Source organism: Bombina bombina, chromosome 2 (genome assembly GCF_027579735.1).
Source record: "Bombina bombina isolate aBomBom1 chromosome 2, aBomBom1.pri, whole genome shotgun sequence".
NCBI lineage: Eukaryota > Metazoa > Chordata > Amphibia > Anura > Bombinatoridae > Bombina > Bombina bombina.
This window is the reverse complement of record NC_069500.1, coordinates 749,970,809-750,114,987: the sequence shown is the minus strand read 5'-3', so window position 1 is coordinate 750,114,987 and position 144,179 is coordinate 749,970,809. Positions and strand designations below refer to the sequence as shown.

The window sequence follows — 144,179 nt, the reverse complement described above, 5'->3', positions numbered from 1 at the left end:
CCTAACTATTATACTGAAATTACATTAACCCCTTAATGACCAAGGACGTACGCCACACGTCCTCAAAAAAAATACAGTTAATGACCGAGGACGTGTGGCGTACGTCCTTGGTCTGGAAAGCAGCTGGAAGCGATCCTGCTCGCTTCCAGCTGCTTTCCGGTTATTGCAGTGATGCCTCGATATCGAGGCATCCTGCAATAACCCCCCTTGGCCATCCGATGCAGAGAGAGCCACTCTGTGGCCCTCTCTGCTCCGGACATCGGTGGCCGGTATCGTTGGTGGGTGGGAGCAAGTCTGGGAGGCGGGTGGGCGGCCATCGATGTGCCGAGAAGAGTGGAGGGGGGGGCGGAATCGGGGGGGACGGGAGCGCGCACGGGAGCGCGCGCGTGCACAGGGGGTGGCGGGCGGGCGCGTGCACGGGGCGGGAGCGAACCGCTACACTACAGAAAAATAAAGCTGTCAAAAGTAAAAAATTCAAACTTTTGATAGCTGTAAATTAAAAGCTAAGGGATCTGGAAGGGGTGGGGGGTTGATCTTGGGGGGGGGAAGCTACACTACAGAAAAGGGCATTTTTGTTTTAAAAAAGGCACATTTTTTTACTAAACTGGGTACTGGCAGACAGCTGCCAGTACCCAAGATGGCGCCCATTAAGGCAGAGGGGGAGGGTTAGAGAGCTGTTTGGTGGGGGATCAGTGAGGCTGGGGGCTAAGGGGGGATCCTACACAGCAGCATATGTAAATATGCTAAAAAAAAACACAAAAAAAGCCCAAATATAGCTTTTATTTTAGTACTGGCAGAGTTTCTGCCAGTACTTAAGATGACGGAGACAATTGTGGGGTGGGGGAGGGAAGAGAGCTGTTTGGGAGGGATCAGGGGGTCTCATGTTACAGGTGGGAGGCTGAGCTCTACACTAAAGCTAAAATTAACCCTGCAAGCTCCCTACAAGCTACATAATTAACCCCTTCACTGCTAGCCATAATACATGTGTGAAATGCAGCGGCATTTGGCGGCCTTCTAATTACCAAAAAGCAACGCCAAAGCCATATATGTCTGCTATTTCTGAACAAAGGGGATCCCAGAGAAGCATTTACAACCATTTGTGCCATAATTGCACAAGCTGTTTGTAAATGATTTCAGTGAGAAACCTAAAATTGTGAAAAATTTAACGTTTTTTTTAATTTGATCGCATTTGGCGGTGAAATGGTGGCATGAAATATACCAAAATTGGCCTAGATCAATACTTGGGGTTGTCTACTACACTACACTAAAGCTAAAATTATCCCTAAAAGCTCCCTACATGCTTCATAATTAACCCCTTCACTGCTGGGCATAATACACGTGTAGTGCGCAGTGGCATTTAGCAGCCTTCTAATTACTAAAAAGCAACGCCAAAGCCATATATGTCTGCTATTTCTGAACAAAGGGGATCCCAGAGAAGAATTTACAACCATTTAAGCCATAATTGCACAAGCTGTTTGTAAATAATTTCAGTGAGAAACCAAAAGTTTGGGAAAAAAATATTAAAAAAATGAACGATTTTTTGTATTTAATCGCATTTGGCGGTGAAATGGTGGCATGAAATATACCAAAATGGGCCTAGATGAATACTTTGGGATGTCTACTAAAAAAAAATATATACATGTCAATGGATATTCAGAGATTCCTGAAAGATATTAGTGTTCTAATGTAACTAGCGCTAATTTTGAAAAATAATGGTTTGGAAATAGCAAAGTGCTACTTGTATTTATGGCCCTATAACTTACAAAAAAAGCAAAGAACATGTAAACATTGGGTATTTCTAAACTCAGGACAAAATTTAGAAACTATTTAGTATGGGTGTTTTTTGGTGGTTGTAGATGTGTAACAGATTTTTGGTGTCATAGTTAGAAAAAGTGTGTTTTTTTTCAATTTTTTCCACATATTTTATATTTTTTTTTATAGTAAATGATAAGATATGATAAAAATAATGGTATCTTTAGAAAGTCCATTTAATGGCGAGAAAAACGGTATATAATATGTGTGGGTACAGTAAATGAGTAAGAAGAAAATTACAGCTAAACACAAACACTGCAAAAATGTAAAAATAGCCTTGGTCCCAAACGGACAGAAAATGGAAAAGTGCTGTGGTCATTAAGGGGTTAAACTATATTAAACTATTAATTAACCTACCCTAACTATTATATTATTATTATTTTTTATTTGTAAAGCGCTAACAGATTCCGCAGCACTGTCCATGGGTACAAGGATAACAGTACAATGGAGAAACAATACGATAAAAGACAACATTTTACAGACAAATACAGGGGGAATTGAGGGCCCTATTCCTGTGGGAACGTACAATCTAGATGGGTAGAAGGATGGGAAACAGGAGGTGGGGACTGCAGAGGTGAGAATGATATTAGTGAGGAGATAAAGGGCAACTGTTAGTTAAGCGAAGTTAGTTTGTTAATAAGTCAGGTGATAAGCTTCCCTGAACAGAAAGGTCTTTAGGGAATGTTTAAAGGAGGAGAGGTTAGGGGAAAGTCTGACAATCGGAATTCAAGGGACGCCATCTTGGATGACGTCATTTAAAGGAACCTTCAGTGTACGGTTGGGACCGTATGAAGAGGATGCTCTGCGCCGGATGTCTTGAAGATGGAGCTTCTGGATGAAAACTTCTGCCCACCTGGAGGACCACTTCTTTCCGCTTGGATGAAGACTTCTCCCGGCTTCGTTGAGGACTTCTGCCGCTTGGATGAAGACTTCTCCCAGCTTCGTTGAGGATGGATGTCCGGTCTTCAAAAACTGTAAGTGGATCTTCGGGGTTAGTGTTAGGTTTTTTTAAGGGTGTATTGGGTGGATTTTATTTTTAGATTTATTGTTTGGGCTGAAAAAGAGCTACATGCCCTTTTAAGGGCAATGCCCATCCAAATGCCCTTTTCAGGGCAATGGGGAGCTTAGGTTTTTTAGATACGATTTTATTTCGGGGGTTTGGTTGTGTGGGTGGTGGGTTTTACTGTTGGGGGGTTGTTTGTATTTTTTTTTATAGGTAAAAGAGCTGATTTCTTTGGGGCAATACCCTGCAAAAGGCCCTTTTAAGGGCTATTGGCAGTTTAGTTTAGGATAGTGGGTTTTTTATTTTGGGGGGGGCTTTTTATTTTGATAGGGCTATTAGATTAGGTGTAATTAGTTTAGATATTTGATCATTTCTTTTTTATTTTGTGTAATTTAGTGTTTGTTTGTTTTTGTAATTTAGTTAATTGTATTTAATTAATGTAATTTATTTAATTGTAGTGTAAGTTTAGGTGTTAGTGTAAAACAGGTTCGGTTTTATTTTACAGGTAAATTTGTATTTATTTTAGCTAGGTAGTTATTAAATAGTTAATAACTATTTACTAACTATTCTACCTAGTTAAAATAAATACAAACTTGCCTGTGAAATAAAAATAAAACCTAAGATAGATACAATGTAACTATTAGTTATATTGTAGCAAGCTTACACCTAGATTACGAGTTTTGCGTTAGAGGTTGTGCGGTGCTAACGAGCAGTTTTGTCTCACTACTCACTTACCTACAGCGCTGGTATTACGAGTTTTCAGAAATCCGTCGTTAAAAGCCAAGAAGTGAGCGTTGCGCAAAATTTTGCTTATTACCGCACTCCAATACCAGCACTGCTTACACCAGCGGGAAGCTGGCGTAACATGCTCGTGCACGATTTCCCCATAGGAATCAACGGGGAGAGCCGGCTAAAAAAAATTCTAACACCTGCAAAAAAGCAGCATAAAGCTCCTTAATGCAGCCCCATTGATTCCTATGGAGAAATAAAAGTTATGTCTACACCTAACACCCTAACATGAACCCCGAGTCTAAACACCCCTAATCTTACACTTATTAACCCCTAATATGCCGCCCCCAAAATCACTGACACCTGCATTATATTATTAACCCCTAATCTGCCGCTCCGGACACCACCGACACCTACATTATATGTATTAACCCCTAATCTGCTGCCCCCAACATCGCCGACACCTACATTATATTTATTAACCCCTAATCTCCCGCCCCCAACGTCACTGCCACTATATTAAAGTTATTAACCCCTAAACCCAAGTCTTACCCTAAACCTAACACCCACTAACTTAAATATAATTACAATAAATCTAAATAAAAATTACTATCATTAACTAAATAATTCCTATTTAAAACTAAATACTTACCTATAAAATAAACCCTAAGCTACCTACAATATAACTAATAGTTACATTGTACTACCTAGCTAAAATAAATACAAATTTACCTGTAAAATAAAACCTAACCTAAGTTACAATAACACCTAACACTACACTACTTTTCAGGGCAATGGGGTGCTTCGTTTTTTTAGATAGTATTTTATTTGGGGTATTGGTTGTGTGGGTGGTGGGTTTTACTGTTGTGGGGGATGTTTGTATTTTTTTTTACAGGTAAAACAGCTGATTACTTTGGGGCAATGCCCTGCAAAAGGCCCTTTTAACCCCTTAATGACCACAGCACTTTTCCATTTTCTGTCCGTTTGGGACCAAGGCTATTTTTACATTTTTGAGATGTTTGTGTTTAGCTGTAATTTTCCTCTTACTCATTTACTGTACCCACACATATTATATACCGTTTTTCTCGCCATTAAATGGACTTTCTAAAGATACCATTATTTTCATCATATCTTATAATTTACTATAAAAAAATTATAAAATATGAGGAAAAAATGGAAAAAAACACACTTTTTCTAACTTTGACCCCCAAAATCTGTTACACATCTACAACCACCAAAAAACACCCATGCTAAATAGTTTCTAAATTTTGTCCTGATTTTAGAAATACCCAATGTTTACATGTTTTTTGCTTTTTTTGTAAACTATAGGGCCATAAATACAAGTAGCACTTTGCTATTTCCAAACCATTTCTTTTCAAAATTAGCGATAGTTACATTAGAACACTGATATCTTTCAGGAATCTCTGAATATCCATTGACATGTATATATTTTTTTTTAGTAGACAACCCCAAGTATTGATCTAGGCCCATTTTGGTATATTTCATGCCACCCTTTCACCGCCAAATGCAATCAAATACAAAAAATCGCTCACTTTTCACAAATTTTTTCACAAACTTTTGGTTTCTCACTGAAATTATTTACAAACAGCTTGTGCAATTATGGCATAAATGGTTGTAAATTCTTCTCTGGGATCCCCTTTGTTCAGAAATAGCAGACATATATGACTTTGGCGTTGCTTTTTGGTAATTAGAAGGCAGCTAAATGCCACTGCGCACCACACGTGTATTATGCCCAGCAGTGAAGGGGTTAATTAGGGAGCATGTAGGGAGCTTTTTGGGGTAGTTTTAGCTTTAGTGTAGTGTAGTAGACAATCCCAAGTATTGATCTAGGCCAATTTTGGTATATTTCATGCCACCATTTCACCGCCAAATGCGATCAAATTAAAAAAAACGTTAAATTTTTCTCAATTTTAGGTTTCTCACTGAAATTATTTACAAACAGCTTGTGCAATTATGGCACAAATGGTTGTAAATGCTTCTCTGGGATCCCCTTTGTTCAGAAATAGCAGACATATATGGCTTTGGCATTGCTTTTTGGTAATTAGAAGGCCTCTAAATGCTGCTGCGCATCACACGTGTATTATGGCTAGCAGTGAAGGGGTTAATTATGTAGCTTGTAGGGAGCTTGCAGGGTTAATTTTATCTTTAGTGTAGAGCTCAGCCTCCCACCTGAAACATCAGACCCCCTGATCCCTCCCAAACAGCTCTCTTCCCTCCCCCACCCCACAATTGTCCCTGCCATCTTAAGTACTGGCAGAAACTCTGCCAGTACTAAAATAAAAGGTATTTGGCCCTTTTTTAAAAAAAAAAAAAAGAAGAAGCATATTTACATATGCTGATGTGTAGGATCCCCCCTTAGACCCCAACCTCACTGATCCCCCACCAAACAGCTCTCTAACCCTTCCCCTCTGCCTTAATGGGCGCCATCTTGGGTACTGGCAGCTGTCTGCCAGTACCCAGTTTTGTAAAAAATGTGGCTTTTCTTAAAAAAAATTCCCTTTTCTGTAGTGTAGCTTTCCCCCCCCCACCAAGACCAACCCCCAACCCCTTCCAGATCCCTTAGATTACATTTATAATACTGATTTTTTTTTATTTTTTTTTACTTTGAACTTTTTTTTTCTGTAGTGTAGCGGTTCCCACCCGCTCCCGCCCGTGCACGCGCCCGCCCGCCCACCCCCCCCCCGTGCACGCGCGCGCTGCCGTGCGCGCCCACCTAAGGTCCCACCCCCGATCCCGCCCCCCTCCACTCCACACAGAGCATCGATGGCCGTCCACTCGCCTCCCACGTAAGCTCCCACCCGCCAACGATACCGGCCACCGATGTCCGGTGCAGAGAGGGCCACAGAGTGGCTCTCTCTGCATCGGATGGCCAAGGGGGGTTATTGCAGGATGCCTCCATATCGAGGCATCACTGCAATAACCGGAAAGCAGCTGGAAGCGAGCAGGATCGCTTCCAGCTGCTTTCCAGACCAAGGATGTACGCCACACGTCCTCGGTCATTAACTGTATTTTTTTTGAGGACGTGTGGCGTACGTCCTTGGTCGTTAAGGGGTTAAAGGCTATTGGTAGTTTAGTTTAGGCTTGGGTTTTTTTTATTTTGGGGGGCTTTTTTTATTTTAATAGGGTTATTAGATTAGGTGTAATTAGTTTAAATTTCTGTAATTTGTTTATTATTTTCTGTAATTTAGTGTTTGTTTGTTTTTGTACTTTAGCTAATTTAATTTAATTTAGGTAATTGTATTTAATTTAGTTAATTTATTTAATTATAGTGTAGTGTTAGGTGTTAGTGTAACTTAGGTTAGGTTTTATTTTACAGGTAAATTTGTATTTATTTTAGCTAGGTAGTTATTAAATAGTTAATAACTATTTAATAACTATTCTACCTATTAAAAATAAATACAAACTTGCATGTAAAATAAAAATAAACCCTAAGATAGCTACAATGTAACTATTAGTTATATTGTAGCTAGCTTAGGGTTTATTTTATAGGTAAGTATTTAGTTTTAAATAGGAATAATTTAGTTAATGATAGGAATATTTATTTAGAATTATTTAAATTATATTTAAGTTAGTGGGTGTTAGGATTAGGGTTAGACTTAGGTTTAGGGGTTAATAACTTTAATATAGTGGCGGCGACGTTGGGGGCAGCAGATTAGGGGTTAATAAATGTAGGTAGGTGGCGGCGATGTTAGGGACGGCAGATTAGGGGTTAATAATATTTAACTAATGTTTGTGAGGCGGGAGTGCGGAGGTTTAGGGGTTAATATGTTTATTATAGTGGCGGCGATATTGGGGGCGGCAGATTAGGGGTTAATAAGTGTAGGTAGGTGTCGGCAATGTTGGGGACAGCAGATTAGGGGTTCATAAATATAATGTAGGTGGCGGCGGTGTCCGGAGCGGCAGATTAGGGGTTAAAATTTTTATTTTAGTATTTGCGATGCGGGAGGGCCTCGGTTCAGGGGTTAATAGGTAGTTAATGGGTGTTAGTGTACTTTTTAGCACTTTAGTTATGAGTTTTATGTTACGGCGTTGTACCATAAAACTCTTAACTACTGACTTTTAAATGCGTTAGGACTCTTGACAGGAGAGGGTGTACTGCTCACTTTTTGGCCTCCCAGGACAGACTTGTAATACCGGCGCTATGGAAGTCCCATAGAAAAAAGATTTTACGAAGTTTACGTAAGTCGTTTTGCGGTAAGGCCAAAAAAGTGTGCGGTGACCCTAAACCTTCAAGACTCGTATTACCAGCGGGCGAAAAAAGCAGCATTAGGACCTCTTAACGCTGCTTTTTTACCCTAATGCACAACTCATAATCTATCCGTTAGGGTTTATTTTATAGGTAAGTATTAAGTTTTAAATAGGAATTAGGTAATGATAGTAATTTTCATTTAGATTTATTTTAATTATATTAAAGTTAGTAGGTGTTAGGGTTAGGTTTAGGGGTTAATAACTTTAGTATAGTGGCGGTGGCAGATTAGGGGTTAATAAGTGTAATGTAGGTGGCGGCGATGTTGGGGGCGGCAGATTAGGGGTTAATAAGTATAATGTAGGTTCGGCGATGTCGGGGGTGGCAGATTAGGGGTGTTTAGACTCGGGGTTTATGTTAGGGTGTTAGGTGTAAACATAAGTTTTCTTTCCCCATAGGAATCAATGGGGCTGCGTTACGGAGCTTAACGCTCCTTTATTGCAGGTGTTAGGCTTTTTTTTTAGCCGGCTCTCCCCATTGATGTCTATGGGGAAATCGTGCACAAACACGTAAAACCAGCTCAAAGCAGCGCTGGTATTTGAGTGCGGTATGGAGCTCAATTTTGCTCAACGCTGCAATATTGCCTGCTAACGCCGGGTTTTTGCAAACCTGTAATATCAGCGCAATAGGGAGGTGAGCGGTGGCAATAACTTGCAAAACTCGTAATCTAGCCGTTGAGTAGGGTTAGGTTTTTAAATATGTAATATAGTTAATGTAATTGTTAGTTTAATGTAATTTTAGTATAATAGTTAGGGTAGGTTAATTAATAGTTTAATATAGTTTAATGTAATTTTAGTATAATAGTTAGGGTAGGTTAATTAATAGTTTAATCTAATTTTAGTATAATAGTTAGGGTAGGTTAATTAATAGTTTAATATAGTTTATTTTAATTCTAAAGGTAAGTTGTAATTTATTATAAGGGATAGGGATGAATTAATATTTATTGTAAAGTTAGCGGGTTGTTAGATTTAGGGGTTAATAGCTTAATTTAGTTTATGTCGATGTTGGGAGCTTGCGGTTTAGGGGTTATTAGGTTTAGTAAGTGGTAGTGATGTGGGAGGCCAGGGGTTAATAATTTTTCTTTTTTTTTTATTAAACATTTTTATTATAAACATAAGTTATCACAACTCTTTCAAATATTACAAATATTGAGTAAACACAAAAGTTACAGGAGTTACATCTCGCATTATGTTAAAGTGACAAGAATATTGCATAACATAACCAGGTTTTCACCTCCATTCCTTACCATTCTAAGGGTCAAACTATTCCTAAGTGAGAGGTGAAGTGTGGAGTGTGCAGGTGCGTTCACAGGTAGGGAGAGTCGTTGTCAGTTGGTAGGTTTAAGATTGTGGCGTTTTCCGCCTTTTGTTCTGCTTTTTAAAGTGAAATTACGCTAGTAGTCGGTTATAGTGAAGGTACTGCCTGCAAAAGTAGCTGAGCGAGAGCGCGGGGGCCGACAAGGGCCACCGCCCTCAGGGAGTCAGACCTAAGTTCAGCCATCTTTGCACTGTCATGGGCTAAATCACCCCCTCAGGGGGTGGAGGAGGTATTCTTTAGGGAGTTGTAATGTGGATTAGGTGGGGAGGGGAAAGGGAGGGGAAGGGCCCATGGAATGAAGGGGAAGTGGGGGTGGAGGGGAGCGCAGAGATTGTCCTGGTCCCGTATCAGGGGCCAGTGACACTGAGGGGCAGAGAATCCTAACATTTAGTTCTGAGGCTCTGTAAGTAAGCTTCCCAGGGTTCCCAGATAAGACAGAAAGTTTCCGACTGGCGCCGGACTCTGTAGACAAAGTCTTCCATGGACTTGACATAATTTAGGTACTCTACTACACTCTGCCATTTCGGAGGGTGCACTCTTTTCCAGTTCCTGGCAATTGTCATTTTAACTGAGGTAAGTATGCATATAAGGAGGGTTCTCTTGTGCGAGGGCACTTTCTCCAAACCCAAGTGCAGGAGAGCCATTCCAGGATCCACTATCTCTGGAAGACCCATCAAGCAACAGACCCTGCTGGCCTTACTCCAGAGTGACTTTAGATTGGGGCAAGTCCACCACGTGTGTAGTGGGGCGCCAATGCCACCACAGTTTCTCCAACAAGAGGGAGAGTGATTAGGATAGAGGGTCTGCAGTCTGGTCGGGACCAGGTGCCACCTGGTAAGCATCTTAAAGTAAAGCTCATACATTGTGGTGCAATGTAGAGCAGCCTTGGTCTTGGCGATGGCCAATGTCCATTTCTTAGGGGAGTATGTCGTTTTTAGATCCGCCTCCCAGGAGAGCATATGCCTCGTCTTTGGAATTGTAGGGGGAACCAGTAGGCATCTATAGTGTACCGTGAGGGGTTTATGGGTCTGGAGGCCTGTTTTCCATCTAGATTCCCAAGTCGTAGGGGGCCGCGGGGTATCTCCCAGGAACCCCCACGCCTTTAGCAGAGATCTTAATCTGAGGAGTTTGAATTCCAAATGCCGCGGGACCTCAAAGTTCGCCACCATCTCGCCTTGCGTTAGAAGACGGTCTCCTACATAAAAGTCACCTACTGTCAAAATCTCCACCTGACGCCACCAGTTCAGTCTCATGTTAGGGAGGGTCTGAAGTATGGGGAGTATGGGCTGGATAGGAGAAGGATGGGGGGCGATCTGGGCGTGGTGTCGCAATTTATACCACAGTATTTGGCATCCTCTCACTATTGGGTTAGAGATAGTGTGTGCGGTGGCAAGATGCGGGGGGAACCACAACAAATCGGATAGATCAATATAAGCAGGTAGTGACGCCTGTTCCAGTTCCCTCCATCTCGTGGGAGGGAGGTCTCGTCCCCAGGCTGAAACATGAGAGATCATTGCCGCTTCATAGTACATCTTCACGCTTGGCAAGCCTAGCCCTCCCTGATCCAGGAGGGACTGTAAGATTGTAGCAGCGACTCTAGGTCTCTTGTTATTCCAGACATACCCATTGAAAAGGGTCTGGAAGTTTTTCAGCAGCTTTTCTGGAACTGGGAGGGGAATACATCGCATAATGTACGTTAGCTTGGGTAACAGCATCATCTTCAGGGCTGCAATTCTACCCATCCAAGAGAATTCATCGTATTTCTTGGCTCTCAGGTGTTTGTCAACTTCCTTCAGCAAGGTCTGATAGTTCTCCTGGAGGACCATCTCCTTGTCGTGAGACAAGAAGACCCCAAGGTGCCGGATACCTCTAGTAGACCATTTGAAGGAGTATTGCTGTCGCAAAGTTCTCTGTTGTAGGTGGTCAAGATGGATCATGTACGCCTCCATCTTGGTTACATTTATTTTGTAATTAGAGAGTTTACCGAATCTTTCAATGAGAGCCATCAACGGCGGGAGCGATAGGGTCGGTTCAACAATGAAAAGTGTAAGGTCATCAGCGAATAGCGCCACCTTTTGCACTGAGTCATGTAACAACAGGCCCTGGATTTGGGTGTCTTGCCTAATGGCCTCTGCTAATGGTTCCATAACCATCGCAAAGAGGAGCGGCGACAGGGGACATCCCTGCCTCGCTCCATTCCGTATGTGTATCCTAGGGAAGCAAAAACCCAGCCCTTTAACCACTGCTGTGGGGAGGGTATATAGGGCCTCCACTGCTTTACAAAATGAGTGCGGGATCCCAAATGTTCTCAAAGTTTCAAACATATACTCCCATCTCACCCTGTCGAACGCCTTTTCGGCATCTAATGACAGGGTGAGAAGGGGCAAGCCCATATCATGCGATTCTGCGAAGATGTTCAACAGTCTACGGGTATTGTCAGTACCCTGTCTGCCTTGGACAAACCCAACTTGGTCTAGGTGGATTATAGAAGGGAGGTGCTTCCCTAGTCTTGTCGCAAGAACTTTAGAATATATCTTGATGTCCACATTGATAAGGGAGATAGGTCTATAGCTTCCACATTCCTTGGGGTCTTTCCCTTCTTTAGGGATGGTCATAATGTTGGCCTCCAAGAATTCCTTTAACATCTTGCCTACTTTAGCCACATCGTTAAACAGTCGGAGTAGGAGAGGAGAAAGGAGAGAGGCGAAAGTTCTGTAAAAGAGAGAGGAGAAGCCATCCGGACCAGGGGCCTTGTGAGGCTTAAGGGACAAAATGGCCGCCTTCACTTCCTCCAAGGAAAATGGTCTGTCAAGGTCTTCAGCAGACTCCTCGCTCAACTTTGGTAAACGCAACTTAGTTAAGAACTGCCCCAACTCCGTACCACTCGGCGATGGGTCGTTAGACCCGCTGTCTAGATCATAAAGGGCAGCGTAATAGTCTGAGAAAGCTCTACCGATCTCCTTGGGGGAGTGGACTATGCCACGGGCAGAGTTAATGGCCGGAATCCTACTGGCAACCGCCCTGTTTCGAAGTTTGCGGGCCAAGAGCCTATCGGCTTTGTTCCCTTTGCTATAGTATATTTGTTTTAGTTTAAATAGGTTGGTTTGTACTCTTAGAAGCTCTCGTTTGTTGATCTCAGACCTTATTATACCCACCTGGGTGGCAAGAGCGGGGTCCGGGGCATTTTTGTTGGCCATCTCTAGGGGTCTCAGTTCAGCGTATAATTTCGATAAGGGAATCTTATGAGCCACTTTCCATTAGGCCTTTTTCTTTATGAAATGACCTCTCAGGTATGCTTTGAGGGCGGCCCATACCATTTCAAGGCTCGTGTCCCCAGTGTCGTTATGCGCCAAGAAATCTAGGATGATTTAATTTAGGCGTGGAATCTCTATTTCCGCGAGACACTGGTCCGGGAGTTTCCAAGACGGCCTACAGTAAGGGGATTGTAGGGTTGAGAGATGGGCACTTACCATATCATGGTCTGACCACGGACAGGGCTTGATCTTTGACATAGCAAATTTATCTAGTGTCCATGAATCACAGAGCAGATAATCCAACCGCGAGTATGAATTGTGAGGTACCGAATGGTGTGTGTAGTCTAGTTCGGTCGGGGCTAAGCACCTCCAAACATCAAACAGTCCAAATTGATATATTAGCCTACGGAAGGCCAGTGACAGTGAGATTAGATTGCGGTCAGTTGGGTGACTTATGTTCTTTTTCTTGTCAAGCACTGGGTCCCAGACCAGATTCAGATCACCCCCCACCAAGACATGTCCTCTTTTGATGAGATCTAACTTGTTTAAAAAGTTTCGAAGAAAGGGGACCTGTCCCTTATTCGGGGCATAAATGGATGCCAACGTATAGAGGGCCCCATTTAGGGCACAAACTAGGATAAGGAATCTACCTTCAGGGTCTCGTTCAATATGGTCTATCCTACAACTGACATCTCGGTGAATCACTATGGCTACTCCTCTCTTCTTTTTCGTATAAGAGGCTGTTTCACAGATCGGGTACAGGGGGGAACTCCTGGGCTGCTTAGAGCCCCTTTCCCAGTGGGTCTCCTGCAGAAACATTAAGTGTATTTTGTGGGTGAATAAGTAGTTATACAGAAGACTCCTTTTAGTAGGCGAGTTAAGCCCCTGGACGTTCAGGGTGGCAGCCGAAACGGGAGCCATGTTGTGAGCGGATGCCTTCTAGGTAACAGATGAGGATCTCAGTTACGGGCAAGGACATAGACTTTAGGAAGAGTGGTGCGGGTAAGCGGGGGTAAGGGGATATGGGTGGGGAAAGGAGGGAGGCGGTTTTTGGGAGCACTTCAGTCCACAAACAGAATGTCTTGAGTTTCAGACGTTACTAGCGTATGTCGATGTGTATATATACACTATCACAATGAGTGATCTCACAACTAACAGTAGGAGAGCACAACTATATATGTGTGGGGGGGGGGGAGGCCAGCAGAAATAGCCGAGCCCCAGTCAGCTAGTTTAAATCATGCAAAATAAAAAAAAAGAGAGAGAAAGAAAAATAAATAAAATCTCTTCCCTTTTTTCTCTTGTTTTTAGTCCTTATTTTAATTTTTTCGTTTTAAGTGAGAGTCTTATATTATATTACTGTAATGCACTCGTACTGTTATCTCTGGCTTAAGGCTAAGACAAAAATTGGGGTAAGGAAAGTCTAATCTCGACTCTCTAAAATGAAGGTCAAGGGAGAAAGAGAGAGACTTGTGTGTTGGTCTGTAATTAAGTTTCCCTGTCAATGGTATCCCTCTGAGGGTAGTTGTATGCATATAAGGTATTCTTGCAGGGCGAGGTATCCCAAGCCCTATATTCCTGCAGTTGTAAACATAGACATTAGAATGGACAGCCCAAAACAGCAAAAAAGAAAAACAACCATAAACAAAAACAACATCCTAAGTAACAAACAATATATGATGACTACCATCAATTTGCAAGGGCTAAGCTAGGGAGGGATGTCGTCCTTGGACCTCAGGGCTATTTTCTCATGGAAATCTGATGACTGTCAGGTTGACAACTAATCTAATTCCTGATTGGTCAGGTATAAGCAGGGGTGGCTGTTAATATAAGTGGAACATAATGGGATAAGATTTTTCAGCCGTTCATAAGGTCATCTTAACCAAGGGGGCATATACCTGAAGGCTATAGTGAAAAGCTATAAATAGTGTACTTAACATTGGGGTTATTGGTCGCAAGTGGGAGTTGAAGTGTGCGCAACTCCGGATGGTAGTCATCTAAACATTGGGTGAAAGCATAGTAAACCACAGGCTATAGCATCTCTTGCCAATTATTGGTTCCTGTACATCTTATAAACCCTGAGTTATATACATAAACATTAGTGAGAATAGCAAAAAAGTAAACAGTAACAACATGAATAAGAATAACAACACACAATGATGACCATCAGCCCAAAAGGACAAACTGGGGGATTGTATAATTCTGGGACCTCAAGGCTGCTTTTTCATGGGAGTTTAATGCCTGATAGATTTTCAAGTGATCCAACTCCTGCCTATCCCAATAGGGAGAAAGGTGGCTGCTTTAGTGATTAAAACTTAGAGGGATAGGGGTTTTCAATTTTATGTAGCACTTTTTAATTCTAAGGGGTATGTAACCTAGGGCAAAAGTGTAGAGCTATTCACGGTGCACAGTACTTCTTAGTTATTTCTCTTAAATGGAGATTAAGGCAAGCGCAGCTCTGGATAGTGCCCCTCTAAGTATTGGGGCAAAGAGGGGTAGGGGTTTACTATTTTTCGCAGCACTCATTAGTCCAAAAGGAGTATGCAGTCTAGAGTAGGAGTGTAGAGTTATTGTTAATGCGCTTTTCTACCCTGGGATTTCTATTTAGTGCAACCAGGGCATGCGCCTCTCTAGGCAGTGGTCATCTAGGTAATGTGTTAGAACATAGCAAGTCACAAGCTGTAACATCTCTTAACTGTCGTTGATAAGCTTGATAAATACAGTTACAAATAATCATAGGCACAAAGAGGTAGGGGGAGAAAAGAAGGGGAGGAGGGAAGAGGGGAGAAAAGTAGTGTAGAAAAGTGCAGAAAGGAAAGAAAAAAGAAACAGGGAGGGAGTGGAGGGGAGACAAGGAGGAGAGACAGCCAAAAAACACAAATGTAGAAAACATCCATTATGTCGTAGCAGCCTCACCAATCTTCGTGTACCCTCGGTACACACGAGTCAGTCTCTGTAGTAGTAAAGAGTCTCTCAATTATAAGTCCCCAGTTTGGAGAGATAACAATCTGCATATCAGAGCAGTGACCAGAATGAAAAGTCTCATGTGGGAGCGTCTCTAGTTCTGGATATTGAGGTATTCCTCTGGTCACTGCTGGGTCTCTGCGGAAGGGAGCCCCACTCAGGGGCGGATGCTCTCAAACCTCTACCTGGTACAATTGCTTGGGGAGGCACAGGTGGGTCTTGTGGTAGTAGACCCCATCTTTGGAGTAACTCTCTTGCCTGCTGAGGTGAGGAGGCCGCATATTGCTGTCCATCTTTATTGATGTAGAGCTTAACAGGGAAACCCCACCTGTATTTAATGGCTGCGGAATTCCAGCGTATTTGCAGTTGACGGCTTGATAAATATCCCTCCTAATGTGTCTGCACGGCAAGTAAATTGATACTCAAATCCATAATTTATACTATTACATATATTGAGAGACAAAATCACATACAAAGTATATGTGCACAAAACTACATAAGAAACTTTAAATGGATGAGAAACATACTGGAATGTTGATCGAATTGATGGTAGATATTATACCAAAATATATTTTAGTGACAGCAATTCACACATATATATATATATATATATATATATATATATATATATATATATATTCAATTGTTTTAGAAAAAGAATATACTCGTCATTTGGGAGCATTGCTTTGTTTCTACGGTTACAAGTACTACTCATAAAGACACAGAGGTAGGCAACATTGAATTTGATGTTAATTATGCACCAAAGATACTTGTCACATTATCACCAGCCTCTAAGAAATTATATATCGTTACTGTGTCAGTTAAATAAATAGACTTATCTTAGTGAATAAATCACTAATGCACTTTTCTCTAACTTATGTCCATAGTCAACACCCTATACTGACCATTTATATATGTGTATGATTTGTGTGTAATTTTGGGCCCACCTTGTTTTAATACGGGCTCCTATTTGCAACAAAAATTAAATGTGTTTATGTATAGTGTGAGAAAACGTGAGACCCACTGGAATCCAAATACTGAGATATTATTCCCAATAGTTTATCATGTCATATCTGGAATTTAATCCAAAAGGAAGTCTGGTATTTAATTTGAAAATCCAGTAAATCTCACGTTTTGCCAGCATCTGTTCAAAGTTGGGCACTACTACATTTTCTATAGCAAGCCACATAAAAGACTCTAAACTACCTCTATGTTTCTTTACAAAATGTTGTACCAATGGAGTAGATGACTTATCTATATTTATAGAAGATATATGTTCCCTAATCCTTGATCTCATGTCCCTAGACGTGACACCAATGTACTGTAGTCTACATGAAGTGCAATTAATTACGTAGATCACGTAGGTAGTAGTGCAATTGAGACAAGATGTTATCTCAAAGGATTCACCACTAAAGGTAGGTTTGGTCTGAGGGTGCAGGTGCTTGTTCAATAGGTTACAGTGTGTTATCAGATACAGTAATCTATGGTAGCTGGGTTGTATCATCAGCTTCTAGGCCTTTCTGGCCTGTTGTTGCTCACTTATCCTGGACTGACTAACCCACAGTTGACACATTTCAGGGTCTCAGTCTCTTGTATTATATTGTAGATAGTGCGTATAAATGGGTTTTATTATGATGTTGTTTTCACCCTTCCCTTATAATCCCTTCAGATCACTTATTCAGTTTTAGGAAGCAGGCTGCAGCTTTTAGTGCACAAGAAAGTTGCGATGATGGCCTCTCTATATGTCCCTATTTCTTCAGATGTTGTGTGGGTATAAATGGGACTGTTTGTGAAGATAGAACTGACACAAAGCGGCGAGGCCTCAGCCAGAAATAGCAGGCAGAAGGGTATTACTGTGCACTTGCCAGTGACGGTTTGTCTGGAGATTGTGCTGTGGACTGCTAGGCCCTAGATGCCACGCGGGGTATGAGTTAACGGCTGTGCTTGTGTTCAGGTAATGAGATGCGAGAGGGAATGGCAGTGATGTATGTAGTATTGGGTGTCTTACCAGCGTGCTAAGCAGCAAGAATATCAAAGGCTCTCCTCTGCAACCGCTTTATATCCTCTCTGTGACCTGGCATGTGCTTCTGTCAGGGGAGCGGTATCCAAGATGGCGGGCTTTCGCGCCCTAGGTACGTTGATAAAAATGGGCCCAGTGCTGTTATGTCTCCTTACTGAGTGTGTCCCCTTGGTATCGGGGCTTCGGAATGTAAATCCCCTGTGTATTGTGGGCACAAGCGCCCTGTAGTCCTCTCTTGTTGCTCCTGTATCCGTTAACTCCCGCTGCCGCACCCCTTACGATGGCGCCCTGTTGTAGGATACACTCGTGGGCTAAAAACCCCTGGGCAGTGCACCGCAATACTCCGGAGCGGATCCCCGACCCTCCGGAGTACAATAGGCTGGTGGTTTGGAGTTCCGGTGCTGGGGTTTAGGTCCCGGACTGATGCGGCCACAGTGTTCCTGGGCTGGTGGTCCTTAGTGCTGTACAGGGTCAGCCGAGTGTGCAGAATTCACTGCTTTAGTAGCCCCAAGTCAATCAGGGGTCTTCTCCCAGGGATATCAAGGTCCAAATTTGGGATAAAGTTGATATAATTTCAATTTTTAAGATAAATCTGTGAAGAGCTCTGTTAGTGCACGTCCTCTCTGCTTGGCGGCTAACTCCGCCCCCAGGGGTTAATAATTTTATTACAGTTGTGGCGTGGTCCGGGAGCGGCGGGTTAGGGGTTAATACATTTATTACAGTTGCGGCTGGGTCCGGGAGCGGCGGGATAGGGGTTAATACATTTATTTAGTTGCAGTGGGCTCCGGGAGTGGCGGGATAGGGGTTAATATATTTTATGTAGGTGGTGGCGATGTTGGGGGCGGCAGATTAGGGGTGTTTAGACTCAGGGTTTATGTTAGTCTAAACGCAGAGGTGTAAACGTTACTGGTTTTCTTCCATATACATCACTGGGATATCTGGCAGCATCGAACATAAGCTTTCATTGCTTTCAGACTCCTCTTGATTCTTATGGAATCCGCGGCCTCCAGATTGAAAACCAGGTATGCTGGGCCATAATAGTGTCGATCGTACCTGTTAGAAATTTGATAACTTGCAAAAGTTGTCAGATAATGCCGAATTTGTATTCGGAACATCTGTAATGACGTAAGCATCGATCTGCGTCAGATTGAGACCGGCGGATCGTATGTTATGTCACCAATTTCAACTTTTGCCGGTCTGTAGGCTTTGATAACTAGGTCGAATCAGGCACGCCACAATTACGCTGCGGAATTCCAGCGTATTTGCAGTTGACGGCTTGATAAATATCCCTCCTAATGTGTCTGCACGGCAAGTAAATTGATACTCAAATCCATAATTTATACTATTACATATATTGAGAGACAAAATCACATACAAAGTATATGTGCACAAAACTACATAAGAAACTTTAAATGGATGAGAAACATACTGGAATGTTGATCAAATTGATGGTAGATATTATACCAAAATATATTTTAGTGACAGTAATTCACATATATATATATATATATTCAATTGTTTTAGAAAAAGAATATACTCGTCATTTGGGAGCATTGCTTTGTTTCTACGGTTACAAGTACTACTCATAAAGACACAGAGGTAGGCAACATTGAATTTGATGTTAATTATGCACCAAAGATACTTGTCACATTATCACCAGCCTCTAAGAAATTATATATCGTTACTGTGTCAGTTAAATAAATAGACTTATCTTAGGCCTAGATTTAGAGTTCGGCGGTAAAAGGGCTGTTAACGCTCCGCGGGTTTTTTTCTGGCCGCACCATAAATTTAACTCTGGTATCGAGAGTTCAAACAAATGCTGCGTTAGGCTCCAAAAAAGGAGCGTAGAGCATTTTTACCGCAAATGCAACTCTCGATACCAGAGCTGCTTACGGACGCGGCCGGCATCAAAAACGTGCTCGTGCACGATTCTCCCATAGGAAACAATGGGGCTGTTTGAGCTGAAAAAAAACCTAACACCTGCAAAAAAGCAGCGTTCAGCTCCTAACGCAGCCCCATTGTTTCCTATGGGGAAACACTTCCTACTTCTGCACCTAACACTCTAACATGTACCCCGAGTCTAAACACCCCTAACCTTACACTTATTAACCCCTAATCTGCCGCCCCCGCTATCGCTGACCCCTGCATTACACTTTTAACCCCTAATCTGCCGCTCCGTAAAACGCCGCCACCTACGTTATCCCTATGTACCCCTAATCTGCTGCCCTAACATCGCCGACCCCTATGTTATATTTATTAACCCCTAATCTGCCCCCCACAACGTCGCCGACACCTACCTACACTTATTAACCCCTAATCTGCCGAGCGGACCTGAGCGCTACTATAATAAAGTTATTAACCCCTAATCCGCCTCACTAACCCTATCATAAATAGTATTAACCCCTAATCTGCCCTCCCTAACATCGCCGACACCTACCTTCAATTATTAACCCCTAAACTTCCGATCGGAGCTCACCGCTATTCTAATAAATGGATTAACCCCTAAAGCTAAGTCTAACCCTAACACTAACACCCCCCTAAGTTAAATATAATTTTTATCTAACGAAATAAATTAACTCTTATTAAATAACTTATTCCTATTTAAAGCTAAATACTTACCTGTAAAATAAATCCTAATATAGCTACAATATAAATTATAATTATATTATAGCTATTTTAGGATTAATATTTATTTTACAGGCAACTTTGTAATTATTTTAACCAGGTACAATAGCTATTAAATAGTTAAGAACTATTTAATAGTTACCTAGTTAAAATAATAACAAATTTACCTGTAAAATAAATCCTAACCTAAGTTATAATTAAACCTAACACTACCCTATCAATAAAATAATTAAATAAACTACCTACAATTACCTACAATTAACCTAACACTACACTATCAATAAATTAATTAAACACAATTCCTACAAATAAATACAATTAAATAAACTAGCTAAAGTACAAAAAATAAAAAAGAACTAAGTTACAGAAAATAAAAAAATATTTACAAACATAATAAAAATATTACAACAATTTTAAACTAATTACACCTACTCTAAGCCCCCTAATAAAATAACAAAGCCCACCAAAATAAAAAATTCCCTACCCTATTCTAAATTAAAAAAGTTACAAGCTCTTTTACCTTACCAGCCCTGAACAGGGCCCTTTGCGGGGCATGCCCCAAAGAATTTAGCTCTTTTGCCTGTAAAAAAAAACATACAATACCCCCCCCCCAACATTACAACCCACCACCCACATACCCCTAATCTAACCCAAACCCCCCTTAAATAAACCTAACACTAATCCCCTGAAGATCTTCCTACCTTGTCTTCACCATCCAGGTATCACCGATCCGTCCTGGCTCCAAGATCTTCATCCAACCCAAGCGGGGGTTGGCGATCCATAATCCGGTGTTCCAAAGTCTTCCTCCTATCCGGCAAGAAGAGGACATCCGGACCGGCAAACATCTTCTCCAAGCGGCATCTTCGATCTTCTTCCATCCGGTGCGGAGCGGGTCCATCTTGAAGCAGGCGACGCGGATCCATCCTCTTCTTCCGATGTCTCCCGACTAATGACGGTTCCTTTAAGGGACGTCATCCAAGATGGCGTCCCTCGAATTCCGATTGGCTGATAGGATTCTATCAGCCAATCGGAATTAAGGTAGGAATTTTCTGATTGGCTGATGGAATCAGCCAATCAGAATCAAGTTCAATCCGATTGGCTGATCCAATCAGCCAATCAGATTGAGCTCGCATTCTATTGGCTGATCGGAACAGCCAATAGAATGCGAGCTCAATCTGATTGGCTGATTGGATCAGCCAATCGGATTGAACTTGATTCTGATTGGCTGATTCCATCAGCCAATCAGAAAATTCCTACCTTAATTCCGATTGGCTGATAGAATCCTATCAGCCAATCGGAATTCGAGGGACGCCATCTTGGATGACGTCCCTTAAAGGAACCGTCATTAGTCGGGAGACATCGGAAGAAGAGGATGGATCCGCGTCGCCTGCTTCAAGATGGACCCGCTCCGCACCGGATGGAAGAAGATCGAAGATGCCGCTTGGAGAAGATGTTTGCCGGTCCGGATGTCCTCTTCTTGCCGGATAGGAGGAAGACTTTGGAGCACCGGATTATGGATCGCCAACCCCCGCTTGGGTTGGATGAAGATCTTGGAGCCAGGACGGATCGGTGATACCTGGATGGTGAAGACAAGGTAGGAAGATCTTCAGGGGATTAGTGTTAGGTTTATTTAAGGGGGGTTTGGGTTAGATTAGGGGTATGTGGGTGGTGGGTTGTAATGTTGGGGGGGGGGTATTGTATGGTTTTTTTTACAGGCAAAAGAGCTGAAATTCTTTGGGGCATGCCCCGCAAAGGGCCCTGTTCAGGGCTGGTAAGGTAAAAGAGCTTGTAACTTTTTTAATTTAGAATAGGGTAGGGAATTTTTTATTTTGGGGGGCTTTGTTATTTTATTAGGGGGCTTAGAGTAGGTGTAATTAGTTTAAAATTGTTGTAATATTTTTATTATGTTTGTAAATATTTTTTTATTTTCTGTAACTTAGTTCTTTTTTATTTTTTGTACTTTAGCTAGTTTATTTAATTGTATTTATTTGTAGCAATTGTGTTTAATTAATTTATTGATAGTGTAGTGTTAGGTTAATTGTAGGTAATTGTAGGTAGTTTATTTAATTATTTTATTGATAGGGTAGTGTTAGGTTTAATTATAACTTAGGTTAGGACTTATTTTACAGGTAAATTTGTTATTATTTTAACTAGGTAACTATTAAATAGTTCTTAACTATTTAATAGCTATTGTACCTGGTTAAAATAATTACAAAGTTGCCTGTAAAATAAATATTAATCCTAAAATAGCTATAATATAATTATAATTTATATTGTAGCTATATTAGGATTTATTTTACAGGTAAGTATTTAGCTTTAAATAGGAATAAGTTATTTAATAAGAGTTAATTTATTTCGTTAGATAAAAATTATATTTAACTTAGGGGGGTGTTAGTGTTAGGGTTAGACTTAGCTTTAGGGGTTAATCCATTTATTAGAATAGCGGTGAGCTCCGATCGGAAGTTTAGGGGTTAATAATTGAAGGTAGGTGTCGGCGATGTTAGGGAGGGCAGATTAGGGGTTAATACTATTTATGATAGGGTTAGTGAGGCGGATTAGGGGTTAATAACTTTATTATAGTAGCGCTCAGGTCCGCTCGGCAGATTAGGGGTTAATAAGTGTAGGCAGGTGTCGGCGACGTTGAGGGGGGCAGATTAGGGGTTAATAAATATAATATAGGGGTCGGCGATGTTAGGGGCAGCAGATTAGGGGTACATAGGGATAACGTAGGTGGCAGCGATTTGCGGTCGGAAGATTAGGGGTTAATTATTGTAAGTAGCTGGCGGCGACGTTGTGGGGGGCAGGTTAGGGGTGAATAAATATAATACAGGGGTCGGCGGGGTTAGGGGCAGCAGATTAGGGGTACATAAATATAACGTAGGTGGCGGTCGGCAGATTAGGGGTTAAAAATTTTAATCGAGTGGCGGCGGTGTGGGGGGACCTCGGTTTAGGGGTACATAGGTAGTTTATGGGTGTTAGTGTACTTTAGGGTACAGTAGTTAAGAGCTTTATAAACCGGCGTTAGCCAGAAAGCTCTTAACTCCTGCTATTTTCAGGCGGCTGAAATCTTGTCGTTAGAGCTCTAACGCTCACTGCAGAAACGACTCTAAATACCGGCGTTAGAAAGATCCCATTGAAAAGATAGGCTACGCAAATGGCGTAGGGGGATCTGCGGTATGGAAAAGTCGCGGCTGAAAAGTGAGCGTTAGACCCTTTAATCACTGACTCCAAATACCAGCGGGCGCCCAAAACCAGCGTTAGGAGCCTCTAACGCTGGTTTTGACGGCTACCGCCGAACTCTAAATCTAGGCCTGTGTGAATAAATCACTAATGCACTTTTCTCTAACTTATGTCCATAGTCAACACCCTATACTGACCATTTATATATGTGTATGATTTGTGTGTAATTTTGGGCCCACCTTGTTTTAATACAGGCTCCTATTTGCAACAAAAATTAAATGTGTTTATGTATAGTGTGAGCAAACGTGAGACCCACTGGAATCCAAATACTGAGATATTATTCCCAATAGTTTATCATGTCATATCTGGAATTTAATCCAAAAGGAAGTCTGGTATTTAATTTGAAAATCCAGTAAATCTCACGTTTTGCCAGCATCTGTTCAAAGTTGCCCCCTCTTTTGGGCACTACTACATTTTCTATAGCAAGCCACCTAAAAGACTCTAAACTACCTCTATGTTTCTTGACAAAATGTTGTACCAATGGAGTAGATGACTTATCTATATTTATAGAAGATATATGTTCCCTAATCCTTGATCTCATGTCCCTAGACGTGACACCAATGTACTGTAGTCTACATGAAGTGCAATTAATTACGTAGATCACGTAGGTAGTAGTGCAATTGAGACAAGATGTTATCTCAAAGGATTCACCACTAAAGGTTGATTCAAAACTTTTAGTCACCTGAACATAATCGCAGGGTTTGCATCTCCTATGACCACACCTGTACATCCCTGCATGTCTCAGCCAAAGAACTGGCTATTTCTGATTTGTTTTTTAGTTGTGTGGGACAACAAAATTGGTCAGTGTAGCCAAAATAGACCCCAATGTACAACACTTTTTATAAGAACAGTGAATACCCTTTTTGACTACACTGACCAATTTTGTTGTCTGCTGCCAAAAATAGAGAAATGTTTTTTCACTATGTTACAGACTTTATGATACTGATCACTATATTCAGTGACAAAGTGGACCCCCTCAAACTTTTCTCGTACTACCAGTCTATCTTGTAGGAGTTGTTCTCTAAGAGTGGACTCAACTGCTGTTCTGTCCCTTTAATGTCATGTAAAGGATATTTCCTTTCTATAAGTCTTTTTGTCAAATTATTGCTTTCCTGAATAAAGTCTTTTCTATTAGTGCAGTTACGATGCAATCTAGTAAACTGTCCTTTGGCCACGGCCACAGTATGGCTATGATTAGGGAAATCTGCCAAAACGCGTAAGCCTGTGTGCTACACTCTACACGATTTTGATCTTCTTCCTGTAAAGCTGTTTTAAGCTGCTTTAAACCGAATAAATAAAATCGAGTTTTAAGGAGTGAACAGCTTCTTCTTTATTCACTTATCTATATCCAGCAGGTTCTACTCCTACTCTACATGTGACTGCTGTAACCTGGAACCAGCTCCTCCCACTGCCAGATGACGTCATTCTGAGCACATGCACGCCAGGGAGCAACGGACAGCACAATCCGCAGTCGGACGCCGGAGAGCCGAGAAGGCAAGTGGTGGAGCACGCCTGGATTGTGTCCGTGGAAAAAACGGAAACCCACTATGCCTTCGCAGCAAGACCGGATGGGAGACGGTAAAGTGCTTACTCCCAGAGCGGAAGGTACACTGTTGTATTTGGGAGGTTTTGCTAGGTTCAGGGGACTTTATATTATTGTTGGGCATTGTCCAGGATACGGGGACTTTGAGAGCAATTTACCACTAATTTTCTTTTGAACTTTGCTAAACCTATTGATATAAGCTGGAGATATCTATAAAGTTACGGTATACTCAGTCACGTAGAGTAACATGGAAGTTCTCCAGCATAAAAATGTTTACTCTCCAAAGCCAGCTATGGCGAGAAGTAATACTATGCTTGAATGTGAAATAATATTTTCAGAGGACAAAGGGGTTTTATCTCTCAGCTCCTTATTTGATTCTATGGAGTCACTGCTTCTAAAGGAATGTAAACTACAATGGGACATATGGACATTTGACAAATACATTGAAGCTGAGATGATTCCTAGAGGTTTGTGGGTGTATAAATTCCCTACGTTTGATGTTAACAGTGATGAGAAGGAATTTATTGAAGGATGGAACAATGTTTGTCAGAATGTTCCTCCAGGCTGATGTTAATGTTAAGAGACAACAAGTTCAAAACTCTGAATAGTGTGAAATCTGATATTAGTGACTTGCAAATTGAGATGGATAAACGTTGTAATGAAGTAGAATTTGTGAAGTTTGATGGTATTCAAAAGGGTATGGTAGCCAAAGGCAAGACTCTAATAATGAAAAATAAGCATACTAAATTCATCAGAGATAAGTCTGACTACCAAACCAATTCAGTATATATTTGGAATCGTAAAATTAGGAATGAATTTAGACATAAACAATTTACTGGTACTAACAGAAGGGGCAATCATAGACGCAGAAGGAATAAGTCAAAGGCAGTATCTTTCTCAGAGAGTGAAACAGACTACTCATCTGATGAAACTAACAAATCCTCTGCAGCTACGAATGTCCCACCTAAGCAAGGGATACTGAAAAATACTGATGTCTCAGCTCCCGCAGATAGAGTGGTTAGACCCAAGGAGGGTGCGATACATAAAATAAGTAACACAACACATTATTCTATGCCACAAACTACTAAAAATGAAGGCAATGTACTATCACAAGCTGGGGCTACATAATCAGACTTAGAACGGGTTTTTCCATTGGTTCAGGACTAAGTGGGAGTAACACAATCTACCAACAACAATCAAGGGAGATATCAACTCAGGAGGGGGGGGGGGCACAGAGCAAATACAAATGAGGAGTAATGTTATCAATTTATTATCTGTTCAACTTACATCTGAACAGTATCAGGTACTTAGCTTTGGGTTAGGCTTTGCACCCTCCACAAGTTTAAATGTCTTTCAAACATTAGTTGATGTAAATCGCCTCATTAGAAATCTTACATTGAGGAAGTACTTTAATGACAAAGAGTGTATAGATCATGTAATAGACACACGTCCCACTACCACTACTCCTGACTTTTTCGAGGAATCTAGTGATCTGGTTTCCTTACAGATGTTAGCATTAGAATCCAATACTAAGGTACTGTTAACAAAGGAGTAACCCTGAAAAACAAATTTAGGTTTTATCCTATCCAAGGCAGGGGCAATATTCTTGAAACTTTTCAACAAAGAATAGAGAGTGATTTAATGTCTCTTGGGAATAACAAATGTGTGGTGCATCCTAATCTCACTAGACCATTGAGATTAGCCCTCAAATTACTGGAGGATAATGATAAGTTAGTCATAAGATCGGCTGACAAGGGAGGGTCAGTAGTGGTTATGGACAAAAGTAAATATGTGTCAGAAGCATTACGACAATTACACAATACACATGATTATCTGATCTTGAATGGAGACCTGACTAATACTTACAAACGTGAATTAAAACAGATCTTGAATGATGGATTGGAACATGGCTTTATTGACAAACATACTGTTGAGTATTTGGATGTAAAATTTCCCAAAACACCATGATTCCACCACCTTCCAAAGGTACATAAAACCCTTGAGAATGTGCAGGGTTGACCAATTGTGAGTGGGATAGACTCTCTTTTAGAGCATCTCTCACAATGGCTCGACTCTATCCTCCAACCTTTGGTAGTGACACTAGCATCCTACACTAGAGACACTAAACATTTACTGAATATCACAGAGCAATTTGAGTGAAAGCAGGATATACTTGGCTCACTATTAATGCCGTTTCTCTTTATTCCTCCATACCGCACGCGAAAGGTGTTGAAGCAATCTCTTTCTCAGCAATTTTACTGACTTTACACCACCATTTCAAGAGTACATCATTACGGTGACTTGGTTCCTTCTCACCCACAACTTTTTCAAATTTGAGGGGGATTTCTACCTCCAAAGATGTGGCACAGCGATGGGAGCAAAATTTGCCCCATCATACGCAAATATATATCTAGGATGGTGGGAGCTGTGCCACTTCTTTGGAGTTGGAAATCCTCTTAAAAAGCATATCAAACTATATAAAAGATTTATAGATGATCTGTTGTTGGTGTGGGAGGGGACACAGCCTCAGATGCAGGAATTTATAGATGGGCTTAATGTGAATAATGTTGGTTTCCGCTTCACCCATGAAAGCAATCCACTTCAGATTAACTTCCTAGATGTAACATTGATGATGGTAAGTGGTCAAAAAGTTAGCTCCAGGGAACCAATCACTGCCAACACTTTGTTAAACGCCAATAGTTGCCATCCCAAGCACATAAGACATGCCATGGCCAAAAGACAATTTACTAGATTGCATCGTAATTGCACTAATAGAGAAGACTTTATCCAGGAAAGCAATGATGTGACAAAAAGACTTATAGAAAGGAAATATCCTTTACATGACATTAATATGGCCAGAACAGTAGTTGAGTCCACTCCTAGAAAACTACTCCTACAAGATAGACTGGTAGTACAAGAAAAGTTTGAGGGGGTCCACTTTGTCACTGAATATAGTGATCAGCATCATAGTATCAAGTTTGGAACATAGTGAAAAAACATTTCTCTATATTGGCAGCAGACGACAAATTGGTCGGTGTAGTCAAAAATGGTATTCGCTGTTCTTATAAAAAGTGTCGTACTTTGGGGTCTATTTTGGCTCCCACACAACTAAAAAACAAATCAGAAATAGCCAGTTCGTGGCTGAGACATGCAGGGTTGTACAGGTGTGGTCATAGGAGATGCAAACCCTGCGATTATGTTCAGTTGACTAAAAGTTTTGAAGCAAACTTTAGTGGTAAATCTTTTGATATAACATCTTGTCTCAATTGCACTACTACCTATGTGATATACGTCATTAATTGCACTTCATGTAGACTACAGAACGTTGGTCTCACCTCTAGGGACATGAGATCAAGAATTAGGGAACATATATCTACTATAAATATAGGAAAGACATCTACTCCATTGGTACAACATTTTGTCAAGAAACATAGAGGTAGTTTAGAGTCTTTTAGGTGGCTTGCTATAGAAAAGGTAGTAGTGCCCAAAAGAGGGGGCAACTTAGACCAGATGCTGGCTAAACGTGAGATTTACTGGATTTCCATCTAAAGGGAAGGAGAGTCCATGGCTTCATTCATTACTATTGGGAATTAAGAACCTGGCCACCAGGAGGAGGCAAAGACACCCCAGCCAAAGGCTTAAATACCTCCCCCACTTCCCTCATCCCCCAATCATTCTTTGCCTTTCGTCACAGGAGGATGGCAGAGGAGTGCCAGAGTTTTGGAGTAGTCTCTTATGGAGGGTAGTACTCTTTGCAGTGGGACTTGAGTTTTAAGTAGTCCTGTCAGCCTCTCAGTGAGAGCCTGGGCGAAATTTAGAGTCCAGAGATGCAGGGAGAGTCTTTCTGCGAAACCATCCCGACTCATATTAACAGCTCCATAAGCAATCAGCGTTGACGAGTTTCGCTGCCTGCTTTCTTCACTCTAGTCCATGTCAGGAGCGAGGCTACTAACCTGTCACACCTGAAGGACCGTGTTTCTGTTCTACGTCGTAGATTCTGGTAAGATTGTTTCATTTTTTATTGATGATGATAACATAGAAGACAGGGTCACAGTGTGGCGCCTTTTTATCTTTACAGAATCAAGGGTTAATATTCTTGGAAGGGGGATTATTGAACAGGGGGGGTGTTGTTTATTGTGTCATTGCTGCGTTATGTGCGAGATGAGGCTCTGGCAATGGGTGGAACTTTCAGGTTACTTGCGGAAACTTTGAGCGGCCATTTTTTAGTGCGTTTTTCCCTAGTGCAGGGGCGGTCCTGCCAGGCATTCCATGTGACTGGATGTGGCTATCTATCCTTCCCATTGATCTGTGGCGCAGGAGACGTAGCGGTTTCTGTAGTCCGGGTCCTAGGAGGTGGTAAGAGCCCCGGCCATTGGTGGTATAAAGGTGCCTTTTTAATAAATAAAGTTAGTCTAACCAAGCGCGCAAACGATGGAGGACTCTGACGCGCTGGAAGGCTCTCCTTCCTTAATAAAGTCTCATTCCTGTGTTTATTGTGAGGATGTTCTGGTAAATCAACCTGCTCAACTATGTTCCACATGCCTTGATAAAGTTACAACATCTAAAATGTAAACGAATGTCTAGTACTACTAAGCTGTCCACCTCTGCGCCCCGGGGTCCAACCGTTACTCCTTCGAGAGAGATTAGTTGGTCATCAGACTTTGCGGACCAACTGGAATCGGTGGTTTCGAATGTGATCCATGCCTTACCACCTTCTGCTAAGCACAAGCGTAGGGTTTATCATAGCGGCCTGGCCCAGGGTTTGTCTTCGCCGATGGAAGATCCAGAGGCTCTTTACGATGACGAGGCCCACTCCGGCTCTTCGGAGGAGGCCCCTTCTGGGTCGGAGTCGGTGTCATCTAAACCTCCTGCGATTCCTAAGCTTGACAAGGTATACGAGGACAGGGTAGTACCTCAGTCTTTCCCAGTTCTCGTTAAGATGGCTAATATTATTAAGAATGAATGGGAGCGATTAGTTTCTTCCTTTTCCCCTTCTTCTTCCTTTAAAAAACTGTTCCCCATTCTGGACTCTCAGCTTGAGCTGTGGAGGACCATCCCTAAGGTGGATTGTGCTATCTCTACGCTCGCAAAGCGGACGACTATTACCCTTGAGGATAGTTCATCATTTAAGGAGCCCATGGATAAAAAGCTGGAAAACATGTTGAGATAGATGTTTCAGCACACAGGGTTTGTTTTTCAGTCAGCAGCGGCCATTGCGGCGGTCGCTGGAGAAGCGACATATTGGTGTGAATCCCTGTGTGAAATGGTCAAGGGGGAGACATCCATCGATGAGATACAGGAGAAGATTAAGGCGCTAAAGATCACCAATTCTTTCATCTGTGATTCCAATATGCAAATTATTTGCCTGAATGCTAAGGTGTCAGGTTTTTCTGTTTTAGCTCGCAGGGCTCTGTGACTAAAATCTTGGTCTACGGACATGACCTCTAAGGCGAGGCTGTTGTCCTTGCCTTTTCAAGGAAAGATCCTGTTCGGTTCAGAATTGGATTTGATTATATCCACGGTTACGGGAGGCAAGGGAGATTTCCGACCGCAGGATAAGAAGGCTAAGCCTAAAGGATCTACTTTTCGTCCCTTTCGATCGGACAAGGCCCAGCGCCAGCAAAAGTGGACCAGTTCAAGGGATCTTGGAAGCTGGCTCAATCTTGGAACAAGTCTAAGCAGAGCAAGAAGCCTGCAGAGACGAAATCGGCATGAAGGGGCGGCCCCCGACCAGTCTCCAGATCACGTAGGGAGCAGATTATCTCTATTCTCAGACGCATGGTTGCAGGACGTTCAGGACCCTTGGATTCTAGAAGTGGTCTCCCAGGGTTAGAGGATAGGGTTCAGATCCCATCCGCCCGAGGGCAGATTCCTCCTGTCAAACTTGTCTTCAAGACCAGAGAAGAGAGAGGCTTTTCTAGAGTATGTGAGAGATCTCGCCTCTCTCGGGGTTATCGTACCAGTACCCCTAGCAGAAAGGGGTCTAGGGCACTATTCCAACCAAATTAAAACTTAACATTTAATAGTGGATTAAATAAAAAGAAAGAAAAACTACTGCTGTATTAGTATATAAAACTTAGATTAAGAACGTTCTTAATCTAAGTTGTATATACTACTACAGCAGTAGTTTTTCTTTCTTTTTATTTAATCCACTATTAAATGTTAAGTTTTAATTTCATTGACCTACACTGTGTAGCCCTCAATGCCGCCTTTTTGGTGAGTGCTCCACTTCTGTCCGTTTTTTCTTCACATTTTTTTCTACATTTATAGGACAGCGAGCACCCCCCCCCATGCATTCATCATAGTGTCTCATCAATTCGTCTGAATTTTCATTTGTTCAGCAAGTGCTGGAGTATATATCTTTATTGGTTATTTGATATATTCATGTAATAGATTAGGGGTATATCATTGAAATACTTTATTTGCTATCCCCTCTCTCTTGTTTAACTACTATTCCAACCAGCCTTACCTGGATGACATCCTGGTTCAGGCGCCGTCGCTCAGCCTCGCAGAGGATCATTCGAGGGCTCACGGTTGAAAGATCAACTCAGGAAAGAGTTCCCTGGTTCCAAGCAACAGAGTGGAGTTCCTGGGCATGATAATCAACTCTATGTCCATGAAGATATTTCTCACAGATCAGCGGGGCAGGAAGTTTGCGTCCGCCTGTCTTGCCCTTCAGTCCTCCTCAAGCCCATCGGTGACTCAATGTATGGAGGTGATAGGTCTCATGGTGTCGAGCATAGATGTCATCCCATTCACCAGGTTCCACCTCGGATCTCTTCAATTGTGCATGTTGAGACAGTGGAACGGCAATCATTCAGATCTATCACAGCTGATATCCCTGGATGCTCTGACTCGAAATTCCCTCTCTTGGTGGATCCGTCCGGAGCAGCTGTCCATGGGGACATCCTTCTTGAGACCGTCCTGGGAGATTGTGACCACGGACGCCAGTCTGTCAGGATGGGGAGCTGTTTGGGGTGCCAGGATGGCACAAGGAAAGTGGTCCAGGGAGGAGTCTCTCCTTCCGATCAAGATCCTAGAACTACGAGCAATCTACAATGCTCTGAAGGCTTGGCCTTCTCTGGGGTCAGTCAGTTTCATCAGATTCCATACTGACAACAATACCTCGGTGGCTAAGATCAAGCATCAGGGATTCAGGAGTGGGCGGAGTCCCACGACTGCTCGCTCTTAGCGATTCACATTCAGGGTGTGGGCAACTGGGAAGTGGACTTTCTCAGCAGACAGTCCTTCCATCCGGGGGAATGGTCTCTTCACCCCAAAGCGTTTGCAGAGATTTGTCACAGATGGGGAACGCTGGAGATAGATCTCATGGCGTCCAGACTCAATTGCAAACTCCCTCGATACGGGTCAAGGTCCAGGGATCCCCAGGCAGTGCTGATATATGCCTTAGTGGTTCCTTGGGGATTCAGCCTAGCTTACATTTTTCCTCCGTTACCACTTCTACCTCGCATAGTGACACGTATCAAACAGGAGCGGGCCTTGGCCATTCTGATTTCTCCTTTGTGGCCGTGGAGGACATGGTTTGCAGATCTGGTGGGGATTTCATACTCTCCACCGTGGAGGTTACCCTGTCGCAGGGATCTGCTGTCACAGGGCCCCTTTCAGCATCAAAATCTGGATTGTCTGAGGCTGACTGCATGGAGATTGAACGCCTAGTCTTAGCCAAGAGAGGCTTTTCAGAAAGTGTGATTGATACTCTAATTCAGGCAAGGAAGCCAGTCACTCACTCGTCACATCTACTATAAGGTGTGGAGGACTTACTTGTCCTGGTGTGAGAAGCATGGATATCCTTGGCATAAGGTGAAGGTATCCAGGATTCTGTCCTTTCTCCAAGATGGTTTGGAGAAGGGTCTTGCTGCTAGTTCCTTAAAGGGACAGATTTTGGCATTATCAGTTTTGTTGCATAGGAGACTCGCTGAGCTCCCTGACATGTCTTTAGTTCAGGCTCTGTCTAGAATCAGGCCTGTCTTTAGACAGTCGGCTCCACCTTGGCCTTAGTCCTTAAGGTCTTACAAAGGGTTCCGTTTGAACCTATGCAATCCATAGACGTTAAGATTCTGTCCTGGAAGGTTCTCTTCCTGTTGGCTATTGCATTGGCACACAGAGTATCTGAACTAGCTGCCTTGCAATGTGATCCTCCTTATCTGGTGTTTCATGTGGATAAGGCTGTACTTCGCACTGGGTTGGGGTTTTTCCCCAAGGTGGTGTCTGACCGTAACATCAATCAGGAAATAGTTGTTCCTTCTTTGTATCCTAACCCTTCCTCTTCAAAAGAGAGGTTACTTCATAACCTGGATGTGGTTCATGCCTTGAAGTTCTATCTTCAGGCTACAAATGATTTCAGACAGTCTACATCTCTTTTTGTGGTGTATTTGGGAAGCGCAAGGGGCAAAGGGCCTCTGCTACGTCTTTGTCTTTTTGGCCAAGGAGCTTGATTTGCTTGGCTTATGAGACAGCCGGACATAAGCCTCCTCAGAGGATCACAGCTCATTCAACTAGAGCTTTGGCTTCGTCTTGGGCCTTAAAGAATGAGGCCTCTATGGAGCAAATTTGTAAGGCGGCTACATGGTCCTCCTTACACACTTTTACAAAGTTTTACAAATTTGACGTTTTGCTTCTGCGGAAGCTGTTTTTGGGAGAAAGGTTTTGCAGGCTGTGGTGCCCTCTGATTAGGGTCCGCCTTTTTACCCTCCCGGTTTCATTCAGTGTCCTCTAGAGCTTATGTATATGTTCCCAATAGTAATGAATGAAGCCGTGGACTCTCCTCCCCTTTAGATGGAAAACATAAATTATGCTTACCTGATAATTTCATTTCCATGGAGGGGAGGAGAGTCCACGGCTCCCGCCTGTATCTCTGTTGGGCAGCCCTAAATTTATTCATATTCTGGCATCTTTTTTTACCCTAATATTTCTCCTACTGTTCCTGGTTCCCTCGGCAGAATGACTGGGGGATGAGGGAAGTGGGGGAGGTATTTAAGCCTTTGGCTGGGGTGTCTTTTCCTCCTGGTGGTCAGGTTCTTAATTCCCAATAGTAATGAATGAAGCCGTGGACTCTCCTCCCCTCTATGCAAATGAAATTATCAGGTAAACAAAATTTATGTTTTTCAAATTAAATACCAGACTTCCTTTTGGATTAAATTCCAGATATGACATGATAAACTATTGGGAATAATATCTCAGTATTTGGATTCCAGTGGGTCTCACGTTTGCTCACACTATACATAAACACAGTGTTTGTTTATTTTCATTTCATTTTTGTTGTAAATAGAAGCCTGTATTAAAACAAGGTGGGCCCAAAATTACACACAAATTATACACATAAATAAATAGTCAGTATAGGGTGTTGACTATGGACATAAATTAGAGAAAAGTTCATTAGTGATTTATTCACTAAGATAAGTCTATATATTTAACTGACACCGTAACGATATATAATTCCTTAGAGGCTGGTGATAATGTGACAAGTATCTTTGGTGCATATTTTTGTGCATAATTAACATCAAATTCAACGTTGGCCACCTCTGTGTCTTTATGAGTAGTACTTGTAACCATAGAAACAAAGCAATGCTCCCAATTGACGTGTATATTATTTTTCTAAAACAATTGTATATATATATATATATATATATATATATGTGTGTGTGAATTACTGTCACTAAAATATATTTTGGTATAATATCTACCATCAATTTGATCAACATTCCAGTATGTTTCTCATCCATTTAAAGTTTACTTATATAGTTTTGTACACATATACTTCGTATGTGATTTTGTCTATCAATTTATGTAATAGTATCAATTATGAATTTGAGTATCAATTTTCTTGCCGTGCAGACACATTGTGCGTTCTTACAATGTAGCAATTAAATGTATCAGCCAATGGGATTTTCTTATTGTCTTTTTAAAGAGATTTCTAACTTTGCACAGTATGGCTATGATTACGGCAATCTGCGAAATGCGTAAGCCTGTGTGCTACGCTCTACACGATTTTGGTCTTCTTCCTGTAAAGCTATTTTAAACCAAATAAATAAAATCGAGTTTTAAGGAGTGAACAGCTTCTTCATTATCCACTTATCTATATCCAGCGGGTTCTACTCCTACTCTACGTTTGACTGTTGTAACCTGGAACCAGCTCCTCCCACTGCCAGATGACGTCATTCTAAACGCCTGCACGCCAGGGAGCAAAGCACAATCCACAGTCAGACGCCGGAGAGCCGAGAAGGCAAGTGGTGGAGCACGCCTGGATTGTGTCCGTGGAAGAAACGGAAACCCACTGTGCCTTGGCAGCAAGACCGGATGGGAGACAGTAAAGTGCTTGCTCTCAGAGCGGAAGGTACACTGTTGTATTTGGGAGGTTTTGCTAGGTTCAGGGAACTTCATATTATTGTTGGATATTGTCCAGGATACTGGGACTTTGAGAGCATTCTACCTCTAACTTTCTTTTGAACTTTTATAATTTTATATTACCATCTCAAAGTGTTTAAAGGGACAATCTAGTCAAAATTAAACTTTCATTATTCAGATAGGACTTGTAATTTTAATCAACTTTCCAATGTACTTTTATCATCAAATTTGCTTTATTCTCTTGGTATTCTTATTTGAAACAAAACCTAGGTAGGCTTATATGCTAATTTCTAAGCCCTTGAGGGCTGCCTCTTATCAAATGTTTTTTAAATTCCTTTTCACAAGAGACTGATAAATTCATGTGGGTCATATAGATAACTGTGTTAATGCACAGGGAGTTATTTAAGATTTAGCACAAGACAATACTAAATGCAAGTCAATAGATAATAAACAGTCACATTTATGTGATCATGGGGCTGGAAGAAGGTTCTTAGATACAAGGTAATCACAGAGGTAAAAAGTATAATAATATAACTGTGTAGGTTATGCAAAACTGGTGAATGGGTAAAGGACCAGTAAACACAGTAGATTTGCATAATCAACAGATGCAAGATAATAAGACAATACAATAGCATTTACTCTGAATTTCAAACGAGTAGATTTTTTTCTAACAAATTTCAAAGTTATGTATATTTCCACTCCCCTTGTACCATGTAATCGCTATCAGCCAATCGCAAATGCATATACATATAGTCTGTGAATTCTTGCACATGCTCAGTAGGAGCTGGTGACTCAAAAAGTGTAAATATAAAACACTGTGCACATTTTTTTTAATGGAAGTAAATTGGAAAGTTGTTTAAAATAACATGCTGTATCTGAATCATGAAAATTTAATTTGACCTGAGTGTCCCTTTAATAAGTTGGTGCAAGGATTAAATAGCAACATCTCTATTTTGCAGAAGATACAAAGTTGTGTAAGGTCATTAGGTCAGAGCAGGACTAACTTGCTTTACAAGGGGATCTGCAAAAATAAACAGGCAATGTATTATTTAAATGGGACTAGACTTAGCCAAACAGAGGAGTAAAGGGATTTGGGAATAGTAATAGATAACAAGCTAAAGATGGGTGCACAATGCAGGGCAGCTGCTTCTAAGGCTAATAAGATACTAGCATGTATTAAAAGAGGCATTGATGCAAGGGAGGAAAGCATACATCTGTCACTATATAAATTCCTGGTAAAACCTCACCTTGAGTATGGAGTGCAGTTCTGGGGACCGATCTAAAAAAAAAGACATTGAAGACCTAGAAGGCCCCGATGAGCAAAAGTGCTACATGGCGGCGAGATATTCAAATGGATACGCCGCTATGTCAAGCAAGCTTGTCGGAATATTCCAAGCTCCCGACATAGCCGCATCACTGAGAGGCATTTACTATACACGCCATTGGTCGTGATGCAGGCATAGACATCACCCAGCATCGCCGACCATGGCCTAGTTTCCATTGAGGTGGCAAAGTATGTAAACTGGTGGTAATATAAAAAATCTCCATAGATTTGATGGAGATAAATGTTTTTATCACCAGTTTCCATATATTTACCACCTCAATGGAAACTAGACCCATATTGGTGATGTATAGTAAATGATCCCTTTGAATAACTGCCATGCTTACCGCAAATCCTAATACCCCTTAACCTAAGTACCCTACGATCGGAAACTAACACTACAGTAATAAATATCTAACCCACCACATACCCACCGCAAATCGCTATTAACCTCTAAAATGCCACATAACCACCGCTACTATCTATTAACCCCTATGCCGCCACATACCCACCACTACTATCTATTAACCCCTATGCCGCCACATACCCACCGCTACTATTAACACCCTATGCCACCACATACCCACCACAAATCCTAACTATTATCCTACTTTGCCGCCAGATACCCACTGGATGTCTTAAATATTAACCCCTTATGCTGCCAGAAACCATAAACGCAAACTGAACTAACACCACACCCCCTCTAAACTAAACCCCCTAACTTAAAAATATTTTTTAAAAATCTATTATTTTTTTTTAAAATCCTAAACTGAAAAAAATAAAAATAACCCTACTCTACCTACCCCCCCCCCCCTCTAAACTAACCCCACTAAATTACAAAAAAAAAAAATTTACGGCTAGATGACGAGTTTTGCGTTATGAGGGGTGCGGTACTAACTTGCACGTTATAGTCATCGCTCACTTTCCTACAGTGTTGGTATTACAGGTTTTCAGAAACCCGGCGTTAAAAGGCAAGAAGTGAGCGTAGAGCAAAATTGAGCTTCATACCGCACTCCAATACCAGCGCTGCTTAAGTCAGCGGTGAGCTGGTTTTGTACGTGCTTGTGCACGATTTCCCCATAGACATCAATGGGGGGGAGAGCAGGCTGAGAAAAAGTCTAACACCTGCAATAAAGCAGCGTAAAGCTCCGTAACGCCGCCCCATTGATTCCTATGGGGAAACACATTTTATGTTTACACCTAACACCCTAACATGAACCCCGAGTCTAAACACCCCTAATCTTACACTTATTAACCCCTAATCTGCCTCCCCCGACATCGCTGACACCTACATTATACTTATGAACCCCTAATCTGCCGCTCCGGGTGTTAGTGTACTTTTTAGCACTTTAGTTATGAGTTTTATGCTACAGCTTTGTAGTGTAAAACGCATAACTACTGACTTTAAAATGCAGTACGAATTTTGCGGTATAGGCTGTACCGCTCACTTTTTGGCCTCCCAGGACAAGCTTGTAATACCGGCGCTATGGAAGTCCCATTGAAAAAAGACTATATGCAATTTGCACAAGTTGATTTGCGGTACGGCCAAAAAAAGTGTGCGGTGCCTCTAAATCTGCAAGATTTGTAATAGCAGCGGTAGTAAAAAAGCAGCGTTATTAAGCTTAACGCTGCTTTTTTACTCATAATGCAAGACTCGTAATCTAGCCGTTAGTTACAAAAAACAATAAACTAAATTATCCAAAACAAAATATTTGTATACCTAACATTAAACCACATGCCCTATAAAATTAAAAGCCACCTAAAAAAAATATTCGGGTAAACAAATTTCCTTCAATATCGGAAACGAAAATTTTGTCCGAAACAACATTTTTTGTCCTGCACATGTCTAATAGTTAGCATCTATTTATATTACTGTTATGTAAACTTCACTAGACAGAAGAGTGATCCTTAGAAACATGCAATCTATTTTTCAAATTAAAGGGACAGTCTACACCAGACATCCTCAAACTCTACACCTTGGTCATCTTAAAGTCGTAAACAAAATACACACAGCAGGGCTCTCAAAGCGGAGTGAACTTAATTAAGTGATAAAGCCCGAGTTGCGGGTGAAACACGTTGAAGTACTGCCAGTCTGATTTGAACCATTTGTTCCGGCGATTCACTATTTCTGTAGTGAGAGTTTGGCCAAACTCGATATTGGACTTGTTGCTACTTGTCGCTACGATCCTAATCACAGCTAAAGAGAATTTAGTGATCTTCCATCAGCCTGTGTGCAAATGCACTAAGTGCAGGTACTCATAGATCAGCAGAGGAGTTCCACAGCTGATTTCGAATCCAGCGTTCTCGGCGTGTGACGTCAGAATCTCCGTGGTGAAAATACTTACAGCAAAAACAGGGCCGGATCAAAGTGTCCGTGAAAGAGTTGTTTGTAAAAGGTACATATTCCTCTATCCTAATACACCCCGACTTATAATAATAGATTGGGAAGGTGAGTACTATGCTTCTGCTCCAGATTTATAGCATTATTACAGATTATTAGTGGCTATCTGCCGAGATTGAAGATTATTTGAATTTATGCTTGAACTGACACCTAACATAAGTTATTGATTTGTTTGCTACTCCCCACTCTGGACTTTTAATGTTGCCACGACTGGCTCTGGACTTTTAATATTTATAATAGGTGGTATTTTTGGGAGACGTCCCGCTTCTTATCTTAAAAGGCTGACCCATATAGATTTCACAACCAGCTTTCATATAAGGCTTGCCAAGTATAATTCTCCTTTGCTATTAGCGATTTTTAAAATGTTGTGATTTGTATTTTATCATGTGTTTATTTTTAGTGTATTAATTTTCCTATTATCAACGTATTGTGTATTTGTGGGTACCTCTATAGCTCACTGAACGACCACCTTAGTGTTTTAATTTCTGGATATTTGGAATCCTAACTTTATATTAAATGACTCTTGTATATTAATACATGATTTATTATTATTGTTTAGCACTCATTTTTAAACTGATACTGATAACTTCGAATCAGGTTTTTATTTAGTACTGGCACCACTTTTGTGTGTGTGTGTATATATATATATATATATATATATATATATATATGATCTGTGTCACTTTTTATATATATTATGTGTGTGGTAAATGTGTGAATTCACTGATCACTTAATTTAGTTCACTCCACTTTGAGCGCCCTCCTGTGTGTATTTTGTTTGTGTATTTTTGGTTGCTCTTGTGGAAGGGGCATCTAGGAGAGGCAGTGAGTCACATATCTAGCGTAAACACCTATTTCTCCAACATAGGTGTGTCCGGTCCACGGCGTCATCCTTACTTGTGGGATATTCTCTTCCCCAACAGGAAATGGCAAAGAGCCCAGCAAAGCTGGTCACATGATCCCTCCTAGGCTCCGCCTTCCCCAGTCATTCTCTTTGCCGTTGTACAGGCAACATCTCCACGGAGATGGCTTAGAGTTTTTTGGTGTTTAAATGTAGTTTTTATTCTTCAATCAAGAGTTTGTTATTTTAAAATAGTGCTGGTATGTACTATTTACTCTGAAACAGAAAAGAGATGAAGATTTCTGTTTGTAAGAGGAAAATGATTTTAGCAACCGTTACTAAAATCGATGGCTGTTTCCACACAGGACTGTTGAGAGGAATTAACTTCAGTTGGGGGAAACAGTGAGCAGACTTTTGCTGCTTGAGGTATGACACATTTCTAACAAGACTTGGTAATGCTGGAAGCTGTCATTTTCCCTATGGGATCCGGTAAGCCATTTTTATTAAATAAGAATAAAAGGGCTTCACAAGGGCTTTAAAGACTGGTAGACATTTTTCTGGGCTAAAACGATTGATTTATAAGCATTTTTAATAGTTTATAGCTTTGAGGAGTTATTTTATTCTTGGGAATTATGTTAAATAACCGGCAGGCACTGTATTGGACACCTTTTTCACTGGGGGCCTTCTCTAATCATAGGCAGAGCCTCATTTTTGCGCCACTAATGCGCAGTTGTTTTTGGGAAGCAAGGCATGCAGATGCATGTGTGAGGAGCTCAGATACATAGAAAAAGCTTACTGAAGGCGTCATTTGGTATCGTATTCCCCTCTGGGCTTGGTTGGGTCTCAGCAAAGCAGATACCAGGGACTGTATAGGGGTTAAATATAAAAACGGCTCCGGTTCCGTTATTTTAAGAGTTAAAGCTTTCAAATTTGGTGTGCAATACTTTTAAGGCTTTAAGACACTGTGGTGAAATTTTGGTGAATTTTGAACAATTCCTTCATACTTTTTCACATATTCAGTAATAAAGTGTGTTCAGTTTAAAATTTAAAGTGACAGTAACGGTTTTATTTTAAAACGTTTTTTGTACTTTGTTATCAAGTTTATGCCTGTTTAACATGTCTGAACTATCAGATAGACTATGTTCTGTATGTGAGGAAGCCAAGGTTCCTTCTCATTTAAATAGATGTGATGTATGTGACACAAAATTTAGAGAAAATGATGCCCAAGATGATTCCTCAAGTGAGGGGAGTAAGCATGGTACTGCATCATCCCCTCCTTCGTCTACGCCAGTCTTGCCCACACAGGAGGCCCCTAGTACATCTAGTGCGCCAATACTCCTTACTATGCAACAATTAACGGCTGTAATGGATAATTCTATCAAAAACATTTTAGCCAAAATGCCCACTTATCAGCGAAAGCGCGACTGCTCTGTTTTAGAAAATTCTGAAGAGCATGAGGACGCTGATGATAATGGTTCTGACATGCCCCTACACCAGTCTGAGGGGGCCAGGGAGGTTTTGTCTGAGGGAGAAATTTCAGATTCAGGGAAAATTTCTCAACAAGCTGAACCTGATGTGATTACATTCAAATTTAAATTGGAACATCTCCGCGCTCTGCTTAAGGAGGTGTTATCTACTCTGGATGATTGTGACAATTTGGTCATTCCAGAGAAATTATGTAAGATGGACAAGTTCCTAGAGGTCCCGGGGCCCCCCGAAGCTTTTCCTATACCCAAGCGGGTGACGGACATTGTAAACAAAGAATGGGAAAGGCCCAGCATACCTTTTGTCCCTCCCCCTATATTTAAGAAATTGTTTCCTATGGTCGACCCCAGTAAGGACTTATGGCAGACAGTCCCCAAGGTCGAGGGGGCGGTTTCTACTCTAAACAAACGCACTACTATCCCTATAGAAGATAGTTGTGCTTTCAAAGATCCTATGGATAAAAAATTAGAGGGTTTGCTTAAAAAGATGTTTGTTCAGCAAGGTTACCTTCTACAACCAATTTCATGCATTGTTCCTGTCACTACAGCAGCGTGTTTCTGGTTCGATGAACTAGAAAAGTCGCTCAATAAAGATTCTTCTTATGAGGAGATTATGGACAGAATTCATGCTCTTAAATTGGCTAACTCTTTTACTTTAGACACCACTTTGCAATTGGCTAGATTAGCGGCGAAAAATTCGGGGTTTGCTATTGTGGCGCGCAGAGCGCTTTGGCTAAAATCTTGGTCAGCGGATGCGTCTTCCAAGAACAAATTGCTTAACATACCTTTCAAGGGGAAAACGCTGTTTGGCCCTGACTTGAAAGAGATTATTTCAGATATCACTGGGGTAAGGGCCACGCCCTTCCTCAGGATAGGTCTTTTAAGGCTAAAAATAAACCAAATTTTCGTCCCTTTCGCAGAAACGGACCAGCCCCAAGTTCTACATCCTCTAAGCAAGAGGGTAATACTTCTCAAACCAAGCCAGCCTGGAGGCCAATGCAAGGCTGGAACAAAGGTAAGCAGGCCAAGAAACCTGCCACTGCTACCAAGACAGCATGAGATGTTGGCCCCCGATCCGGGACCGGATCTGGTGGGGGGCAGACTTTCTCTCTTCGCTCAGGCTTGGGCAAGAGATGTTCTGGATCCTTGGGCGCTAGAAATAGTCTCCCAAGGTTATCTTCTGGAATTCAAGGAGCTACCCCCAAGGGGGAGGTTCCACAGGTCTCAATTGTCTTCAGACCACATAAAAAGACAGGCATTCTTACATTGTGTAGAAGACCTGTTAAAAATGGGAGTGATTCATCCTGTTCCATTAGGAGAACAAGGGATGGGATTCTACTCCAATCTGTTCATAGTTCCCAAAAAAGAGGGAACATTCAGACCAATCTTAGATCTCAAGATCCTAAACAAATTTCTCAAGGTTCCATCGTTCAAAATGGAAACCATTCGGACAATTCTTCCTACCATCCAGGAAGGTCAATTCATGACCACGGTGGATTTAAAGGATGCGTATCTACATATTCCTATCCACAAGGAACATCATCGTTCCTAAGGTTCGCCTTTCTGGACAAGCATTACCAGTTTGTGGCACTTCCATTCGGATTAGCCACTGCTCCAAGAATTTTCACAAAGGTACTAGGGTCCCTTCTAGCGGTGCTAAGACCAAGGGGCATTGCAGTAGTACCTTACTTGGACGACATTCTGATTCAAGCGTCGTCTCTACCACAAGCAAAGGCTCATACGGACATTGTCCTGGCCTTTCTCAGATCTCACGGGTGGAAAGTGAACGTAGAAAAAAGTTCTCTATCTCCGTCAACAAGAGTTCCCTTCTTGGGAACAATAATAGACTCCTTAGAAATTAGGATTTTTCTGACAGAGGCCAGAAAATCAAAACTTCTAAGCTCTTGTCAAATACTTCATTCTGTTCTTCTTCCTTCCATAGCGCAGTGCATGGAAGTAATAGGTTTGATGGTCGCGGCAATGGACATAGTTCCTTTTGCGCGAATTCATCTTAGACCATTACAACTGTGCATGCTCAGTCAGTGGAATGGGGATTATACAGACTTGTCTCCGACGATACAAGTAGATCAGAGGACCAGAGATTCACTCCGTTGGTGGCTGACCCTGGACAACCTGTCACAAGGGATGAGCTTCCGCAGACCAGAGTGGGTCATTGTCACGACCGACGCCAGTCTGGTGGGCTGGGGCGTGGTCTGGGAACCCCTGAAAGCTCAGGGTCTTTGGTCTCGGGAAGAATCTCTTCTCCCGATAAATATTCTGGAACTGAGAGCGATATTCAATGCTCTCAAGGCTTGGCCTCAGCTAGCAAAGGCCAAATTCATACGGTTTCAATCAGACAACATGACGACTGTTGCGTATATCAACCATCAGGGGGGAACAAGGAGTTCCCTGGCGATGGAAGAAGTGACCAAAATAATTCAATGGGCGGAGACTCACTCCTGCCACTTGTCTGCAATCCACATCCCAGGAGTGGAAAATTGGGAAGCGGATTTTCTGAGTCGTCGGACATTTCATCCGGGGGAGTGGGAACTCCATCCGGAAATCTTTGCCCAAATAATTCAATTGTGGGGCATTCCAGACATGGATCTGATGGCGTCTCGTCAGAACTTCAAGGTTCCTTGCTACGGGTCCAGATCCAGGGATCCCAAGGCGACTCTAGTGGATGCACTAGTAGCACCTTGGAGCTTCAACCTAGCTTATGTGTTCCCACCGTTTCCTCTCATTCCCAGGCTGGTAGCCAGGATCAAACAGGAGAGGGTATCGGTGATCTTGATAGCTCCTGCGTGGCCACGCAGGACTTGGTATGCAGATCTGGTGAATATGTCATCGGCTCCACCATGGAGGCTACCTTTGAGACAGGACCTTCTTGTTCAAGGTCCATTCGAACATCCGAATCTGGCCTCACTCCAACTGACTGCTTGGAGATTGAACGCTTGATTTTATCAAAGCGAGGGTTCTCAGATTCTGTCATTGATACTCTTGTTCAGGCCAGAAAGCCTGTAACTAGAAAAATCTACCATAAAATATGGAAAAAATATATCTGTTGGTGTGAATCTAAAGGATTCCCTTGGAACAAGATAAAAATTCCTAAGATTCTATCCTTTCTTCAAGAAGGTTTGGAGAAAGGATTATCTGCAAGTTCTTTGAAGGGACAGATTTCTGCTTTATCTGTTTTACTTCACAAAAAGCTGGCGGCTGTGCCAGATGTTCAAGCTTTTGTTCAGGCTCTGGTTAGAATCAAGCCTGTTTACAAACCTTTGACTCCTCCTTGGAGTCTTAATTTAGTTCTTTCAGTTCTTCAAGGGGTTCCGTTTGAACCCCTACATTCCGTTGATATCAAGTTATTATCTTGGAAAGTTTTGTTTTTGGTTGCAATTTCTTCTGCTAGAAGAGTTTCAGAGTTATCTGCTCTGCAGTGTTCTCCTCCTTATCTGGTGTTCCATGCAGATAAGGTGGTTTTGCGTACTAAACCTGGTTTTCTTCCGAAAGTTGTTTCTAACAAAAATATTAACCAGGAGATAGTCGTGCCTTCTTTGTGTCCGAATCCAGTTTCGAAGAAAGAACGTTTGTTGCACAATTTGGATGTAGTTCGTGCTCTAAAATTCTATTTAGAGGCTACAAAGGATTTCAGACAAACATCTTCCTTGTTTGTTGTTTATTCTGGTAAAAGGAGAGGTCAAAAAGCAACTTCTACCTCTCTCTCTTTTTGGCTTAAAAGCATCATCAGATTGGCTTATGAGACTGCCGGACGGCAGCCTCCTGAAAGAATCACAGCTCATTCCACTAGGGCCGTGGCTTCCACATGGGCCTTCAAGAACAAGGCTTCTGTTGATCAGATATGTAAGGCAGCGACTTGGTCTTCACTGCACACTTTTACTAAATTTTACAAATTTGATACTTTTGCTTCTTCTGAGGCTATTTTTGGGAGAAAGGTTTTGCAAGCCGTGGTGCCTTCCATCTAGGTGACCTGATTTGCTCCCTCCCATCATCCGTGTCCTAAAGCTTTGGTATTGGTTCCCACAAGTAAGGATGACGCCGTGGACCGGACACACCTATGTTGGAGAAAACAGAATTTATGTTTACCTGATAAATTACTTTCTCCAACGGTGTGTCCGGTCCACGGCCCGCCCTGGTTTTTTAATCAGGTCTGATGATTTATTTTCTCTAACTACAGTCACCACGGTATCATATGATTTCTCCTATGCAAATATTCCTCCTTTACGTCGGTCGAATGACTGGGGAAGGCGGAGCCTAGGAGGGATCATGTGACCAGCTTTGCTGGGCTCTTTGCCATTTCCTGTTGGGGAAGAGAATATCCCACAAGTAAGGATGACGCCGTGGACCGGACACACCGTTGGAGAAAGTAATTTATCAGGTAAACATAAATTCTGTTTTTCTTAAATCATCTTAAAGTCTTACCTTAGATTAAGCTGCAAATAGCCTCCAGCACCTTTTCTATATCATGCAGTAGGAACGGTAAAATAGTTATTTTAAAATTAATATTGTTTCTGGTCACTTTGAAATGGCTGCCAAGCTCAGCCCACTGATGACATCATGATCTTGGCTGCATATGGCACCCAATCACAAAAGGCTCACTAGTTGGATTCAAGAGACTGTCAATGCTATTCAGCAGTGTCTAGATGCGGTCCAGATTGTGATGTCATCAGTGGGCTGAGCTTGGCAGCCATTTCAAAGTCGTCAGAAACACTATTCATTGTATGGTAACTTTTTTATGGTTCCTACTGCATTATATAGAAAAGGTGCAGGAGGCTATTTGCAGATTAATCTAAAGTAAGACTTTACAATGACTACGGTGATGGTGTAGACTGTCCTTTTAATGTGTGTTCGATTTTGAAAAAGTACTGGGTCTATAATTTAAAAATGCCAATTCTTGAAGCTTGCTTGGCAAGAACATATGCACCTGTGATTTAAAAATGTTCTAAATCTCAGGGGCAGCTCATTCTTAAAAAAATCCCAAGTAAAACGATAATAATAGTATTTGAAAATTACTAATATGGCTCTTCAAAAATACTGTACAGCTCTGAATCCTGTTCTGCACCTCTAGCTACCCAGCTTTGTTCCAGCAGCTCGCCCTGCCTGCCTTTGTCATCTCAGATTGCCACATATAATAATAATCCTGCCTACGCAACGTCACAAACACTCAATCCAGGTGGTGCGTGCGGTGCATAGAATACTGTGCGTCCCCCGCAGTGTTTTATGTTCGTCATCGCGTTCCCCTCTCAGGAACCGAATTCATCAACTGAACTGAGATGTCTATTTAGTTTAAGAATAGAAATGCCCTTACAGAGCTTCGCGTCTCCTCTGTATCCCATCACTCCATAAGTAAATAGAACTACTAGTCCCAGAGTGCTGTGCGCAGAATCAGGCAGCAGACCCCGGTAAGGTCTGTGGTGGGAGAGCGGGGAAGGGAGCCACCATGGCCCGGCAGGTGCAGCCGGTGCCCAGCTCGCAAAAGGCGCTATTGTTGGAAATGAAGGGGCTGCAGGAGGAGCCAGTGGAAGGTTTCCGGGTCACACTGGTGGATGAGGGGGATTTGTACAACTGGGAGGTAGCGATCTTCGGGCCCCCCAACACTTTTTATGAAGGCGGCTACTTTAAGGTGAGTAGCATTTAGTGAAGGACTTGGAATAGGGTTACTGTAAAGAAGGCACATAACTGGAAGTCAATGTATTAGGACATAAAGACAAAGTGTAAATACATCCACAATAAAACCAGTTGGTTGCAAAGGACAAGGCGGAACAAATCGTGACTTTTTTCCTTTGTATAGTATTTTTAATTTTTTTTTTCTTATAAAATAATTTAACTATCAACTTGGGAAGACAAAAATTAAAGATACATTGAAGATTGTTAGATAGAGGTAGGTAAAACGATACCCGAATTCTCTTTAAAAATCTGTAAACTTTGAAAGAAAAATTCAGCTTTGTTTTTAACCCCAGCTCCAGGAGGGTGAGTTCTGTGAAGCTGCATTCAATGGGAGTGTTCAGCTAACAAAGACTGCCCTTTGTGCTGGGATTATAGAAGTGTATATAGGGGCAGATTCGGGTTCTGTAAATCCTGCAACCGAAAAAACACCATTTATGTGAAATGACTTTACAAATGCTTCTTATATTTCAGCTAGACTGATAGAAGTTGGTAAAGGGCCTATATTTTCATGTCTCCCAACATTACAAATGGCCACACTTCTACTCTTTAAGGCCTGATTATTATTTGCTGCTGTTCTTGATATACTATGGTGGATATCATGCAGCAATCATTTTAAATGTAGTACACATAGGATATTATTTTACCAGAATGAGGAAATATATTTGATAAATTTCACCCCCCCCCTCCTCCAACCTTTTTTTTTAAATAAATAAAAAAAAAAAAACAACAGTGCAACTTTCTCATCTTGTTCCTGTGCCAATATTGGTGCATACACAGCAGCTGTATAGTGTGTATACACTGTGTGTGATTGAGAGCTGGACTTGACCATGCATTGATGGTAAACCCTCCCCTCAATAAAAACAGATCAGGAATGTTAGTGATATTTTAGAAGGAGTTTAATTAATTAGTTGTAACGAAGATGCACTATAACTTTTTAATATAGATATGAAATTCAAATTCCCTGCGCTTCGCCACCCACTTCAAAAGTCTTTTTTTTTTTCTGTGAGCTAAAGGTTTAAGCTGTTCTCCAATCAGCACTCTCCCCATATGACACTTTTGTTGTAGCTACAGTGCTGATTGGAGAACAATTCAAACCTTTAGCTCACAGAAAAAAAAGACTTGAAGTGAAGCTAACGCTGCAGAATCTGTTGGCGCTCTACAAATAACCGATAATAATAATAAAAAGGGGGTAGCGGAATGCTGAGTATTTGAATTTCATATCTATATTAAAAAGTAAGTTATAGCGCATCTTCCTTACAAATGATCAATGAAACTCCATCTAAAATATCACTAATATTCCGGATCTGATTTTATTAAGGGGAGGGTTTACCATCAATGTATGCTCATGCCCAGCTCTCAATCACACACAGTGTATACACACTATACAGCTGCTGTGTATGCACCAATATTGGCACAGGAACAGGATGAGAAAGTTGCACTGTTTTTTTGTTTTTACTTTACAAAAAAAAGAAGGGGGGGTTTCAGTTCATCAAATATATTTCCTCATTCTGGTAAAATAATATCCTATGTGTACCACATTTAAAATGATTGCTGCAGGATATCCACCATAGTTTATCAAGAACAGCAGCCAATAATAATCAGGCCTTAAAGGAATAGTCTAGCCAAAATTAAACTTTCATGATTCAGATAGAGCATTACATTTTAAGCAACTTTCTAATTTACTCCTATTATCAATTGTTCTTCGTTCTCTATGTATCTTTATTTAAAAAGTCAATTGGCAAGCGCTACCCAGGTTCTGAACCAAAAATGGGCCGGCTCCTAAGCTTACATTCAAATAAGGATACCAAGAGAACGAAGACAAATTGATAATAGGAGTAAATTAGAAAGTCGATTAAAAATGCATGCTCTATTTGAATCAATAAAGTTTAATTTTGACTAGGCTATCCCTTTTAAAGAGTAGAAGTGTGGCCATTGTTATGTTTCATATCCCTTTTTAAAGGGACAGTCTAGTATAAATTCAACTTTCATTATTCAGATAAGACTTTTAATTTTAATCAACTTCCTAATTTACTTTTATCATCAAATTTGCTTTTTTCTATTAGTATTCTTAGTTTAAATTAAACATAGGTAGGCTCATATGCTAATTTCTAAGCCTTTGAGGGCTGCCTCTTATCACAGGCTTTTTAAATCTCTTTTCAACACAAAGAGACATAAAGTACACGTGGGCCATATAGATAACACTGTGATCAGGCACAAAACAATGCTAAATGCAAGACAATAGATAATAAACAGTCACAGTCATGTGATCAGGGGGCTGGAAGAAGGTTCCTAGATACAAGGTAATCACAGAGGTAAAAAGTAAATTAATATAACTGTGTTAGTTATGCAAAACTGGTGAATGGGTAATAAAGGGATTATCTATCTTTTAAAACAATAACAATTCTATGGTAGACTGTCCCTTTAAGGTTCCATATTCTCTGAGACTGGCACTGGTAGCATTTATATTTGTGCTGAACTTTTTGCTAAGCAGCAGTTGTATTTGAAGCTTGATTAAAATGCTATACTGCCCTAGCATAATGTACTAGAATTTCTGCTTAAAGAGGCATAAGAGTACAATAAAAATAAGAAAATATTTATTGCTCAAACACCAACATTTTAAATTTTAACTTAATAAGTTTTTATTAGGAATAAAAAAGCTCTATTGTTTTTTTGTCTACCTAGCTACACAATTCAGATTTGTACTTCAACATCTGAATACCATCAACATGTATTATGCCTCCTAATTTACTTCTATTATCAATTTTTCTTTGTTGTCTTGGTATATATTGTCAAAGCATGAATGTATGCTTAGGAGCCGGCCCATTTCTTGAGCACTATATGGCAGCAGTTTTGCAAGAATGTTACCCATTTGCAAGAGCGCTAGATGGCAGCACTATTTCCTGCCATGTAATGCTACAGATGCCTACCTAGGTATCTTTTCAACACAGAATATTATCGGAACAAAACAAAATAAAACATTTGATCATGGAAATAAATTAGAAACTTTTTTTAACCCCTTAACGGCGCTGTTGTCCTGGGCCTCTTTCTGCCACTTTCTTGCTAACAGTCCCTCTCTGCATCGGGTAGCGGTGGTGCCGATCATTGCTGCTGTGGGGGGCCCATGGCTGGAGGGGATCGGAAATGGTCTGAAACGTGCCAGAAATGGTGAACCTGTTACACTGCAGAAACTAAACCCTGAGAGAGGGGGGAAAATGCAATGAGAGCAGAGAGGCCATAGAAAAGGGTCGTTTAGAGGGTGGGGGGGGGGGGGCTGCTACACTACAGAAAAATGAGTATTTAAAAAAAAAAAAAAAAAACGGGGCTGCTACACTACAGAAAAATGAGTATTTAAAAAAAAAAAAAAAAACGAACATAAATTTATATCAACTGGGTACTGGCAGATAATACCTAAGATGGTGTACACTAGTTAAAAGGGGGGGGGTGTTAGAGAGCTGTTTGGGAGGGATCAGGGAGGTGGGAAGGTAAGGAGGTAATCCTACACTGCAGAAAATAATTAAACCAAAAAAAAAAACTTCACATTGGCAGACTGTCTGTGAGTACCTAAGATGGTGGTGACCGAGGGGGGGGAAGAGAGCTGTTTAGAAAAGATCAAGGGGTGGAAGGGTAATCTCTACACTAAGCTAAACTTAACCTTACAAGCTACCTGAGTAACCCCTTAACTGCCAGGGATTTCAGAAGTGTGGTGCGCAGCTGCAATTAGCGACCTTCTATTTGCCAAAGAGTAATGGCAAAGCCATGCATGTCTGCAATTTCTGAACAAATGGAATCCCAGAGAAGCTTTTACAATCATTTGTGTCATGATTGCACAAGCGGTATGTAAATAATTTCAGTGAGAACCCCAAAGTTTGTGAAAAAGTAAAAGAAAAAAAATTAATATGATAACATTATGTGGCGAAACAGTGGAATAAAATATACAAAAATGGGCCTAGATCAATACCTAAAAAAATTATATAGTTTTGACAGGTAAATAATAAAAAAGGCTCTTTCTTTTACAAGATATGACGAGTCCACTGATTTCATCCTTACTTGTGGGATTTATCCTCCTGCTAACAGGAAGTGGCAGAGAGCACCACAGCAGAGCTGTATATATAGCTCCTCCCTTCCCTGTACCTCCAGTCATTCTCTTTGCCTGTGTTAGTAATAGGAAGAGATAAAGTGAGGTGTTAGTTTAGAGTCTTCAATCAAGAAGTTTTTTATTTTAAAATAGTGCCAGTGAGTACTATTCCTCACGGAGAAATCGTCAGTCTGGATTCCCAAGAGGAATGGAGACATTAATTTTTTCTGCCCTGATGTTGATGATCTTAGCAAACGTTATCTAAGATCCATTTTGGTTCCCACAGAGCTTCTGAAGGTAGTGTAAGAAAAATCTTCAGTGTGTAGAACGGTGTCATGCTACAAGCAGCATTGAGGTATGTTCAGCCCTTTACTTCTGGGGAGACTTGTTATATCAGAACAGGCTGATATTATTCCCTACCAGGGAAGGGGTAATCAGTAGGCACTATATGCTTTATGGTGGAACTGGAATTACCGGGTTTTATATTGATGCTATATTAGGCGCCACAGCAGAGCTGTGGCGAGGTGCAGGGGCTGATATTGTTTTAAAAATTTGTTATATTTAATAACAATGCTATAAAATGTTATTTAGCATTTTCTAACAAATCGTGCAATATTATTTAGCTAATTTGAGCTTGTTAGGATATTTTTTTATTGCTGCAAAAGATCGTTTTTGTGAGATGCAGAAAAATTGTTGCGCTTTTATTATTTAAAGGCGCAGTACATTTTTCTTGAAAAAATTTTTTGAGTTTGTTTTTTGACTTCAGAGGTCGATAATCAAGGTTAAGAACGACTACTGTTGCTATCGCTAGTCTGTTTAACATGTCTGAACTTGAGGAAACTCCTTGTTCTATGTGTTTAGATGCCATTGTGGAACCCCCTCTTACTTTGTGTCCCTCTTGTACTGAAAGGGCCTTACAATGTAAAAAGCATATTTTATGTAAAAACAGTGTGCCTAAGGATGATTCTCAGTCTGAGGAGAATCGGGATATGCCGCCAATTTCTCCCCAAGTGTCACAACCTTTAACGCCCACCCAAGCAACGCCGGGTTCTTCAACCGCGTCTACCTCATTTACTCTGCATGATATGGCTGCAGTTATGTCAACTACCCTTACAGAGGTATTATCTAAGTTGCCAGTGTTACAGGGCAAACGCAGTAGGACAGGAATCAATGTGAATACTGAGTCCTCTGATGCTTTGTTGGCTATTTCCGATGTACCCTCACAGGGATCTGATTTGGGGGTCAGGGAACTTCTGTCTGAGGGAGAACTTTCCGAATCGGAAGTGCGTTACCTCAGACAGACTCGGACGTCATGTCCTATAGATTTAAGCTGGAACACCTCCGCCTGAGGTTTTAGCGACTCTGGATGACTGTGATTCTATTATGGTTCCACCAGAGAAATTGTGTAAAATGGACAAATACTTAGAGGTACCTGCTTACACTGATGTTTTTCCGGTTCCTAAGTGAATTTCGGAGATTATCAAGAGAGAATGGGACAGACCGGGTATACCGTTCTCACCTTCTCCTAATTTTAAGAAAATGTATCCCATATCTGACACTGTTCGGGACTCTTGGCAGACAGTCCCTAAGGTGGAGGGAACTATATCTACCCTGGCTAAGCGTAAAACTATTCCTATTGAGGACAGCTGTGCTTTTAAAGACCCTATGGATAAGAAGTTGGAGGGTCTTCTAAAAAAGTTATTTATTCATCAGGGTTTCCTTTTACAACCGACAGCCTGCATTGTACCAGTTACCACTGCGGCGGCTTTCTGGTTTGATGCCTTAGAAGAGTCTCTTAAGACTGAGACTCCTTTTAGAGGATATTTTAGATAGAATTAAGGCTCTCAAGCTGGCTAATTCTTTTATCACAGATGCTGCTTTTCAAATTGCTAAATTGGTGGCTAAGAATGCCGGATTTGCCATTTTTGCGCATAGAGCGCTATGGTTAAAATCTTGGTCTGCTGATGTGTCATCTAAGTCAAAGCTTTTGGCTATTCCTTTCAAGGGTAAAACCCTATTCGGGCCTGACTTGAAGGAAATCATTACTGGAGGTAAGGGTCATCTCCTACCTCAGGATAAGACTGCTAAATTGAGGGGTAAACAAAATAATTTTCGTTACTTTCAAGGAGTACCCTCTTCTTCCTCTTCTTCCACAAAACAGGAAGGGAATTTTGCTCAGGCCAAGTCCGTCTGGAAACCCAACCAGGCTTGGAACAAGGGTAAACAAACCAAGAAGCCTGCTGCTACTACCAAGACAGCATGAAGGGGCGGCCCCCAATCCGGGGCCGGATCTAGTAGGGGGCAGACTTTCTCTCTTTGCCCAGGCTTGGGCAAGAGATGTTAAGGACCCCTGGGCACTGGAAATCGTGACCCACAGGTATCAACTGGAATTCAAAAATTTTCTCCCAAGAGGGAGATTTCTTCTTTCACAGTTGTCTGTAGACCAGATAAAGAGAGGCATTCTTACGTTGTGTAAAAGACCTCTCTACTATGGGAGTAATTCGTCCCGTTCCAAGACTAGAACAGGGGCAGGGGTTTTACTCAAATCTTTTTGTGGTTCCCAAAAAAGAGGGAACGTTCAGACCCATTTTAGATCTCAAGAGTCTAAACAAGTTTCTCAGAGTCCCATCTTTCAAGATGGAGACTATTCGAATAATTTTACCAATGATCCAGGAGGGATGACTACCGTGGACTTGAAGGATGCATACCTTCATATTCCTATCCACAAGGATCATCATCAGTACCTAAGGTTTGCCTTCATGGACAAACATTTTCAGTTCGTGGCTCTTCCCTTCGGGTTGGCCACAGCACCCAGGATCTTCACGAAGGTTGTAGGGTCCATTCTGGCGGTTCTCAGGCCGTGGGGCATAGCAGTAGCGCCTTATCTGGACGATATTCTGATCCAGGCGTCGACTTATCATCTAACAAAATCTAATACAGACACAGTGTTGTCCTTTCTGAGAACTCACAGATGGAAGGTGAATCTAGAAAAAAAGTTCACTAATTCCACAGACAAAGGTTCCCTTCTTGGGAACTCTGATAGATTCTATATCCATGAAGATTTTTCAGACAGAGGTCAGAAAGTCAAAGATTCTAAATACATGCCGAGCCCTTCAGTCCAATCCTCGGCCATCAGTGGCTCAGTGCATGGAGGTAATTGGATTGATAGTGGCGGCAATGGACATCATTCCGTTTGCATCTCAGACCACTGCAACTGTGCATGCTCGGACAGTGGAATGGGGATTATGCAAATTTATCTCCTCAGATAAATCTGGTTTCTGCAGACCCTCGTGGGTGATAGTGACAACGGACGCCAGTCTACTAGGCTGGGGTGCAGTCTGGAATTCCCTGAAGGCTCAGGGTGTGTGGACTCAGGTGGAGTCTCTACTTCCAATCAATATTCTGAAATTGAGAGCAATATTCAATGTATTCCAGGCGTTGCCTCAGTTGGCTTCTGCCAAATTCATCAGATTTCAGTCGGACAACATCACGACTGTGGCTTACATCAATCATCAGGGAGGAACGAGGAGTTCCTAGCGATGACAGAAGTATCCAAGATAATTCGATGGGCGGAGGCCCACTCTTGTTATCTGTCAGCAATCTACATCCCAGGAGTGGACAACTGGGAAGCGGACTTTTTAAGCCGACAGGCATTTCATCCGGGAGAGTGGGAACTCCATCCGGAGGTCTTTGCCTCACTGATTCTCCGATCGGGCAGACCAGAATTGGATCTGATGGCGTCTCGACAGAATGCCAAGCTCCCAAGATACGGATCCAGGTCGAGGGATCCTCAGGCCGAACTGATAGATGCTTTGGTCGTTCAACCTAGCTTATGTGTTTCCACCGTTTCCTCTCCTTCCCCGGGTGATTGCTCGGATCAAACAGGAGAGAGCTTGTATTTCTAATCGTGCCTGCATGGTCACGCAGGACTTGGTATGCAGATCTAGTGGACATTTCCTCTCTGCCTCCGTGGAAACTTCCAGTGAGACAGGACCTTCTCATTCAAGGTCCTTTCCAACATCCAAATCGAATTTCTCTGCAGCTGACTTCTTGGAGATTGAACACTTGATTTTATCTAAGCGGGGGTTCTCTGATTCGGTCATTGATACTGATTCAGGCACGTAAACCTGTTACTAGAAAGATTTACCATAAGATATGGCGTATATATCTTTATTGGTGCGAATCCAAGAACTACTCATGGAGTAGAGTTAGGATTCCCAGGATTCTGTCTTTTTTTTTTTTTCTCCAAGAAGGATTGGAGAAAGGGTTGTCAGCTAGTTCCTTAAAGGGACAAATCTCTGCTTTGTTGATTTTACTTCACAAACGTTTGGCAGATATTCCAGACGTTTAGTCTTTTTTTCAGGCTTTGACCAGGATCAAGCCTGTGTTTAGACCAATTGCTCCACCCTGGAGTTTGAATTTATTTCTGAATGTTCTTCAAGGGGTTCCGTTTGAACCCATTCATTCCATAGATATTAAGTTGTTATCTTGGAAAGTTTTTTTTTTTTGGTTGCTATTTCCTCTGCTCGTAGAGTTTCTGAGCTTTCAGCGTTACAATGTGACTCGCCTTATCTTTCATTCTGATAAGGTGGTTTTACGTACCAAACCTGGTTTCCTTCCTAAGGTCGTTTCTAATAAGAATATTTATCAGGAAATTGTTGTTCCTTCATTATGTCCTAACCCTTCTTCTAAGAAGGAGCGCATGTTGCATAACTTGGACGTGGTCCGTGCCCTGAAGTTTTACTTGCAGACGACTAAGGATTTCCGTCAATCATCTTCATTATTCATTGTTTTTTCTGGAAAGCGCAGGGGTCAGAAAGCTACGGCTACCTCTTTCTTTTTGGCTGAAGAGTATCATCCGTCTGGCGTATGAGACTGCTGGACAGCAGCCTCCTGAAAGAATTACAGCTCATTCTACTAGGGCTGTGGCTTCCTCATGGGCATTTAAAAACGATGCTTCTGTTGAACAGATTTGCAAGGCTGCAACTTGGTCGTCTCTTCACACTTTTTCCAAATTTTCCAAATTTGATACTTTTGCTTCTTCTGTAGCTGTTTTTGGGAGACAGGTTCTTCAAGCAGTGGTGCCTTCTGTTTAGGTTCCTATCTTGTCCCTCCCTTTCATCCGTGTCCTGTAGCTTTGGTATTGTATCCCACAAGTAAGGATGAAATCCGTGGACTTGTCATATCTTGTAAAAGAAAAGGAAATTTATGCTTACCGGATAAATGTATTACTTTTATGATATGACGAGTCCACGGCCCACCCTGTCATTCCTAAGACGGGTATGTACTTATTTTTATAAACTTCAGTCACCTCTGCACCTTTTGGCTTTTCCTTTCTCTTCCTAACTTCGGTCGAATGACTGGAGATGGAGGGAAGGGAGGAGCTATATATACAGCTCTGCTGTGGTGCTCTTTGCCACTTCCTGTTAGCAGGAGGATAAATCCCACAAGTAAGGATGAAATCCGTGGACTCGTCATATCGTAAAAGAAATAAATTTATCAGGTAAGCATAAATTTCCTTTTTTTCTGAAGTGATAGCAAAAATGCTAAAAAACAGAATTTATGCTTACCTGATAAATTACTTTCTCCAGCGGTGTGTCCGGTCCACGGCGTCATCCTTGTGGGATATTCTCTTCCCCAACAGGAAATGGCAAAGAGTCCCAGCAAAGCTGGTCACATGATCCCTCCTAGGCTCCGCCCACCCCAGTCATTCGACCGACGGACAGGAGGAAATATATATATATAGGAGAAACCATATGATACCGTGGTGACTGTAGTTAGAGAAAATAATTCATCAGACCTGATTAAAAAACCAGGGCGGGCCGTGGACCGGACACACCGTTGGAGAAAGTAATTTATCAGGTAAGCATAAATTCTGTTTTCTCCAACATTGGTGTGTCCGGTCCACGGCGTCATCCTTACTTGTGGGAACCAATACCAAAGCTTTAGGACACGGATGAAGGGAGGGAGCAAATCAGGTCACCTAAATGGAAGGCACCACGGCTTGCAAAACCTTTCTCCCAAAAATAGCCTCCGAAGAAGCAAAAGTATCAAATTTGTAGAATTTGGCAAAAGTGTGCAGTGAAGACCAAGTCGCTGCCTTACATATCTGGTCAACAGAAGCCTCGTTCTTGAAGACCCATGTGGAAGCCACAGCCCTAGTGGAGTGAGCTGTGATTCTTTCAGGAGGCTGCCATCCGGCAGTCTCATAAGCCAATCGGATAATGCTTTTAAGCCAAAAGGAGAGAGAGGTAGAAGTCGCTTTTTGACCTATCCTTTTACCAGAATAAACAACAAACAAGGAAGATGTTTGTCTGAAATCTTTAGTAGCCTCTAAATAGAATTTTAGAGCACGGACTACGTCCAAATTGTGTAACAAACGTTCCTTCTTTGAAACTGGATTCGGACACAAAGAAGGTACAACTATCTCCTGGTTAATATTTTTGTTAGAAACAACTTTCGGAAGAAAACCAGGCTTAGTACGCAAAACCACCTTATCTGCATGGAACACCAGATAGGGCGGAGAACACTGCAGAGCAGGTAACTCTGAAACTCTTCTAGCAGAAGAAATTGCAACTAAAAACAAAACTTTCCAAGATAGTAACTTAATATCTATGGAATGTAAAGGTTCAAACGGAACCCCTTGAAGAACTGAAAGAACTAGATTTAGACTCCAGGGAGGAGTCAAAGGTCTGTAAACAGGCTTGATCCTAACAAGAGCCTGAACAAATGCTTGAACATCTGGCACGGCTGCCAGTCTTTTGTGAAGTAAAACAGATAAAGCAGAGATCTGTCCCTTTAGAGAACTTGCAGATAATCCTTTCTCCAAACCTTCTTGTAGAAAGGATAGAATCTTAGGAATTTTTATCTTGTTCCATGGGAATCCTTTAGATTCACACCAACAAATATATTTTTTCCATATTTTATGGTAAATTTTTCTAGTTACAGGCTTTCTAGCCTGAATCAGAGTATTTATTACAGAATCTGAAAACCCACGCTTTGATAAAATCAAGCGTTCAATCTCCAAGCCGTCAGTTGGAGGGAAACCAGATTCGGATGTTCGAATGGACCCTGAACAAGAAGGTCCTGTCTCAAAGGTAGCTTCCATGGTGGAGCCGATGACATATTCACCAGGTCTGCATACCAAGTCCTGCGTGGCCACGCAGGAGCTATCAAGATCACCGAGGCCCTCTCCTGATTGATCCTGGCTACCAGCCTGGGAATGAGAGGAAACGGTGGGAATACATAAGCTAGGTTGAAGGTCCAAGGTGCTACTAGTGCATCTACTAGAGTCGCCCTGGGATCCCTGGATCTGGACCCGTAGCAAGGAACCTTGAAGTTCTGACGAGACGCCATCAGATCCATGTCTGGAATGCCCCATAATTGAGTTATTTGGGCAAAGATTTCCGGATGGCGTTCCCACTCCCCCGGATGGAATGTCTGACGACTCAGAAAATCCGCTTCCCAATTTTCCACTCCTGGGATGTGGATCGCAGACAAGTGGCAGGAGTGATCCTCCGCCCATTGAATTATCTTGGTCACTTCTTTCATCGCCAGGGAACTCCTTGTTCCCCCCTGATGATTGATATATGCAACGGTCGTCATGTTGTCTGACTGAAACCTTATGAATTTGGCCTTTGCTAGTTGAGGCCAAGCTCTGAGAGCATTGAATATCGCTCTCAGTTCCGGAATGTTTATCGGGAGAAGAGACTCTTCCCGAGACCATAGACCCTGAGCTTTCAGGGATTCCCAGACCGCGCCCCAGCCCACTAGGCTGGCGTCGGTCGTGACAATGACCCACTCTGGTCTGCGGAAGCTCATTCCCTGTGACAGATTGTCCAGGGTCAGCCACCAACGGAGTAAATCTCTGGTCTTTTGATCTACTTGAATCGTCGGAGACAAGTCTGTATAATCCCCATTCCACTGTCTGAGCATGCACAGTTGTAATGGTCTTAGATGAATTCGTGCAAAAGGAACTATGTCCATTGTTGCAACCATCAATCCTATTACTTCCATGCACTGCGCTATGGAAGGACGAGGAACAGAATGAAGTACTTGACAAGAGCTTAGAAGTTTTGATTTTCTGACCTCTGTCAGAAAAATCCTCATTTCTAAGGAATCTATTATTGTTCCCAAGAAGGGAACTCTTGTTGACGGGGACAGAGAACTTTTTTCTTTGTTCACCTTCCATCCGTGAGATCTGAGAAAGGCTAGGACGATGTCCGTATGAGCCTTTGCTTTTGACAGGGACGACGCTTGAATCAGGATGTCGTCCAAGTAAGGTACTACTGCAATGCCCCTTGGTCTTAGAACCGCTAGAAGGGACCCTAGTACCTTTGTGAAAATCCTTGGAGCAGTGGCTAATCCGAATGGAAGTGCCACAAACTGGTAATGCTTGTCCAGAAAAGCGAACCTTAGGAACTGATGATGTTCCTTGTGGATAGGAATATGTAGGTACGCATCCTTTAAATCCACGGTAGTCATAAATTGATTTTCCTGGATAGTAGGTAGGATCGTTCGAATAGTTTCCATTTTGAACGATGGTACCCTGAGAAATTTGTTTAGGATCTTTAGATCCAAAATTGGTCTGAATGTTCCCTCTTTTTTGGGAACTATGAACAGATTGGAATAAAATCCCATTCCTTGTTCTCTTATTGGAACTGGATGTATCACTCACATCTTTAACAGGTCTTCTACGCAATGTAAGAATGCCTTTCTCTTTATTTGGTTTGAAGATAATTGAGACCTGTGGAACCTTCCCCTTGGGGGTAGTTCCTTGAATTCCAGGAGATAACCTTGAGAAACTATTTCTAGCGCCCAAGGATCCTGAACATCTCTTGCCCAAGCCTGAGCAAAGAGAGAAAGTCTGCCCCCCACTAGATCCGGTCCCGGATCGGGGGCTATCCCTTCATGCTGTTTTGGTAGCAGTGGTAGGCTTCTTGGCCTGCTTACCCTTGTTCCAGCCTTGCATTGGTTTCCAGGCTGGTTTGGGTTGTGAAGTATTACCCTCTTGCTTAGAGGATGCAGAATTAGAGGCTGGTCCGTTTCTGCGAAAGGGACGAAAATTAGGCTTATTTTTAGCCTTAAAAGACCTATCCTGTGGGAGGGCGTGGCCCTTTCCCCCAGTGATGTCTGAAATAATCTCTTTCAAATCAGGTCCAAATAATGTTTTACCTTTTGAAAGGAATGTTAAGCAATTTTGTCTTGGAAGACACATCCGCTGACCAAGACTTTAGCCAAAGCGCTCTGCGCGCCACGATAGCAAACCCTGAATTTTTCGCCGCTAATCTAGCTAATTGCAAAGCGGCATCTAAAACAAAAGAGTTAGCCAATTTAAGTGCTTGAACTCTGTCCATAACCTCCTCATACGAAGATTCTTTACTGAGCGACTTTTCTAGTTCCTCGAACCAGAAACACGCTGCCGTAGTGACATGAAATTGGTTGTAGAAGGTAACCTTGCTGTACAAAAATCTTTTTAAGCAAACCCTCTAATTTCTTATCCATAGGATCTTTGAAAGCACAACTATCTTCGATAGGAATAGTAGTGCGTTTGTTTAGAGTAGAAACCGCCCCCCTCGACCTTGGGGACTGTCTGCCATAAGTCCTTTCTGGGGTCGACTATAGGAAATAATTTCTTAACTATAGGGGGGGGAACAAAAGGTATGCCGGGCCTTTCCCACTCTTTATTTACTATGTCCGCCACCCGCTTGGGTATAGGAAAAGCGTCGGGGGGGCACCGGAACCTCTAGGAACTTGTCCATCTTACATAATTTCTCTGGAATGACCAAATTGTCACAATCATCCAGAGTAGATAACACCTCCTTAAGCAGTGCGCAGAGATGTTCTAATTTAAATTTAAATGTCACAACATCAGGTTCAGCTTGATGAGAAATTTTTCCTGAATCTGAGATTTCTCCATCAGACAAAACCTCCCTCATGGCCCCTTGAGATTGGTGTGAGGGTATGTCAGAAGTTATCATCAGCGTCCTCTTGCTCTTCAGTGTTTAAAACAGAGCAATCGCGCTTTCTCTGATAAGTAGGCATTTTGGATAAAAGATTTGCTATGGAGTTATCCATTACAGCCGTTAATTGTTGCATGGTAATAAGTATTGGCGCACTAGATGTACTAGTGGCCTCCTGTGTGGGCATAACTGGTGTAGACACAGTAGGGGATGATGTAGTATCATGTTTACTCCCCTCATTTGAGGAATCATCTTGGGCAATATCATTATCTGTGGCATTACTGTCCTTACTTTGTTTGGACACTATGGCACAATTATCACATAAATTTAAATGGGGAGACACATTGGCTTTCATACATATAGAACATAGCTTATCTGATGGTACAGACATGTTAAACAGGCTTAAACTTGTCAACAAAGCACAAAAAACGTTTTAAAATAAAACCGTTACTGTCACTTTAAATTTCAAACTGAAAACACTTTAATACTGAATATGTGAAAAAGTATGAAGGAATTGTTCAAAATTCACCAAAATTTCACCAGTGTCTTAAAGCATTAAAAGTATTCAGAGCTTTAACCCTTAAATTAACGGAACCGGAGCCGTTTTCAAATTTAACCCCTATACAGTCCCAGCTATATGCTTTGCTGAGACCCAACCAAGCCCAGAGGGGAATACGATACCAAATGACGCCTTCTAGAAGCTTTTTTAGTGATTCTTAGATCCTCACACATGCATCTGCATTCCTTGCTCTCCAAAAACAACTGCGCAGTAATGGCGCGAAAATGAGGCTCAGTCTATATCTAGAAAGGCCCCCAGACTAAAAAAGGTGTCCAACACAGTGCCTGCCGTTTTTTTAAACGTTCCCCAAGATTATAATGCCAATTATTAGCTAGAATCTGCGTTTTAGCCCATAAAAATGTCTACCAGTTTTTAAGCCATTTTTTAAGCCCTTTATTCTTTTATATTTGACTAAGAAAATGGCTTACCGGTCCCCATGAGGGGAAATGACAGCCTTCCAGCATTACATGGTCTTGTTAGAAATATGGCTAGTCATACCTTAAGCAGAAAAGTCTGCTAACTGTTTCCCCCAACTGAAGTTACTTCATCTCAACAGTCCTGTGTGGAAACAGCAATCGATTTTAGTTACTGTCTGCTAAAATCATCTTCCTCTTACAAACAGAAATCTTCATCCTTTTCTGTTTGAGTAAATAGTACATACCAGCACTATTTTAAAATAACAAACACTTGATAGAAGAATAAAAACTACATTAAAACACCAAAAAACTCTTAACCATCTCCGTGGAGATGTTGCCTGTGCAACGGCAACGAGAATGACTGGGGTGGGCGGAGCCTAGGAGGGATCATGTGACCAGCTTTGCTGGGACTCTTTGCCATTTCCTGTTGGGGAAGAGAATATCCCACAAGTAAGGATGACGCCGTGGACCGGACACACCAATGTTGGAGAAATGCGTTTTTTTTTAAGTAAGTTTTATTCTGAAATGCCCGGCTCTTAAAGTGAAGGTAAAGTTCGATTGTTTTGAATGAAATCCTATACATATCAATACAAATAAATGGCACTTTCATTCATTAAAATTTATATTTTTACTTTGATCCTTTGTTATCTCCGTTTTTATTTTGCAGCTCGCTATCTCATAAATCCGCCCGTTATTTTTCTTTTTTTCTACATGCTGGTCACGTTTTTTCACCAGCCAATTGACTTTCTGGCCGTTAGGCGGCCGTCATTTGACGTCAGCATGGTCTTGGACAATATGCGCATGTGTTAGTTTTTTTTTATCACACTGACAAGACGAGCGTGGCCCCGCTTCGCGCATGGTTAATACAAACTGAGTTGTAAAACACACAGGACGAGATTACCGCATGCGCATTGTTGAGCATCAGTGAGTTGATGCGCATGCGCAGTTTGTATACTCGCCGTGCACGAGCCTTGTAGACACGTATAGAGCGGGTGGGACCGCTCTATACATCACAATATCAAAACTCAGGAAATGGCTAATGGGAGGAGTTTCAAACAGAACGGTTGGGAAAAAACAAAGCCCGATATTATATAAATAATTAATATTTTCAAAAAAATAACTTAGCGACTCTGTATTTCATATGCTTAAAAATCCAATACTGCAAAATGAACGCTGTAACTTTACCTTCACTTTAAGGGGTTACAATGGTGTGCTTTTGCTATTTCATATCCCCTTAAGGACAGAGGCAATGGACAAGTTATGAACGTAAAGAAAACCTAGAATTTGAGCTTTATGTTTGATAAACCATAATTTACAACTTTCACATTAAGTGCACCCCCACTATATATATATATATATATATATATATATATATATATATATATATATATATATATATATATATATATATATATATATATATATATATATACACACAATGGGCTCCATGTACTAAGAGGCGGGCGGACAGCTTCTTAACTCGCAAAGCTGTCCGCCCGCCTCCGCTACACACGGGCAGCGGATCTATTGATCCGCTTGCCCGTATGTATCATTACACACTCAGCGGAGTGTGTAATGCCCGCCCCTTCAGTCGCGCGACCAATCACGCGACTGAAGGGGCTGTCAATCACCGAGAGCGAGCGAGCTCTCGGTGATTCTGCTTCGCCACCTAAGAGGTGGCGTAGGGTGTAGGAAGCAGCGGTCTAATGACCGCTGCTTCTTACATTGCGGGAAGCAGGCTCGCATATGCGAACCTGCCCCGCAAAGGCTCCGGAGCAGCTTTCGCTGCTTCGTACATGGAGCCCAATATCAGAAACAGACCTTGCACTCGCTGGATTTTTTAACAAACTTTTTTACTTGGCAAAATTAGTGACGTTTCGGGGACAGTGTATCCCCTTCCTCAGACGTATTTTTTCCAAACACATGCATACACATTTTATATTGTGCATATCATAATCCTGAAAGGTTGTATTGCGATATTTGTATTCTGCAATGTACAGGTTTTCTGGTTACATGCCCAAATATGGGGACTGAACATTTACATGGAAATTTGTCAAATTGATTTTCTGGGCCTATCTCATTATTTAAGACAGTATGGCAGCCAATGAATGAAAATTACCACCATGATGGCATACTGTTTGCAAAAGTAGACAACCTATGGTATTCCAAAAGGGGTATGTCCAGTCTCTTTTTTTTTTTTTTTTTTTTTTTTTTTTTTTTGTAGCCACTTAGTCACAAAACCTGGCCACATTTAGAATTATTTTTATTTTTTTTTGCATTTTTCACACAATCTCTGCATAAATTGCACTTTTGGATTATCATCCTTACATGTTTTACTGCTATAATACACACATTTCTGTTCAGCGATATCCCACTAGTACAGCAATACCCTTCATGTACAGGTTTTATGAGGTTTTTGTAAGTTACCGGGCCGGATATGGGGCCTGCCCATTTCATTCTTCATACTAGAATATTTTTATTTTCTGGGCCAACATCACCTTTGAGATAGTATGGCAGCCCAGGAATGAAAATGACACTCATGATGGCATACCATTTGCAAAATTAGATAACCCAGGGTATTCTAAATGGGGTATTTTGAGTTGTTTTGTATAGTTAATTTATCATGACCTTGGTGTAGCTGGGCTTGCCGTAAAAAGGGACAGGATGGGCGGAATCAACTGCCAAAGCAGTCGGATGCACACAGTTAGAGCTCCTGATTTTTAACCTTTATAAAGTGGCATTATTTGTACGAAGCAAACCTTTTACGCTGTTTTTGAAAATATCTTAGACAATACTGACTCATACACAGCATTAGATTTAAGTCTAACGTTTTAGGCATCATGACTCTAACATAAGGGTACCCCCCTACACTTGTAATGGCTGGTTATTTATCGTGCACCCACAAACAGGCACATTTTGAGGGGGGCGCAATTAAATTAGAGCTCCACTTGTAATCTAGCCCTTAATTTATCATTTTGGCCCATTTTATCTTAATATTGGCTTATATTCTGGGGTGACGGGGCATAATTTTAAGGAGCCGGTGACATTGCTGTAGTAGCTTATTTAAATTATCAGGAGTGTTAACCGTACAGGAAGTTATAGACTTTCTCAGGTGGAAATAAATATTTCTTTCATGTAATTAGCAAGAGTCCATGAGCTAGTGACGTATGGGATATACATTCCTACCAGGAGGGGCAAAGTTTCCCAAACCTCAAAATGCCTATAAATACACCCCTCACCACACCCACAAATCAGTTTTACAAACTTTGCCTCCTATGGAGGTGGTGAAGTAAGTTTGTGCTAGATTCTACGTTGATATGCGCTCCGCAGCAGGTTGGAGCCCGGTTTTCCTCTCAGCGTGCAGTGAATGTCAGAGGGATGTGAGGAGAGTATTGCCTATTTGAATTCAATGATCTCCTTCTGCGGGGTCTATTTCATAGGTTCTCTGTTATCGGTCGTAGAGATTCATCTCTTACCTCCCTTTTCAGATCGACGATATACTCTTATATATACCATTACCTCTACTGATTCTCGTTTCAGTACTGGTTTGGCTTTCTACTACTTGTAGATGAGTGTCCTGGGGTAAGTAAGTCTTATTTTCTGTGACACTCTAAGCTATGGTTGGGCACTTTTATATAAAGTTCTAAATATATGTGTTCAAACATTTATTTGCCTTGACTCAGGATGTTCAACATTCCTTCTTTCAGACAGTCAGTTTCATATTTGGGATAATGCATATGAATTAATCAATTTTTTTATTACCTTAAAATTTGACTTTTTCCCTGTGGGCTATTAGGCTCGCGGGGGCTGAAAATGCTTCATTTTATTGCATCATTCTTGGCGCTGCCTTTTTTGGCGCAAATTTTTTTTTCTGTTTCCAGCGTCATACGTGTCGCCGGAAGTTGCGTCATTTTTTTGACGTTTTTTTGCGCCAAAAGTGTCGGCGTTCCGGATGTGGTGTCATTTTTGGCGCCAAAAGCATTTAGGCGCCAAATAATGTGGGCGTCTTTTTTGGCGCTAAAAAATATGGGCGTCTCTATTGTCTCCACATTATTTAAGTCTTATTATTTATTGCTTCTGGTTGCTAGAAGCTTGTTCACTGGCATTTTTTCCCATTCCTGAAACTGTCATTTAAGGAATTTGATCAATTTTGTTTTATATGTTTTTTTTTCTATTACATATTGCAAGATGTCTCCGTTTGTCCCTGAGTCAGAAGCCACTTCTGGAAAAATGCTTAACTGAGTTTCAGTTCTACCAAAGCTAAGTTCATTTATTTTAAATGTTATAAATGTTTATCTTTAGCTATGGTTTGTAATAAGTTATTATGATATACTTTTACATGCAGATTCCATTAGTATTTATGCTTTATACATTTCCATTCTTAAGTGCAAGAAATGTTTAGAAGATTTATAAGAAATATTTTTTCTGATTAAGGCTATGTCTGACTTCGTGCCTTCTAATACGATTTTTAGGTCTTTTTCACTTCTTTTTTAATTATTGAAGTTTCAAATGACCAACAACATACTGATTTATCCTTCTCTGATGATGTTTTTTTCTCTTTCAGAAATTCTCTTCATCAGATATTGACACTAACAAATCTACTTTTTTATATAATTTTTTTTTATTATTAAAGTACATTTGTTCTTTGTTGAAGAGGTGTTGATTATTTTGGATATTAAGGTAACTAGTTCTTTAAGACTAGCTGACACTATTTCTGCCTTTTTATTTCTTCTGTGATTTCAGAGGTTTTCTTTCCAATTCCCCATACTAGGGAATGGAATAGGCTGAGAATTTTCTTTTATTTTTAAACTATATTCTTTGTCAGCAGTTAAATTCAATTTGGAGGGTTCTCCAATTTATTGGAGCTATCTCTACTCCTACTAATTATGCTATTGTTTTTATAGCAAAATATTATTTATTTTCCTTTATATAGTTGTATCTTATTTTTGGAAAATTATTTAGTATCAGGTACTTTTCTTTGTACAAGCTTTGGTTCGTATAAAACCTGTTATTATGTCAATTTCTCCTCCTTGGAGTTTGAATTTGGTTCTGGGGGCTCTTCAAGCTCTTCCGTTTGAACCTATGCATTCACTGGACATTAAATTACTTTCTTGGAAAGTTTTGTTTTCTTTTGGCCATCTCTTCTGCTAGAAGAGTTTCTGAATTATCTGCTCTTTCTTGTGAATCTCCTTTTCTGATTTTCCATCAGGATAAGGCGGTGTTGCGAACTTCTTTTAAATTTTTACCTAAGGTTGTGAATTAGTAGACATTAGTAGAGAAATTGTGGTTCCTTCATTATGTCCTAATCCTAAGAATTCTAAGGAGAGATCATTGCATTCTTTGAATGTAGTTAGAGCTTTGAAATATTATGTTGAAGCTACTAAGAATTTCCGAAAGACTTCTAGTCTATTTGTTATCTTTTCCGGTTCTAGGAAAGGTCAGAAGGCCTCTGCCATTTCTTTGGCATCTTGGTTGAAATCTTTAGTTCATCATGCTTATGTCGAGTCGGGTAAAACTCCGCCTCAAATGATTACAGCTCATCCTACTAGGTCAGTTTCTACTTCCTGGGCGTTTAGGAATGAAGCTTCGATTGATCAGATTTGCAAAGCAGCAACTTGGTCTTCTTTGCATACTTTTACTAAATTCTACCATTTTGATGTGTATTCTTCTTCTGAAGCAGTTTTTGGTAGAAAAATACTTCAGGCAGCTGTTTCAGTTTGATTCTTCTGCTTATAATTTCAGTTTTCTTCATTATAAGATTTAAACTTTATTTTGGGTGTGGATTATTTTTCAGCGGTATTGGCTGTCTTTATTTTATCCCTCCCTCTCTAGTGACTCTTGCGTGGAAGATCCACATCTTGGGTATTCATTATCCCATACGTCACTAGCTCATGGACTCTTGCTAATTACATGAAAGAAAACATAATTTATGTAAGAACTTACCTGATAAATTCATTTATTTCATATTAGCAAGAGTCCATGAGGCCCACCCTTTTTTGTGGTGGTTATGATTTTTTTTGTATAAAGCACAATTATTCCAATTCCTTGTTTTTTATGCTTTCGCACTTTTTTCTTATCACCCCACTTCTTGGCTATTCGTTAAACTGATTTGTGGGTGTGGTGAGGGGTGTATTTATAGGCATTTTGAGGTTTGGGAAACTTTGCCCCTCCTGGTAGGAATGTATATCCCATACGTCACTAGCTCATGGACTCTTGCTAATATGAAAGAAATGAATTTATCAGGTAAGTTCTTACATAAATTATGTTATTTCAAGATGATTTTTGCTATTTTATTTTCCAGATATTTTGATCTCCAACAAAGAATATTTATTGTCAAAAGTGGCCTCCACTTAACTGGATTTTCTGGCTATTTCCTGTAAATTACTGGATATAAATCTGATTGCAAGAGTTATCTGTAAGGTTTAATGATTACTGCACCTGGCACTAAACTGGCATATAGAGTTTTGGCATCTGCCTAGACCAAGAGAAGAACTTGATCGTAAAACCAAAATTCTGATAAGAACAGAATTGTTGCTTTTTCCATTATAGTGTTCTAATTACATGCTCTAATCTGTTAGACTCGAGCATGTGATTTTAAACACTAGCGGTGCTGTAATTCTATTTGATTATCCCTCACAAAGGTGGATGCAGGATAGAAATACAAACACTCTGATCCATTCAGCAGTGCTAGTTGCACAGCTGGATCATGTGACTAACATTTCTTTAATCAGCAACAGTTTATGTTAATAACCAGCAGTGCTCTGCAGGTCCAGAGCAGGATTTTAATAACATAGCATTAGAGAGCCTCTAGTGTTCCATGCGCTAACGGATTGGAATGTGTAATTTTAACACTATAATGGCCCTTTAAATGTTTTTAGCTTTTGTTCTACACTCTGGTGCCAGGAGGGCCAGAAAGCATAGGAAATTAATTTTAGCCATTTTTTTTTTTTTGTCTCTGAGGTCTGCTTGGGTAGTTGACGCTTGCTGAGCTGGGAACCATAAATCCTCAGTGGAATAGTGTAATGGTTAGTAAAGATTGCCACACTAGCTTGCACAGTTTTATTTTCAGGCCTATGTGGAGGTTTTATGTAGAATATGGCCTAGATTTAGAGTTCGGCGGTAAAAGGGCTGTTAACGCTCCGCGGGCTTTTTTCTGGCCGCACCATAAATTTAACTCTGGTATCGAGAGTTAAAACAAATGCTGCGTTAGGCTCCAAAAAAGGAGCGTAGGGCATTTTTACCGCAAATGCAACTCTCGATACCAGAGTTGCTTACGGACGCGGCCAGCCTCAAAAACGTGCTCGTGCACGATTCTCCCATAGGAAACAATGGGACTGTTTGAGCTGAAAAAAAACCTAACACCTGCAAAAAAGCAGCGTTCAGCTCCTAACGCAGCCCCATTGTTTCCTATGGGGAAACACTTCCTACGTCTGCACCTAACACCCTAACATGTACCCCGAGTCTAAACACCCCTAACCTTACACTTATTAACCCCTAATCTGCCGCCCCCGCTATCGCTGACCCCTGCATTACAGTTTTAACCCCTAATCTTCCGCTCCGTAAACCGCCGCAACCTACGTTATCCCTATGTACCCCTAATCTGCTGCCCTAACATCGCCGACCCCTATGTTATATTTATTAACCCCTAATCTGCCCACCACAACGTCGCCGACACCTGCCTACACTTATTAACCCCTAATCTGCCGAGCGGACCTGAGCGCTACTATAATAGTTATTAACCCCTAATCCGTCTCACTAACCCTATCATAAATAGTATTAACCCCTAATCTGCCCTCCCTAACATCGCCGACACCTACCTTCAATTATTAACCCCTAATCTTCCGATCGGAGCTCACCGCTATTCTAATAAATGTATTAACCCCTAAAGCTAAGTCTAACACTAACACCCCCCTAACTTAAATATAATTTACATATAACAAAATAAATTAACTCTTATTAAATAAATTAATCCTATTTAAAGCTAAATACTTACCTGTAAAATAAACCCTAATATAGCTACAATATAAATTATAATTATATTTTAGCTATTTTAGGATTAATATTTATTTTACAGGCAACTTGGTATTTATTTTAACCAGGTACAATAGCTATTAAATAGTTAATACCTATTTAATAGTTACCTAGTTAAAATAAATACAAAATTACCTGTAAAATAAATCCTAACCTAAGATATAATTAAACCTAACACTACCCTATCAATAAATTAATTAAATAAACTACCTACAATTACCTACAATTAACCTAACACTACACTATCAATAAATAAATTAAATACAATTGCTACAAATAAATACAATTAAATAAACTAGCTAAAGTACAAAAAATAAAAAAGAACTAAGTTACAGAAAATAAAAAAATATTTACAAACATAAGAAAAATATTACAACAATTTTAAACTAATTACACCTACTCTAAGCCCCCTAATAAAATAACAAAGCCCCCCAAAATAAATAATTCCCTACCCTATTCTAAATTTAAAAAGTTACAAGCTCTTTTACCTTACCAGCCCTGAACAGGGCCCTTTGCGGGGCATGCCCCAAGAAGTTCAGCTCTTTTGCCTGTAAAAGAAAACATACAATACCCCCCCCCCAACATTACAACCCACCACCCACATACCCCTAATCTAACCCAAACCCCCCTTAAATAAACCTAACACTAAGCCCCTGAAGATCTTCCTACCTTGTCTTCACCATACCAGGTTCACCGATCCGTCCTGGCTCCGATATCTTCATCCAACCCAAGCGGGGGCTAGACATCCACTGAAGAAGTCCAGAAGAGGGTCCAAAGTCTTCCTCCTATCCGGCAAGAAGAGGACATCCGGACCGGCAAACATCTTCTCCAAGCGGCATCTTCGATCTTCTTCCATCCGGTGCGGAGCGGGTCCATCTTGAAGCAGGCGACGCGGATCCATCCTCTTCTTCCGATGTCTCCCGACGAATGACGGTTCCTTTAAGGGACGTCATCCAAGATGGCGTCCCTCGAATTCCGATTGGCTGATAGGATTCTATCAGCCAATCGGAATTAAGGTAGGAATTTTCTGATTGGCTGATGGAATCAGCCAATCAGAATCAAGTTCAATCCGATTGGCTGATCCAATCAGCCAATCAGATTGAGCTCGCATTCTATTGGCTGTTCCGATCAGCCAATAGAATGCGAGCTCAATCTGATTGGCTGATTGGATCGGCCAATCGGATTGAACTAGATTCTGATTGGCTGATTCCATCAGCCAATCAGAAAATTCCTACCTTAATTCCGATTGGCTGATAGAATCCTATCAGCCAATCGGAATTCGAGGGACGCCATCTTGGATGACGTCCCTTAAAGGAACCGTCATTAGTCGGGAGACATCGGAAGAAGAGGATGGATCCGCGTCGCCTGCTTCAAGATGGACCCGCTCCGCACCGGATGGAAGAAGATAGAAGATGCGGCTTGGAGAAGATGTTTGCCGGTCCGGATGTCCTCTTCTTGCCGGATAGGATGAAGACTTTGGAGCCTCTTCTGGACCTCTTCAGCACCGGATTATGGATCGCCAACCCCCGCTTGGGTTGGATGAAGATCTTGGAGCCAGGACGGATCGGTGATACCTGGATGGTGAAGACAAGGTAGGAAGATCTTCAGGGGATTAGTGTTAGGTTTATTTAAGGGGGGTTTGGGTTAGATTAGGGGTATGTGGGTGGTGGGTTGTAATGTTGGGGGGGGGGGGTATTGTATGTTTTTTTTTACAGGCAAAAGAGCTGAAATTCTTGGGGCATGCCCCGCAAAGGGCCCTGTTCAGGGCTGGTAAGGTAAAAGAGCTTGTAACTTTTTTAATTTAGAATAGGGTAGGGAATTTATTATTTTGGGGGGCTTTGTTATTTTATTAGGGGGCTTAGAGTAGGTGTAATTAGTTTAAAATTGTTGTAATATTTTTCTTATGTTTGTAAATATTTTTTATTTTCTGTAACTTAGTTCTTTTTTATTTTTTGTACTTTAGCTAGTTTATTTAATTGTATTTATTTGTAGCAATTGTGTTTATTTAATTTATTGATAGTGTAGTGTTAGGTTAATTGTAGGTAATTGTAGGTAGTTTATTTAATTATTTTATTGATAGGGTAGTGTTAGGTTTAATTATATCTTAGGTTAGGATTTATTTTACAGGTAATTTTGTAATTATTTTAACTAGGTAACTATTAAATAGTTCTTAACTATTTAATAGCTATTGTACCTAGTTAAAATAAATACCAAGTTGCCTGTAAAATAAATATTAATCCTAAAATAGCTATAATATAATTATAATTTATATTGTAGCTATATTAGGATTTATTTTACAGGTAAGTATTTAGCTTTAAATAGGAATAATTTATTTAATAAGAGTTAATTCATTTCGTTAGATTTAAATTATATTTAAGTTAGGGGGGTGTTAGTGTTAGGGTTAGACTTAGCTTTAGGGGTTAATACATTTATTAGAATAGCGGTGAGCTCCGGTCGGCAGATTAGGGGTTAATAATTGAAGTTAGGTGTTGGCGATGTTAGGGAGGGCAGATTAGGGGTTAATACTATTTATTATAGGGTTAGTGAGGCGGATTAGGGGTTAATAACTTTATTATAGTAGCGGTGCGGTCCGCTCGGCAGATTAGGGGTTAATAAGTGTAGGCAGGTGTCGGCGACGTTGAGGGGGGCAGATTAGGGGATAATAAATATAATATAGGGGTCGGCGGTGTTAGGGGTAGCAGATTAGGGGTACATAGGGATAACGTAGGTGGCGGCGCTTTGCGGTCGGAAGATTAGGGGTTAATTATTTTAAGTAGCTGGCAGCGATGTTGTGGGGGGCAGATTAGGGGTTAATAAATGTAATATAGGGGTCGGCGGGGTTAGGGGCAGCAGATTAGGGGTACATAAGTATAACGTAGGTGGCGGTCGGAAGATTAGGGGTTAAAATTTTTAATCGAGTGGCGGCGATGTGGGGGGACCTCGGTTTAGGGGTACATAGGTAGTTTATGGGTGTTAGTGTACTTTAGGGTACAGTAGTTAAGAGCTTTATAAACCGGCGTTAGCCAGAAAGCTCTTAACTCCTGCTATTTTCAGGCGGCTGGAATCTTGTCGTTAGAGCTCTAACGCTCACTGCAGAAACGACTCTAAATACCGGCGTTAGAAAGATCCCATTGAAAAGATAGGCTACGCAAATGGCGTAGGGGGATCTGCGGTATGGAAAAGTCGCGGCTGTAAAGTGAGCGTTAGACCCTTTAATCACTGACTCCAAATACCAGCGGGCGGCCAAAACCAGCGTTAGGAGCCTCTAACGCTGGTTTTGACGGCTACCGCCGAACTCCAAATCTAAGCCTAAGTGTGTACAATGTATTGCAGTGTGTTCTTCTTAGCTATTGAGGAACTGACTCAAACAGGAGAGAAGTATATGAAGGTAGGGTTGGCCCCCCAGGCTTGTGAGTTGTGTGTCTTTCTTATTGGGCTATGGGCATATGTGTAAATATATATAATTACTACATTTTTGTGTGTCTGCATTACCCTGAGCCAGAGCAAAAATATATATTTTTTTTTTTTTTTTTTTTTTAAATATGTATCTCATGTTTGTTTTGTCGCAGGCTCGCCTGAAATTCCCTATTGATTATCCATATTCTCCACCTGCTTTTCGGTTCCTGACAAAAATGTGGCATCCTAACATCTATGAGGTGAGCAGTCAGTTGGAGTTTCTTCCAATTTTGAGACATTTAATTCACGTTGCTATTTCTGTTTCACGTTGCGGTTTATCCCATGCTATGACATTTGTTTCTCATGTATGCACTTAGGAAGCTATGTTTAAAACACAAAAATCAAAAGCCAACAAAATTATTTTAATCTAATAAACTTTTTTTTTTTTTTTTTAACGCTTTGCTTTTAAAGTGTAGTAGAACCTTATTGCCTAGCATGTGCGTAATGCCATATTGAGTCTAAATTAACCCTAATCATTGTGTATGAATATGGGTAAGCTACCAATATTATTTATATGCTAATATCCTGTCTCTCTTAGAATGGAGAAGTGTGTATTTCTATCCTGCATCCACCAGTCGATGACCCACAGAGTGGAGAACTACCTTCTGAAAGATGGAACCCAACGCAGAACGTGCGGTGAGTCTGCTAATTTTAACCACTTCACTGAAAATGACTTTAGGCACTTCACCATCAGTAGCAAATCCTAGATACATTCTATAGAAAAGTGTATACACTCTGTTCTCAGCACCTGCTGAGTCAAATGCTGAGATTGATGGGCACACCGTAGTGTATACCCAAAATCAAAGACAGGGAATTCAGCACGTCTTATTACAGATAAAATCTCACTCAATCTTAATGTATTGGTAAGTCTCTGTAAAGGAAATATTAAACTCTTCTGATGCACAATGTACACAAAATAATATATAACTAACAAAGTTCACTTATGCTAGATGCATATTTGTTAGTAGCAATCCACAAGCTGTGTTAGAGTGCAACAAAGTTTCATATTATTAAACCACGTATGCATCAGAAAAATAGTTCGGTCAGTTCACTCATGTTCAATGCGATACAAAGATAACCTGTGCTTCAGTTTTCAACCCATTCAGATATGGGCAATTTTAGCCAATATTTATTCAGATAATAATTCAACTTCTAAACGTCTGTTTTAAAATGGAATCACCACAATTAGCTAGCACATATCCATTATAGGAAGTCAGTCAAGTACGATTTATTTTTTTATTTTCTCTTGTTAAGTGTATCCAGTCCACGGATCATCCATTACTTATGGGATATTCTCCTTCCCAACAGGAAGTTGCAAGAGGATCACCCACAGCAGAGCTGCTATATAGCTCCTCCCCTAACTGCCATATCCAGTCATTCTCTTGCAACCCTCAACAAAGATGGAGGTCGTAAGAGGAGAGTGGTGTTTTATACTTAGTTTATTTCTTCAATCAAAAGTTTGTTATTTTTAAATGGTACCGGAGTGTGCTGTTTATCTCAGGCAGTATTTAGAAGAAGAATCTGCCTGCATTTTCTATGATCTTAGCAGAAGTAACTAAGATCCATGGCTGTTCTCACATATTCTGAGGAGTGAGGTAACTTCAGAGAGGGAATGGCGTGCAGGTTTTCCTGCAATAAGGTATGTGCAGTTAAGATTTTTCTAGGGATGGAATTTGGTAGAAAATGCTGCTTATACCGTATTAATGTAAGTAAAGCCTTAAATGCAGTGATAGCTACTGGTATCAGGCTTATTAATAGAGAGGCATACTCTTATAAAAATGTAATATAAAACGTTTGCTGGCATGTTAATCGTTTTTATATATGTTTGGTGACAAAACTTATTGGGGCCTAGTTTTTTTCCACATGGCTGGTTTGATTTCTGCCTAGAGACAGTTTCCTGAAGCTTTCCACTGTTGCAATATGAGTGGGAAGGGCCTATTTTAGTGCTTTTCTGTGCAGATAAAAATACTGACAGACATTCAGCTTCCCTCTGCATGATACAGGACATCTCTGAAGGGCTCAAAAGGCTTCAAAGTCGTGTTTGAGGAGGGTAACAATCACAGTAGACTGTGGCAGTTGTTGTGACTGTGTTTGACAAAAACGTTTTTTTTTTTTTTATTATTCTGTTTTTGTTATTAAGGGCTTAATCATCCATTTGCAAGTGGGTGCAATGCTCTGCTGACTTGTTACATACACTGTAAAAATTTTGTTAGTTTAACTGCCTTTTTTCACTGTTATTTCAAATTTTGTCAAAATTTGTTTCTTTTAAAGGCACAGTAACGTTTTTTATATTGCTTGTTAACTTGCTTTAAAGTGTTTTCCAAGCTTGCTAGTCTCATTGCTAGTCTGTACAAACATGTCTGAAACAGAGGATACTTGTTCATTATGTTTAAAAGCCATGGTGGAGCCCCATAGGAGAATGTGTACTAAATGTATTGATTTCACCTTAAACAGTAAAGATCAGTCTTTATCTATAAAAGAATTGTCACCAGAGGGGTCTGTCGAGGGGGAAGTTATGCCGACTAACTCTCCCCACGTGTCGGACCCTTCGCCTCCCGCTCAAGGGACGTACGCTAATATGGCACCAAGTACATCAGGGACGCCCATAGCGATTACTTTGCAGGACATGGCTGCAATCATGAATAATACCCTGTCAGAGGTATTATCCAGATTGCCTGAATTGAGAGGCAAGCGCGATAGCTCTGGGGTTAGACGAGATACAGAGCGCGTAGATGCTGTAAGAGTCATGTCTGATACTGCGTCACAATATGCAGAACCTGAGGACGGAGAGCTTCAGTCTGTGGGTGACGTCTCTGATTCGGGGAGACCTTATTCAGAGATTTCTAATTTTAAATTTAAGCTTGAGAACCTCCGTGTATTGCTTGGGGAGGTATTAGCTGCTCTGAATGACTGTGACACAATTGCAGTGCCAGAGAAATTGTGTAGGCTGGATAAATACTATGCAGTGCCGGTGTGTACTGATGTTTTTCCAATACCTAAAAGGCTTACAGAAATTATTAGTAAGGAGTGGGATAGGCCCGGTGTGCCCTTTTCCCCACCTCCTATATTTAGAAAAATGTTTCCAATAGATGCCACTACACGGGACTTATGGCAGACTGTCCCTAAGGTGGAGGGAGCAGTTTCTACTTTAGCAAAGCGTACCACTATCCCGGTTGAGGACAGTTGTGCTTTTTCAGATCCAATGGATAAAAAATTGGAGGGTTACCTTAAGAAAATGTTTATTCAACAAGGTTTTATTTTACAGCCCCTTGCATGCATTGCGCCTGTCACAGCTGCGGCGGCATTCTGGTTTGAGGCCCTGGAAGAGGCCGTCCATACAGCTCCATTGACTGAAATTATTGACAAGCTTAGAACACTTAAGCTAGCTAACTCATTTGTTTCTGATGCCATTGTTCATTTGACTAAACTAACGGCTACGAATTCCGGATTCGCCATCCAAGCGCGTAGGGCGCTATGGCTTAAATCCTGGTCAGCTGACGTGACTTCGAAGTCTAAATTACTCAACATTCCTTTCAAGGGGCAGACCTTATTCGGGCCTGGTTTGAAAGAAATTATTGCTGACATTACTGGAGGTAAGGGTCATACCCTTCCTCAGGACAGGGCCAAATCAAAGGCCAAACAGTCTAATTTTCGTGCCTTTTGAAATTCTAAGGCAGGTGCAGCATCAACTTCCTCCGCTTCAAGACAAGAGGGAACTTTTGCTCAATCTAAGCAGGCCTGGAAACCTAACCAGTCCTGGAACAAAGGCAAGCAGGCCAGAAAGCCTGCTGCTGCCTCTAAGACAGCATGAAGGAACGGCCCCCTATCCGGCAATGGATCTAATAGGGGGCAGACTTTTTCTCTTCGCCCAGGCATGGGCAAGAGATGTTCAGGATCCCTGGGCGTTGGAGATCATATCTCAGGGATATCTTCTGGACTTCAAAGCTTCCCCTCCACAAGGGAGATTTCATCTTTCAAGGTTATCTGCAAATCAGATAAAGAAAGAGGCATTCCTACGCTGTGTGCAAGACCTCCTAGTAATGGGAGTGATCCATCCAGTTCCGCGGACGGAACAAGGACAGGGTTTTTATTCAAATCTGTGGTTCCCAAAAAAGAGGGATCCTTCAGACCAATTTTGGATCTAAAGATCTTAAACAAATTCCTCAGCGTTCCATCTTTCAAAATGGAAACTATTCGGACCATCCTACCCATGATCCAAGAGGGTCAGTACATGACCACAGTGGACTTAAAGGATGCCTACCTTCACTTACCGATTCACAAAGATCATCATCGGTTCCTAAGGTTTGCCTTTCTAGACAGGCATTACCAATTTGTAGCTCTTCCCTTCGGGTTGGCTACAGCCCCAAGAATCTTTACGAAGGTTCTGGGCTCACTTCTGGCAGTTCTAAGACCGCGAGGCATAGCGGTGGCTCCGTATCTAGACGACATCCTGATACAGGCGTCAAGCTTTCAAATTGCCAAGTCTCATACAGAGATATATTTCTGGCATTTCTGAGATCGCACGGGTGGAAAGTGAACGAGGAAAAGAGTTCTCTATCCCCACTCACAAGAGTCTCCTTCTTAGGGACTCTTATAGATTCTGTAGAGATGAAAATTTACCTGACGGAGTCCAGGTTATCAAAGCTTCTAAATGCTTGCCGTATTCTTCATTCCATTCCGCGCCCTTCGGTGGCTCAGTGTATGGAAGTGATCGGCTTAATGGTAGCGGCAATGGACATAGTGCCATTTGCGCGCCTACATCTCAGACCGCTGCAATTATGCATGCTAAGTCAGTGGAATGGGGATTACACAGATTTGTCCCCTCTGCTAAATCTGGATCAAGAGACCAGAGATTCTCTTCCCTGGTGGTTATCTCAGGTCCACCTGTCCAAAGGTATGACCTTTCGCAGACCAGATTGGACGATTGTAACAACAGATGCCAGCCTTCTAGGTTGGGGTGCAGTCTGGAACTCCCTGAAGGCACAGGGATCGTGGACTCAGGAGGAGAAACTCCTTCCGATAAATATTCTGGAGTTAAGAGCAATATTCAATGCTCTTCTGGCTTGGCCTCAGTTAGCAACACTGAGGTTCATCAGATTTCAGTCAGTCAATATCAAGACTGTGGCTTACATCAACCATCAAGAGGGAACCAGGAGTTCCCTAGCGATGTTAGAAGTCTCAAAAATAATTCGCTGGGCAGAGACTCACTCTTGCCACCTGTCAGCAATCCATATCCCAGGCGTGGAGAACTGGGAGGCGGATTTTCTAAGTCGTCTGACTTTTCACCCGGGGGAGTGGGAACTCCATCCAGAGGTGTTTGCTCAGTTGATTCATCGTTGGGGCAAACCAGAGTTGGATCTCATGGCGTCTCGCCAGAACGCCAAGCTTCCTTTTTACGGATCCAGGTCCAGGGACCCAGAAGCGACGCTGATAGATGCTCTAGCAGCGCCTTGGTTCTTCAACCTGGCTTATGTGTTTCCACCGTTTCCTCTGCTCCCTCGATTGATTGCCAAAATCAAACAGGAGAGAGCATCGGTGATTCTAATAGCGCCTGCGTGGCCATGCAGGACCTGGTATGCAGACCTAGTGGACATGTCATCCTTTCCACCATGGACTCTGCCTCTAAGACAGGACCTTCTAATACAAGGTCCTTTCAATCATCCAAATATAATTTCTCTGAGACTGACTGCATGGAGATTGAATGCTTGATTCTATCAAAGCGTGGCTTCTCCGAGTCAGTCATTGATACCTTAATACAGGCACGAAAGCCTGTTACCAGGATAATCTATCACAAGATATGGCGTACATATCTTTACTGGTGTGAATCCAAGAATTACTCATGGAGTAAGGTTAGGATTCCTAGGATATTGTCCTTTCTCCAAGAGGGTTTGGACAAAGGATTATCAGCTAGTTCCTTTAAAGGGACAGATTTCTGCTCTATCTATTCTTTTGCACAAGCGTCTGGCAGAAGTTCCAGACGTCCAGGCATTTTGTCAGGCTTTGGTTAGAATTAAGCCTGTATTTAAACCTGTTGCTCCCCCATGGAGCTTAAACTTGGTTCTTCAAGGAGTTCCGTTTGAACCCCTTCATTCCATTGATATTAAGCTTTTATCTTGGAAAGTTCTGTTTTTGATGGCTATTTCCTCGGCTCGGAGAGTCTCTGAGCTATCTGCCTTACAATGTGATTCTCCTTATCTGATTTTTCATGCAGATAAGGTAGTTCTGCGTACCAATCCTGGGTTTTTACCTAAGGTGGTTTCTAACAAGAATATCAATCAAGAGATTGTTGTTCCATCATTGTGTCCTAATCCTTCTTCAAAGAAGGAACGTCTTTTACATAATCTGGACGTAGTCCGTGCCTTGAAGTTTTACTTACAAGCTACTAAAGATTTTCGTCAAACATCTTCCCAGTTTGTCGTTTATTCTGGACAGAGGAGAGGTCAAAAAGCTTCGGCAACCTCTCTTTCCTTTTGGCTTCGGAGTATTATACACCTAGCCTATGAGACTGCTGGACAGCAGCCCCCTTAAAGAATTACAGCTCATTCTACTAGAGCTGTGGCTTCCACCTGGGCCTTTAAAAATTAGGCCTCTGTTGAACAGATTTGCAAGGCCGCGACTTGGTCTTCGCTTCACACTTTTTCAAAATTTTACAAATTTGATACTTTTGCTTCTTTGGAGGCTGTTTTTGGGAGAAAGGTTCTTCAGGCAGTGGTTCCTTCCGCTTAATCCCTGCCTTGTCCCTCCCTTCATCCGTGTACTTTAGCTTTGGTATTGGTATCCCATAAGTAATGGATGATCCGTGGACTGGATACACTTAACAAGAGAAAACATAATTTATGCTTACCTGATAAATTTATTTCTCTTGTAGTGTATCCAGTTCACGGCCCGCCCTGTCATTTTAAGGCAGGTCTAAAATTTAATTAAACTACAGTCACCACTGCACCCTATGGTTTCTCCTTTCTCTGTTTGTTTCGGTCGAATGACTGGATATGGCAGTTAGGGGAGGAGCTATATAGCAGCTCTGCTGTGGGTGATCCTCTTGCAACTTCCTGTTGGGAAGGAGAATATCCCATAAGTAATGGATGATCCGTGGACTGGATACACTACAAGAGAAATAAATTTATCAGGTAAGCATAAATTATGTTTTTTTTAATGCAAAAGCAGGACTCGCCCCAAACAATGTCTTCCACTCAATCAATATGTTTCCTGAGTCTGACCCACATTGTTCCACCTGGTTCTTGGAATTCCAAAGGTCTTGCCTTTATAGCAAAGTAACGTCTTGATACTGGAAACTTCCCAATAATGACACACTGGCACTATGTCAATACGGCCACAGCCTACACGCATTTCACCCCCATTCAAGGCTTCATCCGGGCTACAGGGTCATAGATACTTATTTTATTCTGATATTTTTCTTTGTTGGTTATATATTTTGTGAACATGAAGCCTTGGGGGGGGTGAAATGCACGTAGGCTGTGGCCGTATTGATATAGTGCCAGTGTGTCATTGGGAAGTTTCCAGTAACAAGATGTTACACTTTTGCTATACAAGCAAGACCTTTGGAATTCCAAGAACCAGGTGGAACGATGTGGGCCAGACTCGGGGAAACACATTGATTGAGTGGAAGACATTGTTTGGGGCGAGTCCTGCTTTTTGCTTTTGCATCACAAAGATCATACTTGACTGACTTCCTATAATGGATATGTTAGCGCTGCGGAATCTGTTGGCGCTCTACAAATAACCGATAATATGTGCTAACTAATTGTGGTGATTCCATTTTAAAACACTTTTAGAAGTTGAATTAATATCAGCTAAAATTGGCCATATCTGAATGGGTTGAAAACTGAAGCATAGGTTATCTTTATATCGCATTGAACATGAGTGAACTGACAGATCTGATGCATACGTGGTTTAACAATATGAAACTTTGTTGCACTCTAACACAGCTTGTGGATTGCTACTAACAAATATGCATCTAGCATAAGTGAACTTTGTTAGTTATATATTCTTTTGTGTACATTGTGCATCAGAAGAGTTTAATATTTCCTTCAGAGACTTAGCATTCCATTACATTAAAGTGAATGTAAAGTTTCACCAAGTAGTGCCAGGTTTTTAAAAATACTATTTAAAACAAGGGCACTTTCATTGATGAAACTTTACATTGCACCATATTTGTAGAAATACTTACCTCTTTGTCTTGAAAGCCGCTCCAGTGCTTCGCCAGCCCATCACAAGCCTCTTCCTATGTCAGCAATGACGATTCCGGCATCCTCCCATCACGGCTCCCCCCCCCCCCCCCGGGTGAAGCATTGCCTAAAGCAAAGCCGTGATTGGAGGAAAGCCGGAATCGTCATTTCTGACGTAGGAAGAGGCTTGCGACGGGCGGGGGAAGCGACTTCATCAGCGTTCCGGCTTTCAAGACGAAGACAGTAAGTATTTCTACAAATATGGTGCAATGTAAAGTTTCATCAATGAAAGTGCCTCTGTTTTTAATTGTATTTTAAAAAAAACAGGCACTACTTGATGAAACTTTACATTCACTTTAAGATTGAGATTTTTTTCTGTAATAATAAATATGGTTGTTTAAAAGACGTGCTGAATTCCATTATATTTGATTTTTGGTATACACTACTGTGTGCACATCAATCTCTGCATCTGTCTGAGGTTTATTCTTCAAATAATATTTTGTTTATGGGTCTGCACCAAAATTACTGCTTATCTTTATCAATTGTTGATTGAACTTATGCTAGCATTCGTTGCCTCTTATATGAATTTTTTTTTTTTTTACCCTTGCAAATTCCTGTGAAGCAACTGAACACGTTTATACTCCGACTAAGGGCAGCAATGCATTGCAGCCAGTGAGTTTATAAGGAGTTGCAAATGCATGTGCCGCTGTTGACTGGCAGTATACTGCTCTGGAGCTGCAATGCCGTTAAGTTCCAAGTGCTGCTACTTTACTGCCCAATATTATACTCCATGTTAAAACAAGGCTGGTACTCTGCACTAACTGATACATTTAACAAAGTCCTTTCATATTCATTCTCTGCATTCTCTTCTATAACATATGAAATATTTCTGTACACTTGTCATCCTCTCTGTAGAAAAGCTATGTAAACAGGAGACAAAGGCACTTATTAATCTCCCATCGTGTGATAGGAGATTTTTGTTTTGGAATTAGCCATAATTACTATTTCAATAGCTATTAGCCTGTTTAGACATGGGGAACATTAGCAGGTCTGCTTTACCTACAGACTCAGCCCATTTTTATGGACATGTCCTTGATGAGAACAGTAGGTGATGGTTTTAATGAGTTATTTTTAAACACTAAAACATGAAGGGACATTTTCCCCATACATTTTAAAGGACTTCTACCTACTGCAGAGTATTAAAACATATTAAGTTACATTTTATAGTACAATGTCCCTTTTTAAATACACTATCTAATCAGTATAAAAAAGATTGATTGCATTTCCGTCCATTTAATGTATCCTTTTTTTTTTTTTTTTTTTTTTTTTCTTTTTTTTAAGACAAAGCTAAATTCTCCAGTCATTTTACAGCTGAATATCCTGCATCAGCTTCATTACCACACCAATATATAGAAGCCTTTGTAAATTATATTTTCTTTTAAAAAATGGGTGTGCGAGCCGTGCTTAAAAAATACTTATATAATGCCACCAGATTAAGGGCTACCTCAAAATACCGTAATTGAAAACGGCTGAAAAAAATTGAGACCTACTCAGTCCTAAAAAGGCCTGAGACAATCTCTGAGGCGCTAAAAAAGCCTAATATATGTGTGCATGGCTGAATTTGGATATAAACTAACAATTTAATCAAGAGTGCATACATAGACAGACATATAAAAAATTTAACTAATGCAATCCGGATAAATATCATTCAAACAAGTGAACAATTACTCAAGCTAAATTATATTTTATTGCCATGATTGCTATACACATAAATTTGTCTCACCTATGTAATATATCATTGCAGAAATACATTTGATTTACTTTACCAGATGTTACTGTTGCAACTTGCTTCATATTTTTTTTTCCTCCATACATGTGTGTTCATTGTGTTACTTTTTAAAAGGAACATTAAACTCAAAATTTAATTCCCAATAAATAAAATGTTTAATCATACATAGAGGTAAAAAACACCCTGAGATGCACTTTATTTTGACTGCCTTTCCTGGATTTTAAATCTTAACATTGTAGTTTTCCACTGCCCTCGAGAGGGTCTGGAGTATATTCTGTAAAATTCTCTAACCTGGCCCTCCTACATGCTGCCCAGTGATTGTTTGATAAATGCAGGAGCTCATTTATATTTGCTCTCCGTGATTGGCCACAACAAAGGGGATAAGATTAACACTAAGGGCTAGATTACAAGTGGAGTGCTAATTTATTTACGGGCGCTGGATAAATAACCCGCCATTACAAGTGGACTTCTGGTTAATTTTTTAAATGTCCCCCAATTACCCCCAAAATTTACAATTTTTTTTATTTTTTTGTGTGTAAACTGCAATAAGCAGTTTTTGGGGGCTAAAGTGGCAGGTGTGTGATGTTAGAAAAAAAAACCCCACTGACAGTGCCTTTACATTGCGTTCTATGTGGACTGTATGTTCCCAGTAAATGTATATGCTTATATACATACATATTTATGTGTTAATATATGTATATACTGTTTTTTAACTTCCTACATATTGATTCCAAATTTTCACTACATTTTGTCTTATTAAAACTCTGAGATTTAATTATCTTCCCTTCCTACAGCTTACGTAGCGTTTCTGCCATTTCACCTACGTACTGCAATTTACATTATTTACATTATTAAATAAACACAACCTTGTTAATAAGCATAATGCTTCAGAATTTATTATGAGTTAATTCTGAGATATGTTGCTCTCCTTAGTAAAGCATATTTGCTGTATCTTAACTTCACACAATTCTCACAATTTTCCATTAAAGGATTACTTTCTGTTATAATTTTCAAGCTAAACAACTAACATATTAAAGTTAATAAACATTAATTAAAACCTACTGACCTATATTTTCTCCAAAACAAAGTTTCAGAACGTTCTAAAAGTTATATCTTTTATTCGCCGATGATGTCACGTTATCCTGCTCACTATTTTCAGCACTGAGTGTTCAATATACTTAAACCAATAACTTTGTGTTTAAAGCACCATTTTGAAACCTAGGTATTGTAAGCGGATTGGTACAGAGCAAAGGATACCCACATAGTGGGTTTGGAAAACAATTAAATTTGCAGACAAGATTTCTGATATACGGTAGAGATATGTTAATGAAATGCTATTGATAAAAAGCGTATTGGGGTAGTTAGTTAGTAACAGGCATAGAAAATATTTACTTACAGTGGCCCTTTAAGATTGAAGATTTTTGTGGAATTGCAACATGCTGTATAAGCTACAGTGGGGCTTGACAAACCCATGAGCAAGGGTGCCACTGGTTCCTAAAATTTTACCCCGGCTCCTAACTTTTTGGGTTATACACCAAATATTTATATACAAATACCCCTGTCTTGCTCCTAACTTTTTTTCAAACAATTTGTCGACCCCAGCTACAGTATATTTCTAATCTCAATTATCACAATTGTAAACTTTACCCTGTTACTTCCCATTTTACACAAGCCATATGTGCAGGTAGCTGTTTTTCAGCATAAATCATGTTCAGAACAGAACATTAACCTTTTATAACGAAGAAATTGTAAAGCAGTAGATCAAGATAAAAGTTGAACAGCTAATTAATATCTGAAAAACAGTGACACAGATCTGTTAGCTATAAAGACTGATAATACCACAATACTAATGGTTTTAACTAGATTCTCAATATATGCACCTTTTTGTAGGCCTTAAAGAATGAAAAGTTCTCAAAAATGTTGGAATGTGTTTACAGGTTTGCAATTTACGAAGAACAGCATTACAGAAACTATGATGATCTTAAATTGCTTAATTAGAATTTGGCATTTAAATATTGCTCAGGACATAAGAACATAAGCTGAATCTTTCACCCAAGCAGTATTTTAGAATATACCTTTTTAGAATATTTTCCTGTGTGACAGAATTCTAATTTTCTTTCTCCCCCTCCCTAGCAGAACAATCCTACTTAGTGTCATATCTCTGCTGAATGAACCAAACACCTTCTCACCAGCTAATGTGGATGCATCAGTTATGTACCGAAAATGGAAGGATAGCAAGGGACGAGACCGGGAGTACACAGACATTATCAGGTGAGTTGTGTGTAGCACCTTTTGCATTCATTGCATCAGAGAGGATGTTAAATCCCCAGTTCTCTATTACCTATAGAGACAGTAGAGCATTGCATTAGTCATAATAGATATGTAGGAATGTGCCAACTTCATATGGGACATAGTAGCGGAAGACTTAAAGTGAAGGTCAATTTTATGCCAATGGACTACTGCAATTTACTCAATAACATATTTGCATTCTAGTCACTAACTTTATTTTTCTCAACCATTTTTACTTTTTATAAAAACTTAAATATTATTATACTCTCCGTTTCCTTTGCAACTCTTCCCCTCCACCACTTCCTTATTCAGCACTAGTGACGTAGTGAGCAGTCCCACACGCTCTCTACATTAGTCAAAACCGCGTGCACAAGATTTCCAATAAACTGTGCATGCGTATGTTCACAGGAATCGCGCATGTGTAAAACATTTTTGTTCCATAAGTGAAACATAGTATTCAATGAATGCATACATACATTCATTGAGTCCTATGCGATTATGTGCATCGTTAGCCTTTTGGAAAGACTCTAAGCGCTTGATATTCCCTGCTGTAATCCTAATTTCTCTTGTTAAGTGTATCCAGTCCACGGATCATCCATTACTTGTGGGATATTCTCCTTCCCAACAGGAAGTTGCAAGAGGATCACCCACAGCAGAGCTGCTATATAGCTCCTCCCCTCACTGCCATATCCAGTCATTCTCTTGCAACTCTCAACAAAGATGGAGGTAGTAAGAGGAGAGTGGTGTATTATAGTTAGTTTTTATCTTCAATCAAAAGTTTGTTATTTTTAAATGGTACCGGAGTGTACTATTTTATCTCAGGCAGCATTTAGAAGAAGAATCTGCCTGCGTTTTCTATGATCTTAGCAGAAGTAACTAAGATCCACTGCCGTTCTCACATATTCTGAGGAGTGAGGTAACTTCAGAGGGGGAATGGCGTGCAGGTTATCCTGCAATAAGGTATGTGCAGTTAACATTTTTCTAGGGATGGAATTTGCTAGAAAATGCTGCTGATACCGGATTAATGTAAGTTAAGCCTAAATACAGTGATTTAATAGCGACTGGTATCAGGCTTATTAACAGAGATACATACTCTTATAAAAGTGCAATATAAAATGTTTGCTGGCATGTTTAATCGTTTTTATATATGCTTGGTGATAAAACTTATTGGGGCCTAGTTTTTTTCCACATGGCTGGCTTGATTTTTGCCTAGAAACAGTTTCCTGAGGCTTTCCACTGTTGTAATATGAGTGGGAGGGGCCTATTTTAGCGCTTTTCTGCGCAGCTAAAATTACAGACAGAGACATCAGCTTCCCTCTGCATGATACAGGACATCTCTGAAGGGCTCAAAAGGCTTCAAAAGTCGTGTTTGAGGAGGGTAACAACCACAGTAGAGCTGTGGCAGTTGTTGTGACTAGTTTTAAAAACGTTTTTTTCATTGTTATTCCGTTTTTGGTATTAAGGGGTTAATCATCCATTTGCAAGTGGGTGCAATGCTCTGCTAACTTGTTACATACACTGTAAAAAATTTCGTTAATGTAACTGCCTTTTTTCACTGTTATTTCAAATTTTGACAATTTGTTTTTCTTAAAGGCGCAGTAACGGTTTTTATATTGCTTGTTAACTTGGTTTAAAGTGTTTTCCAAGCTTGCTAGTCTCATTGCTAGTCTGTATAAACATGTCTGACACAGAGGAAACTACTTGTTCATTATGTTTAAAAGCCATGGTGGAGCCCCATAGGAGAATGTGTACCAAATGTATTGATTTCACCTTAAACAGTAAAGATCAGTCTTTATCTATAAAAGAATTGTCACCAGGGGGTTCTGTCGAGGGGGAAGTTATGCCGACTAACTCTCCCCACGTGTCGGACCCTTCGCCTCCCGCTCAAGGGACGCACGCTAATATGGCGCCAAGTACATCAGGGACGCCCATAGCGATTACTTTGCAGGACATGGCTGTGATCATGGATAATACCCTGTCAGCGGTATTAGCCAGATTGCCTGAATTGAGAGGCAAGCGCGATAGCTCTGGGGTTAGACGAGATACAGAGCGCGTAGATGCTGTAAGAGCCATGTCTGATACTGCGTCACAATATGCAGAACCTGAGGACGGAGAGCTTCAGTCTGTGGGTGACATCTCTGACTCGGGGAAACCTGATTCAGAGATTTCTAATTTTAAATTTAAGCTTGAGAACCTCCGTGTATTGCTTGGGGAGGTGTTAGCTGCTCTGAATGACTGTGACACAATTGCAGTGCCAGAGAAATTGTGTAGACTGGATAAATACTATGCAGTGCCGGTGTGTACTGATGTTTTTCCAATACCTAAAAGGTTTACAGAAATTATTAATAAGGAGTGGGATAGACCCAGTGTGCCGTTTTCCCCCCCCACCTATATTTAGAAAAATGTTTCCAATAGACGCCACTACACGGGACTTATGGCAGACGGTCCCTAAGGTGGAGGGAGCAGTTTCTATTTTAGCAAAGCGTACCACTATCCCGGTTGAGGACAGTTGTGCTTTTTCAGATCCAATGGATAAAAAATTGGAGGGTTACCTTAAGAAAATGTTTATTCAACAAGGTTTTATTTTACAGCCCCTTGCATGCATTGCGCCTGTCACTGCTGCAGCGGCATTCTGGTTTGAGGCCCTGGAAGAGGCCATCCATACAGCTCCATTGACTGAAATCATTGACAAGCTTAGAACACTTAAGCTAGCTAACTCATTTGTTTCTGATGCCATTGTTCATTTTACTAAACTAACGGCTAAGAATTCCGGATTCGCCATCCAGGCGCGTCGGGCGCTATGGCTTAAATCCTGGTCAGCAGACGTGACTTCAAAGTCTAAACTACTCAACATTCCTTTCAAGGGGCAGACCTTATTCGGGCCTGGTTTGAAAGAAATTATTGCTGACATTACTGGAGGTAAGGGTCATACCCTTCCTCAGGACAGGGCCAAATCAAGGGCCAAACAGTCTAATTTTCGTGCCTTTCGAAATTTCAAGGCAGGTGCAGCATCAACTTCCTCTGCTTCAAAACAAGAGGGAACTTTTGCTCAATCCAAGCAGGCCTGGAAACCTAACCAGTCCTGGAACAAGGGCAAGCAGGCCAGAAAGCCTGCTGCTGCCTCCAAGACAGCATGAAGGACCGGCCCCCTCTCCGGCAACGGATGTAGTAGGGGTCAGACTTTCGCTCTTCGCCCAGGCGTGGGCAAGAGATGTTCAGGATCCCTGGGCGTTGGAGATCATATCTCAGGGATATCTTCTGGACTTCAAAGCTTCTCCTCCACAAGGGAGATTTCACCTTTCAAGATTATCTGCAAACCAGATAAAGAAAGAGGCATTCCTACGCTGCGTGCAAGACCTTCTAGTAATGGGAGTGATCCATCCAGTTCCGCAGACGGAACAAGGACAGGGTTTTTATTCAAATCTGTTTGTGGTTCCCAAAAAAGAGGGAACCTTCAGACCAATTTTGGATCTAAAGATCTTAAACAAATTCCTCAGAGTTCCATCATTCAAGATGGAAACTATTCGAACCATCTTACCTATGATCCAAGAGGGTCAGTACATGACCACAGTGGACTTAAAGGATGCCTACCTTCACATTCCGATTCACAAGAATCATCATCGGTTCCTGAGGTTTGCCTTTCTAGACAGGCATTACCAATTTGTAGCTCTTCCCTTCGGGTTGGCTATAACCCCGAGAATTTTTACAAAGGTTCTGGGCTCACTTCTGGCGGTTCTAAGACCGCGAGGCATAGTGGTGGCTCCTTATCTAGACGACATCCTGATACGGGCGTCAAGCTTTCAAATTGCCAAGTCTCATACAGAGATAGTTCTGGCATTCCTGAGGTCGCATGGGTGGAAAGTGAACGAAGAAAAGAGTTCTCTATCTCCTCTCACAAGGGTTTCCTTCCTAGGGACTCTTATAGATTCTGTAGAAATTAAAATTTACCTGACGGAGTCCAGGTTATCAAAACTTCTAAATGCTTGCCGTGTTCTTCACACCATTCCGCGCCCTGCGGTGGCTCAGTGCATGGAGGTAATCGGCTTAATGGTGGCGGCGATGGACATAGTGCCATTTGCGCGCCTGCATCTCAGACCGCTGCAATTATGCATGGTCAGTCAGTGGGATGGGGATTACACAGATTTGTCCCCTCTACTAAATCTGGATCAGGAAACCAGAGATTCTCTTCTCTGGTGGTTATCTCGGGTCCACCTGTCCAAAGGTATGACCTTTTGCAGACCAGATTGGACGATTGTAACAACAGATGCCAGCCTTCTAGGTTGGGGTGCAGTCTGGAACTCCCTGAAGGCTCAGGGTTCATGGACTCAGGAGGAGAAACTCCTCCCAATAAATATTCTGGAGTTAAGAGCAATATTCAATGCTCTTCTAGCTTGGCCTCAGTTAGCGACACTGAGGTTCATCAGATTTCAGTCGGACAACATCACGACTGTGGCTTACATCAACCATCAAGGGGGAACCAGGAGTTTCCTAGCGATGTCAGAAGTCTCCAAGATAATTCGCTGGGCAGAGACTCACTCTTGCCACCTATCAGCGATCCATATCCCGGGCGTAGAGAACTGGGAGGCGGATTTTCTAAGTCGTCAGACTTTTCATCCGGGGGAGTGGGAGCTCCATCCGGAGGTGTTTGCTCAATTGGTCCATCCTTGGGGCAAACCAGAACTGGATCTCATGGCGTCTCGCCAGAACGCCAAGCTTCCTTGTTACGGATCCAGGTCCAGGGACCCAGAAGCGACGCTGATAGATGCTCTAGCAGCTCCTTGGTTCTTCAACCTGGCTTATGTGTTTCCACCGTTTCCTTTGCTCCCTCGACTGATTGCCAAAATCAGACAGGAGAGAGCATCAGTGATTCTGATAGCGCCTGCGTGGCCACACAGGACCTGGTATGCAGATCTGGTGGACATGTCATCCTTTCCACCATGGACTCTGCCTCTGAGACAAGACCTTCTAATACAAGGTCCTTTCAATCATCCGAATCTAATTTCTCTGAGACTGACTGCATGGAGATTGATCGCTTGATCCTATCATAGCGTGGCTTCTCAGAGTCAGTCATTGATACCTTAATACAGGCACGAAAGCCTGTCACCAGGAAAATCTACCACAAGATATGGCGTAAATATCTTCATTGGTGTGAATCCAAGAATTACTCATGGAGTAGGGTTAGGATTCATAGGATATTGTCCTTCCTTCAAGAGGGTTTGGACAAAGGATTATCAGCTAGTTCTTTAAAGGGACAGATTTCTGCTCTGTCCATTCTTTTACACAAGCGTCTGGCAGAAGTTCCAGACGTTCAGGCATTTTGTCAGGCTTTAGTTAGAATTAAGCCTGTGTTTAAACCTGTTGCTCCTCCATGGAGCTTAAACTTGGTTCTTAAAGTTCTTCAAGGGGTTTCGTTTGAACCCCTTCATTCTATTGATATCAAACTTTTATCATGGAAAGTTCTGTTTGTGATGGCTATTTCCTCGGCTCGAAGAGTCTCTGAGTTATCTGCCTTACATTGTGATTCTCTTTATCTGATCTTTCATTCGGTTAAAGTAGTTCTGCGTACAAAACCTGGCTTTTTACCCAAGGTGGTTTCTAACAAGAATATCAATCAAGAGATTGTTGTTCCATCATTGTGTCCTAATCCTTCTTCAAAGAAGGAACGTCTTTTGCATAATCTAGACTTAGTCCGTGCCTTGAAGTTTTACTTACAAGCTACTAAAGATTTTCGTCAAACATCTAACCTGTTTGTTGTTTACTCTGGACAGAGGAGAGGTCAAAAGGCCTCGGCAACCTCTCTTTCTTTTTGGCTTTGGAGTATAATCCGTTTAGCCTATGAGACTGATGGACAGCAGCCCCCTGAAAGGATTACAGCTCATTCTACTAGAGCTGTGGCTTCCACCTGGGCCTTTAAAAATGAGGCTTCTGTTGAACAGATTTGCAAGGCTGCGACTTGGTCTTCGCTTCATACCTTTTTCAAAATTTTATAAATTTGATACTTTTGCTTCTTCGGAGGCTGTTTTTGGGAGAAAGGTTCTACAGGCAGTGGTTCCTTCCGTTTAAGTTCCTACCTTGTCCCTCCCATCATCCGTGTACTTTAGCTTTGGTATTGGTATCCCACAAGTAATGGATGATCCGTGGACTGGATACACTTAACATGAGAAAACATAATTTATGCTTACCTGATAAATTTATTTCTCTTGTGGTGTATCCAGTCCACGGCCCGCCCTGTCCTTTTAAGGCAGGTCTAAATTTTAATTAAACTACAGTCACCACTGCACCCTATGGTTTCTCCTTTCTCGGCTTGTTTCGGTCGAATGACTGGATATGGCAGTGAGGGGAGGAGCTATATAGCAGCTCTGCTGTGGGTGATCCTCTTGCAACTTCCTGTTGGGAAGGAGAATATCCCACAAGTAATGGATGATCCGTGGACTGGATACACCACAAGAGAAATAAATTTATCAGGTAAGCATAAATTATGTTTTTATGGTAAGTAAATGAGCGTTAATATTTATTCAGACTAACATTTCCCAATCATATACTACTATAATCTAAACAAGTTACAAAATTAGGCAATTACAATAACTATTTTGTATTGATTCCGATTGTATTCCCTTGAAGTCTATAATTACATAAAACATTGTGATACAGAGACCTAATCATAGTGAAGAATAAACAAACATATAGATAGATTTATATATAAAGATACCTAAACATATACATGTTCATAATGAAAAACATAAAGTAAAGATTAATAATAAAGACAAATATAGCTGCAAGCAGCAATAGAGGTGGCCAAGCACATAGCCTTTGGAATGGCATACAAGCAGCTAAGTCACAATATAAAGCTTTAACGCAAGTTTTTACAGTTCTAACACATGCAAGTGGTAAAAAAAATACATTTTCAAAATGTATGCGTAAACCAATACTGCTGCCACAGCGTGTGACCAATCCCATCAACATGAACAACTGTGACTCTAGGTCACAATATAAGGTTATATAGCAAGTTTCACAGTTCTAACATAAGCGGTTGCAGAGAAAATAATTTTTTGAAATTTTTGTGTAAAACAAAATGGCTGACAGATAATGTGATATACAGCCTTCATATTACGCACAATAGTGCTCACCATAGATGTCAATAAACATGGCAAAAATAAACTATTTTTGTAAAACAGTTTTTTTTTTATTATTAATTTAAAAATATCGTTAAGCGTTTTTGAACAATTCAAAATGGCTGCCAAACCACATGACCTATCAACTTCTCTTGAACAAATCTGAATGTTAGTCATAAGATAACTCTATAAACAAAATTTCAAGTCTGTTCTATAAGCGGTTTTGGAGAAGAAGATTTTTGTAGTTTTTAAAAACAGTGCATACGAAACAAAATGACCGCCAAGCGATGCAATGTATGGCTTTCAAATTGCACATACTAATGCTCACTATAGACCTCTACAATTTTCAGAAGTTTCATGAAAATTTGCAAATGTTTTATTTCACGAAGGCGACTGCGCAGTGCGAATTTTTACTGCAATATTGTCTTTAAGGGTTATGACTGTGTAATCATGTGTCTATTACACTGTATTATTGTTAAATATTGTAAAACTAATATATAAAGTGCAAAATTACGCAATTAAATGGCGATTAAAAAGGTTAATGTCTCACAGCAGCCATGCTCATTATGGAAAAATCACAATTTTAACAAACTTGGTAGAGGACCTTGCAAGGGGCATGTGCGCAAAATTGTGCTTTATTGCACTAAGCGGTTTAAGAGAAGAAGATGTTTAAAGATTTTCGCAAAATGCAAGATGGCGGCTACATCATGTGATCAAGGCACTTCTGTAGAGCAATGGCAAATCTAGGTCATAGCAGCACTAAGCACAACAAGTTTTAAGGTTGCAACATAAGCAGTTCCATAGCTGAAGATTATTAAGCAGTTCTCGAAATTTGTCGCAAAAAACAATATGGCTGCGTAACTTTATGACCTATGAGTTCAATATTGCAGGAGATGTAGCAGAGCAATAGGCTGTATCAGCATACCTGATTTCAAGAGTTTAGCATAAGTAATTTGTGTTTTGTGGGCAATTGACTCAAAAGAGGCAGTATTGAATTACAAATAATTACGATAAACATAAAACCGATATTGCTTCCGCATCATGTGACTGATTCTCTCCTAATCTAAGTCACAATATAAGACTGTACAGCAAATTTCACAGTTCTTACATAAGTGGTTGCAGAGAAAATAGACTTTCAAAATTTTCGTGTAAACCAAGATGGCTGCCCGATCGTAAGATATACAGCCTCCATATTAACGCACAATAGTGCTCACTATAGATGTCAATAAACATGGCAAAAATAAAGCATTTTTGTAAAACGGTTTTTGTTTTATTATTAATTTAAATATATTGTTAAGCAATTTTGAACAATTCAAAATGGCTGCCAAACCACATGACGTATCAACTTCTCTTGAACAAATCTGAATGTTAGTCATAAGATAACTCTAGAAACAAAATTTCAAGTCTGTCCCATAAGCGGTTTAGGAGAAGAAGATTTTTGTAGCTTTTAAAAACAGTGCATATGAAACAAAATGGCCGCCAAGCTATACAATGTAAAGATATTTGCATAACCTAACCAAAGAACAAAATCTAGCCCTCAAATCTCTAAAAAACAACAGGCAGATAGTGATCAAGGAATCTGACAAAGGAGGGAATGTAGTGATAATGAATCGTGACTACTATACCAAAGAGGCTTACAGACAATTAAATGAGGAAGAGGTCTACACAAAACTAACATTTAACCCCACAAAGAAATTTAGGGATAAATTAGAGGATATTTTAACCCTGGGTAAACAAGTAGGAGCTTTTTCAGAGTCATTTTTTGAAACATTACTACCATCCACACCTTATACTCCAATTTTTTATTTTGTACCAAAATTACACAAGGACAGCAAAGAGCCACCAGGCCGACCAATCATCTCAGGGGTGGGTTCGTTACTTGAACCCCTGTCTGAGTTGGTAGACTCGTATCTCCAACCTTTAGTTGGAAACCTGATGAGTTATATCAAGGACTCCACGGATGTCCTTCAACATATGAACAACTTAACATGGAAAGAAACATATTGTCTAATGACAATAGATGTCACTGCATTGTATACCTCTATCCCACACCGCCAGGGGTTGGAGGCTCTGTCATATTTTTTGAATAATTTTTCTAATTATAATAAAGATATTGTTTATTTTCTTTTGACGGCAGTAGAATTTCTTTTAACACACAATTATTTTCTTTTTGAGGGACATTGCTATCTTCAGAGACGTGGTACGGCCATGGGGGCAAAGTTTGCCCCCTCCTACGCTAACCTCTATATGGGGTGGTGGGAGGCCGCCCACGTCTATGGAGATAGCAACCCTCACAAGGAACATATAATTTTTTATGGCAGATACATTGACGACTTGCTGGTGGTGTGGGATGGAGATGTGGAACTTGCAAGAGATTTTGTTAGCAACATTAACATTAACAATATGAACCTCAAATTTACTTCACATGTTAGTCTTGATCATATAGAGTTTCTAGATGTAGACATCACAGTGGATACAGCACAACAAACTGTTAACACTTCAGTATATAGAAAACCCACAGGAGGTAATACTATACTAAATTACAAATCTAGTCACCCACAACATGTTAAAAAAGGAATTCCTAAGGGACAGTATATTAGGACCAAGAGACTTTGCTCAGACAGACAAACCTTTGAAAAACAATGCCAAATATTAGAAGACAGGCTCTTGCAAAGAAACTATCCACTGCCATTGCTGAAAAAAACTAAGGAAGATGTGGAAAAAATTCCCAGGGAAAATCTTTTGATATATAAGCGTAAAACTAATAAACAAAGTTTCAACAAACAAAATAAACAAAGGGAGAGTAAAATAGTGTTCAGTACTCCTTATAGTTTGGAATATCACAAAATTTGTGATATTATTAAACAATCTTTACCAATTCTTGCAACAGACACAAGCTTAGAACATATAGCAGTAGAGGGGTGTAGATATGTGGCAAGAAAAAGTAAGACAATTGGCAACATAATAGCACCATCTGACTTAGCAAGTGTAAACACTCGTACCTGGCTCCCACAAAGATTTGGTTTTTTCAAGTGCAGGGCACAAAAGTGCAAAACCTGCAGTCATGTAGTGGAAGGAATGAACTTTACTTCCACAACAACAAACCGTACATATAACATTAGATATAATCTAAACTGTAAATCGAATCATGTCATCTATTTATTGACCTGTAGGGGGTGCAATATACAATATGTCGGGAAAACCAAACGCCTTGTTAGGGACAGAGCCCAGGAACACATTAGGGACATTGAAGACCCAGACATATTTACCCCAGTAGCAAGACACTTCAAGTCTGAACATTCCGGTAATGCTGCCCTTATGTTCATACAGGCAATTGACCATGTACCACCACATAAAAGGGGTGGTGATAGGATCCAAAGGCTGGACTATAAGGAAGCCCAATGGATCTTTCTACTGAACACAAGACATCCACATGGCATTAACAAAGAGAGTGATGTTAATTTTTTTATTTAATTTCTTTATTTAATTTTTTCATTTAATTACCTTTAAAATTTATTTAAAAACTCTCTTTGTGTGCTGACATGCATTTGTCTGCCTAATTACAAAAATCAGGGATGTAAATAAAACAAAATAGTTAATTGAACACCTAACTGCATCACATTACATAGAGGTTTACACTATTAACAACCAAAGAATAATTATATAAATATCAGTGTTTGAATAGCCAATATAACTTTAATTCCTTTTCCTTCTTCAAATTTTGTAATACATTGGTAATATTAACAGTAAAAAAAGGGAAAACAAGGGACCATATTTATATATATATAGGCTTTATAAACAAACATATTTTCATCTAGGTTTATGTTTAGGTAACTTTCCTAATCATCACTGTCATCTTTATGTTTATATATCTGCAATCAGTGTTCCCTCTATTGTTCCCTCTATTGTGCCCTCTCAGCCTGACAATAATACGGTATATTTCAAAACTAATATGACATTAAGGGGTTAACTTTTTTGTTTTTAATTGAAGAGTGTTGTTCCTTTAAATAGGAGTAGCAGTGGCAGCAATAACATAGCAGTGAACAAGTGTGCTAAGACACACGAAACATGTCTGCTGTGCTGCACTGTTACCCCTTTATTGTCAGTGTAAGCGTTTGTTAGAGCTATGGCTCTTTTTTGCTTTTAAGTGTTTTTTGAATAAAGCCTTTTTACTTTTATTCACCTTTGTACTGTCCCCCATCTTTACTTGAGGACTTAGTAGGTTTGTAGCCCTGCAGCCGCAACAAACTCTTGCATACTATACAATGTATGGCTTTCAAATTGCACATACTAATGCTCACTATAGACCTCTACAATTTGCAGAAGTTTCATGAAAATTTGCAAATGTTTTATTTCACGAAGGCGATTGCGCAATGCGAATTTTAACTGCAATATTGTCTTTAAGGGTTATGACTATGTGTAATCATGTGTCTATTACACTGTAATATTGTTAAATATTGTAAAACTAATGTATAAAGTGCAAAATTACGCTTTTAAATGGCGATAAAAAGGTTAATATCTCACAGCAGCCATGCTGATTATGGAAAAATCGCAATTTTAACAAACTTGGTAGAGGACCTTGCAAGGAGCATATGTGCAAAATTGTGCATTATTGCACTAAGCGTTTTAAGAGAAGAAGATGTTTAAAGATTTTCGCAAAATGCAAGATGGCTGCTACATCATGTGACCAAGGCACTTCTGTTGAGCAATGGCAAATCTAGATCATAGCAGCACTAAGCACAACAAGTTTCAAAGTTGCAACTTAAGCAGTTCCAGGGCTTAAGATTATTAAGCAGTTCTCAAAATTTGTCGCAAAAAACAATATGGCTGCGTAACCTTATGACCTATGAGTTCAATATTGCATGAGATAAAGCATTGTAATAGGCTGTACCCGCATACCCGATTTCAAGAGTTTAGCATAAGTAATTTGTGTTCTGTGAGCAATTGACTCAAAAGAGGCAGTATTGAATTACAAATAATTACGATAAACATAAAACCGAGATTGCTGCCGCATCATGTGACTGATTCTCTCCTAATGAGCAATTGTGAATCTAGGTCACAGTATAAGACAGTACAGCAAATTTTCACAGTTCTTACATAAGCGGTTGCAGAGAAAATAGACTTTCGAAATTTTCGCGTAAACCAAGATGGCTGACCGATCGTAAGATATACAGCCTCCATATTACGCACAATAGTGCTCACTATAGATGTCAATAAACATGGCAAAAATAAATAATTTTTGTAAAACCATTTTTGTTTTATTATTAGTTTAAAAATATCGTTAAGCAATTTTGAATAATTCAAAATGGCTGCCAAACCACATGACGTATCAACTTCTCTTGAACAAATCTGAATGTTAGTCATAAGATAACTCTATAAACAAAATTTCAAGTCTGTCCCATAAGCGGTTTCGGAGAAGAAGATTTTTATAGTTTGTAAAAATGGCGCATACGAAACAAAATGGCCGCCAAGCTATGCAATGTATGGCTTTCAAATTGCACATACTAATGCTCACTATAGACCTCTACAATGTGCAGAAGTTTCATGAAAATTTGCAAATGTTTTATTTCACGAAGGCGATTGCGCAATGCGAATTTTAACTGCAATATTGTCTTTAAGGGTTATGACTGTGTAATCATGTGTCTATTACACTGTAATATTGTTAAACATTGTAAAACTAATGTATAAAGTGCAAAATTACGCCATTAAATGGCGATAAGGTTATTGTCTCACAGCAGCCATGTTGATTATGGAAAAATCGCAATTTTAAAAAACTTGGTAGTGGACCTTGCAAGGAGCATATGTGCAAAATTGCGCTTTATTGCACTAAGCGGTTTAAGAGAAGAAGATGTATAAAGATTTTCGCAAAATGCAAGATGGCTTCTACATCATGTGACCAAGGCACTTCTGTTGAGCAATGGCAAATCTAGTTCATAGCAGCACTGAGCACAGCAAGTTTCAAAGTTGTAACATTAGCAGTTCCGGAGATAAAGATTATTAAGCGTTTATCGAAATTTGTCGCAAAAAGCAATATGGCTGCGTAACCTTATGACCTATGAGGTCAATATTGCATGAGATGTAGAAGAGCAATAGGCTGTACTAGCATACCTGATTTCAAGAGCTTTGCTTTAGCAGTTCAAAAGTTATGGGCAATAGAAAAAGTGGCGGACTAATAATAATAATAAAAAAAATAATAATAATAATCCTGACAATAACAATAGGTTGTCCTGCAACTTCTTTGCATGGCCACCTAAATATAGCTGCAAGCAGCGATAGAGGTGGCCATGCGCATCGACATTGCAATGGCATACAAGCAGCTAAGTCACAATATAAAGCTTTATAGAAGTTTTTACAATTCTAACATTAGCAGTTGGAAAGAAAACACATTTTCGAAATTTTTGAAGATGGCTGGCCCACCATATGACCAATACTTTCATCACGATCAGATGTAACTCTAGGTCACAAGATTTTGTTGTACAGCAAATTTCACAGCTTTAAGATAAGTGGTTGGAAAGAAAACACGTTTTCGAAATTTCCGCGTAAACCAATATGGCTGCCACAGCTTGTGACCAATTCCTTCAACATGAACAACTGTGACTCTAGGTCACAATATAAGGTTATACAGCAAGTTTCACAGCTCTAACATAAGCAGTTGCAGAGAAAATAGATTTTCGAAATATTCGCATAAAACAAAATGGCTGCCAGATCATATGATATACAGCCTCCATATTATGCATAGTAATTGTCACCATAGATGTCAATAAACAATGCAAAAATAAAGCATTTTTGTGAAACGGTTTTTGTTTTATTATTAATTTAAAAATATCGTTAAGCGTTTTTGAACAATTCAAAATGGCTGCCAAACCACATGACCTATCAACTTCTCTTGAACAAATCTGAATGTTGGTCATAAGATAACTCTGTAAGCAAAATTTCAAGTGTGTGCGGAGAAGATGTTTATAGTTTTTAAAAACAGCGCATACGAAACAAAATGGCCGCCAAGCTATGCAATGTATGGCTTTCAAATTGCACATACTAATGCTCACTATATACCTCTACAATTTGCAGAAGTTTCATGAAAATTTGCAAATGTTTTATTTCACGAAGGCGACTGTGCAATGCAAATTTTAACTGCAATATTGTCTTTAAGGGTTATGACTGTGTGTAATCATGTGTCTATTATACTGTAATATTGTTAAATATTGTAAAACTAATGTAAAAAGTGCAAAATTACGCAATTAAATGGCGATAAAAAGGTTAATGTCTCACGGCAGCCATGTTGATTATGGAAAAATCGCAATTTTAACAAACTTGGTAGAAGACCTTGCAAGGAACATATGTGCGGTTTAAGAGAAGAAGATGTTTAAAGATTTTCGCAAAATGCAAGATGGCTGCTTCATCATGTGACCAAGGCACTTCAGTTGAGCAATGGCAAATCTAGTTAATAGCAGCACTGAGCACAGCAAGTTTGTAACATTAGCAGTTCCAGAGATAAAGATTATTAAGCGTTTCTCTAAATTTGTCGCAAAAAGCAATATGGCTGCGTAACCTTATGACCTATGAGTTAAAGTGAATGTAAATTTTCGCTTATTTAGTAATCAATATTAATTCACAATCATTGTTTTAGTTAAAACGGCTTTTTTTTTAACAAAAATTCTCAAAATATCTCATTATATTTTTAATGTAAACTTATCTCCGTTTTCGTTTCTAGCTCCTCCCATCCATTTCTTCCTGTATTTCGGCTGCATTACGTATAGAGCGGTCCCTCCCGCTCTATTACGTATTTGAAAAGCTTGTTCACAATGTTTTTTTTTTGCGCATGTGATTTGTAGTAGGGGAATTAATTCTATATCCAGGCCTTTCTGTGAATTTGTGTATGATTCCCCACCCTACATTTACGTACGTTAATTCTATAAAGTGCAAATCTCTTGATTATAGCAGCTACGGATTGAGTATCACACTATTAACACTAAGTGCCTAATTTGCGCATGCGTTAGTAAATTATTAGGCAATCGTATCGTAATCGTGTACGCGCAGCGCTTCTAAATCAATCATCAGTTGGTAAACGCATGCGCATAAAGAAATTGTGACGTCTCCGAAAAGGGGCTGGACGCCACAGGGTGTAAAAGATGATTAGTCGAATACAGTGTAAATCAACGTTAGAAATGCGGTCCAAAATGGCGGGCGGAGGAAGCGAGTAAGACGTTTCCCAGTAAATAAGAATATATATCGATTAAATTGTACATTTGAAAAAAACCATGAATTAAAGTTAACTTAATTTTGATTGCTAAACAAGATGAGATTGTGCGATAGCATTGACTTTACATCCACTTTAAATATTGCATGAGATGTAGCAGAGAAATAGGCTGTACCAGCATATCTGATTTCAAGAGCTTTGCTTTAGCAGTTCAAAAGTTATGGGCAATAGAAAAAGTGGCGGAATAATAATAATAATAAAAAAAATAATAATAATAATCCTGACAATAACAATAGGTTGTCTTGCAACTTCGTTGCATGGCCACCTAAATATAGCTGCAAGCAGCGATAGGGGTGGCCATGCGCATCGCCTTTGCAAAGCATACAAGCTGCATTTGGCTACACAGCAAATTTCGCAGCTTTAACATAAGCAGTTGTAAAGAAATCACATTTTCGAAATTTTCGCATAAACCAATATGGCTGCCATAGCTTGTGACCAATTCCTTCAACATGAACAAATGTGACTCTAGGTCACAATATAAGGTTATACAGCTAGTTTCACAGTTCTAACATAAGCAGTTGCAGAGAAAATAGATTTGTGAAATTTTCGAATAAAACAAAATTGCTGCCAGATCACATGATATACAGCCTCCATATTATGCATAATAATTCTCACCATAGATCTCAATAAACATGGCAAAAATAAAGCATTTTTGTGAAACGGTTTTTGTTTTATTATTAATTTAAAAATATCGTTAAGCGTTTTTGAACAATTCAAAATGGCTGCCAAACCACATGACCTATCAACTTCTCTTGAACAAATCTGAATGTTAGTCATAAGATAAATCTGTAAACAAAATTTCAAGTCTGTGCCATAAGCGGTTTCGGAGAAGAAGATTTTTGTAGTTTTTAAAAAAACGTGCATACGAAACAAAATGGCCGCCAAGCTATGCATTGTATGGCTTTCAAATTGCACATACTAATGCTCACTATAGACCTCTACAATTTGCAGAAGTTTTATGAAAATTTGCAAATGTTTTATTTCAAGAATGCGACTGCGCAGTTCAAATTTTTACTGCAATATTGCCTTTAGGGGTCATGACTATGTGTACTCATGTGTCTGCTACACTGTAATATAGTTAAATAGTGTAAACATAATGCATAAAGTGCAAATTTACGCAATTAAACAGCGATAAAAAGGCGAATGGCTCATAGCAGCCATGTTGATTATGGAAAATTCCCAGTTTGAACAAACTTGGTAGAGGACCTTGCAAGGAGCACATGTGCAAAATTGCACTTCATTGCACTTAGCGGTTGCAGAGAAGAAGATGTTTAAAGATTTTCGCACAATTCAAAATGGCAGCTAGGTCATGTGACTAAATCACTTCTCTTGAACAAACTTTATTCTAGGTCAGTACAGCAGTACACACAGCAAGTTTCACAGCTGTAACATAAGCAGTTCTGGAGAAGAAGATTTTCAAGCGGTTGTCGAAATTTGTCGCAAAAAGCAATATGGCTGCTAGATCACATGACCTATGAGTTTTATTTTGCATAGGATTATGCACAGCAGAGATCTTTAGCATAGTGCCAAGTTTCATGAGTTTTTGAGTTATGCTGTTGTTTTTATAAGCACTTGAATAAGTGGCGGAATAATAATAATAATAAAAAAATAATAATAATCTTGACAATAACAATAGGTTGTCCTGCAACTTCGTTGCATGGCCACCTAATAATAATAATCCTGACAATAACAATAGGTTGTCCTGCAACTTCGTTGCATGGCCACCTAATAAAAAATAATAATAAATATAGCTGCAAGCAGCAATAGAGGTGGCCAAGCGCATCTCCTTTGCAATGGCATACAAGCTGCTAAGTCACAATATATAGCTATAAAGCAAATTTGACAGCTTTAACATAAGCGGTTGCACAGAAAACACATTTTTTGCGTAAACCAATACGGCTGCCACAGCTTGTGACCAATTCCATCAACATGAACAACTTTGACTCTGAGTCACAATATAAGGTTATACAGCAAGTTTTACAGTTCTAACATAAGCGGTTGCATAGAAAATAGATTTTCGAAACTTTCACAATAAACAAAATGGCTGCCTAATCATATGATATACAGCCTCCATATTATGCACAATAGTTCTCACCATAGATGCCAATAAACATGGCAAAAATAAAGCATTTTTGTCAAACGGGTTTTGTTTTATTATTAATTTAAAAATATCGTTAAGCGTTTTTGAACAATTCAAAATGGCTGCCAAACCACATGACCTATCAACTTCTCTTGAACAAATCTGAATGTTAGTCATAAGATGACTCTATAAACAAAATTTCAAGTCTGTGCCATAAGCGGTTTCGGAGAAGAAGATTTTTTTTTAGTTTTTAAAAACAGCACATACTAAACAAAATGGCCTCCAAGCTATGCATTGTATGGCTTTCAAATTGCACATACTAATGCGCACTATAGACCTCTACAATTTGCAGAAGTTTTATGAAAATTTGCAAATGTTTTATTTCACGAAGGCGACTGCGCAGTGCAAATTTTTACTGCAATATTGCCTTTAGGGGTCATGACTATGTGTACTTATGTGTCTGCTGCACTGTAATATAGTTAAATAGTGTAAATATAATGCATAAAGTGCAAATTTACGTAATGAAACAGCGATATAAAGGCGAATGGCTCATAGCAGCCATGATGATTATGTAGAGGACCTTGCAAGGAGCACATGTGCAAAATTGCGCTTCATTGGACTTTGCGGTTGCAGAGAAGATGTTTAAAGATTTTCGCACATTTCAAAATGGCAGCTAGATCATGTGACTAAATCACTTCTCTTGAACAAACTTTATTCTAGGTTAGTACAGCAGTACACACATCAAGTTTCACAGCTGTAACATAAGCGGTTCCGGAGAAGAAGATTTTCTAGCGTTTGTCGCAAAAAGCAATATGGCTGCTAGGTCACATTATTTTGCACGGGATTATGCACAGCATAGATCTCTAGCACTGTGCCAAGTTTCATGAGTTTTTGAGTTATGCTGTGGTTATTATAAGCAATTGAAAAAAACGGCATAATAATAAATATAGCTGCAAGCAGCGATAGAGGTGGCCATGCGCATCGCCTTTGCAATGGCATACAAGCTGTTAAGTCACAATATATAGCTATACAGCAAATTTCAAAGATTTAACATAAGCGGTTGCAAAGAAATCACATTTTCGAAATTTTCGTGTAAACCAATATGGCTGCCATAGCTTGTGACCAATTCCTTCAACATGAACAACTGTGACTCTAGGTCACAATATAAGGTTATATAGCAAGTTTCACAGTTCTAAAATAAGCAGTTGCAGAGAAAATCGAAAAAACGGCGGAAAAATAATAATAAATATAGCTGCAAGCAGCGATAGAGGTGGCCATGCGCATCGACATTCCAATGGCATACAAGCAGCTAAGTCACAATATAAAGCTTTATAGAAGTTTTTACAATTCTAACATTAGCAGTTGGAAAGAAAACATATTTCTCCAACATAGGTGTGTCCGGTCCACGGCGTCATCCTTACTTGTGGGATATTCTCTTCCCCAACAGGAAATGGCAAAGAGCCCAGCAAAGCTGGTCACATGATCCCTCCTAGGCTCCGCCTACCCCAGTCATTCTCTTTGCCGTTGTACAGGCAACATCTCCACGGAGATGGCTTAGAGTTTTTTAGTGTTTAACTGTAGTTTTTATTATTCAATCAAGAGTTTGTTATTTTAAAATAGTGCTGGTGTGTACTATTTACTCTGAAACAGAAAAGAGATGAAGATTTCTGTTTGTATGAGGAAAATGATTTTAGCAACCGTTACTAAAATCCATGGCTGTTCCACACAGGACTGTTGAGAGAAATTAACTTCAGTTGGGGGAACAGTGAGCAGTCTTTTGCTGCTTGAGGTATGACACATTCTAACAAGACGATGTAATGCTGGAAGCTGTCATTTTCCCTATGGGATCCGGTAAGCCATTTTTATTCAGACAGTAAATAAGGGCTTCACAAGGGCTTATTAAGACTGTAGACATTTTCTGGGCTAAATCGATTCATATATTACACATTTTTAGCCTTGAGGAATCATTTAATCTGGGTATTTTTGTTAAATAATATCGGCAGGCACTGTTTTAGACACCTTATTCTCTAGGGGCTTTCCCTAATCATAGGCAGAGCCTCATTTTCGCGCCGGTATTGCGCACTTGTTTTTGAGAAGCATGACATGCAGTCGCATGTGTGAGGAGCTCTGATACATAGAAAAGACTTTCTGAAGGCGTCATTTGGTATCGTATTCCCCTTTGGGCTTGGTTGGGTCTCAGCAAAGCAGATACCAGGGACTGTAAAGGGGTTAAAGTTAAAAACGGCTCCGGTTCCGTTATTTTAAGGGTTAAAGCTTCCAAATTTGGTGTGCAACACTTTTAAGGCTTTAAGACACTGTGGTGAAATTTTGGACAATTCCTTCATACTTTTTCGCAATTGCAGTAATAAAGTGTGTTCAGTTTAAAATTTAAAGTGACAGTAACGGTTTTATTTTAAAACGTTTTTTGTACTTTGTTATCAAGTTTATGCCTGTTTAACATGTCTGAACTACCAGATAGACTGTGTTCTGAATGTGGGGAAGCCAAGGTTCCTTCTCATTTAAATAAATGTGATTTATGTGACACTGAAAATGATGCCCAGGATGATTCCTCAAGTGAGGGGAGTAAGCATGGTACTGCATCATTCCCTCCTTCGTCTACACGAGTCTTGCCCACTCAGGAGGCCCCTAGTACATCTAGCGCGCCAATACTCCTTACTATGCAACAATTAACGGCTGTAATGGATAATTCTATCAAAAACATTTTAGCCAAAATGCCCACTTATCAGCGTAAGCGCGACTGCTCTGTTTTAGATACTGAAGAGCATGAGGACGCTGATGATAATGGTTCTGAAATGCCCCTACACCAGTCTGAGGGGGCCAGGGAGGTTTTGTCTGAGGGAGAAATTTCAGATTCAGGGAAAATTTCTCAACAAGCTGAACCCGATGTGATTACATTTAAATTTAAGTTGGAACATCTCCGCGCTCTGCTTAAGGAGGTATTATCCACTCTGGATGATTGTGAGAATTTGATCATCCCAGAGAAACTATGTAAAATGGACAAGTTCCTAGAGGTCCCGGGGCTCCCAGAAGCTTTTCCTATACCCAAGCGGGTGGCGGACATTGTAAATAAAGAATGGGAAAGGCCCGGTATACCTTTCGTCCCTCCCCCCATATTTAAAAAATTGTTTCCTATGGTCGACCCCAGAAAGGACTTATGGCAGACTGTCCCCAAGGTCGAGGGAGCGGTTTCTACTTTAAACAAACGCACCACTATACCCATAGAAGATAGTTGTGCTTTCAAAGATCCTATGGATAAAAAATTAGAGGGTTTGCTTAAAAAGATGTTTGTTCAGCAAGGTTACCTTCTACAACCAATTTCATGCATTGTCCCTGTCACTACAGCCGCGTGTTTCTGGTTCGATGAGCTAGTAAAGGCGATCGATAGTGATTCTCCTCCTTATGAGGAGATTATGGACAGAATCCGTGCTCTCAAATTGGCTAATTCTTTCACCCTAGACGCCACTTTGCAATTGGCTAGGTTAGCGGCGAAGAATTCTGGGTTTGCTATTGTGGCACGTAGAGCGCTTTGGTTGAAATCTTGGTCAGCGGATGCGTCTTCCAAGAACAAACTCCTTAACATTCCTTTCAAGGGGAAAACGCTGTTTGGCCCTGACTTGAAAGAGATTATCTCTGATATCACTGGGGGTAAGGGCCACGCCCTTCCTCAGGATAGGTCTTTCAAGGCCAAAAATAAACCTAATTTTCGTCCCTTTCGTAGAAACGGACCAGCCCCAAGTGCTACGTCCTCTAAGCAAGAGGGTAATACTTCTCAAGCCAAGCCAGCCTGGAGACCAATGCAAGGCTGGAACAAGGGAAAGCAGGCCAAGTAACCTGCCACTGCTACCAAGACAGCATGAAATGTTGGCCCCCGATCCGGGACCGGATCTGGTGGGGGGCAGACTCTCTCTCTTCGCTCAGGCTTGGGCAAGAGATGTTCTGGATCCTTGGGCACTAGAAATAGTCTCCCAAGGTTATCTTCTGGAATTCAAGGGGCTTCCCCCAAGGGGGAGGTTCCACAGGTCTCAATTGTCTTCAGACCACATAAAGAGACAGGCATTCTTACATTGTGTAGAAGACCTGTTAAAAATGGGAGTGATTCATCCTGTTCCATTAGGAGAACAAGGGATGGGGTTCTACTCCAATCTGTTCATAGTTCCCAAAAAAGAGGGAACGTTCAGACCAATCTTAGATCTCAAGATCTTAAACAAGTTTCTCACGGTTCCATCGTTCAAAATGGAAACCATTCGAACAATTCTTCCTTCCATCCAGGAAGGTCAATTCATGACCACGGTGGATTTAAAGGATGCGTATCTACATATTCCTATCCACAAGGAACATCATCGGTTCCTAAGGTTCGCATTCCTGGACAAACATTACCAGTTCGTGGCGCTTCCTTTCGGATTAGCCACTGCTCCAAGGATTTTCACAAAGGTACTAGGGTCCCTTCTAGCGGTGCTAAGACCAAGGGGCATTGCAGTAGTACCTTACTTGGACGACATTCTGATTCAAGCGTCATCCCTTCCTCAAGCAAAGGCTCACACGGACATAGTCCTGGCCTTTCTCAGATCTCACGGATGGAAAGTGAACGTGGAAAAGAGTTCTCTATCTCCGTCGACAAGGGTTCCCTTCTTGGGAACAATAATAGACTCCTTAGAAATGAGGATTTTTCTGACAGAGGCCAGAAAAACAAAACTTCTAAACTCTTGTCAAACACTTCATTCCGTTCCTCTTCCTTCCATAGCGCAGTGCATGGAAGTAATAGGTTTGATGGTAGCGGCAATGGACATAGTTCCTTTTGCGCGCATTCATCTAAGACCATTACAACTGTGCATGCTCAGTCAGTGGAATGGGGACTATACAGACTTGTCTCCGAAGATACAAGTAAATCAGAGGACCAGAGACTCACTCCATTGGTGGCTGTCCCTGGACAACCTGTCACAAGGGATGACCTTCCGCAGACCAGAGTGGGTCATTGTCACGACCGACGCCAGTCTGATGGGCTGGGGCGCGGTCTGGGGATCCCTGAAAGCTCAGGGTCTTTGGTCTCGGGAAGAATCTCTTCTACCGATAAATATTCTGGAACTGAGAGCGATATTCAATGCTCTCAAGGCTTGGCCTCAGCTAGCAAAGGCCAAGTTCATACGGTTTCAATCAGACAACATGACGACTGTTGCGTACATCAACCATCAGGGGGGAACAAGGAGTTCCCTGGCGATGGAAGAAGTGACCAAAATCATTCAATGGGCGGAGACTCACTCCTGCCACCTGTCTGCAATCCACATCCCAGGAGTGGAAAATTGGGAAGCGGATTTTCTGAGTCGTCAGACATTACATCCGGGGGAGTGGGAACTCCATCCGGAAATCTTTGCCCAAATTACTCAACTGTGGGGCATTCCAGACATGGATCTGATGGCCTCTCGTCAGAACTTCAAGGTTCCTTGCTACGGGTCCAGATCCAGGGATCCCAAGGCGACTCTAGTAGATGCACTAGTAGCACCTTGGACATTCAAACTAGCTTATGTATTCCCGCCGTTTCCTCTCATCCCCAGGCTGGTAGCCAGGATCAATCAGGAGAGGGCGTCGGTGATCTTGATAGCTCCTGCGTGGCCACGCAGGACTTGGTATGCAGATCTGGTGAATATGTCATCGGCTCCACCATGGAAGCTACCTTTGAGACGAGACCTTCTTGTTCAAGGTCCGTTCGAACATCCGAATCTGGTCTCACTCCAGCTGACTGCTTGGAGATTGAACGCTTGATCTTATCAAAACGAGGGTTCTCAGATTCTGTTATTGATACTCTTGTTCAGGCCAGAAAGCCTGTAACTAGAAAAATTTACCACAAAATATGGAAAAAATATATCTGCTGGTGTGAATCTAAAGGATTCCCTTGGGACAAGGTAAAGATTCCTAAGATTCTATCCTTTCTTCAAGAAGGATTGGAGAAAGGATTATCTGCAAGTTCCTTGAAGGGACAGATTTCTGCCTTATCTGTGTTACTTCACAAAAAGCTGGCGGCTGTGCCAGATGTTCAAGCCTTTGTTCAGGCTCTGGTTAGAATCAAGCCTGTTTACAAACCTTTGACTCCTCCTTGGAGTCTCAACTTGGTTCTTTCAGTTCTTCAGGGGGTTCCGTTTGAACCCTTACATTCCGTTGATATTAAGTTATTATCTTGGAAAGTTTTGTTTTTGGTTGCAATTTCTTCTGCTAGAAGAGTTTCAGAATTATCTGCTCTGCAGTGTTCTCCTCCTTATCTGGTGTTCCATGCAGATAAGGTGGTTTTACGTACTAAACCTGGTTTTCTTCCAAAGGTTGTTTCTAACAAAAACATTAACCAGGAGATAGTCGTGCCTTCTTTGTGTCCGAAACCAGTTTCGAAGAAGGAACGTTTGTTGCACAATTTGGATGTTGTTCGCGCTCTAAAATTCTATTTAGATGCTACAAAGGATTTTAGACAAACATCTTCCTTGTTTGTTGTTTATTCTGGTAAAAGGAGAGGTCAAAAAGCAACTTCTACCTCTCTCTCTTTTTGGATTAAAAGCATCATCAGATTGGCTTACGAGACTGCCGGACGGCAGCCTCCTGAAAGAATCACAGCTCATTCCACTAGGGCTGTGGCTTCCACATGGGCCTTCAAGAACGAGGCTTCTGTTGATCAGATATGTAGGGCAGCGACTTGGTCTTCACTGCACACTTTTACCAAATTTTACAAGTTTGATACTTTTGCTTCTTCTGAGGCTATTTTTGGGAGAAAGGTTTTGCAAGCCGTGGTGCCTTCCATTTAGGTGACCTGATTTGCTCCCTCCCTTCATCCGTGTCCTAAAGCTTTGGTATTGGTTCCCACAAGTAAGGATGACGCCGTGGACCGGACACACCTATGTTGGAGAAAACAGAATTTATGTTTACCTGATAAATTACTTTCTCCAACGGTGTGTCCGGTCCACGGCCCGCCCTGGTTTTTTAATCAGGTCTGATATTTTATTTTCTTTAACTACAGTCACCACGGTATCATATGGTTTCTCCTATGCAAATATTCCTCCTTAACGTCGGTCGAATGACTGGGGTAGGCGGAGCCTAGGAGGGATCATGTGACCAGCTTTGCTGGGCTCTTTGCCATTTCCTGTTGGGGAAGAGAATATCCCACAAGTAAGGATGACGCCGTGGACCGGACACACCGTTGGAGAAAGTAATTTATCAGGTAAACATAAATTCTGTTTTTCAAAATTTTTGCGTTTTTCAAGATGGCTGCCCCACCATATGACCAATACTTTCATCACGATCAGATGTAACTCTAGGTCACAAGATTTTGTTTTACATCAAATTTCACAGCTTTAACATAAGCGGTTGGAAAGAAAGCACATTTTCAAAATTTTCGCGTAAACCAATATGGCTGCCACAGCTTGTGACCAATTCCTTCAACATGAACAACTGTGACTCTAGGTCACAATATAAGGTTATACAGCAAGTTTCACAGTTCTAACATAATCAGTTGCAGAGAAAATAGTTTTTCTGCCAGATCATATGATATACAGCCTCCATATTATGCATAATAATTGTCACCATAGATGTCAATAAACATGGCAAAAATAAAGCATTTTTGTAAAACGGGTTTTGTTTTATTATTAGTTTAAAAATATCGTTAAGCGTTTTTGAACAATATTGTCTTTAAGGGTTATGACTATGTGTAATCATGTGTCTATTACACTGTAATATTGTTAAATATTTTAAAACTAATATATAAAGTGCAAATTACGCAATTAAATGGCAATAAAAAAGTTAATGTCTCACAGCAGCCATGTTGATTATGGAAAAATAGCAACTAAAGAAGAAGATGTTTAAAGATTTTCGCAAAATGCAAGATGGCTGCTACATCATGTGACCAAGGCACTTCTGTTGAGCAATGGCAAATCTAGTTCATAGCAGCACTGAGCACAGCAAGTTTCAAAGTTGTAACATTAGCAGTTCCGGAGATAAAGATTATTAAGAGTTTCTCGAAATTTGTCGCAAAAAGCAATATTGCTGCCTAACCTAATGACCTATGAGTTCAATATTGCATTAGATGTAGCAGAACAATAGGCTGTACCAGCATACCTGATTTCAAGAGCTTTACTTTAGCAGTTCAAAAGTTATGGGCAATAGGAAAAGTGGCGGAATAATAATAAAAAAAATAATAATAACAATAACAATAGGTTATCCTGCAACTTCGTTGCATGGCCAGCTAAAAATAATAATAATAATCTGAGCAAAAACAATAGGTGTCCAGCACTATGGTGCTTGGCCACCTAATAATAATAATAATCTGAGCAAAAACAATAGGTGTCCAGCACTATGGTGCTTGGCCACCTAATAATAATAATCTGAGCAAAAACAATAGGTGTCCAGCACTATAGTGCTTGGCCACCTAATTAACGATAAATTTACAGAAACGGATAGAAAGCTATCGCGATATACTTTTTTTTTTTTAGGAAAACATAATTTTCTGTACAACATAAGGAAATACAATATAGTACAATATTATAAATTCAATTGATTTTAAACTTCATATATGCAGTATACGTATATAAATTAATTTATTAAACTAAAATCGAAATCGGTAAATATAATTTAAAAAATAAAGAATTAAATTGTTTATTGTAATATGGATGGATTAAAAATTATAAAAACATAATTTGATTGTTTGATAATTAATGATCTTCGATAGGTACATAAGATAAAATTGGTTATTTTAGAATACGTAAGTAGGGTATACAGAATAAATTAATTTCATTATAAGAAAATGTAATCACACTTATTTATTTGATCATCTGTCAAATAAATATTATTAACAATCATAGTATATATTCGATAACATAATTTTAATAATTGTACAATTCCAAGTTTTAAAATTCAGTCCATGGCATATTACATATCAGTAAATACTATTACATATCAGTAAATATGATTACAGCAGAGAATAGCTTCACGTAACTTACTTGTAGCACGATCGTTGTGAGTGATGATATGTATCAAAATAAGAAGGAAGCGGAATACGCATGCGCATCTCATGAACGATCCGTAGAGGTATATGACGCTATTGAGGGTATAACGCATGCGCATAAGTGAGTAATGACGTTGTGAAAAAGGGGCTTAATGGGGAAATGGAGATTGGAGAATTGAATCTTGCAATTCTGTCAATCAAAATAAGCAAGATGGTGGTTGGACAAAAAAAGTACAATGGAGGCTAAATAAAGGGTATAAAAAACACTATTTGTTTCAAATTGAGGACAAATGATGAATGAACGTCAACCTTATTTATAATCAACTGCATAACGTCGTGAGCGACTCACCCGGACTTGACCTTCACTTTAAAGGGACATAAAACATTATGAATTTACAAGTCTATAAATATATAATGCAGCCAAAGCTTACATGCAAAATGGTTTCTGTTTTAATCTCTATTAACGCAATTAATTCAGGCATAGTTTTGTTTGCAGCAAGCTCCCCCCTGGGCATTTCCATATATGGAAGTTGCTATCCAGGCCATAGCTTCTGCAGAAAACATTCATGCACATGCACGGTAGGGGGCAGAGTAAAATTACTAAAGCAGTGCACAGTATAATGCTGAAGCTTTCACAAAGCATTTGACATTATCTTATGGAAACAAGCAAGCCTTTTGGCAACAAACAATAGCTTTACCTGCTGGCCCTCCTCAATCCCTCCTTGTGAGTAATTATTCTGACATGAACACTTTGTTATGTGATATGATACTACATGGTTTGGCGTAGGGCACTGATAAGGGAGGTGGAGCAGGCAACAATACTAAAGTGTAAGTAATCTTGCTGATTTGTGGCAATTTTATTAGAATACTTATAAGCTTTTTTTACACTTTTTTTTTTTTCTCACACATTGTTTTACCTCAGTTTACCCTCTTTTATAATATCTGAAAAAGCAGATAACAGCTACATAGGAGACTAAGATGCAGCTATAACAAAAGTTAAAAAAACAAATGAACAATGGCACTAATAAATATTTGTGAACCAGACACTATTGTATAACTACGATGTAGAACAGAGCGTTCATTTTTAATCGTATACAGGGATAATCTCCACAAGTAGTGAACAAGTTATTTTAATACATTCACGGACTGTTTTAGAGAATATTGTTGATTTGATACAGCTATGATCCAGTACTTATTTAATTTATAGCTGTAATAAAATTTTACTGTCAGTTTGCCGGATAAAGCACATCTATACTGTGCAATGCTGAACATTTTATTAGATACTAAATCGCTATAATGACCAATCTCACCTGTGTATAAGCACAATACAAACTTGTTTTTGTGACCGGATTGTTGGATAATAAAGAAATACCCTTACATAACAGCCCCACCTATATGTGACCAGGGAACAGTTTTCTTGTAGACAATTGATCAATACAGATACCAACATTTTTTGCTCACTTGAAGGCAAATGAACATATACCCAGTTTAACCTTCTGTACCCTATATTTACTTTGCTACTCTTAAGCACGATTGCATGTTTTTGTTCAGCTTTAAGCTGAGGGTACAAAATTATTACCAGTAATATTTGGTTGTGCAATATATGTGACTCAAATTTTTCTTGTGGTTTACATCCATTTACAATCCTAGGCCATATTTGTTTATTTCTTAACCACACGATTCGATTGAATCTTATACTAATTCCTCCAATTTTAACTTTGTTACTTCCCATTTTTAATCCAGCTATTAATGAGTTATGTTTTATCGCTATCAGTTTAAATCTGCCTAATTTAGTCTGGGCATAGAGTGCTAATATTGCATGCTTTGGTGTAAAGTTCATTTTCTTTTTCCACAAATACATTTGTGCAGCCATAACAATAGGCTGCCTATACCGCAAGTCTAATTTTAGATGTGGCACTTTGTCAGGGCTATTAAACAAACATGTTTACATAAAGTTGATTTTTTTTTTTTTAAATGTATGGCACAGTCTTGGGCATGACTTTAAACTGCTTTTTACTGTAAAACTTTACCAGTTGCAAAGTAATTTAAAATCAGTGTTATAATTTAGAGTGAGCAGAAGGTCTGTACAAAAGCCCTAGTTTGATTGTAATGATGTGGGTCTAAAGATATTTAGAATCAATTGTTCCTAACCTTCAACTCAATGCTTGCAGGAAGCAGGTTCATGCGACCAAGGCAGATGCTGAGCGAGATGGAGTGAAAGTCCCCACCACACTGGCTGAGTACTGTGTGAAGACCAAGGTCCCAGCTCCAGATGAGGGATCAGACCTGTTTTATGATGATTATTATGATGATGATGATGAGATGGATGAAGAAGAGGAAGACGAAGACTGCTTCCATGACCAGGATGACTCTGGAAATGAGGAATCCTGACATTCTTCCCTCCCCCCCACACCTCCATCATTTACCAATAAAGCAAACACCGCTTATATTTGACTTTTATCATTTCCATGGGTCCCATTACAATGGATATGAGCGCAGGGGGGCAATCAGTGTGTGTGGGGAAAGGGATGCTGCAGAGAGGGAGGATCTCTGAGGCTTTGCTATGTCTTGCGATGAGGTACCAAGGACTCTCCATTTATTGCTGCAGGAAAGTGTGCCTTCCTATCCTGCAGTTTAACCTGCAGTTTAAGCGTGTGCCACAAGGTGGCAGCAGACCTCTTTTATTAGTTCTACCACTGGAGTAACTGATTATACCCTCAGCACGCTCTCACAGCTGCTAAACTGGGCTGGTGTTGAAATGAAAAGGTAGAGTTTTGTCAGGGACTAGATGGGTGGCTTTGTTGAGGGGATTGTGCTGTTCTGGGTTTGTTGCTTGCACTGACTGTATTTGCAGAACTGTTTTGTTTTTGGGTTTGGTATAAGGGCATAATATGTGGTTTTGTTTTATTTTGAAACTATTTAATAATAAATACCCTAAAAAGTCAAATGTGGGTGTTTTTATTTTGTTTGTGTCACATCTGTTAGGAGTAAGCCTTCCAATACAATCTCTCCAAAGGGACCATTAGTTTTTTTGTTTTGTTTTTTAAGAAAAAAATGTGTGTAATTATTTTCCTGGACAGGTGTGTGTGTGTACAGATATATACATAATCTATCTCTTCCCTTTCATCTCCTCTGCAGCAATATATCAAGCTTTTCTCATACACTACAACTCCCAATTGCTAAGATATTTATACAACTTACTGTAGTGTGTATGTATATGTGTGTGTATATGTGTGTGTGTGTGTATATATATATATATATATATATATATATATATATATATATATATATATATATGCTATTGGATACTACTGATTAATAGAAATGCATCACATCTGAAAGGTACAGATCCTAATTTGAAGCAAAAAGTTAGTGTGTGATAGATTTAGTATATGTCAATATAATACAAATTAATTATATACATAGTAACATAAACTAATATCTCTATAACCACACAAAAAGAAGAAAAAATTGAAAAGTAAAGACAGTACATGAATCGAGAAACCATCAAAGTATAAAACACATAACCAATTTATCGCAATGTATCATAGTAATAGTTTCAGAGGTTACATTATTACAAGTTTGTATGTGTTTTCTATTCTTGTAAATTGTCTTGTACATTTTTCTAAAGAGGATAGTACATACATAATCCATCATAGATAATAAACATATAAAATTCTTCAGAAATGTTACAATCAGAAGGATAATCTCATCTAATATCAAAATTAATAAACAAAAAATGCGAGGTTCCAATTAAAGGATACTAACTACGCAACTTTGTTACATGATGCGTGAAACTTTTTACTTTTGACATTATAATACTATTCTCAATTTACAAAAATATATTAAATACAAAATTAACACTAAATGAATACAAAAGAGAATGTATGGAGAACAGAATAAATATGTGATTTTATATGTGAAATATATAAAGATATAAGTGAAACTTATCAGCTTCAATAGATATTGACTGCTGCCATATACAAATCACATGCTATTCCCAAAAATTCACCACATCATACATTGAATTGTATCCATTAAGTATATGTGATTCAAGAGTGAAAATCCAATATGCTTCTTGTTTTAATATGATTTTATTAGTATCCCCACCTCGTGGTGGTACCATAACCTGTTCTTTTACCATCCATCTAAAAGTCACATTTGAACAATTATGAACCTGTATGAAATGTTTGGCCATTTCTGAACAAGGATCAGCTCTTTTTATATCTGATAGGTGTTGTCTAATTCTTTCTCTAACTTCTCTAGAAGTACAACCTACATATTGCTTCTTAGTACACGTATACCAAATCGGGTATATCGTGTTTTTAGATCGACAATTTACGCAACAATTGACTTTGTTTTTTATCTGTAACAGCAGAGACAAAAATGTCTCCTCTTTGGATAAATGTGCATGGAATACGTGCACTATATCCACATCTATACATCCCTTTTGAATCAAGCCAAGTGCTTTGATTTTTCTTTTTGGGTAAAACACTGGGAAATATCTGAAGTAGTACAAATAGGGATATCTCGTCAAACTTAATGTGACAGGTACCACGCCCCTTTATATGCAAAACCACGCCCCTTTATATGCAAAACCACTCCCCTTTATAGGCAAATTCACGCCCCTTTATAGGCAGATTCACGACCCTTTATAGGCAGATCCCCGCCCCTTTATATGCAGACCCCCGCCCACTCTCCTCCCAATATTTCTACCCTACCCGCCCACTATTTTCCATATTTTACACCCCTTTTATGGCTTCTTCTAAGAGCATTTTAACATTTATTTTAATGTTAAAATAATTCCCTTTTATGGCTTCTTTTAAGAACATTTTAACATTTATTTTAATGTTAAAATAATAAACAATATAATTTTATTTTAAATAGTGTTGTGTTAATGTTTTATGTATCATTTAACTGATATTTTGTAACATTTCAATGCGATTAAATAAAGCGCAGAATTTATTTTCTTTTTTAAAACTTTTATTTGAGTCATAAAGCAGAAAAAAAAAGTTTTATACAGAAAACAACATTTGATCAAATTTACAAAGTCAACCACGTTGTAGGATTAAAAAGTGATCTAGGTCTTTTCTTTGATGTCAGGTAACCTTGAGGTGTAGTTAGTCCCATGGTGGGTGTTGAAGGTACTGGTAAAATATCATGTTGCGGCAATGTCTCTGGTAAATGAGTAATATCCCTAATTTCCATTTTTAGATGTTCAAAATTATCCCTTTTTCTAGCATTACCAACAACTGACGATGGAATATTCAGTTCAGCCATAGCTTTCATAAAAGACTCCCAACCTTGCGGTGTTTTGCGCATGGTCACATTGTGACTTTGTGTAACGCAACGTACTAAGTCTAGTATGTTTGAACCAATAATTGTTTGTTTTTTGTAAACAAACTCCCCATTATCATTCCAATTAGTTATATGTTTGGATTGTGCCATTTTAGAAAGAAGTAATTCAGCATTTTTCTTAAACCGTTCATGCACATTGTTAACAACTTCATGAAATATTCTATCACCCTTTTCAATAGATACACTACTTGTGTTATTATCAGTGTGAATAGGTTCTCCTGGGGGCATTAAAAGTCTTAAAGTAGTATTATCTCTAGAATTTTGATTAGCAAACACCAGATATTTTTGCAATGCAGCATTGTACTTTTTAATTTTTACATCTTCAGGTAAATTAGAATTATTTAAGATATCAGCAATTTCATCATCCAAGCGTGTTGTAACTGCGTGACGAATATCTGTATCATAGTGGGGTAGGAAGGGACGCTGAACCGCAATCTGGAAATGTATATAACTTAAGACCTTTGCATTAATTTATATTTAGTTGGGGTAGAGAATACCAATATTAAATCTTATATGAGGTGTGATGGTAAAATAAAATAATATAATATAATAATCTTCTATCTTAGTTGGGGTAAAGAATACCAATAATAAGTTCAAGGTGTGATGATAAAATAAATTAGTATAATAATCTTCTATCTTTTCAGTGGTAATATAATGTGTGCTGCGTAGAAAGCTACTTAGTGAAAGTGTTAATGATACCAATAATATGAGGTTCAGGTATGATGATAAAATTAAATTTTATCATCATACCTGAACCTCATATTATTGGTATTATCTACCCTAACTAAAAGATTAACACTTTCATTAACACTTTCACTAAGTAGCTTTCTACGCAGCACACATTATATTACCACTGAAAAGATAGAAGATTATTATACTAATTTATTTTATCATCACACCTTGAACTTATTATTGGTATTCTTTACCCCAACTAAAAGATAGAAGATTATTATATTATTTTATTTTACCATCTCACCTCATATAAGATTTAATATTGGTATTCTCTACCCCAACTAAATATAAATTAATGCAAAGGTCTTAAGTTATATACATTTCCAGATTGCGGTTCAGCGCCCCTTCCTACCCCACTATAATTTCTTTTTTTCAAAAACTTTAGGTGTAGTCACTTGTGAGAAGACTACACTAGTGAAGGAGGCTATATCTGGAGTGAGATTGTTCAAATTACCCTATCTAGAATATCTGTATCACCCTGTTGTGTACGTTTCAAGCGGTCCACATCCTGTTTTGGTACCAGGTGCATTTTTTGAGTATGCTCCATTAACGGTTAGTTAACAGACTTGTCAGTAGAGGTATAGCAAATCCTAAAAGTGGTGCTAAAAATCCACCAGATTGATTTACCAGCTTCTTTTTGCCAATCGATATTGTCCTATTACTAAGACTTTTTATAATTTTGCTCCACTTTTTAAAACGTCCTTTCTGCTTTGCTGTCAAGGGCAATCTACCTTTTAGAATGTTCAGTGCTATTTCACATATAGCAGATATTAAGTCTGTAGAAGCACCACGTAAAATAGTCTTTCTCTGTGTTGGTGAGGCATGACTTAACTTTTTTAAAGCTTCCCAATTGCGGAATAGCCTGCTAGACATGTTTACACACTCCTAATGTTTTAAGTTGAATGATGGATAAACCAAAAAAACTTTACTTTTTAAAAATATATGCAACAGGTGTATCTGGTGGGAAGAGACATGTTCTTAACCTGAACTCATCAGGTGTGGTGGTTCTTAAATCTACTAACAAATAACCATAAGGGATATTTGTGGCATCTTCAAAAGCTTCTAAAAAGTAAAGTTTTTTTGGTTTATCCATCATTCAACTTAAAACATTAGGAGTGTGTAAACATGTCTAGCAGGCTATTCCGCAATTGGGAAGCTTTAAAAAAGTTAAGTCATGCCTCACCAACACAGAGAAAGACTATTTTACGTGGTGCTTCTACAGACTTAATATCTGCTATATGTGAAATAGCACTGAACATTCTAAAAGGTAGATTGCCCTTGACAGCAAAGCAGAAAGGACGTCTTAAAAAGTGGAGCAAAATTATAAAAAGTCTTAATAATAGGACAATATCGATTAGCAAAAAGAAGAAGCTGGTAAATCAATCTGGTGGATTTTTAGCACCACTTTTAGGATTTGCTATACCTCTACTGACAAGTCTGTTAACTAACCGTTAATGGAGCATACTCAAAAAATGTACCTGGTACCAAAACAGGATGTGGACCGCTTGAAACTTACACAACAGGGTGATACAGATATTCGTCACGCAGTTACAACAATCTTGGATGATGAAATTGCTGATATCTTAAATAATTCTAATTTACCTGAATATGTAAAAATTAAAAAGTACAATGCTGCATTGCAAAAATATCTGGTGTTTGCTAAACAAAATTCTAGAGATAATACTACTTTAAGACTTTTAATGCCCCCAGGAGAACCTATTCACACTGATAATAACACAAGTAGTGTATCTATTGAAAAGGGTGATAGAATATTTCATGAAGTTGTTAACAATGTGCATGACCGGTTTAAGAAAAATGCTGAATTACTTCTTTCTAAAATGGCACAATCCAAACATATAACTAATTGGAATGATAATGGGGAGTTTGTTTACAAAAAACAAACAATTATTGGTTCAAACATACTAGACTTAGTACGTTGCGCTACACAAAGTCACAATGTGACCATGCGCAAAACACTGCAAGGTTGGGAGTCTTTTATGAAAGCTATGGCTGAACTGAATATTCCATCGTCAGTTGTTGGTAATGCTAGAAAAAGGGATAATTTTGAACATCTAAAAATGGAAATTAGGGATATTACTCATTTACCAGAGACATTGCCGCAACATGATATTTTACCAGTACCTTCAACACCCACCATGGGACTAACTACACCTCAAGGTTTCCTGACATCAAAGAAAAGACCTAAATCACTTTTTAATCCTTCAACGTGGTTGACTTTGTAAATTTTATCAAATGTTGTTTTCTGTATAAAACTTTTTTTTCTGCTTTATGACTCAAATAAAGTTTTAAAAAAGAAAATAAATTCTGCGCTTTATTTCTCCAACATTGGTGTGTCCGGTCCACGGTGTCATCTATTACTTGTGGGATATTCTCCTCCCCCACAGGGAAAGGCAAGGAGAGCACACAGCAAGAGCTGTCCATATAGTCCCTCCCAGGCTCCGCCCCCCCCAGTCATTCTCCTTGCCGCTCTGAACAAGTAGCATCTCCTCGGGGATGGTGAGGAGTTTGTGGTGTTTAGTTGTAGTTTTTTATTCTTCTATCAAGAGTTTGTTATTTTAAAATAGTGCTGGTATGTACTATTTACTCTGAAACAGAAAGAGATGAAGATTTCTGTTTGTGAGAGGATTATGATTTTAGCAGCAGTTACTAAAATCGTTTGCTGTTTCCACATAGGACTGTTGAGATGAGATAACTTCAGTTGGGGGGAACAGTTTGCAGACTTTTCTGCTCAAGGTATGACTAGCCATATTTCTAACAAGACTGTGTAATGCTGGAAGGCTGTCATTTTTCCCTCATGGGGATCAGTAAGCCATTTTCTTAGTCTCAAACAGAATAAAGGGCTTATTATGGGCTATAAACTGGTAGACACTTTTAGGGGCTAAATCGATTGCTTTATTTAAGTATTATATGCAGTTTGAAGTTGTATTTCACACTTTTATAACATTGGGGAACGTTTTTAGCACCAGGCACTTGTTAAGACACCTTCCCAGTCAGGAAGGGCCTTTCTCTGTAGTAGGCAGAGCCTCATTTTCGCGCCATTACTGTGCAGTTAATTTTGAGTTCAGTACATGCAGCTGCATGTGTGAGGGTCTGGAATCCACTAAAAACGTTCCTAGAAGGCTTCATTTGGTATCTTATACCCCCCTGGGATTGGTGAAGTTGCAGCAAAGGCTGTGGCTGGGACTGTAAGGGGGTTAAAATTAAAAACGGCTCCGGTTTCCACATTTTAAGGGTTAACAGCTTGAAAATTGGGATGCAATACTTTGAATGTATTAAGACACTGTGGTGAAAATTTGGTAAAGATTGGATAATTCCTTCATAGTTTTTCACATATTCAGTAATAAAGTGTGCCCTGTTTAACATTTAAAGAGACAGTAACGGTTTTGTTTTAAAACGGTTTTTGTGCTTTATTAACCACTTTAAGCCTGTTTAACATGTCTGTACCTTCAGATAGATCATGTTCTTTATGTATGGTAGCCAATGTGGTTCCCCCTTCAAATATAGTGTGATAATTGTGCCATTGCGTCCAAACAAAGTAAGGACAGAACTGTCACAAATTGTAAAGTTGCCCAGGATGATTCCTCAGATGAAGGAAGTAGACATAGTTCTACATCATCTCCTTCTGTGTCTATACCAGTTATGCCCGCGCAGGCGACCCCTAGTACTTCTAGCGCGCCAATGCTTGTTACTATGCAGTAATTGACGGCAGTAATGGATAACTCCATAGCTAATATTTTATCCAAAATGCCAGCATTTCAGAGAAAGCGCGATTGCTCTGTTTTAAACACTGTAGAGCAGGAGGGCGCTGATGATAATTTTTCTGTCATACCCTCACACCAATCTGAAGTGGCAGTGAGGGAGGGTTTGTCAGATGGGGAAATTTCTGATACAGGAAGAATTTCTCAGCAGGCAGAACCTGATGTTGTGACGTTTAAATTTAAATTAGAGCATCTCCGCACATTACTTAAGGAGGTGCTATCTACTCTGGATGATTGTGACAATCTGGTCAACCCAGAAAAATTGTGCAAGATGGACAGTTCCTTGAGGTCCCGGTGCACCCTGATGCTTTTCCGATACCTAAACAGGTGGCGGACATAGTGAATAAGGAGTGGGAGAAGCCAGGCATACCTTTTGTCCCTCCTCCTATATTTAAGAAATTGTTCCCTATGGTCGACCCCAGGAAGGACACATGGCAAACAGTCCCTAAGGTCGAGGGGGAGTTTTCTACTCTAGCCAAGCGCACGACCATTCCTATTGAGGACAATTGTGCTTTCAAAGATCCTATGGATAAAAAATTGGAGGGTTTGCTTAAAAAGATTTTTGTACAGCAAGGTTACCTCCTTCAACCTATTTCGTGCATTATTCCTGTCACTACAGAGGCGTGGTTCTGGTTCGAGGAACTGGAAAAGTCGCTCAGTAGGGAGACTCCGTATGAGGAAGTCATGGACAGAATTTACGCACTTAAGTTAGCTAATTCCTTTATTTTAGACGCCGCTTTGCAGTTAGCGAGGTTAGCGGCAAAAAATTCAGGGTTTACAATTGTGGCGCGCAGAGCGCTCTGGCTAAAGTCTTGGTCGGCGGATGTATCTTCCAAGACAAAATTGCTTAATACCCCTTTCAAAGGTAAGACCCCTTTTGGGCCAGAATTGAAAGAGATTATTTCAGTCATCACTGGGGGAAAGGGCCATGCCCTCCCACAAGATAAACCTTTCAAGGCTAAGAATAAGTCCAATTTTCGTTCCTTTCGCAATTTCAGGAACGGACCGGCTTCCAACTCGGCAGCCTCTAGACAAGAGGGTAACGCTTCCCAGACTAAACCAGCTTGGAAATCAATGCAAGGCTGGAACAAGGGTAAACAGGCCAAGAAACCTGCTGCTGCTACCAAGACAGCATGAAGAGGTAGCCCCCGATCCAGAACCGGATCTAGTAGGGGGCAGACTCTCTCTCTTTGCTCAGGCTTGGGCAAGAGATGTTCAGGATCCCTGGGCACTAGAAATAGTCTCTCAGGGTTATCTTCTAGAATTCAAGGAACTACCCCCAAGGGGAAGGTTCCACATGTCTCACTTATCTTCAAACCAAGTAAAGAGACAGGCATTCTTACATTGTGTAGAAGACCTGTTAAAGATGGGAGTGATACTCCCAGTTCCAACTGTGGAACAAGGTCAGGGGTTTTACTCAAAACTGTTCGTAGTTCCCAAAAAAAGAGGGAACTTTCAGACCAATTCTGGAGGGTCAATTTATGACTACCGTGGATCTAAAGGATGCGTATCTGCATATTCCTATCCACAAAGATCATCATCAGTTCCTAAGGTTCGCCTTTCTGGACAAACATTACCTATTGTGGCTCTCCCATTTGGACTAGCCACTGCTCCAAGGATTTTCACAAAGGTGCTCGGGTCCCTTCAAGCGGTTCTAAGACCCAGGGGCATTGCAGTGGCACCTTACTTGGACGACATCCTAATTCAAGCGTCGTCTCTTTCAAAGACAAAGGCTCACACAGACATTGTTCTAGCCTTTCTCAGATCTCACGGGTGGTAGGTGAACATAGAAAAAAGTTCCCCGTCTCCGTCAACAAGAGTCCCTTTCTTGGGAACAATAATAGATTCTTTAGAAATGAAGATTTTCCTGACAGATGTCAGAGAGTCAAAGCTTCTAAACGCTTGTCAAGTTCTTCACTCTGTTCTACGGCCTTCCATAGCTCAGTGCATGGAAGTAGTAGGGTTGATGGTTGCAGCAATGGACATAGTTCCTTTTGCGCGAATTCATCTAAGACCATTACAACTGTGCATGCTCAATCAGTGGAATGGGGACTATACAGACTTGTCTCCAGTGATTCAAGTAGATCAGAAGACCAGAGACTCACTCCGTTGGTGGCTGACTCAGGATCACCTGTCCCAGGGAATGAGCTTCCGCAGACTAGACTGGGTCATTGTCACGACCGACGCCAGTCTATTAGGCTGGGGCGCAGTCTGGGATTCCCTGAAAGCTCAGGGTCTATGGTCTCGGGAAGAGTCTCTTCTCCCGATAAACATCCTGGAACTGAGAGCAATATTCAATGCTCTCCGGGCTTGGCCTCAACTAGCAAAGGCCAGTTTCATAAGATTCCAATCAGACAACATGACGACTGTTGCTTACTTCAACCATCAGGGGGGAACAAGGAGTTCCCTGGCGATGAGAGAGGTGACCAAGATCATCAAATGGGTGGAGGATCATTCCTACCACCTGTCTGCGATCCACATCCCAGGAGTGGAAAACTGGGAGGCGGATTATCTGAGTCGTCAGACCTTTCATCCGGGGGAGTGGGAACTCCACCCGGAGGTGTTTGCCCAGTTGACCCAATTATGGAGCATTCCAGACATGGATCTGATGGCGTCTCATCAGAACTTCAAGGTTCCTTGCTACGGGTCCAGATCCAGGGATCCCAAGGCGACTCTAGTGGATGCATTAGTGGCGCCTTGGACTTTCAACCTAGGTTATGCGTTTCCACCGTTCCTTCTCATTCCCAGGCTGGTAGCCAGGATCAAACAGGAGAAGGCCTCAGTGATTTTGATAGCTCCTGCATGGCCACGCAGGACTTGGTATGCAGACCTGGTGAATATGTCATCGGCTCCACCATGGAAGCTACCTTTGAGACAGGATCTTCTAGTACAAGGTCCATTCGAACATCCAAATCTAGTTTCTCTCCAGCTGACTGCTTGGAAATTGAACGCTTGATTTTGTCTAAGCGTGGGTTTTCGGATTCTGTGATAGATACTCTGGTACAAGCCAGAAAACCTGTGACTAGAAAGATTACCATAAAATATGGAAAAGATATATCTGTTGGTGTGAATCCAAGGGATTCTCATGGAGTAAGATTAAAATTCCTAGGATCCTTTCCTTTCTCCAAGAAGGTTTGGATAAGGGATTATCAGCGAGTTCTCTAAAAGGACAGATTTCTGCTTTATCTGTCTTGTTACACAAACGACTGGCAGCTGTGCCAGATGTTCAAGCTTTTGTTCAGGCTTTGGCCAGGATCAAGCCTGTTTACAGACCCTTGTCTCCTCCCTGGAGTCTAAATTTGGTTCTTTCAGTTCTTCAAGGGGTTCCGTTTGAACCCTTACATTCCATAGATATCAAGTTGTTATCTTGGAAAGTTCTGTTTTTGGTTGCTATTCTTCTGCTAGAAAAGTTTCTGAATTATCTGCTCTGCAGTGTAATCCGCCCTATCTGGTGTTCCATTCAGATAAGGTTGTTTTGCGTACTAAACCTGGTTTCCTTCCAAAGGTTGTTTCCAACAAGAATATTAACCAGGAAATAGTTGTGCCTTCTTTGTGTCCGAATCCAGTTTCAAAGAAGGAACGCTTGTTACACAATTTAGATGTAGTCCGTGCTTTAAAGTTCTATTTAGAAGCAACAAAGGATTTCAGACAAACGTCTTCTCTGTTTGTAGTTTATTCTGGCAAGAGGAGAGGTCAAAAAAGCTACTGCTACCTCTCTTTCCTTTTGGCTGAAAAGCATCATACGATTGGCTTACGAGACTGCCGAACGGCAGCCTCCTGAACGAATCACAGCTCACTCTACTAGGGCTGTGGCTTCCACATGGGCCTTCAAGAACGAGGCTTCTGTTGATCAGATATGTAAGGCAGCGACCTGGTCTTCTCTGCACACTTTGTCCAAATTCTACAAATTTGATACTTTTGCTTCTTCGGAGGCTATTTTTGGGAGAAAGGTTTTGCAAGCCTTGGTGCCTTCTGTTTAGGTAACCTGAATGGCTCCCTCCCTTCATCCGTGTCCTAAAGCTTTGGTATTGGTTCCCACAAGTAATAGATGACACCGTGGACCGGACACACCAATGTTGGAGAAAACAGAATTTATGCTTACCTGATAAATTACTTTCTCCAACGGTGTGTCCGGTCCACGGCCCGCCCTGGTTTTTTAATCAGGTTTGAAGAATTTCTTTCTCTATACACTACAGTCACCACGGCACACTATAGTTTCTCCTTTTTTTCTCCTAACCGTCGGTCGAATGACTGGGGGGGCGGAGCCTGGGAGGGACTATATGGACAGCTCTTGCTGTGTGCTCTCCTTGCCTTTCCCTGTGGGGGAGGAGAATATCCCACAAGTAATAGATGACACCGTGGACCGGACACACCGTTGGAGAAAGTAATTTATCAGGTAAGCATAAATTCTGTTTTAATCGCATTGAAATGTTACAAAATATCAGTTAAATGATACATAAAACATTAACACACTATTTAAAATAAAATTATATTGTTTATTATTTTAACATTAAAATAAATGTTAAAATGCTCTTAGAAGAAGCCATAAAAGGGGCGTAAAATATGGAAAATAGTGGGCGGGTAGGGTGGAAATATTGGGAGGAGAGTGGGCGGGGGTCTGCATATAAACGGGCGGGGATCTGCCTATAAAGGGTCGTGAATCTGCCTATAAAGGGGCGTGAATTTGCCTATAAAGGGGCGTGAATTTGTCTATAAAGGGGCGTGGTTTTGCATATAAAGGGGCGTGGTTTTGCATATAAAGGGGCGTGGTACCTGTCACATTAAGTTTGACGAGATATCCCTATTTGTACTACTATCTGATTTCCAATAGTACATCCTCTCCTGTAAAGAGAATTTACAACCTCTGTCAATAGTTTGAATTAAATTATCTGCTCGAAGCATAGGTAAATGCTTCCGAATGATTTTGCAGATATAGTAATCAGACGAGTATTGAGTAACAAAAGTTACTTGATCTTCAATAGTTTTTTTAGGTATTTTCTTGTCTAGCAAAAGTGTTTGCCTATTTATACTATTTACTTCGGTTTTTGCTTTGAGTATTGCTGTATCTTTATAACCTCTTTGTTTTAGTTTATTTTGGAGATCCTCACTTTGTACTATGTAATCCATTTCATCAGAGCAATTTCTTTTAGTTCTGATGAACTGACCTTTTGCAATGGAATAAGGTACTTTGGGAGGATGGTTACTTTTACCATGGAGTAAAGTGTTTACCGATATTGGCTTTCTATATATCGTAGTTTTTATTCAATTACTACCAACTACACTGTTTAGTTTTAAATCCCAAAAATTAATAGAGGTTTTGTGTGTCTCAAAGTTAAATTTTAAGCCCCATTCATTCATATTAAGATATTCAACAAAGTTATCTATAGTTAGCGGGTTTCCTTTCCATATTAGTATCAGGTCATCTATATAGCAATAATATCTCTTGATAGACTGAGAGAGAGGATTACAATCACTATATATCGTAAATATTTCCCACCAACCCATTACAAGGTTGGCGTACGAGGGGGCAAATTTCGCCCCCATCGCCGTCCCTTGTAGTTGTAGGTAATATAGTTCTTCAAATTTAAAATAGTTGTGAGTAAAAATTGCAGAACTTCCAATATATATTGTATAAACTCTCTAGTATAGCTAGTTTTGGTCTCCAAAAAAATATTTAATAGCCATATTACCCATGGTGTGTGGAATAGATGAATATAGTGACACCACATCAATTGTGAGCCACTGATATTCATCTTTCCAAGTAAAATGATCAAACATTTGTAGAACATGTTTCGTATCCCTTAAGTAACTATGTAGATCATGTACTAATGGCTGCAGAATACTGTCAAGCCACCCTGACAATGGTTCACAAAGTGAACCAATGCCAGATACTATTGGCCTACCTTTGATATCATGAACACTTTTGTGTACCTTAGGTAAAACATGTATAATTGGAGTTACAGGATTATCAACCAAGGGAAAATCAAAAGTGTTTTTATCAATATGTCCTTCCTGTAGGCCATCATCTAAAAGTGAAATAAGATCTCTTTTAAATTTTTTAACTGGATTACATGTAAGACTTTTGTAATCATTACCATTGTCCAATTGTCTAAGGATTTCTCCATTATAGGATTTTACATCCCACACAACAATGCTTCCACCTTTGTCCGCATTTTTTATTACCAGATCTCTATTAGATTCCAATGAGGCTAAAGCTGATCTTTCTAGTTTGGTGAGATTGTTTGGTTTTTAATGGTCTTTTAGAAAGTTCGATAAGATCGTTTTCATCACGTTTTGGGAATGAAGCGAAAATTTCACCCCTTGACTGTAAGGGGTAAAAGGTCGATCTAGGCTTAAAGCCTATGTGTGTATTTATTTCTTTTTTCATTTCTAAACTTTTATTTGTAGCTCCGGATATCTTGCCTTATTTCTCTATTATTGAGCTTCCCCTTTACAATTATCTGGCACACTTGTTTGGAACAGAGCTTGGAACTTTTTAACATTATACCTGGATGTTACCTTTGGGCACCTTATGGTTACTGGAGTGTTGGAGCGCATTTCTAAGTCTATTGCTTCAGGATTGGCGGAGCGGTAGTGACCACGTCATAGACGTGTTGGGCGGTTCGCTGGCTTGCAGTTTCGGACGGAGTGAGGACGAGGCTGGTTTTCCCTAGTTTCCAGAGGCGTGGCGGTGCTGTGTTGGAACTATCTGTGGTGAGAGAAGCCCGTCCCCTTGTACCCGGTTTTCTGAAAGAACTGCGAGTGTTACACGCTGGCTCCCTTGGGAGTATAAGCGTCATTTGCCCTGCTAAGTTTGCACTGAAGCCTACCGAGCTACCGCATCCTGAAATTAACTATTAAGGAATTGGTCTATACGATTGCTCCCAAGAGAACCTCCGCAGATTGTGACTTTTTGCTTTAATACATACAATACATACACACATATATATATATATATATATATATATATATATAGCCCAGGTACCTCGTCAAGGTCTCTTCCAAAAACCTGGATCCCTAAACAGCCACGCAATGCAGGCTCACATTCAAACAACTGTGAAAAAATGGAGGGTGCACAGGCTTATGTTATACAGAGATACAGTGGGGGAAAAAAGTATTTAGTCAGCCACCAATTGTGCAAGTTCTCCCACTTAAGAAGATGAGAGAGGCCTGTAATTTTCATCATAGGTATACCTCAACTATGAGAGACAAAATGTGGAAACAAATCCAGACAATCACATTGTCTTATTTGGAAAGAATTTATTTGCAAATTATGGTGGAAAATAAGTATTTGGTCAACTTCAAACAAGCAATATTTCTGGCTCTCACAGACCTGTATCTTCTTCTTTAAGAGGCTCCTCTGTCCTCCACTCATTACCTGTATTAATGGCACCTGTTTGAACTTATCAGTATAAAAGACACCTGTCCACAACCTCAAACAGTCAAACTCCAAACTCCACTATGGTGAAGACCAAAGAGCTGTCGAAGGACACCAGAAACAAAATTGTAGACCTGCACCAGGCTGGGAAGACTGAATCTGCAATAGGCAAGCAGCTTGGTGTGAAGAAATCAACTGTGGGAGAAATAATTAGAAAATGGAAGACACACAAGACCACTGATAATCTCCTTCGATCTGGGGCTCCACGCAAGATCTCACCCCGTGGGGTCAAAATGATCACAAGAACAGTGATCAAACATCCCAGAACCACACGGGGGGACCTAGTGAATAACCTGCAGAGAGCTGGAGCAACGTAACAAAGGCTACAATCAGTAACACACTACGCTGCCAAGGACACAGATCCTGCAGTGCCAGACGTATCCACCTGCTTAAGCCAGTACATGTCTGGGCCCGTCTGAAGTATGCTAGAGAGCATTTGGATGATCCAGAAGTGGATTGGGAGAATATCATATGGTCAGATGAAACCAAAGTAGAACTGTTTGGTAGAAACACAACTCGTCGTGTTTGGAGAAGAGAGAATGCTGAGTTGCAACCAAAGAACACCATACCTACTGTGAAGCATGGGGGTGGCAACATCATGCTTTGGGGCTATTTCTCTGCAAAGGGAACAGGACGACTGATCTATGTACATGAAAGAATGAATGGGGCCATGTATCGTGAGATTTTGAGTGCAAACCTTCTTCCATCAGCAAGGGCATTAAAGATGAAATGTGGCTGGTCTTTCCGCATGACAATGATCGCAAACACACCGCCCGGGCAACGAAGGAGTGGCTTCATAAGAAGCATTTCAAGCTCCTGGAGTGGCCTAGCCAGTCTCCAGATCTCAACCCCATAGAAAACCTTTGGAGGGAGTTGAAAGTCTGTGTTGCCCAGCAACAGCCCCAAAATATCACTGCTTTAGAGGAGATCTGCATGCAGGAATGGGCCAACATACCAGCAACAGTGTGTGACAACCTTGTGAAGACTTACAGAAATTGTTTGACCTCTGTCATTGCCAACAAAAGATATATAACTAAGTATTGAGATTAACTTTTGATATTGACCAAATACTTATTTTCCACCATAATTTGCAAATAAATTCTTTCCAAATTAGACAATGTGATTGTCTGGATTTGTTTCCACATTTTGTCTCTCATAGTTGAGGTATACCTATGATGAAAATTACAGGCCTCTCATCTTCTTAAGTGGGAGAACTTGCACAATTGATGGCTGACTAAATACTTTTTTTCCCCACTGTATATATATATATATATATATATATATATATATATATATATATATATATGTGTGTTTATGTATGTGTGTGTGTGTATATATATATATATATATATATATATATTTGTGCTCATAAGTTTACATACCCTGGCAGAATTTGATTTCTTGGCCATTTTTCAGAGAATATGAATAACACAAAACTTTTCTTTCACTTATGGTTAGTGTTTGGCTGAAGCCATTTATTATCAATCAACTGTGTTTACTCTTTTTAAATCATAATGACATCAGAAACTACCCAAATGACCCTGATCAAAAGTTTACATACCCTGGTGATTTTGGCCTGATAACATGCACACAAGTTGACACAAAGGGGTTTGAATGACTATTAAAGGTAATCATCCTCACCTGTGATCTCTTTGCTTGTAATTAGTGTGTGTGCATAAAAGGTCAATGAGTTTCTGGACTCCTGACAGACCCTTGCATCTTTCATCCAGTGCTGCACTGACGTTTCTGGATTCTGAGTCATGGGGAAAGAAAGAATTGTCAAAGGATCTGTGGGAAAAAGGTAATTACTCACATTTGTTGGAGCTCATACAAGCTCTATATGATGCGCACACCTACTGTATACTGGTAGGTAAACAGTATCCCACAACGAAATAGGTTAATAGAGAGATATTTATTAAAATGTTTAAAAAATGTCACAAATGCTCAATTATGCAAAGGGATCCAATAGGAAAACAGTCAATTATTACTGTCCAGAGTTAACCAATATACCGGATGGAGAGCAGGAACTAAAGCGCTTACCAACCGCGATTCTTGGCCGGTTCAGTATTGCTCCGCCCTGAGCGTAACTGGCACGTTTTGATGTAGTGGTTGTATATAAATGTTTAAAATAAGTCGCAAAACCCTGGGCTACGTCTGACGGGGTGGTGTATGTTTTATCTTGGAGTCTTAAAGCTGCAGTCTATTTATGTTTTATCTTGGAGTCTTTTTGCAGTCTATTTATTAGGGAGGCCAACAGCTTGCCCGATCTATTCCCAAATCTGTGGAATCTACCCGCCGATTTTAGTAATGCTGATGCTGCTTTTTGCTTTAAAAAGGCATCTAATTCCTCCTTCGCCAGGAGGAAAGAATTGTATGCCATCCTGGTGTTAAAAGTACTATACTCCCGATATGATTGTTCTTTTTTCTGTAAGTCATTGTATTTTTGGAAGGTTTTGTATCGGAGACTGGCCACATAAGAAATGATTTGACCTGTGAGAACTGCTTTTGCGGTCTCTCAGAACACTAGAGGGGTATTCAAATGTTGTCGGTTGTCTGTATAGAAGTCATTCCAACTATGTGTCAGGTATTTTTGGAAAGATTCAGAGTGGTACAGGTTAGTCAGAAATCGAAGTGTGTTTCTATTTGGTTTGGGTTTAAAGTGGGAAAGTGTCAGCTCTATAGGGGCATGGTCTAAAAGCAGAATATCATATTTTTTTTTTCTGATCTGATTTGTGGGATCAAAGACTCAGAGAATCAGGAATAAGTCTATTCTAGACATAGAGCCTGCCATTTTTGATAGACATGTATAGTCTCTGTCCGTCGGATGTCTCCTCCTCCAAATGTCGCACACCGCCAGATCCGAGTATAATCTGGAGAATACCCTATTCTCAAATTTTCCCTTTATATGTTTTGTGCCTGGCGTTTGTTTGAGAAGGCTGTAGCCAAGATCTGTCTAACTGTGGATCTGGGGCTAGATTGAAGTCTCCTCCTAGCAATAATGGAGTGCCCAAAAATGGGAGGAGAGTCTGAACCAATGTTTCCCAGAAGGAAATTATTTTGGAATTAGGTGCGTAAATGTTACATAGAATGTATTCAATATTATAAATTTTTGTCTTTAGTATGAGAAATCTGCCATCCGTATCTTTATAGGTGTGTAAGATTTCTACTGATAGCCATTTTATTTGGGAAACACCTAACCCTCTACTGGAACTTGTGTGTGAAAGGTATGATGTTGTTTCTATCCAGTACCCCCGCAACTTGTCATGTGTTTCCTGCAAATGGATATGTCGGATCCCATTTTTTTTTAAATGTGTGAAGGAGATGAGGCCTTTTTTTCCCTTTAAGTTTTCCTCCCCTCTCTTTCCCCAGGTTACAGTCCTTCGTGAGTTTGTGCTTTAAGGTGCAAATCATATACAGGCAAGGGGATTACCTTACAGCGTTTTTCCTTTACTGTAGGGCCTACACACATATGCCGTTATATCAAAGCTGTGCATATACAGACACATTAGATTTTAGCTGATGCAATGTGCACTTTTCTTACAGCTCAGTTGCCGTTCTGCCTAGAAAGCTCTCTCTCCTCCAGATCTCTGTGCTATGTTGTCTCCGTATTCCTCACCTTATTCTTTGGGCAAGATGGCGTCGTCACTTTTGCGCTCTTGTCTTTACTTTGTCCGAAGGCTGGGGTTCTGGTGTTTTACCCCACACGCTTTTCTGGGCAATACAAACTGCACCCCTGGTGTTGATGGGGCTGCGACTGCATAAGGGTATTACATGGGAACGGATTAGGTGGTGAAAACGGCTTTTATTGTTGCCGCTATACCGGACTTTTTTTTTCTTTTTTTAATAGTTCTGTTAGGTTTATTTATAGTTTAATCTTAGTTTTTTTTTATTTCACAAGTAAGTTTTTATTTATTTTAAGGTAGTTATATTGTAACTTTAATTTAAAGTTAAGGGGGGTAAGGGGGTTAATAGTTTAATTTAGTGTGTAGTGATATGGACCCCCCGGAGTTAATAGCTTTATTTTAGTAGTTGCGATGTGGGTGGGAGCGGCAGTTTAGGGGACAATAGGTTTATTTAGGTGTTAGTGATGCGTGGGCCGGCAGTTTAGGGGTTAATAACTTTAGTGTCGGGGGCAGCGGATTAGGGGTTGTTAGACTAGGGGTTTATGTTACGATGTTAGGTTTTTACATTACCTTCTTGTCCCTATAGACATCAATGCGTTATAGCGATCGCCATTCCGTAATCGCAGGTGTTAAAGGGACAGTCAACCATAGAATTGTTATTGTTTTAAAAGATAAATAATCCCTTTATTACTCATTCCCCAGTTTTGCATAACCAACACAGTTATATTAATGTACTTTTTACCTTTGTGATTACCTTGTATCTAGGAACCTTCTTCCAGCCCCCTGATCACATGACTGTGACTGTTTATTATCTATTGTCTTAAATTTAGCATTGTATTGTGCTAGATCTTAAATAACTTTCTGTGCCTGAACACAGTGTTATCTATATGGCCCACGTGTACTTTCTGTCTCTTTGTGTTGAAAAGAGATTTAAAAAGCATGTGATAAGAGGCAGCCCTCAAAAGCTTAGAAATTAGCATATGAGCCTACCTATGTTTAGTTTAAACTAAGAATACCAAGAGAAAAAAGCAAATTTGATGATAAAAGTAAATTGGAAAGTCGATTAAATTAAAAGTCCTATCTGAATAATGAAAGTTTAATTTATACTTGACTGCCCCTTAAAGTTTTTTCTAACACTTTTTCTCCATTGATGTCTATGGGGGAAAACATGCACAAGCACGTCAAGTCAGGCCTTGGCTTTTGTGCGGTATGGAGCTTACGCACCATAACGCACAGCACAAGAATGTTTTTTGTTAACTTGTAATGGCAGCGCTATGGAAAGTGCGGGACCGCTAAATTTTTAGCTTTATTTACGCACCGGGTTTAGCGCATAACTTGTAATTTTGCCCAATAAAAGGAATAGTCTTAGTGATTTACCTACTATGGGCTAGATTACAAGTGGAGGCCGTTTATGGTCGCATGTTAAAAAAACAGCTATTACAAGCTTACAGTAGCACTTTGCACTATTAAAATTAAGTCCCCCAATTGCCCCCAAAATAAATTGCATTGTTTATGTATTGAAATAAAAATTATGAGCAGCTTTAAAAACATTTTTACTAACTGTACAAAGCAGTTATAAGGGGTTAAAGTCAGCGGATTTGGGGTGTTGGAAAAAAAAAACAGCACTGAAAAATGCTTTTACATTGCAGTCTATGGGGACTGTGTGTTCACTGTAAATATATATGTATAGGCTTATATATATTTGTGTTAATATGTGTATATACATATTTATTTGAACTTTGCTGCCCATCACTGTGCTACTTGCCCCCTTCGCTGCAATAGGTTCTCTGCCGTGACTATTGGCATGAGAGCGAGGCTCCTATTGGAGCCTATGGAAGTGCGCTCTTGTGAGCACAAAGCTTGCATGCTATGCAAGTTCGTGTTCGCTTTATGCCCAACTTCAAATACCAGCACACATTTGCATGTGCCGGTATTACTGAGTGCGGCACAAATATTGTGCTTGCAAAAGCACAATTTTACGCTCCACTCATAATTTGGGACTATAATCTGGGACTATGTTAGTAATCTTCTTTAGATGTAGTAATATTCAATTGCTTAAACAAAAATTACAACAAATTGTGACTAGTTTGTAAAAATAATTACACAGTACCTATCTGTGACTATTATTTCTATGTGCAGGGTGCCTGAAGATGATTATACAATATTAAGTTTATGGGAATAAACTCTAGAGCTTTTAGTGAAAACATTAATTTATAATCCCCATACATACTAAACTCAACTGTAGGATAAACTCCTACAATCTGGGAGCTATATTATGTTTAACATTATCTAGATTTCCCCATCCATAACATCCCCACTTGATTATAGTTCAGGCAAACACAAACCTAAAAAGGAGTTGAAACTCCAAGTGCAAAACACTCCTAAGACGTGTTTCACATACACTCTTCTTCAGAGCGAGGTGAACAGCATTACCACTGCTTCATTTAACAATATAGGAAACCCACCTCTCTTTGTGGATTGGTTTAGGCTCCAGTCACCTTATCAATATCATTGGTTTGATTTGCTGTCAATCAATTTTTTTTATTATTATAAACACATTGATCAAATCCTGTACACATATTACGACATAGCCGTGCAGCATTGTAATAAACAGGAATTGTTCTCATAAGTATTATATCTATTAATGCCATGTATACAGAATTAACTTATTAAGAAATAAAGTTCACAGTTGTACTTGTCTGGGAGCATAAATAAATACATTTTATATAGCAAAATCCTAAAATTAAATCCATAAATGACACTGAATAATTTGCATTTCATGAAATCTGAGCGTATCTGCTCAGATGAAATTCAGTATTAAAGGGATGGTATATATAAATTGCAATGGGATCTTGAGAAAGATTCATATGCCGCATTCTGTGTTTGCCTATATAAGTACTTATCATTTGCATGGACATCTTAAAGTGAAGGTAAATCCTAGCTTTTGTGAAACGTTAGGATTTACCATTGGAACAAATAAAAGGGGAATTTAGTCATTTTTGCAGAGGATATCACTCAACCAATATAGAACCCTATTTTGATTTGAAGCATTTTGCTATATAAATGTACTGCTGGAATATAATAAGCTATCAATTTAGGCTTAATCATCTGGGATACTATTATCTAACTAATCAAATCCCAATTCACTCAATGGAGCTCTTTTACAAACGCAATGAGACAAGCTTAACCAGCTGGGATACAATAGAGCTTTCTTAAACTCAATCAGCTATACTATATAACAAGCTCTAAACTAAGCATAAATAGCAGTGATCTTCCCATTATGTCATGCTTGAGAAAGGCGAGTGTTCTGTTAGAATTTAATTTGTCAGAATCTGCTCCTTCTGACTGCGCATGCTCTGTATGACGCAATCGCACTCCACATATGTTAAATAGGAATGTGTGGAATGCAATGATGTAAATCAGCAGCATGCGTACTCAGACGTAGTAAATTCTAACAAGGAAGTTGTCCTGACGGATTTTGCTGCGGCTACGAGATGCGTGCATGCTCTGTTGAAATTGACTGCGACAATACTGTAAAACAAACAAACAAACAAAAAGTGCATATAAAAATGATTATATTATAGTTTGTTTCATTAGGTGATAAGAGTCCACAAGCCATTACTCTTTAGAACTAATAACCTGTAAAGTGCATGAGTAATTAGGCAAGACACAACGGCACCTAATTAACTTACACTGCTGCCTGAAGGACTTTCCTACCAAACACATTAATGTTCCAAAAAGGAGAAATTGGTTTAGACAATGGATATATCCTAACACTGAACTAAGTTAAGCCTTAATATCAAGACACTTAGCAGTTTTTTTGTAGTATGAAACAGAATAAGCCAAAATATGACTTAAAGGGACAGTCAACACCAGAATTTTTGTTGTTTAAAAAGAAAGATAATCCCTTTATTACCCATTCCTCAGTTTTGCATATCCAACACAGTTATAATAATACACTTTTTACCTCTGTAATTATCTTGTATCTAAGCCTCTGCTGACTGCCCCCTTATTTCAGTTCTTTTAAAAGACATGCAGTTTAGCCAATCAGTGCTCACTCCTAGGTCACTTTACGTGCATGAGCTCAATGTTATCTACATGTGAACTAATGCCCTCTAGTAGTCAAAATGTATTCAGATTAGAGGCATTTTTCAAGGTCTAAGAAATTAGCATATGAACCTCCTAGGTTTAGCTTTCAACTAAGAATACCAAGAGAACAAAGCAAAATTGGTGATAAAAGTAAATTGGGAAGGTGTTTAAAATTGCATGCCCTATTTAAATCATGAAAGTTTTTTTTGGACTTGACTGTCCCTTTAAAAGAGTTAGCAAATAAGTCATTATCCAAATTGATTTGCAATAAAAAGAATACTTGAAATTCTAAAAGAATGCCAGCTAAAACCTTCATTTTCATAGCAGGAAAGAAACAACTTTCCAAATAATTTAATAAAGTTTACCTGTATGGCATAAAGGAGTGGCAGGCTTGTGACTATCTCTTTACTGGGTGTAATTGTGTCAATGTGCAATACTCCAATATCCCCTCTGTATCTCAGTTCTATCTCTCCGAGGTAGATGTGTAACAGATTTTGAAGTTAGAAAAAGTGTGTTTTTTTCCATTTTTTCATCATTTTGTTATAGTAAATTATATGATATATAATCATAGCTGTAATCATAGACCAGATAGATATAGACTGTTATATGGGGGGGGGGGGGTGCCGAAGCTGTATGTGAGACCTCTGTCTCAAGGCCCCAATGTTCCGGTCCTTAGCAGCAAAAACAACCACATATGAATCGCTGCTATATAAATCACGAGAACATAACCAGCGGATTATTAGACTCCCCACAACAGCTCTAGGAATTGCATCTTCCCAGGATCACTGCTGACATACCCCCCTGACTGAGTTTTAAGGTAGATAGATAAACTTTTCCACCAGTTACTGTGGGAAAATCGACATCCTGACCAGCGTCATATAAGAGTTTTTTTCTAAAAAGGAAGACACAAAAGCCTAACATTGGAGGTCATGCCTGCTGATTACAATTTCAGCCACATAGCTCTTCTGTTCAATACTGCTGCAGCTATAATTTTAGCAATAATTTGAGTTATTTCTATAATGGCATCACAAATAAAAAGAATTTCGCTATTTTTGAGGATCTGAAGTTAGATCTGGCAAAAACTCACACTGAAGTAAAGAAACTGCAGCTACACCAGAGATTCCAAAAGTAGAAAACCTGCTTGTTGTAAGGCATTTCTTTGGAAGGTCTCCAATTTTCCATACATAGAATCGTATAGGAATAGTAGTTCTCATAGTAAGATGGAAAAACACTCTATCTACCTTTGTGTAATATGTTCCCAAAGCTCTATACTAGAGGTGGGAAAAGGGAACATATTTTTAAACTTAGAAGATGGAGTAAAAGAAAATTTCCGGATTGGCCCATACTTTGGAAATAATTTGAGAGTCATTTAGAAATGGGCTGAGGAACAGGGAATACATCTAAAGGCTTAGCAGTAGAAATAAAAAAAATCAAACTGTCAAATGCATTCAGATAAGAGACGGCCTTCAAGGGCTTAGACATTAGCATATGAGCCTACCTAGGTTTAGCTTTCAACTAAGAATACCAAGAGAAAAAAGCAAATTTGATGATAAAAGTAAACTGAAAAGTTGTTTAAAACTAATCTGAATCATGAAAGTTTAATTTTGACTAGACTGTACCTTTAAAACCTCTCTTAACAGTGAACGAAAAAGATGTTCAATCTTAAACATGACTTGATCAGTAATAGAATCCTGATCTTATCTCACCCTCAGAAGATATATCTGAGGTGACTGAGTCTGATTCTTTAAGAGCATTCTTAGCTGGTCTGATTCTTGGAGTAGCAGATAAAACAGATAAATCAACAGTAGGATAAATATCAGACAAAATATGTTCTAATACATTTTTTTTTCCTAATACATGTATATTGCTAAAATACTTCTATTCAAAACTAAAATGCATCCATGTGCAATTACATTTTGGCTGAATGTCCCTTTAATCTTGGAGCAAAATGTGTAGTATTCCTTTTTACAGAAGAGACAGACGGAGGACAAATTCTTTTAGAGGGAAAACAAAACAGCATTAGTTTGGTTACAATGCATAATGTGCTGGGAGTGTAAAATAATAGAACCTTTTTGGAGATTGAATCTTATCTTAGGAAGGCATATTTACATATTGACTATATTCTTGCATTCTTCTCCTGATAATGCAAAAATATTAAGACCTGCTATTTCCTTTTCTTTCTTTTTTTAATATATATTTTTTATTGAAATTTTAGACAAATACAATAAAAGACTTTTGTCCATTTACAATAACAGAAAATATACATAATACAGGGAGTGCAGAATTATTAGGCAAATGATTATTTTGACCACATCATCCTCTTTATGCATGTTGTGTTACTCCAAGCTGTATAGGCTCGAAAGCCTACTACCAATTAAGCATATTAGGTGATGTGCATCTCTGTAATGAGAAGGGGTGTGGTCTAATGACATCAACACCCTATATCAGGTGTGCATAATTATTAGGTAACTTCCTTTCCTTTGGCAAAATGGGTCAAAAGAAGGAATTGACAGGCTCAGAAAAGTCAAAAATAGTGAGATATCTTGCAGAGGGATGCAGCACTCTTAAAATTGCAAAGCTTCTGAAGCGTGATCATCGAACAATCAAGCGTTTCATTCAAAATAGTCAACAGGGTCGCAAGAAGCGTGTGGAAAAACCAAGGCGCAAAATAACTGCCCATGAACTGAGAAAAGTCAAGCGTGCAGCTGCCAAGATGCCACTTGCCACCAGTTTGCCATATTTCAGAGCTGCAACATCACTGGAGTGCCCAAAAGCACAAGGTGTGCAATACTCAGAGACATGGCCAAGGTAAGAAAGGCTGAAAGACGACCACCACTGAACAAGACACACAAGCTGAAACGTCAAGACTGGGCCAAGAAATATCTCAAGACTGATTTTTCTAAGGTTTTATGGACTGATGAAATGAGGGTGAGTCTTGATGGGCCAGATGGATGGGCCCGTGGCTGGATTGGTAAAGGGCAGAGAGCTCCAGTCCGACTCAGACGCCAGCAAGGTGGAGGTGGAGTACTGGTTTGAGCTGGTATCATCAAAGATGAGCTTGTGGGGCCTTTTCGGGTTGAGGATGGAGTCAAGCTCAACTCCCAGTCCTACTGCCAGTTTCTGGAAGACACCTTCTTCAAGCAGTGGTACAGGAAGAAGTCTGCATCCTTCAAGAAAAACATGATTTTCATGCAGGACAATGCTCCATCACACGCGTCCAAGTACTCCACAGCGTGGCTGGCAAGAAAGGGTATAAAAGAAGAAAATCTAATGACATGGCCTCCTTGTTCACCTGATCTGAACCCCATTGACAACCTGTGGTCCATCATCAAATGTGAGATTTACAAGGAGGGAAAACAGTACACCTCTCTGAACAGTGTTTGGGAGGCTGTGGTTGCTGCTGCACGCAATGTTGATGGTGAACAGATCAAAACACTGACAGAATCCATGGATGGCAGGCTTTTGAGTGTCCTTGCAAAGAAAGGTGGCTATATTGGTCACTGATTTGTTTTTGTTTTGTTTTTGAATGTCAGAAATGTATATTTGTGAATGTTGAGATGTTATATTGGTTTCACTGGTAAAAATAAATAATTGAAATGGGTATATATTTGTTTTTTGTTAAGTTGCCTAATAATTATGCACAGTAATAGTCACCTGCACACACAGATATCCCCCTAAAATAGCTATAACTAAAAACAAACTAAAAACTACTTCCAAAACTATTCAGCTTTGATATTAATGAGTTTTTTGGGTTCATTGAGAACATGGTTGTTGTTCAATAATAAAATGAATCCTCAAAAATACAACTTGCCTAATAATTCTGCACTCCCTGTATATGTAGGTGAGTTTTAAGTCATCTTGCTTAAATAAAGGTACTATACATGGAATCAAGACTTAGCTAGCTCGTGCACAAACCAAGACAAAACAGTAGAGTATAAGGGGGTCTCCTCTCTAAAATGTTTATGGAGAAGGTCTCAAGAAGCTGTAATGTACGATAATGCCTGCATGCGTAGTGAGATTCAGATATAGAATTACTAATAATGCTGGTATGTGAGGCCCCTACTGTACTTATAGATAACAAAAAGAGAACTCAGAGCTCCCAAGTTTTATGAAGGTTATAACAAGTATATAAATAAAGACCCCTAGCTGTGGATAAATGTAATGACTAAATGTGCAGAAAGGTACAATTGCTACTTTACTGATAATGCAAAAATAATAAGTCAATTCTCCATTATGTAAGAACGAACAGCTCCCAACTTTAACAGAAAAATAGTATAAAATACACAAGATAAATCGTAACTGTGAACATCTCTAACTACAGCGTAACTAGTGAACAGCGTGGTATTGAGCCTCCCAGTTTGCCACATGGCTCACCTGACAAAGGAAAATGTCTCAGTCAATTAGCCAATGCCAAAATGGTTCCGGCTGCGTTCATGGCCGAGATATAGTCTCTCAGCTACAAGACACTGGAAGGCAGCAGAGCCTGGTATATCACCCATATATAGAAGAAATATCTCCGTTGCCCATAGGAGCCCGTTGGATGCAAAATCACTTACTGGTGGATGGGCTCGTTGTCTTTCACCCCAAGGCTCGAGATTGACTCTATGTAAGATGTTTGAAAGATATGGAAATGGAGAACCATTTTCGTATTGTTTCTTCCTTCTTGAGAAGCCAGGTGTATGTTAGTCTCCCGGTATTGAGCGCTGCATGAAGAGATCTGTTGCATACTTTGCTCGGCTGAAGGTGGTATGTAATCTTGTGTTGATGACTTTCTGGGATTCTGTGTTTGCGGGTGTCCACTCCCAATGGATCTCTTGTGTTCCAGCTGCAATAAGGTCAGCACAGCTCCTATGTCTCTCTGTAGATCATGAAAGTGCTGAGACATTAGTGACCGGATGTTCAGTTCCCAGGTGTCTATCGCCTCCATTACTGTCAGTCTACGTTGCTCCATCTATCACAGTAGTGGTTTCCCAGACTGAGCACCAAGTTAGCACAGTAACAATAGCAAGGCTAGTTGCTGTATATAACAGCTTTAGGTTGGTTATAGTTCCCGAAAGTCTGGGGGGAGTGATGAAGATCTTTGTGCAGGCCACTGCTCGACTTTTTCAGTTGTCTGGAGTAGGGCTTCATATTAAAAAGTTTCATACAATAGTGACATCAAATGATGTGGAAGTCTCTATAGAAGGTTATCTATGATAGTGTAACTAGCGATGTCCCTGTTAATTGAAGATAAACAACGGGTTAGTTAGATCAAATGAGGAGCTTCCATGTTTGCTTCCTAATACGGTTGCTGGCTAGACACGCCCCCCAGACCTGCTATTTCTATAGCTAATGTTGCTGCTTCTTCAACTTTTTGGTTGGACAGTCTAGCACAGCAGTTATCAGATTCTGATTTGTCTAGAATTGTTCTTTTACTTCAACATGCTAATCATTTCATTTGTGATGCTATATTTGATATTATTAAGATTAATATCAAATCTATGTCGTTAGCTATTCTATCTAGAAGAGCTTTATGGCTAAATCATGGAATGTTGATATGGTGTCTAAATCTAGATTACTATCTCTATCTTTTCAAGGTAATAATTTATTTGGTTCTCAATTGGATTCTATTATCTCCACTATCACTGGGGGTAAGGGAGTTTTTCTGCCCCAAGATAAGAAATGTAAGGGTTAATTTAAAGCTCCCAATCGTTTTCGTCCTTTCGTCAGATTAAGGAACAAAAAAACACTCCTTCCTCTAAGGCCTCTGGTTCCAATTGGAGACCATCCACAAATTGGAATAAATCCAAGCCTTATAATAACCCAAATACAGCCCCTAAGACTGAATGAAGGTGCGACCCTCAAACCAGTTTAACTGGTGGGGGGCAGATTGAAATTGTTTCAAGACATTTGGGCAGATTCTGTCCAAAATCAGTGTATTCAGGATATTGTTTCTCAGGGGTATCGAATAGGTTTCAGAATTCTTTCCCATGTTCCAAGAAACCCTGTGAAGGCTCAGGCTTTTTTTGAAGTGTGTTTCAGATCTAGAGCTTTCAGGGGTGATTGTTCCAGTTCCTCAACAGGAACAGGGTTTGGGTTTTTATTCAAATCTGTTAATTATCCCAAAGAAGGAAGATTCATTCAGACCAATTCTGGATCTGAAAACTCTAAATCATTTTGTAAGAGTCCCAACTTTCAAGATGGTGACTATAAGGACTATTTTGCCTTTTGTTCAGCAAGGTCATTTCATGTCCACAATAGACATACAGGACCCTTATCTTCACATTCCGATTCATCAAGGCCACTATCGGTTTCTGAGATTCTCCTTTCTTGACAAGCATTACCAATTTGTCGCTCTTCCATTTGGCCCTAGCGACAGCTCCCAGAATTTTTTCAAAGGTTCTTGTTGCCCTTCTATCTGTAATCATAGAGCAGAGTATTGCTGTGTTTCCTTATTTGGACGATATCTTGGTACTAGCTCAATCTTTTCATTTAGCAGAATCTCACACAAAACAACTTGTGTGGTTTCTTCAAAAACATGGTTGTAGGATCAATTTACAAAAGAGTTTCTTGATTCCTCAGACAAAGGTCACCTTTTTAGGTTTCCAGATAGATTCAGTGTCCATGACTCTTTCTTTGACAGACAAGAGACGAATTAAGTTAGTTTTAGCTTGTCTAAACCTTCAGTTTCTATCATTCCCTTCAGTGGCTATGTGCATGGAAGTTTTAGGTCTCATGACTGCAGCATTGGACACTATCCCCTTTGCTCGTTTTCATATGAGACCTCTACAGCTTTGCATGTTGCCCCAATGGTGCAGGGATTATACTCAGATATCACAGTTAATATACATAAATCCCAACATTCGACTCTCTCTGACTTGGTGGTTAAGCCATCACCTTATTGTTCAAAGGGCATCTTTTGTTCATTCTTCCTGGACAGTGATCACAACAGATGCAAGTCTTTCAGGTTGGGGAGCTGTCTGGGGGTCTCTGACAGCTCAAGGTGTTTGGGAACCTCAGGAGGCGAGGTTACCAATCAATATTTTGGAACTCCATGCTATTTTCAGAGCACTTAAGGCTTGGCCTCTATTGAAGAGAGAACTTTA

The 144,179-nt window shown here is 40.0% G+C and overlaps 1 protein-coding gene across 2 annotated transcripts; it reads left to right on the top strand.

Moving 5' to 3' along the window:
• The first annotated feature begins 46,401 nt into the window (after positions 1-46,401).
• Positions 46,402-115,022, top strand: CDC34 (cell division cycle 34, ubiqiutin conjugating enzyme). Of its 2 annotated transcripts, none has more exons than XM_053702846.1 (5): positions 46,402-46,824; positions 73,481-73,567; positions 73,906-74,003; positions 85,476-85,613; positions 114,247-115,022. In XM_053702846.1, exons 1-5 carry the CDS (start codon positions 46,642-46,644, stop codon positions 114,464-114,466), a joined length of 726 nt encoding a protein of 241 aa, XP_053558821.1. In that variant the 5' UTR covers positions 46,402-46,641; the 3' UTR covers positions 114,467-115,022. The 2 variants fall into 2 exon arrangements, with proteins under 2 accessions (XP_053558821.1, XP_053558822.1); XM_053702847.1 differs by having other exon boundaries at positions 46,407-46,824; positions 85,479-85,613.
• The last annotated feature ends 29,157 nt before the right edge of the window (positions 115,023-144,179 follow it).

Bases quoted from the DNA above. Each gene is read 5' to 3' on its own strand.
- CDC34 (XM_053702846.1), top strand. From the start codon at position 46,642: ATGGCCCGGCAGGTGCAGCCGGTGCCCAGCTCGCAAAAGGCGCTATTG. The intron at 46,825-73,480 runs GTGAGTAGCATT...GTTTTGTCGCAG, and splicing joins ATGAAGGCGGCTACTTTAAG to GCTCGCCTGAAATTCCCTAT. The intron at 85,614-114,246 runs GTGAGTTGTGTG...CAATGCTTGCAG, and splicing joins GAGTACACAGACATTATCAG to GAAGCAGGTTCATGCGACCA.